The 114,977-nt window shown below is 35.0% G+C and overlaps 2 protein-coding genes across 10 annotated transcripts; one reads left to right on the forward strand and one right to left on the reverse strand.

Annotated features, from left to right (window-relative positions):
* Positions 1-31,998: 31,998 nt before the first annotated feature.
* On the reverse strand, positions 31,999-66,722 carry LOC18440321 (U6 snRNA phosphodiesterase-like protein). Of its 6 annotated transcripts, none has more exons than XR_016053968.1 (7): positions 66,576-66,722; positions 65,832-66,031; positions 64,868-64,951; positions 55,712-55,961; positions 55,496-55,600; positions 35,698-35,763; positions 31,999-32,473 (listed from the first exon to the last, which is right to left on the reverse strand). XR_016053968.1 is itself a non-coding variant. In XM_011627320.3 (7 exons), exons 2-7 carry the CDS (start codon positions 66,016-66,018, stop codon positions 32,270-32,272), a joined length of 888 nt encoding a protein of 295 aa, XP_011625622.1. In that variant the 5' UTR covers positions 66,019-66,031; positions 66,576-66,722; the 3' UTR covers positions 31,999-32,269. The 6 variants fall into 6 exon arrangements, 3 of the variants coding, with proteins under 3 accessions (XP_011625622.1, XP_088720733.1, XP_088720735.1); XR_016053970.1 differs by having other exon boundaries at positions 66,437-66,722; XR_016053969.1 differs by lacking the exon at positions 66,576-66,722 and adding an exon at positions 66,287-66,481.
* Positions 66,723-84,332: 17,610 nt separating this feature from the next.
* Positions 84,333-111,579, forward strand: LOC18440320 (spermine synthase). Of its 4 annotated transcripts, XM_020671017.2 has the most exons (11): positions 84,333-84,669; positions 84,763-84,999; positions 85,268-85,306; positions 88,599-88,675; positions 88,776-88,898; positions 96,917-97,021; positions 97,115-97,187; positions 97,484-97,555; positions 99,813-100,008; positions 109,074-109,200; positions 111,258-111,579. In XM_020671017.2, exons 2-11 carry the CDS (start codon positions 84,837-84,839, stop codon positions 111,342-111,344), a joined length of 1,062 nt encoding a protein of 353 aa, XP_020526676.1. In that variant the 5' UTR covers positions 84,333-84,669; positions 84,763-84,836; the 3' UTR covers positions 111,345-111,579. The 4 variants fall into 4 exon arrangements, with proteins under 4 accessions (XP_020526676.1, XP_088720746.1, XP_088720747.1 ...); XM_088864620.1 differs by lacking the exon at positions 88,776-88,898; XM_088864621.1 differs by lacking the exons at positions 84,333-84,669; positions 109,074-109,200 and having other exon boundaries at positions 84,706-84,999.
* The last annotated feature ends 3,398 nt before the right edge of the window (positions 111,580-114,977 follow it).

A 114,977-nucleotide genomic window follows, 5' to 3' on the forward strand; every position in this document is an offset into this window, starting at 1 on the left:
ATCAAAATGTCCCAATACACTTTGAATTTATTCACAAACCAAAACTCAAAGAAATAAATAGTGTAAAAAGTCAATTATAAAACAAAGGAAAATTTCTCTGTACTTTAAAACAAGAAATTAAATATAAACATATCGAAGAACAATTACAAAATCCTTTGATACAACAAAAGATTAAACAACTTCAACAGCAGATAGAAACTTCTATCTGTAGTGAACATCCCAATGCCTTTTGGGAAAAGAAAAAACATAGCATCAGTCTTCCATATGAACCTGGATTTGATGAAAGGCAAATACCTACTAAAGCAAGGCCAATTCAAATGAATACTATACTACTTGAAATGTACAGAAAAGAAATTGCTGAACTCCAAAACAAAAAACTTATTAGACCAAGCTTATCACCATGGAGTTGTGCAACTTTCTATGTCAATAAAAATGCTGAAAAGGAACGAGGAGTTCCTAGACTTGTTATCAATTATAAACCACTAAACAAAGTTCTACAATGGATCAGATATCCAATTCCTAATAAGAAAGATTTATTAGACCGAGTAGCCAATGCTTGCATATTCTCCAAATTTGATATGAAGTCAGGATACTGGCAAATTCAAATTAAAAAAGAAGATAAATATAAAACAGCATTCAATGTACCATTTAGTCAATATGAATGGAATGTTATGCCATTTGGATTAAAAAATGCTCCATTTGAATTCCAAAAAATAATGAATGAAGTACTTAATGCTTACTATCCATTTATGATTGTTTATATTGATGATGTGTTTATCTTTTCAGAATCGATAGATGAACATATTAAACATATCAATACCTTAATTCATGCAGTCCAGCATGCTGGATTAGTTGTATCTGCAAAAAAGATTACTTTATTCAAAACTACTATTAGATTTCTAGGACACAATATTCATCAAGGCACCATTATTCCTATAGATAGGTCAATACAATTTGCTGATAGATTTCCTGATCAAATTCTAGATAAAAAAGAACTGCAAAGGTTCTTAGGATGTTTGAATTATGTGATTGATTTTTATCAAGACCTTGCCATGGATACTAAACCTCTACACGATAGATTAAAGAAGCATCCTCCACCTTGGACACATACCCATACCAAAGTAGTACAAATAATTAAACAGAAAGTCAAAACTCTCCCTTGTCTTCTTTTCTTCATCCTACTGCTTTCAAAATTATTGAATGTGATGCTTCAGAGTTGGGTTTAGGTGGAATCCTAAAACAACAAGTGGATGGTCATGAACAACTACTCAGGTATACTTCTAAGGCTTAGAATCCACCCAACAAAATTATTCTATGGTAAAAAAGGAATTACTTGTTACTGTTCACTGTGTAACAAAATTTCAAAGTGATATTCTCAATCAACATTTTCTTATTCGAACTGATTGTAAAGCCGCTAAAGATATTCTGCCAAAAGATGTTCAAAATCTTGTTTCCAAACAAATATTTGCTCGATGGAAGGCAATCTTTTCTGCCTTTGATTTTACTATTGAACACCTTCACAGTTCTACCAATTCCCTTCCTGATTTTCTGACCCGTGAATTTTTGTTGGTATAATGAAACAAAGTAAAGGTGAGGATCTGTATTAATATCAATATTATTGACGATAGAAAACTGCTCCTGGGCTTTTTGAAATGCAGAAGGCAAACTATCAGTGGTTGATCCCCATATTAAAAACCAATTTTTAAACCAGCTTGGGAATCTTTCAAAAATCGGTAACCTAACTTGAATATACCAAATATTAGAATGATTTGGGTTTTGCTTTAGAAGTATACCTGAGTAGTTGTTCATGACCATCCACTTGTTGTTTTAGGATTCCTCCTAAACCCCCCTCTGAAGCATCACATTCAATAATTTTGAAAGCAGAAGGATAAGGAAGAGAAAGACAAGGGAAAGTTTTGACTTTCTGTTTAATTATTTGTACTGCTTTGGTAAGGGTATGTGTCCAAGTTGGGTTTAGGAGGAATCCTAAAACAACAAGTGGATGGTCATGAACAACTACTCAGGTATACTTCTAAGGCTTGGAATCCAACCCAACAAAATTATTCAACGGTAAAAAAGGAATTACTTGCTATTGTTCACTGTGTAACTAAGAAACAGTGCAATCCTCTCCAGCCCGTACAAATAAATACTACACATTAGAAGAAACCGATCTAGAAGAAAAAGAAGAAGATGATCCTGAAGAATGCAGCCAAAGACCTTGATGTGACCACCGACATATGACAAAGACCCTGAAGTGATCACCAACATACGACAAAAAGGTACTGTGCCACCGACAATCTCCTGTAGTGACCGACAGATGAGACAAACAAGTGATTGTACCCACCGACAGATAAAGACAAAGAATTACTGTTCCAGAATGCTATTTTGTCCACTTCCTCCGACAACGACAAAAGCATCTTTGCTTTTCTCTTTTTGGTTTTGTCTTTTTCTTCCGACATCGAAGGAAGAATCTTTTTTTTTCTCTTTTGTCGTTTCACTTTATGTCTTTTCCCCCTTCTTTAAGTCTTTTCTCTTCGCTTTATGTCTACTCAAGACTTGCCTTCGTCGCGAAGCTTCCTCTTCCCTTCGGTTATAAATACAGCCTCATGCCTTCAAAACCTCAGGTCGACTTGGAGCGTCTCTTCTCTCTCTCTGCTCTCATAAGCTTTCTCTGCTCTCATAAGCTCTCTCTGCTCTCATAAGCTCTTCTCTCTCTCTGGTCTGCAGTTCTGCTCCTCCTCTCTCAACACTCTGCTCCCTCGTTTCCACTCTAAACTCTGTAAGCCTCATCAGTCTATAAGTGTTTCTCTCTCTTCTACCACTTAGCTCTGTGCTCCAACTACTGCTTTCTAGCACCACAGCCGCTGTCTTTACCTCACAGCCCATGCTCTCTAGGTCTCTTTCTCGTTTCTTACTTTAAATAAACTCAGGTTCTATCTTCCCTTTTCCTCTTATAATTTTCTTGTATAATTATGTGCGACTGCAATTTTCATTCACTCCCTTCATACTGTCCGCAACACTAGAAGCTCTTTTCCAGTTACTGTATTTGTAAATTGTAAGTGTTTGAGGTTTCTCTTTTTATCTGTACCATACAATATTATGCTACTCTGTATCATATGATGGTTTGCTAATATAATATACAGTTTGATGGTTTGTTACTATGCAATTCAAATTAATAGTTTTAGGTATAATAGTATTTGAATATTTAAAAAATGCCTATTTATCTCAAGAAAATAAAGGAATTCGAGAATGGTATCTGAAAGCATTTCAACCTAGATTAGTAGAATTATTCCATAAAAAATATAATAAATTCCTGAAAAAAGAAAGAGAAACAAAAGGATTCTTTATTTGGTTACAAGAAATTTGCGCTCAATATAACATTCAAATTCCTCAATTCAATACTATTCAAACAATTGAAGAAAAAACTTATATAAGTACAGATGGAACTACTACTTCTAGTACCCATCCTCCTATAAAAAGTATTATACTGAAAGGTGTCAATACCCCACCAGTGAACGGTGAACAACCACAATCTTTATACGAAATTATTGCAACACCTTATAAGGTTGTACCCAAGGATATGACAAAAAAACATAAATTAATACCACATATTATTGAACAAAACAACTATACCAACCTATACATGCAATTCTTAGGCAAACAAGCCGAACGAATAAAAAGATTGGTCACTCCTCAACCTAAAGGAGTAACTCCTCCTATCCTTAAAGCTGTTTTGTTTAAACCACCTCCAGAACTTAATAAAACCAAATTTCATATAGGCAAAGATAACAAAACACTAATGGATCAATTAATATCTAAACTATAACCCAATTAGTTATTAAAGGAATCTCTTCTCCATAACTAAGTATTCCTACACCCATACCTAGTATTTATGTACCTCTACCCAATATTCCAGAATCATCAGATAAAGGAAAATTGAAGATTCCTGAGCATGAAACTCTAATGCTTCAAGAAGAGGAACCAATAATAAATGATACTCTAGACAATAGAGAAGCTGCATTTATGGATACCTCAACCAATGATCTAAATAAGATAGCTTATGGCAAAACATGGAAACCAATCACAGCTTTACCATATTATAAAAGACCTACACCTGTTGATGTTCAATTAGAAGAAGATGCCATACAACAGACCGTGTCCTATTCCTGCAGATCAATTGTAAATTGGACGATAGATGGTCTATCAGATCTAAAAATATTAGATGTAATGAGACATATGACTATGTTTTCCTCAGCAAATAAAATGGCTGGTAACCCTGATCAAGAAGTTGCCAAGGCAGTAGTAAATGAATTTACTGGCTGGTTAAGAGGCTGGTGGGATTTCTATGTTGATGATGAAACCAAAAATAGAATCATCGTCGATGCTAGACAATGGACCGCCAGAAATGAACAAAATCAAGAAATAATATATACAGAAAGTGATGCAGTTAACACTCTCATATATATTATTACCCTCCACTTTATAGGAAGTACAACTTTATTAGCAGCAAGATCGAAAGATTTGTTGTCAAACCTGCGATGTCCTACCTTATTTCATTATAAATGGTATAAAGATGTATTCTTTTCACGACTATTAATAAGAGAAGATTGTCAACTTCATCACTAGAAGGAAAAATTCATAGCTGGCCTTCCTTACTTATTCGCAGAAAAGGTCAAAGAAAGACTTAGAAAGAAACATAATAGAGGTATCATATATTCTGCATATACACTCGGAGAATTATCAGCAGAAATATGTGCTGAAGGATTAGCATTATGTACTGACCTCAAGCTAAAAAGACAACTTGATAAACAATAAATTACTAAGCGTAAAGAGCTTGGTGATTTTTGTGAACAGTTTGGTTATCATATAGATAGAAAAAATAAACCTGAAAAATTATATAAAAGAAAAATATAAAAAGGATAAAGTACATAAAAAATATAAGAAATCTAAACATCATAAATTCATAAAAAAGCTTTCTCCCAATAGTAAAAATAAAAAGAAAATACTAGTCTATTATAAATGTGGAAAACTTGGACACTATAAACATCAATGTAAAGTAAAAAAGAAAATAGATGCTTTACAATTAAATGAGTCATTAAAATCACAGTTATATCAAATTATCAACTATGATTCATCCTCCTCAAATACAGATTCTACCACATCACTCATAGGAAATATCAACGATGATGATTTTATATGGACAGAGTCATCTGATTCTTCAGATTTCTCTACTGATATGACCATCCACTTGTTTTAGGATTCCTCTTAAACCCAACTCTGAAGCATCACATTGAACAACTACTCAGGTATACTTCAAAGGCCTGGAATCCAACCCAACAAAATTATTCTACGGTAAAAAAGGAATTACTTGTTATTTCTCACTATGTAACAAAATTTCAAAGTGATATTCTCAATCAACATTTTCTTATTCGAACTGATTGTAAAGCCGCTAACGATATTCTTCAAAAAGAAGTTCAAAATCTTATTTCCAAACAAATATTTGCTCTATGACAGGCAATCCTTTCTGCCTTTGATTTTACTATTGAACACCTTCACGGTTCTACCAATTCCCTTCCTGATTTTCTGACCCGTGAATTTTTGCAAGGGGGGCCACACTGAGGCTAACAACGAAGACACACCACTTTCACTTGCACTACAGCTCTTTGCAACTAATACTAATAATACTTTGTCCGATTTACCTACTATGGGCACTCGGAGCAACTCCTCCCGCAATGAGAAACGCCCACTGGAAATAATACATGTTTTAGGTGAAAATCCGCCTTTAGTCACCCTTTCACCTTCTATTTCACCCATTCACCAAATTACTTACCCAGTAGCTAATACATCAACTCCAGCTTTCACTCCTGTTCAATCAAGGCCGACCCAAAGGCCTAATATTTCTCGCTCTTCATTTATCGAAAGAGCATTTCTCATGGACATTACCATAGAAGTTCACCATACCAATATGGATCCAGCTAAACTTGCACCCCTATATCTCATAAACCATTTAAACCCTATCAATGGAGTCAAAACCCGTGAATACTATGAGGCCATCTTAATGGAAACAGGGTCTATCTCTGTCGTCCATTATTACCAACAGAAAACCCGAGTGATTGCATACTCCAAAATGCAAATTAAGAAACTGATATCTTATGAGGAGTGGGGCTGCAAACCCACTCAAGGCAAAAAACTCAACAATACTGATTTTTCCTATAAATATTATAAATATGCCGAATACATAGAAGCCTGACACAAAGTATTTTCTTATCAAAACCCAAATCATTCTCATAGTTGGTATATTCAATTTAGGTTACCGATTTTTGAAAGATTCCCAAGCTGGTTTAAAAATTGGTTTTTAATATAGGGATCAACCACTGATATTTTGCCTCCTGCATTTCTAAAAGCCCAAGAGCAGTTTTCTATCTTCAATAATATTGATATCAATACAGATCCTCACCTTTACTTTGTTTCATTATACCAACTCCCATGGATTATGAAGTGGGAATCTATCTCTGAAAATAATACAGCCGACCATACTTATATTCTCAGACTTGGCAAAACCATTTCCATTAAATGGTGGGACCTCTTTAATATGGACCCCACAACAATAGTCCCAAAAAGAATTCCCCCACAATAACCCATATACAATCCCAATCCAACAGGATATAATACTGTCAATACCTCATTTGATTTTCCCACATATCTAAGAAACATGCTTCAAGTCAATCCCAATGCTACCAAAGAAACCCTTGAACAACAAATGCGAGAAATCTTTGCAGAAGCTAAACGAAAACAAGTTTCATCAGAAGAAATAGTGCAATCCTCTCCAGCCCGTACAAATAAATACTTCCCATTAGAAGAAACCGATCCAGAAGAAGAAGAATAAGATGATCCTGAAGGATGATGCCAAAGACCCTAATGTGACCACCGATATACGACGAAGACCCTGATGTGACCACCATCATACGACAAAAAGATACTGTGCCACCGACAATCTCCTGTAGCGACCGATAGATGAGACAAACAAGTGATTGTACCCACCGACAGATAAAGACAAAGAGTTACTGTTCCAGGATGCTATTTTGTCCACTTCCTCCGACAACGACAAAAGCATCTTTGCTTCTCTCTTTTTGGTTTTGTCTTTTTCTTCCGACATCGATGAAAGAATCTTTCTTTTTCTCTTTTGTCGTTCCACTTTATGTCTTTTCCCCCTTCTTTAAGTCTTTTCTCTCCTCTTTATGTCTACTCAAAACTTGCTTTCGTCGCGAAGCTTCCTCTTCCCTTCGGCTATAAATACAGCCTCCTGCCTTCAAAACCTTAGGTCGGCTTAGAGCCTCTCTGCTCTCATAAGCTCTCTCTGCTCTCATAAGCTCTTCTCTCTCTCTCTGGTCTGCAGTCTGCTCCTCCTCTCTCAACACTCTGCTTCCTCGTTTCCACTCTAAACTCTGTAAGCCTCATCACTCATAAGTGTTTCTCTCTCTTCTACCACTTAGCTCTGTGCTCCAACTACTGCTTTCTAGCACCACAACCGTTGTCTAGACCTCACAGCCCATGCTCTCCAAGTCTCTTTCTTGTTTCTTACTCTAAATAAACTCAGGTTCTATCTTCCCTTTTTCTCTTATAATTTTCTTGTGTAATTATGTGCGACTGCAACTTTCATTCATTCCCTTCATACTGTCCGCAACACTGGAAGCTCTTTTCCAGTTACTGTATTTGTAAATTGTAAGTGTTTGAAGTTTCTCTTTATCTGTGCCATACAATATTATGCTGCTCTGTATCATATGATGGTTTCCTAATATAATATACAGTTTGATGGTTTGTTACTATGAAATTCAAATTAGTATTTAGTATCAAAATTGGCAATCACACCCACACATAGTGGTTTGTTATAGATATATCTGTCTTTTCGTTTATCTGCATACTCCTCTTTTGTCTCAATTACTATCGAATGTTACGGGAAATAGTAAAATATAATAGTTTACTGTTCACATACCTACTCTAGAACATCTCTAGAACATTCACTGTAGATCCCGGTCCGTTTTGGTATCAGAGCTAAACAGTTAAATCTTCACAGTAAAAGTTACAGTATTACTGTAGAAACCTAACTAAATTTACATCTAAGAAAGTTGGTCCGAGAGTTAAGGCAAGAGACGAAAGAAGTCTAGGCAAAGTACCCGCCAAGGCTAGGAAGAGCAGCTTAGGGGAACACGCTGGACCCTTGGTCATCCAGATTGTCATTATCCGCAATCTACAGATGGCAAATTTAATTAAGAATCTTAAAGGTAATACAGTAAGAGTCACACCTTAAGAGTCAAAAATAAGGAAGAAATAGTGATAAATGATGTTGAGAATCATATACAAAACTGGAATATTCCTCACTCCTTGGCATGGTTGAATCCAGCCTTTGTAGTGGACCCATTTATTTTAACTGTTTTCCAAATGTTTCCGTTTCATTAACCGACCCAAATATATTAGACATATTAGCTATAAATCTTAAAACCCATGGATTCAATATGACTCATGGTTCTCAAAATTTAGCGATAGTGTATCGTATCTATTACAAAGTTATGAATACTCTTTGTCCTAATATTATGCAAACAAGTAAGAAGGATCAACCCATACTATTTCAAACTAATATAGAAAAATCAAATACTATTATACTTAAAACTATTTCTTGGTCTGATATTATTCTACCTCAATCATGGGCAATCCAAAATGCAAACCAACCAAAAGAAGTCCCTTTGAATAATATTCCCAACCAAATAATAGAACATCATGATGGAAATATTGAAATCAAATTTCAACAATCCAAAATACAGGATGATATAGAAATCAATAGAAAAAGGATTAAAAAGCCATTAGTACCAGTGAGAAAATCTTGTCATACAACCCTAGATGTTATAATCCTTCCTTCTCCATCAATACCTACAACATCTTCAGACTTACAACTACAAGGATTTTCACCTGAAAGAGGTATTATTTCCAGTGGACGTTTCTCATTGCGGGAGGAGTTGCTCCGAGTGCCCATAGTAGGTAAATTGGACAAATTATTATTAGTATTAGCTGCAAAGAGCTGTAGTGCAAGTGAAAGTGGTGTGTCTTCGTCGTTACATAAAAAATATAAGAAATCTAAACATCAAAAATTCATGAAAAAGCTTTCTCCCAATAGTAAAAATAAAAAGAAAATACCAGTCCGTTATAAATATGGAAAACTTGGACACTATAAACATCAATGTAAAGTTAAAAAGAAAATAGATGCTTAACAATTAGATGAGTTATTAAAATCACAGTTATATCAAATTATCAACTATGATTCATCCTCCTCAAATACAGATTCTACCACATCACTCATAGGAAATATCAACGATGATGATTTTATATGGACAGAGTCATCTGATTCTTCAGATTCTTCTACTGATACAGAATCATCTTATCCAATGCAAGAATCTACCTGTGCTTGTCCAATCTCCTCACACAACCTTAATACTCTAACACAAGAAGATAATCTGATTTTGGATCTCATAGAGAAAATTACAAATCCCGAAGAAAAAAAATCTGTTATTACAAAGTTCATAAATTTAGCTAAAACAAAAGCAAAAACACCTCCTATTAGTAAAACACCAAATGAATATAATTTTGCCTCTATTATGAAAAGAGTTAATGAACAACATCTCACTAAGCAAAAAGAACCTTCTATCTTAGAGTTAAACCAAGAGCTAAATGAAGTAAAGAAAGAAGTACATCAATTAAAAAATAGAATCAAAATATTCGAACTACAAAATCTATCCAATCAAAATTCAGATACAGATGAAATAGAATTCAATCATCTCGTCACAACACACAGTTCTGATCCTCCATAAGATACTCAAGAAACTTCATGTACTAAACCACTTCTAATAACATAACAGCCTACTTCTGTTAACCTTTTGGACAAAATTATAATCCAAAAATGGTTTGTTCAAGTAACGATTATAGCAGCAGAAGATTATCGATTTCAAACATCAGCTTTAATAGATTCAGGAGTTGATTTAAACTGTAACAATGAAGGACTTGTACCAACAAAATATTTTGATAAGACAATTCAAATCTTAAATATTGCAGATGGTAGTAGACTTATAAGTTATCTAATGCTTCTGTGTGTAATAATCACCAGTGTATCCAAACACCTTTTATCATGGTAAAAGGTCTTAGTCAAGCAGTTATTCTTAGAGTCTCATTCCTTACATTATTATATCCCTTATCCATAGATCATACAGGAATAACATCAACGTATCAAAATGTCCCAATACACTTTGAATTTATTCACAAACCAAAACTAAAAAAAATAAATAGTGTAAAAAGTCAATTACAAAACAAAGAAAAATTTCTCTGTACTTTAAAATAAGAAATTAAATATAAACATATCGAAGAACAATTATAAAATCCTTTGATACAACAAAAGATTAAACAACTTCAACAGCAGATAGAAACTTCTATCTGTAGTGAACACCCCAATGCCTTTTGGGAAAAGAAAAAACATAGCATCAATCTTCCATATGAACCTGGATTTGATGAAAGACAAATACCTACTAAAGCAAGGCCAATTCAAATAAATACTATACTACTTGAAATGTGGATAAAAGAAATTGCTGAACTCCAAAATAAAAAAATTATTAGACCAATCTTATCACCATGGAGTTAAGCAGCTTTCTATGTCAATAAAAATGCTGAAAAGGAACGAGGAGTTCCTAGACTTATTATCAATTATAAACCATTAAACAAAGTTCTACAGTGGATCAGATATCCAATTCCTAATAAGAAAGATTTATTAGACCGAGTAGCTAATGCTTGCATATTCTCCAAATTTGATATAAAGTCAGAATACTGGCAAATTCAAATTAAAGAAGAAGATAAATATAAAACAGCATTTAATGTACCATTTGGTCAATATGAATGGAATGTTATGCCATTTGGATTAAAATATATATATATATATATATATATATATATGAAGATACTACAAAACGCTTATAAGAAAAAATGAACAGTGATTTCGCCTACTCTCATCACCGTCCAAAGTTCATCTAACGGTCACATATGTCTGATAGTGTTTCATTTTTCATTTTTTTTTCTACAAATCGCATTGATCTAAAATTTGAAGCGTATGTTCATAAAAAATAGGCAAATCTACAAAAAAATATCAAAAAAATATTTTACATGAAATAAATTGACCAAACTTCCCCCAAAACTTTTCAGGGGTATTTTTGTCCTTATTTTACAAATTATTTTTTTATATTTTTATTAGATGTGCATCACTAAGATATATACACACTCCAAATTTTAGACTAGTCCAATTTTTTCAAAAAAAATGAAAAATAAAACACTACCGGACAACTATGACCGTGATATGAAGTTTGGATGGCAATGAGCGTAGGCGAAATCACTGTTGATTTTTGCCTATAGGGGATGGAAAGAGTTTTCCATATATATAACTCTTCCCAAAGCCTTTAGGCAAAAATCAACAGTGGTTTGCCTACCCTCATCACCATCTAAACTTCATCGCACGGTCACAATTATCATGTAGTGTTTTATTTTTTGTTATTTTTTCTACAAATCCAAATTACTTGAAATTTGGAGCGTCTATATATATTAGTGAGGCGCACCTAATTAAAATATGAAAAAAATAATTCAAAAAATATAAATTGATCAAAATACCCCCGAAAATATACCAAGGTATTTTTGCCAATTTATTTTTTACGAATTATTTTTTTCATATTTTTATTAGGTGCACCTCACTAAGATGTACACACGTTCCAAATTTCAGATTATTTCGATTAGTAAAACAAAATGAAAATTAAAACACTACCAGACAACTGTGACCGTGCGATAAAGTTTGGATGGTAATGAGGGTAGGTGAAATCACTGTTCATTTTCGCCTATAGGCGTTTTGTAGTATCTTTCTATATATATATATATATATGGTACGGTTTGTATAGAGCCGAGGCTCTAAACAATCAAATTGAATCCCACCTTCAAATAGTGTTGAGAAATATGGTTTCATTACGGGAAATCTTTGACCAGACTTAAAATATATTTTCATATTTAATTATAAACTTTAAAGTTTAAAAAATAGTCCGATCGAGGATATCTATGAAATTTTGAATAACTTAAAAATTAACGGTCAAAAAATGCGTTTAAAGATGCAATATTTCAAAAATTTGAAATCCATTTTTTTTCTCAACTCCAGGCATCTTGATGTCAAGATGTTCAATTTGAGGATATTTGAGCATCAAAACAACCTCTTCTAGTGAATGTTTTGAGGTAAGCTCTAATTTGATTGTTTAGAGCCTAGACTCTATATAAACTTTTCCTATATATATATATATATATATATATATATATATATATATATATATATATATATATATATATATATATATATATATATATATATATATATATATATATATATATATATGGAAAAGTTGGGTTAGCCTACTAGTTCATATGAACATATAAGCCAAACAGCCCAGATTGAATCTGGGTCGATCTGACGATCACGGATATCCGATAGTGCTTGAATTTTATTTATTTTTCTACAAATCGAAATCATATGAAATTTTAGGTGTGTGTTCTTTTCATCAAGGCGCACCTAATAAAAAAATATTAAAAAACTTATTTGTAAACAAATAACCAAAATACCCCTCAAAACTTTTCAACGGTATTTTGGTCAATTTTTTTCTTGTTAAATATTTTTTTGATATTTTTTCGAAGATTCACCTATTTTTTATGAACACACGCCTAAAATTTCAAGTGATTTGGATTTGTAGAAAATAAAATAAATTTAACCACTACCAGACATCCGTGATCGTTAGATCGGCCCAGATTCAATCTGGGTTGTTGGGCTCATATGTTCATATGAGCTAGTAGGCTAACCCTGCTTTTTTCATATATATATATATATATATATATATATATATATATATATATATATATATATATATATATATATATATATATATATATATTATTCTATGTGTATTACTAGTTTATTTGACTGATTCTTAATGAAATTTCCATTATTAGGTTGTGGATGAGTGCTTTTGGACTTACCTCTTATGTCTCTTTTGACCTCAGCGGCTCTCTTGACCTTAACGGGTTTTTAGACTGGGTGTCTCTAGCCTCAACTCTCGGTCCAAATTTCTCTAGTGGATAATTTAATTAGGTTTCTATCTATAAACCAATACCTAAACTTAGTCTGTTGGATATTATTTGTAACAATTGAAGGTGGCTCTGATACCAAAACGCACCAAGATCTTCCTTCAATTGTTTTACTTTACTTTATGCTAAATTACTTACATAGCCAAGATATATTAATATAATGAGAATGATAATTAAAGAAAATGGAGCTATATCTACTAATAGCCAAGTAGAATATGTAGATCGATATACTTTTATGCTAAAAACCATTCGAAATTGCATAACAAAAGATTAATAAACAACCAAGCTAATAAAATTGGTACAGACAATTAAATATTATAGAACTGCAAAGTGTTACAAACAAACTGTTATACTAATAACAAACTATTATGATAACAAACTATTGTGCAGATAGCAAACTGTTTACAGACTGACTGATACAAACTGTCTGATAACTGTTACATAAACAAAATGGCTGATACCTAACAAACTGTTACAAAAAACTTGATTACAAATAACTTGATTAATAACAAACTAATTAAACTAGGAAAAAGAAAAAACCTACAAACGACACAAGCAATAGCTGCAAAAGTCCTTCCACTCTGGTGGATTGTAATTTCTTGACTCTATTGGGATCAGATCCCGATTCTGAAAAAGGCAATACTCTCTTTATTTGTATTTTTGAGTAGGCTATTTTTCTGGTAATAGTGGACTATAGAAGCAGAGCCAGATTCCAAAAGAACCATTTCATACCATTCCCTTGTCTTTATTCCATTGGATGGATTAATATTATTACAAAGGTAATATTTCGCAACTGTATTAGGATCATCCATGGCATGAATAGTTTCAATAACAGAATCATTTATGAAATTGGTAGGTTCATATTGTGTTCTCCCAGTGGGAGTTGGTCTTCTGGGTATTGGAGTTTGCATAAATGTTGGAGATGGATTTTGGCTAGAATATTCAGCTATATTTAGGTGTGGACTATTTGGAGTACTTGGTGAATAAGGTGTCATACTTCTTATGGGTGATTGAGATACATTAGCAAGTATTATGTCCAAATATATTTCAGGAGCTTTGCCTTTTGAAGCAGAAGAGGAAGTAGGGGTAGTAGTATTCATGGTTTTATTAATTTTGAATAGGATTATTCCTAAAGAGGGTTCTTCAGAATCAAAGTGGTCAATGTTTCCCCTCTTGCAAAAATTCACGAGTCAGAAATCAGGAAGGTGATTAGTAAAGCCTTTCAAATGTTCAATTTCGAAATCAAAAGCAAATAAGATGGCTTGCCAACGAGCAAATATTTGTTTGGAGACGAGATTTTGCACATCTTTAAGTAAAATATCTTTAACTGCCTTACAATCCATGCGAATAAGAAAAGTAGTATTTAACACATCACTCTGGAATTTAGTAACACAATGGACCAAAGCGAATATTTATTTTTCACCGTAGAATAGTTCTTTTGAGCAGTATTCCAAGCTTTAGAAGTATATCTGACTAATTGTTCATTGTTTTTTAGTTTTTGTTTAAGAATACCACCTAATCCTAATTCTGATGCGTCACATTCTATAATTTTAAATTCATTAGGATCAGGAATAGCTAAACATGGTAATTCTTTAGATTTTAATTTTAATTTTTTAACTGCTTGAGTATGGATATCTATCCATTTTGGAGGATTTTTTTTTAATCTATCATATAAAGGTTTTGCATCTATGGCTAAATTTTCATAGAAATCTACTATATAATTTAAACATCCTAAAAATCTCTGTAATTCTTTTTTATCTAGTATAACATCTGGAAATTTGTCTGCAAACTGTATTTGACATTTCTATTGGTATTATAGTTCCTTGGTATATATTATATCCTAAAAATCTAATTTTAGTTTGGCTCAAAGTTATCTTTTTTGCAGATACTACTAGTCCTGCATGTTTTACTGCATTGATAAAAACATTAATATGTTTAAAGTGTTGATCTATATTTTCTGAAAAAATTAAAACATCATCAATGTAAACTATCATGAACTTATTACTAATCGGGGGACTCCTCTTTCTTTTTCTGCATTTTTGTTTACATAAAATGCAGTACAACTCCAAGGAGATGCACTGGGTCTTATTAAATTTTTCTTTATTAATTCATCAATTTCTTTTTTACAGAATTCTAATAGTGTTGAATTCATTTGTACTGGTCTGGCTTTAGTAGGAATTTTATTTTCACTAAATCCAGGTTCATATGGTAAACTAACTATATGTTTTCTTCTTTTCCAAAATGCATTGGGTATTTCACTACAAATTTCTCCTTCTATTTGTTTTTTAATTGTATTAATTTTTTCTATTATTTCAGGTTTTGTAATTCTTCTTATAAGATTTTATATTTACTTTCTATTTTTAAAGGGCAAAGAAAATTTTCTTTTTGTTTAATGCTATCCTTTACTCTATTTATTTCTTTAAGTTTTGGTTTATCAATAAATTCAAATTTTATTACATGGCCATCTCTTGTTGTTTCTATTCCTGTATTATTGATGGTTAAAGGATAAAGTAAGATAAGAAATGGGAAACAAGTATCACTGCTTGGCTTAGACCTTTTACCATTATAAAAGGAGTATGGAAACAAAACCATTATTACAGACTATAGCATCAGATAATTTATAATTTGTGAATAGTTTACTTCCATCAGCAGTGTTTAATATTTGAGTTGTTTTGTCAAAGTATTTAGTGGGTACAAGTTCCTCATTTATGCCGTTTAAATCTGCTCCTGAATCTATCAATGTTAAAGATTGAAAACTATACTCTTCTTTTACAACTATTTTAACTAATACAAACCATTTTTGTGTAATGATTTTGTTTATTAAATTTACTGACTTATTGTTGTTGTCTACATCTTCTATTTTTGTTCCTGATGGTTCAGGTTCTTCTGGTATGACAGATCTATGATTTGCTACCAGTTGAGCAAATTCTATTTCATCCGTATCTGTTATACTTCCTGAGACTTCATTTTATAATTCTTGTATTTGAATTCTATTTCTTAATTACTGGACTTCTAATTTAACTTCATTTACTTCTTTCTTAATTTTGAAATGGTTGGTTCTTTTTGTAATACATCTTTTCTACTTATTCTTTTCATTATTTTTGCAAAATTATACTCATCAGGAGGTTTTATTAATGGAGGAGGTTTATTTTTTGCCTTTGTTTTATTGATAAATTGGGTTATAATTTCCCTTTTTTCATCAGGGTCTACTATTTTCTCTATTAGATCTAATATTAAATTATCTTCCTTGGATAAATGTTACAAGAACATTCTTGCATTTCTTTATCAGATTCTTCTGTACTAGTCCATATAAGATTTTCATCTTCAATATTTCCTATTAATGAAATATCACTAGAGTTATCTGTATAACTGTTTTCAGAACTATCATGATCATATATCTGTATATTATCATGTATTTTATTTCTAAGATTTTCATCTAGAATTATTGCATCTATTTTCTTTTTAACTTTACAATTACTTTTGTAATGTCCTACTTTACCACACTTATAACATACAGGTAATTTTTTCTTTCCTTTCTTATATTTTTGTTTTGGTGAGAACCTTTTCATGAATTTTTCTCTTTTATATTTCTTATATCGTTTTCTTTCTTTTTTCTCATATTTATATTTTTTCTTTTTATGCATTTTATTTTTAGATTTTTCAATATTATGACCAAACTATTCACAAACATCTCCGAGTTTTTTCTTATCAATCATTCTTTGTTTTTCTAATTGTTCCTTTAATTTCATATCTGTGTATAGGGCTAGTCCTTCTGCATATATTTCAACAGATAATTCTCCTAAAGTGTAGACAGAATATGGTATGATACCTCCATGTTTATTTTTAAGTCTATTTTTTACTTTCTTTGCAAATAAATAAGGTAATCCTGATATAAATTTTTCTTTCCAGTGGTCTAGTTGACTATCTTCTCTAGTTAATAATCTTGAGAAAAATACATCCTTATACCATTTATAATGTGATAAGGTGGGACATTTTAAATTTGACAATAAGTCTTCAGATCTAGCCTGTAGTAAGGCTGTACTCCCCACAAAATGAAGAGTGATGGTATAAATAAAAGTATTAACAGCATCACTCTCAGAATATAAGACATCTTGGTTTTGTTCATTTTTAACAGTCCATTGGCGAGTAGTATTTAATATTTGATTTTTTGTAGTTTCAGGTAGATGGAAATCCCACCATCTCCTAAGCCATCCCGTAAATCCACATACTATGGCTTTGGCGACTTCTTGGTCATGATTACCAACCATCTTACATGCAAAGGCATACATGGTCATGTGTTTCATAGTATCTAATATTTGGTGTTCAGACATGCCATTTATATTCCAATTTACTATGGTTCGTCCTGAATAAGAGGTTATATGAGATATAAGATCTTCTTCAAATTGGATGTCTATTGGGGTAGGTCGATGATGATATGGCCGAGCAGTAGCCGGTTTCCAATTTCTAGTACATGATATTATTTGGATAGATTGATCTTTGTGGATAGATTGGTCCTTATTATTACTTTCTGTAAATGCTATTTCCATATTTTCTATGGTATCATTTATCAAAGGTTCTTCTTCTTGAAGAGTTAGAGTTTCTGATTCTTGAATTTTCCCTTGACGTTTTATGTCTATAATTTCTTTTCTAGCATCTTTTATTTCAAGTTTAGCTAGCTTTGCTATTAATTAATCCATAAGGGTTTTATTATTATCTCCACTATGAAATTTTTCTTTATTTATAGCAGGAGGTGGTTTAAATAATAAAGATTTTTGTGATTCCTGTATAGGGGTTGGTCTTAACAAATTTTCAATTCTTAATGTTTGTTTACCTATAGATTGCATACATAGATTAGTATAATTATTTTGTTCTATTATATGAGGGATTAATTTTGTTCTATGTACTATTTCACCAGTAGTCATTTTATATGGACTGGCGTTTGTTTCTAAGGTAGGTGCATGATTTGATTCTTTTCTTTTTATAATAAGGCTTCTTTCTTGAGGATGTACACTAGTGATTTTATTTCCTTCTGATGTATTATAAGTATTGTATTGATTTTCTAAAGTATGTATTTCAAAGTTAGGGACTAAAACTCCCCTTTCTGCCTATATTTCTCTTAACCAATAGTTTAAAAAACGGATCGGTGACCCGGATCGGGCTTCCAAAAAACCGATCCGGATCGGCGAGTCGGCGATCCGGATCGGGAATCGGGTGAATCGGTCAAAATAAAGCTTAAAAAAAATTCGAAAAAATTATTAAAATTCATTATAAATATTTTTTTTTAGGAATTCAATAAAAAATGAGGGTACTCCATTAAGAATTTTCATGTTTTTGAATGAATATGCGAATATTGATATGTTCTTTCCCTGTATGAACCGCCAATCAGCATTTAATTTACAGTATTTCGTGCTTATCCCTACACTGTTGCTGTTGGGACTCGATATGTGAATAATATGGCTGGGATAGGGTGGCTTCAGAATCATCATCTCTCTCATTTTCTCTTTGAATAATATGGATTAAAAAAAAAAAAAACAAATTTTCAAAAAAATCGATCATGGATTAAAAAAAAAATCACAAATTTTCAAAAAATTCTATCATGCATTACAAAAAAAAATTCGATCATGGATTAAAAAAAAAAATCACAAATTTTCAAAAAATTCAATCATGGATTACATAAAATTCGATCATGGATTACATAAAATTCGATCATGGATTACAAAAAAAAACAAACAAAAAAAAACAAAAAATTCAATTGTGGAGTACAAAAAAAGAAAAAAACAGTTCGATCATGGATTACAAAAAATTCAATCATGGATTACAAAAAACTCTATCATGGGTTACAAAAAAAGCAAAAAACAAAAAATTCAATCATGGATTACAAAAAAAAAAACAAACATTTCGATCATGGATTACAAAAAAAAAACAAACACTTCGATCATGTACTACAAAACATTCGATCATGGATTACAAAAAATTCTATCATGGGTTACAAAAAACAAAAAAATCGATCATGGATTACAAGAAAAGAAAACAAACATTTCGATCATGGATTACAAAAAAACAAAAACAATTCGATTATGGATTACAAAAAAATCGATCAAGTATTACAAAAAAATCTATCATGGATTACAAAAAAAAAAAAAATCCGTACGGAACTCGTAGATTCACTGTTCGGACTCGCCGATTCCGTACAGTGAATCGGCGATTCACTGTACAGAATCGTCCGGTTCTCTCTAGAACCGGACGATTTCCGATTTTTTAGGCGATCCGGTCCCCTTTTCACTATTTTCGAGTCGAACCGGGCGAGTCCGGTTCGACTCGGCGTTTTTTAAAACACTGCTCTTAACCATATAAAGAATCTTTTATTCTGTTTATCTTTTTTCAAAAATTTATTATATTTTTTATGCAATAGTTCTAATAATTTGGGTTCAAAGGTAGTAAGATACCAATTTCTAATTTCTTTATTCTCATCAGATAGATAATCTGCTTCTATAAATTTTTTATCTATTTTTCTTTCTTCCTGCAGGGTTAATATTTGAAAATCCATTTCAGTGTCAGAGAATTATGGGTCACCTTTAGGTTCAGTTTGTGTCTTTTAATAAATGTATTACTATATTCTCTCTTGTTCATATTACTCATTGTATTACTATATAGGCGTTTTGTAGTATCTTCCTATATATATATATATATATATATATATATATATATATATATATATATATATATATATATATATATATATATATATATATATATATATATAGTACGGTTTGTATAGAGCCGAGGCTCTAAACAATCAAAATGAATCCCACCTTCAAAATAGTGTTGAGAAATATGGTTTCATTGCTGAAAATCTTTGACTAGCCTTAAAACATATTTTCATATTTAATTGCAAACTTTAAAGTTTAAAAAATAGTCTGATAGAGGATATCTATGAAATTTTGAATAACTTAAAAATTAACAGTAAAAAAATGCGTTTAAAGATGCACTATTTCAAAAATTTGAAATCCATTTTTTTTCTCAACTCCAGGCATCTTGATGTCGAGATGTTCAATTTGAGGATATTTGAGCATCAAAACAACCTCTTTTAGTGAATGTTTTGAGGTAAGCTCTAATTTGATTGTTTAGAGCCTAGACTCTATATAAACTTTTCCTATATATATATTTAATGACACTCTTACAACCACCCATTTTGAAATTTAAATAACAAGAATGATTGTAACCTCCAAGTACAAAAGATAAAGAAAAAAGTTTATATAAGGATGAAAGCTTATAGTGTAGAACTACGGATGCACCTAAAAAATCCATCAGAAAAGGTAGTTTTAATGTTGAAAAACCTTTTGATTGATCATCTCGACATCGAGATGTATGACTATGAAAAATAAAAAGATTTTAAGTATTAGAAATAGTACATTTTACAACATATTATCTACACCATCCATTTTCAAGATTTTCATATGTTTGCATATCTACTTGATTTTAACCATTTTGAAATTTAAAATTTTATAATTAGATATAAAAATTGATTTTGAGATAATCCTAAAAACATTTTACATCAAAATATCTACCATCATAAAATTTGAATGTGCACCTTACCTCTACAGCTATGGATATATATATATATATATATATATATATATATAGGGGAAAATGAACAGTGATTTCGCCTACCCTCATCACCGTCTAAGTTTCATCGCGCGGTCATGATTGTCCGATAGTGTTTTATTTTTCGTTTTTTTCTATAAATTGGAATGACCTGAAATTTGGAGGGTATGTACATATTAATGAGGCACATCTAATTAAAAAAATTATCCAAAAAATAAATTGACCAAAATACCCCCGAAAAGTTTCGGGGGTATTTTGATCAATTTGTTTCATATAAAAAAAAAATTATATATTTTTAGAATATTCTCCTATTTTTGATGAATACACGCTCCAAATTTTAGGTCATTCTTATTTTTAGCAAAAAAATGAAAAATGAAGCACTACCGGACAATCGTGACCACGCGATGAACTTTGGACAGCGATGGGGGTAGGTGAAATCACAGTTCATTTTCACCTATAAGCGTTGCATAATGTTTTCCATATATATATATATATATATATATATATATATATATATATATATATATATATATATATATATATATATATATATATATATATATATATATATATATATATATATATATATATATATATATATATATATATATATATATATATATATATATATATATATATATAAGATACTACAAATATATATAAGATACTACAACATCCCTATAAGTGAAAATGAATAGTGATTTTGTTTACCCTCATCACCGTCCAAAGTTCATCGCGCGGTCACGATTGTCCGATAGCGTTTCATTTTTCATTCTTTTTAATACAAATTGAAATTATCTGAAATTTGGAGTGTACGTTCACAAAAAATAGTCGAATATATAAAAAATATCAAAAAATATTTTACATGAAATAAATTGACCAAAATATACCCAAAAATTTTCAAGGGTATTTTGGTCAATTTTTTATTGAATTATTATTTTTATATATTTTTATTAGATGCGTCTCACTAAGATATATACACTTCGATTTTTAAAAAAAAAATGAAAAATGAAAAATGAAACACTATTAGAGAATCGTGACCGTGTGATGAACTTTAGATGGTGACGAGGGTAGGAGAAATCACTGTTCATTTTCACCTATATATATATATATATATATATATATATATAAGAAAAAAAAAAAAACTTATGGCAAAAAATCAGACCACTCTAACCCAAAGGAGACGTTCATGCATTGTGGCATGATTAATATATTAAATGAACTACCAATTAACATATCAAGGAAATTCGTTGGGTGAAATAGGGGCAAAAGATAGTACGATTTCAAAAAATCAAAGGCTACAATTTCAAAAAACCAAAGGCTTGATTCCTTCTTGTTTTTGGGCACTCAAGAGCGCAATCTTAAGATGATATTAACCCCCTTCAATACTGTAATATATGTGCATAAAAATGACAACTCATGAGTGGGATACATGAAAACAGATACGTGTCTTTTGATGTTCCAAAGCTCTATGCACCTGAGCTTGTAACCCATACACTAGACGCCAAAGTCTTATGATGTTTTAGAGAGAGAAAAACGAGTAGAGAGAAATGAGAGCTATGTTACGCTATCTCGAAAATCACGGAGAAATATGTATTGAGAGAGTTGCATAAGCATGTACAAAGACTCTTACCTCGTATGGGAAAAAGGCTCATTTTATAGAGCTACAAGGAAGTTGCTCATTTACTATAGTTGTGGTTACATGTACCTCCTTAAAGTTGTTGTTATAAGCCTTCATTTCATCAATGGCTAAATAACTATTAGATGTCTCACACGAGCCGAGTGCAAACTGCGACATCAAGCAACCTTTACGCCCACACCCTCGCCTCACATGCGCATATGCGTAGCTTACGTTTCGCGTGCTCCGCATATACACCAGCATTATCTCTTTTGTATTAAAAGCAATGGTTTAAAAAACGGATCGGTGACCCGGATCGGGCTTCCAAAAAACCGATCCGGATCGGCGAATCGACGATCCGGATCGAAAATCGGGTGAATCGGTCAGAATAAAGCTTAAAAAAAATTCGAAAAAATTATTAAAATTCATTATAAATATTGTTTTTTAGGAATTCAGTAAAAAATGAGGGTACTCCATTAAGAATTTTCATGTTTTTGAATGAATATGCGAATATTGATATATTCTTTCCCTGCATGAACCGCCATTCAGCATTTAATTTACAGTATTTCGTGCTCATCCCTACACTGTTGCTGTTGGGACTCGATATATGAATAATATGGCTAGGATAGGGTGGCATCAAAATCATCATCTCTCTCATTTTCTCTTTGAATAATATGGATTAAAAAAAAAAAATAACAAATTTTCAAAAAAATCGATCATGGATTAAAAAAAAAATCACAAATTTTCAAAAAATTCTATCATGGATTACAAAAAAAAATTCGATCATGGATTAAAAAAAAAAAATCACAAATTTTCAAAAATTCAATCATGGATTACATAAAATTCAATCATGGATTACATAAAATTCGATCATGGATTACATAAAATTCGATCATGGATTACAAAAAAAAACAAACAAAAAAAAACAAAAAATTCAATCGTGGATTACAAAAAAAGAAAAAAACAGTTCTATCATGGATTACAAAAAATTCAATCATGGATTACAAAAAACTCTATCATGGGTTACAAAAAAAGCAAAAAACAAAAAATTCAATCGTGGATTACAAAAAAAAAAACAAACATTTCGATCATGGATTACAAAAAATTCTATCAAGGGTTACAAAAACAAAAACAAAAAAACAAAAAAATCGATCATGGATTACAAGTAAAGAAAACAAACATTTCGATCATGGATTACAAAAAATTCTATTATGGGTTACAAAAAACCAAAAAATTCGATCATGGATTACAAAAAAACAAAAATAATTCGATCATGGATTACAAAAAAATCGATCAAGTATTACAAAAAAATCTATCATGGATTACAAAAAAAAAAAAAAAAAAAATTCCGTACGGACTCGCCGATTCACTGTTCAGACTCGCCGATTCCGTACAGTGAATCGGCAATTCACTGTATAGAATCGTCTGGTTCTCTCTAGAACCGGACGATTTCCGATTTTTTAGGCGATCCGGTCCCCTTTTCACAATTTTCGAGTCGAACCGGGCGAGTCCGAATCGACTCGGCGTTTTTTAAAACACTGATTAAAAGTATAAGGCATGAGAATGCCTATACTTAAATACATCTCAATTTACTCTCTCATCTTCAATGTGAGACTAAAAATCCACAGTTTTATCTCTCTATAAAATACAGCTTAGGAAAAACCATAAAAATCATATTACTATTTTAAAATACATATAAGTATTTTGGAAAATAAAAATTGCTAACATTTTCATCCACTATTTCAAAAAAATAGAAACATATTATTTACATACCATGAAGGTATCTTTCGATTTGAACCTTCACTTAGAGTGCACACCACAATCCATCAAGTATCGTGATAGCATATTGCTTTGAACCAGATTGCATATCTAACAAACCGGTAGTATAACACAAATAACATTTCAACTCTGATGTCTTTTAACTGCCAGCACAATTTGGGCCTTATACTTAAATCCCGATTTCATAAGTGCTCTAGAGACGAGTCTCATCTCATAGGAAGCGGCTTCACTTCCACATTTATATAAGCATGTCTATCAAGAGTGTCCTTGTATATAAAACACTCCAACTCATATATAGTTCATAGACAACATTAAGAGTGTAACTCATCCTATTAACATACAAGTCATCACTGGACTTATGTACCATATGAATTTTCTAATAATGGGTGCTAATATTATTTTGTTGTCTAGTGACCAAACTAATCATACATACATTTTGCTTTTTACCAAATTGAACTTAGAATTTTAAGGTTACAAAAGACTAGGTTGGGTTCCCACTGATTATTCAATGGACTCTAGCCCGATTCTTTTTGACATATTACTAATGTCATTCCTTACAAAGTCTTTTGTTAAAGGATCAGCCAAAGTACCTTTACATATTCTACACTAATCACTTCATCTCCAATTAACATTTTAATAGAGTTATGCATTCTCGTAATATGTGTAGATTTTCCATTATATATATCATTACAAGCTGTCATAATATTAACTTAATTATCTCAATATATTGTTATCGTAGGTATTGGTTTCAGCCATATGGAAATGTCATATAATAAGTTCTTTAGCCATTGTGCCTCTTTACCGACAGAGTCTAAAGCAATAATTTTGAACTACATAGTAGAGCATTAAATACATGTATAGTTATTGACCCCCATGATATCGCACCACCCGTTAGTGTAAAAATCAATCCAGATATTGATAGTGAATCTTGGATTTCTTTGATTCATTAGCATCACTATACCCTTTTAACCCTCTGGGATAACACATATTTTGTGTCATAATTGATAATTCATTTCAAGTATCTTAATACTCGAGATATAGCGTCCAAATGCTCTCTACCTAGGCAACTTGTATATCTACTAAATTTGTCGACTGCATATGCAATATCAGGTCTCGTGTTGTACATAGCGTACATTAAACTACGAATTATCTTAGCATATCAATTCGAGATGTTTGACTAGACAGTTGATACAGCCAATTGTTGAGAGCAATCTAATGGTAGCAATTCTTGCCACAGGTGTATATGTACCAAAATAATCGATGCATTCTTTTTGTTTAAATCCTTTGGCTACTAATCTTGCTTTATATTTATTAATAGAACCATAAAAATTTCTTTTCCCTTTAAATATTCATATACAACCTATGGGTTTAGAACTAGGTGGAAGATCTACTAATTTCCAAGTTTTATTTACCATTATGGAATCCATTTTACTATTTATAGCTTCTGTCCAAAAAATTACATCTTGAGATTCCAAGGCTTCACTTAGTGATGTTCAATCTTCCTCCACATTTGAGACTATAGATATTGAATTTAATATTTTATTTTGATTGGCCTCAACTAGATAAATGAAAAAATCATGTCCAAAGTTGTAAGATAGATTACCTCTAATTTTTTTACTTCTTTTTGGTTCAATTTTCTCATCATCATTATTTTTTACACGTTCTTCGTCAACATTTTGGTCATTTTAATTATTATTTTTATTTTGAATATTACTTGGTTTATCTAATTCACCTTTACAAGTGAGATATTAAAAAATTTGTGTACCTTTAGATTCCATTATTTTGTTAGAAGATCCAAAAATCTATACTTTACTATTTTGTGAATATCCCAAAACACACATTTAGATGTTCTAGGACCTAATTTATTTCTTTTAGGATCTGAAAATATAACATATGCAAGGCAACCCCATACTTTAAAAAAGTTTAAATAAGGCTTTCTATTAAACCAAAGCTCATAAAGGGTCTTATCACTCTTTTTATATGGAATTCAATTTAAAATAAAACATGTAGACAACAAGGCCTCACCCTATAAATTCAAAGGTCAAGATGAAGAAATCAATATTGCATTCACCATTTCTTTTAAAGTTTTAATTTTCTTTAGTGCTAATCCATTTTGTTGATGGGTATAAGAAACTGTCACTTGATGAGCAATGCCATTATTTTCACAAAATTCATTAAAATCACCACCCCTATCATTTCTTATGATTTTAATTTTCTTATTAAATTGATTTTCCACATCTGCTTTGAAAGCTTTAAATCTTTCAAATGCATCATCTTTATGTCTAAGTATTAATGAAATATATTTTACCACCTCTAGTTATAAGATTATATAAATCACATATATCACTATGTATAAGTCCTAACAATTTACAATTTCTTTGTATTGAAGGAAATGGTTTTCTAGTTATTTTAGCTTGTGCACATACTTCACATTTTTCTTTAGACAAATCATCACAATTAGAAATCAATCTTAATTTAACCAAAGATTTAATAGAAGCATAAGCAACATGTCCTAATCTACCATACCAACATTACAAAAAAAGCACAATATAAGCATAATACTATTTATTTCATTAACTAAAGGACAAAGTTTATATATAGCCCAGGTTCTAAACAATCAAATTAGATCCCACCTCAAAACGTTCACTAGAAGAGGTTGTTTTGATGCCCAAATATCCTCAAATTGGTCATTTCGACATCAAGATGCATGGACATGAGAAAAAAATGGATTTCAAGTTTTGGAAATAGTGCATCTTGTAATGTATTTTTGGATCATCAATTTTCAAGATTTTCAAGTTTTCATTGATCTGCTCAATCTACACTATTTCTGAAGCTTTAAAATTTAATAATTAAAGATGAAAATATATTTTAAGGCTATCATAAAGATTTTCAATATTGAATCATATTTTTCGATACTATTTGAAGGTGTGCTTTACTTTGATTGTTTAGAGCCACGGCTCTAAACATACCGTACTATTAACTAAATCAAACTTGAACATCCCATCACAAGAGTAACCCTTGCCAACAAATATACAATTTTTTGTCAAAATGAGTTTATCATACCCAATGATCATTTTAAAACCCTTCTTGTTCAAAATACATCCTGAAATAAGGTTTCTTCTCATATCCGGCAAGAAATATGCATTTTCAAAGGTAAGAAGCTTACCCGAATTAAATTTTAGTTCCACCATGCCCTTTCCAAGTATTTTTGTCATAGCTTGGGTTCTAAGTTGAACCAAATTTGCATCACCTACTAGTTCTTAAGTCTTAAACATATCTCTATAGACACATGAATGGTAGCGTTGATATTGACCGACTATACATTAACTTTATTGATCATATTTACTTCTATAACCATTACTACAAAGTGTTCATATGTGGTCATGTTCATTTGGTCTCTAGGCTTTTTGAGCTCTTTTTGGTGTCGATACTCTCTTGAATAGTGTCTTGATTTTTCACTTACATAACAAGAGGCTTTTCTTTTATTTTTGTTGCCATTAGACTTTGGGTCTTAAGAATAACCATTTGGACCTTAGGAAATAAAAGCTTCTTGTTATATGGAGCACTTGATTTTTGCTCAACAGAAGTTTGCCTTGTTATAAAAAATTCATTGTTTCATCTTTCTTTTTTCAAAGTATATTCTATTTTTTAATTCGAATAGACCTTTGAAGTTGAACCAAATCAAGGTCCACTTTCTTATATTACATTTTCTTTTGATATTCTTTTCAAGATGGGGGTAGCTTGTGAACAATGGAGCCTACTAGAAAAAAAATCATCTAATTGAATTCCACAATATTTAAGTTCATTGACTATAATCTGCGACTCATATACTTGAAATTGGTTTCAAGTTTTAATTACATGGAATAAAGTGCCAATGATGTCTAAAATACTACATGTCATCCCAAGAGGTACACGAGGAAAATTTTATAACTACATTAGCACTTGACTTAATACGATACTTCCATGTATTTCAATCAATGACAACAAATACCTAGACCTAAATCTATAATATATAGTAATCACTTTTTTCCACATTAACAATCAAGAAATACAATATTATAATTTATCTATATACAAAATACATTTTTATATACATAATTATATAAAAATTAATTAAATATATACAATGAGACCATTTGCTTTTAGTACAAGAATGTCACAATCTTATCGATCATTAGATGTGAAATTGATTGGTTAAGGATGTATTATTGATTGAACACAATAAAAAATAAATTTTCTTAAATATTGCGACACACGTCAATCTGTTGAATTTCTCACCCAATGACTACAAATGATTATGACCTCTTTCTTGGTTTTTTTCTTCTTTTTCAATGGTATTGGAACTGTTGCATTAGACACATCTCAACAAATTATAAATCAAGTATGGATATAGAAAGAGAAGGGAGTCAAACTCCCTGTTTGGCCATAGAAATTACACATTCCCAAACAATGATAAAATATAACATGATGGTTGGAAACTATGTCTCTAATAATATCAAAGGTGGGTATCAATCTCCACCGGATCAGTTGCTCTCTTTTAGCCCATAGAATAACATTATGTGGATGGTAATCCACAATGATGCACTGGGAATAACCTTCGAAGCCTGAGCCTCATTAGCTGAACAGGGTTGTAAGGGGCCGTCCCAACTTGTCCTGGGTTGCCCAAAGAGCTCCTTAGCTGAGCAGGGTTGCAAGGGGCCGTCCCTACTTGTCCTGGGTTGCCCAAAGAGCTTCTCGTAACAGTTCAATTTAATTTTTCCGACAGGAGGGGACCAACTTGGCTTCTAAAAAATATATTCTTTGGAGCTAGATGACCAAAGATGAATTGAAAATAAGATCATTCACGAGCAGAAAAACTGGTATTAGCATCCCATTCAACTTCTATTGTGAGCATAAGATCAAGATTTTCCTTCAAACGCTTTGTTACTGCAGTCCTTCCACCATTCCACAAGAGAGCTCTGTCGTGTCGTCATCAGGGATGAAGGCACTAGAGGAGAGAGTCCAATGCTGGAGGGAGCAACCCATTGAATGTTGGCCAAGTTGAAAATTTTAAACCAAAGTTCATAAATGATTGGAAAAGCAAGAAGAGATGGTCGTTCTTCTCTTCATCTGCTTTATCCATAATGTAAATGTTTCCCTCTTTCTAAGATTTTCTAGGAGTCAAATAAAGGCCTGGACTTTATGGGGGATTGAGAGCTTCCAACCACATTCCAGTCCAATAATTGGGGCACGATGTCTCTTATAGAAAGGCTGGGAAGCTTTGTTTCTTGGAGCATCACTACATTTGGCTTGAAATTTTTAAGTAAGAGCTACAACTCCCCCTAACCACAAACATTCCAACTAACTATCTTCATGGACAAGCGAAGACAATCCATATATGGTGATCAAAGGCAGACTGGCAGACACAAAGCTCAAGCTTGAACTTGAGGAATCCTCCCTAGTAATGGCGTTAGAAGCAGTTCAAATAACCACACCTCCTGCCGGCTTCTGAAGTCTCCTGGTGGCAACCCTGGCTTGAGTTTGGTTAGCAGTCCCCTCTTCTTTTTCGAACACATTTTCTTTCCCATTCCCGTCACCTCTTCCCACACTTGCAGAAACTAAAAAGAGCCCCTTGTCCTGCTTAGCCTTCTTCTTCACCTCTTCCTCGTTAGCCGCTCGTAATCTGTCTCTCATGACTTGTAATACTACTGCAAGAAGTCATGAGAAGGTCACACTTGATACCCAAACACCTTTTTCTGTTTTTGTTATGAACAACCTTCCCAGCTTAAATTCACTATAAATATGATCATTATGCCCCTCATTAATAAGTAAAGGCAAAAATAAAAAAGGAATTTTCAATTAGAAAAAAAAATTTCCCCACGTACCACTCCCTTTTTCCTATCCCTTGTGTTTCTCTCTAAACCATTAGCTCTCTCCATGACCCAACATATACACAATCCATCATTGCCTGAAAATATTGCTCCAAGCATTGGGCAAGCTGTCAGTTTCTTCACACTTTGCAAATGGCCAACTAGTTCATCCACCTCATAGAAATTTTGGGGCAAACAAAAAATTGCTACAAAATTTGCCACATCAAAATCTACATTTCCTAGAAAACATTTGACCTTGGACTCTAAGGCTGTTAGATCATAGAAAATAACTCCTAAGAACCTGATTTTCTAATTGGTTCAAATATTAGTGACTGGTTAATATCAGTCGATACTAAGAAGCAATGCCCGCAAAACAAAACAATGAGTCTCACCATGCAAACATCAAACCGTATTAAATTTTGACCAAAACATATCAAATTTCAACCATAAATGCAATTGCACAACAAAAATTATCAGAGAACACATCAAAGCTATAACGCCCATTACCCATTTATCTATACCCAGCCCCTTAATACAAAGAACACCAAAACATATGAAAACTCCACCAAAAGGTAAACAAATTCAAGATAAAAAACACCAACAAAACAAATTGCAGAAAGCAAGGAGCCAGCGCATGGTCTGTAAACTTGCACGTATTCCATGATCATAGAAAACAGCATTAAGCTGTCATAGTTCACCTCATTTATTCTTATCATCAAATACTTAAGTTTCACCCTTTCTCTTCCTCTTCCCAATTTTCTTCAGTAAAAGAACCACAAATTTGCAGGGGCACTGGGGCAATACTGATGAGAAGAATGAGGGGTTGCTCGTAGTCAAGAAAGGAGAAAGTAGTTGAGTGGAAGCAAAAATCATGGGGGATAAAGAGGACCGTTGCAATTGGAAAGCAAGGAAGAACAGAGCTTGGGTTGGGCCAAGGAGACCAAGTGGTTTAGAGAGAGAAAAAAGGGAAAGAGAAGAGGTAAGAGGTACACAACGGTTTTCTAAATAATGTTTTTCAACTTTTTTCCGTCATTCTATAATTAGGGAAAAAATGGAGATAACCACACTAAGTTGCTGACAAAAGAAAGAGTGTTAGGGAATCAGGTGTGACGACCTTATCAACATGACAGTATGTGGAGCATCTTGTAAGGGGGATCACGCAATTTTCCCAGTACTTTACTTATAGTGCCCTAGAGAAATATTATTTAGGGCTTCTATACTAATAGTGTGATACATTAGTATTCCTTAAGTATGCTACCTATCATGTCCACCATCCATCCCAAAGAGCAGCTTCAGATGACAAAGGTAGACCTGAACAGAAAAGCATCCCATCTCTATTACCGTCATAAAGGTAGAAGTGTAGCATGGCTTCACTACTTCTAAACATTTTGTCTTTCGCAAGTTTGGTAAATCACAAACGATTTTGAATAGATAAAACAGTAAACTTCAGATGACAAAGGTAGACCTGAACAGAAAAGCAGCCCATCTCTATTACCGTCATAAAGGTAGAGGTGTAGCATGGCTTCACTACTTCTAAACATTTTGTCTTTCGCAAGTTTGGTAAATCACAAACGATTTTGAATAGATAAAACAGTAAACTTCAGATGAGAAAGGTAGACCTGAACAGAAAAGCAGCCCATCTCTATTACCGTCGTAAAGGTAGAGGTGTAGCATGGCTTCACTACTTCTAAACATTTTGTCTTTCGCAAGTTTGGTAAATCACAAACGATTTTGAATAGATAAAACAGTAAACTTTCACTGAAATGAAGTGAATTTGGGCACTGGCTCCATTGATTATCATGTTCAATTCCAGCAGCTTGGAAATTCCCGTGGTAGACAGCCAAAAAGAAAAAAAACATGATGTGAACACCCTGAAGAGATGTAGCCCATGCTCATAAGCCAACCATGATGTGGAGAGAGAGAGAGAGTTTCCAGGAAAGTACAAAATTACAAATAAACTGCAACTTTTGTCACACTATTGATCAACTAGTTCACAGATAAGAACACTCGTAACAGAACTACAGAAAGGATCAAACCATTGGCACTGTCAGAAAAGTTTAATTCCCAATAAATATCATCTGCACAACTTGGGATCCGAGGACAAGTGGTTATGTTTTTCAGGTCGCAACACTACACTGTGGGCCAGGTACGAATCCCACACCAATCTACCCAGAAGAACACATCTGCACAAGGTAGTGTTCATATTCTCCAAAAACGATTAACTTTTCTGCACTGGAAATTTACAGACTTTATATGACCATTTACCTATTTTACACACAATACCATTAAATGTGGATGTCCAAATGCTTCTCTGTGATGAGCCTAGTTGTGCCCTTGACCGGTTTAGTTCATCAGCAGCCTGCTTCAGTGAATCGCTAGCATCACCCAATGCCCAAACCAATGAAATATGGGGCCTTGGATTCTGCAACCAATAGAACATAAGCCATTTAACCTTCTCAATAGAACATAAGCAATTTACAGAACCCGCGACATAAGAGCTATGAAAATTTAACCTTCTCAAAAAAAAAAAGAGCTATGAAATTTAAGTGTCATTCTATAACCTTGATTGATCAATCTGGTCTTCCTCAAAGCTTCATTAGGGAAGGTATTCGCTATTGGGCATACTGGGTTAGCAGCAGCATCTAATCTCGACAATGGATAGAATGTAAAATGCCGGTTATTTTCAATCTTTTATATCAGGGCATGGGACTGTTCATCCCAAACCACCTAACATTGATCACCAAAGCTAGGTCATGCATTCAGCCACAGAAACGGTTGTAAAAGTTTTCCTAAAGGCACTGTAATTTAGGATACAAAACTTGTAAGCATAGTTTAGAATTCAGAGTCATAAACCTTGTGTTTCAAGAAGAATCAACACCTTTGGTAAGTCAACTGGATGTCAGACATTAAAAATTAGTTCTGACTCCTGCCCCCTAACCCCTAAGCTGAACCCGAATGCCAACACCAATCCAATGCATTATCAATCAAAAGAAGACGAAGATAACTGGAAAATACTATATGATTTCAAGCTGACGAAGGGCGGTCAATACCAATTGATTTTTAGAAGTAATTTAAAACTTGAACTAGGGTCAGGACTCGCCCCCAGGTCCAGAGCCCGAGTCAACAGTCCACGTTGGTCAGAGCATCTGAAAGAATAACAAAGTAGGGTTCCTGATCTGATGAGACCCAGCCAATTGGAGTCACTGAATTTTGAGTCACTAATTTCCACAAATGATGGGAAAGTATTTGGATGCTGCTAAGCTCAAGCAAAATCACATGATGGTGAATTACCCATCTGGATGCTGCTATGCTCGAACAGAATTCATATAATCGAGGTTTTAGTGGAAAGTAGCTAACTCTTCAAGCAACACATGATATAACATCTAAATGTGCCGACTTACTTCTCGATTAGTTTTTAGTTTTCATTAGTTATTTTTTATCAACACAAGTGAACTAAAACTGAGAAAAGTAACCTCATTAGGAATATAATTCCCAGATGAAACTCTTTTCATTTTATATTAAGTGTGCTCCTGTAATTTTATATTAAGTGTTCCTTTTCCTGAAACTTTCAAGGCTATTCAGACCGTCCTGTACACTCTAGTGAACCTCATGTGCATGTGAACCTGCATGTGCATTAACATACACACATGCAATTTTACAAAGTAGACTACCATTAGCTGTGACAATTTTTTAGTTACCTCGGTAAGATTGAATATCTGAAAGACAACCCATGCCAAATCATATGCTCTCAGGAACAAAAATGTATGATGATATGGATGACAAAGGGGTCTTGCATAGTTCAGCATAAACAATTGGAGAGCTAATATTCGAAGTCTTTCCATAGGTGATAAACTTTTTTAGATCTCTGATGGAAGCTGCAAAGACAGTTGGTCTTTCATAATCCCAGTATCTGAAATCCCAGTATCTGAAAAAGAGTGGCATGCCTTGCAAGAAGGCATAAATCCATAGATGATGATAGAATCACCAAAGCCTACTCCCATCTACTGATTAGAGCACTCATCACTCTCCAAAGAACCATCTGTATGAGATGATGCATTCTTAACTTCTTCCGGTGAAAATTGTCAAAGTAATGTGAATGTACAATCAATCAAGAAAGCCCTATCATATGATAAAACATGATGAAAAGCGAACCACACCTTCCCAGGGACTTGAAGTACACCATGGAAGCACTCTACAGAATATGGGAGAAGTTGGCCCAGATGGTGTGAGTTCTATCAGGTAATCAAGGATTTAAGATGATCCATCAGGCTTTATTTGACTGCACCGCTTTTGAAATTATGCATGAATATTTGTCTGAGCCGCTTTTCATATATTGCCACCCACACTCACTAACAGGACCCATGCAAACAAAAGAGTGGCACCATGAGACACTCAATTCGTCATTTACCAATTACATTAAAAGTACCTCAGCCACGTATACAATATGCAAGACCAATGTCCCACTGTGGGCTAAAATGCCCAATCTATCATTATTAGCTTGCTTAGAGAGTCCATATTGCTATGAATGAGGGTTATATGCCAGGTGATGATGAAACGTACCAAATACTATCGTTCCCATGGCTTGGCCTCCCCTGCTAGATGGGTTTGTGAAAAATGACAAGGTTGGATTAAGAGCTATGGCATCTACTCTGTAGGAGACATATGTACTCTGAGGAAATCATTTGGCATTTCATTAACATAAGCCACTACTCTCAAAAATGAAATCAAATTTAAGGTCAAAGGCACATTTTTTTGTAAGATTTATTAGCTTTCAAATGGGTTGGATAGAGAGTAATTCCAAACTGGTTGTAGAAATAATTCAATGCATATCAACAGTTACATGGAGAAGTTGCACCTTGCTGGTCAGTCAGGGATATAAAGTGATCCCTTCATCTGGGATTTACAGTGATATCAGCCATATCCATCATGAGAATCATGTATTCAGCATAATATTTAAGCTATTGGGTGGGAAGGTTCAAGATATCTTTCTTTTGCTTGCAAAATGGATAACCTTCCTTACCCTTTTCTTAGTTTCGTATTTAAAAACTACTCTCAGCTTTCCTAAATTTAGATTTAGATCCTACAATTTGAAGTTGTAGTCCTGTAAGTAATTCTCTATGTACCATTTTGTGAGTGTACTTTTCCAAAAAAAGGGAGTGCCACAGTTTGTGGTTTACTGCTACTCCCCATTTATCTGGTATATGTCTTGGGGATATCGGCAATGTATAATGATAATTTTATTTATCTAAGATCTTAACCAGTTAAAAGTAAAAAAGATACACACTTTTGGCATAATATGGGAAATCTATGAATTGATTCTTTTAGGATACACTCGTTGACAATTTCTATTTTGATAAGTAATGCATTTCTAGACAATTGATTTAATTATTCTTAAAGTGTGATTTGTTTTTCCAAACAAAATACATGGAGCTACTAAAGTGCCTTCATCCTGCCAAAAGCAACAATTAAAAATGCACGCAAACCCAACATTGTGCTAAAGAAGTTGCATCCTTTACAAGCAATTCATACTATCGTAGGAATATCCTAAGAATGCATTTTGCAAAGCATCAAACCATCTAAGAAAGAGAGCACGCCCAGTAGATTTTTCAGAAATATGGAAAAGTATACATCTTATGAAATTCATACCTTGTAAAACTCTGGGAGATTATGCAACCTATATACTTCATTGACGAGGTTGATCTGCCTAGTTATCTGCGAGCACAAAACAATGAAGTCAATCTGGACGTAATGTACATAAAAAGGCTGACAGAGGACTAAAGTAGAATCACGTTATTCGATTAAGATAGCTATCGTGGAGGTGCTTCAAGTGTATACAAGCATACAATAGAAAAACGAGGATCACTGTTTGAACCATAGTTGGAGTAGCATAAAAATGAAGGCCAAAGAAGTCAACTAAACACTAAGTCTTATCCCAGAAAAAAAAAGCAGTAGCTCTCATGGACCCTTAGATCAAATGCACGTATAATGGATGCTGTCTCCATATCCCAAATTTTAAAAATCTGCCAAATCACCAAACAATGATGACTACATAAGCACATCCATATCATCTCTGGCAAGGTTTGTAGTCTCTTAGGCTATGTCAAAGATTTCTTGAGGAATTTTCAGGTAATTATCTCGTGAGATTCGTTCTGCACGTGTTCTGCACAATTTTTGGGAACTACAAGTTCAGCTAGTTCTCATATTCAAGGCCAATAAATCACAAACCACTCTCCCTAAAAGGCTTCCTTAATCCTTACAAGCATTCTCCAAGGGTTTAGCAAGTAGTGATCGAGTATTTTTGTCATAGGAACACTTACAGTGGTGGCATGCTACAAAAAGCTCCAAGCCTGGGAGAAAAGGATTCCTTCTATTGACCTACTCCCTCGTGCATGTGCCCCACTCATGAGGAAATAAGAACCCACATGCTAAGCACTTAGAACAACATAGGCTCATAGTTATGCCAGTGCCTTTTCTAGGGGACAGTCCTGAAGTGGGAACATGGTTCCACACTCTGGAGCGAGCTCTCGCTCCAAATTATAAGGGATTTTAATCCATTTAACGCGGTTCTTGATCCTACTTAGAGTGGGATCTAACTTGTGATCGTGATCCATAGACAATAGATATATGTTTAGCAATGTTCAAGGAAATGCTAGACGTGGCCCTCCTACTGGGGTGGGGCTTGTCTTTTTTTTTTTAGGTTTGTTTTTTTCTTTTCCTTTTTTGTGGTGGTGGGGAGGGGGTATGTTCAGCAGCCTAGGCACCAGGAGCCAGCCGAGGATCCCCAGACATGGTCTCTATATGTGTGCGTGTGCATGTGCGTGTGCATGTGCGTGTGCGTGTGCGTGTGCGTGTGCGTGTGCGTGTGCGTGTGTATGTGTATGTGCATGCGTGTGCGCGTGTGTGTATGCGCATGCACATGTGTGCGTGTGTCTACAAGTATATATAAGCACCTGAAACATATTGGAATCATTGATCACATTCCACAATTGTAATAAATCAGTAAATGTAAGACTAAAGTTAACTAACAACCCCAAAGAGTAAAATATAATAGCAATAATATATCCAAAATTCAAATACCAATTCATCATGGCTGAATATGCACTCCCATTGCTCCATGTTGGGAGCATTACCAAAATATCCTATTATAAGCTCTCTTGATGGTTCACAATGAATCCAATTAAAAAAAAAAAAGTTAGATTTGAGATGATTTCTGAAACTTGTTGTTTTTTTAAAACTCAAAAGAACTTCAGGAACCACAAATTTTTATTTTTATTTATATCCTAGGTTTGAAGAACCCTCAAAGTTTTCTTGGGGGGTTAGAATAATCCCCTCCTCCCCTAAATTTTTGTCCCCTTAGAAGATCGAGAAAGGCAATCTCTGGCCCGGGGCAAGGGGTGGCAAAGGCATACTTCTCAGCTGAGACGTAAGGCGCCCGCCTAGGGCCATGGTTCCCAGATACTGACAAGGCCTAAGCAGGGTGCCTAGGTGGCCTAAGTGGTGTCTTGCGGCTATCTAGGCAGTTGAAAGGCCATGACGGAATGCCACGACATTATCTTGAGGCCATGTCCGAGGTGGCATCCTGCTCTTGTTCCCATTCTTGCTCTTGCTCCTGCTCCCGCTCCCGCTCCCAACAACTTTTCAAAAAAAAAAATTGAGTATAAATAGTATGTATGGAATTTTTACCTCCAAAAAGAAAGGGGAGGGGCTGTATGTAAAAAAATGAGGCAGATCACAAAATCGTACCACCCAGGGCTATAATGGTTCAATATTTACAAAATTGTGATCTGATGTTCGTTCTTTTGCAAGAGCGTCCATGCTTGAGTTTGCTTCTACACACGCATACCTATACAAGATCGTGAACAAGCATGTGAAGTCTCGTATCTACCGAGAGATTGGCTCCAAGTTCCATGGAGAGGAAGAGGCTTTCTATACACATCGGATTATGCTTTTGGAGTCCCCCCCCAGCACTGAAAGCGCTAGGAAAATTAGGATTGAAAAGTTATCACCTGCTAGAAGGCCTGAAACTCAACAACAGTAGAGTTTGATGTCCCAATTGGACCTTTGAAAGGGAGGAGTGGTTGGACTGGTGATCACAAAAGATGCCTCCGACCCTTGGCAGTCCAGGGATTCCGAGAGTGTACCCGTCAAAATTGAACTCGACATTATTTATTTTCAGCAGTAGCCATAAACCAGGCCTTTGGATCATCGTTAGTCTAGCTCTGATGATATTCGATCGCTACTCTATGAAGTTTACCACATAGCACCCCCTGATATGGGGCTTGTTTCTAGTCCAAAAAACTACAGTAGCCAGGATGTGGTCTTCAACACCATCTGGAAGAGACATTCCCATGGAATATCCTCCTATTCCTTTAGAGCCATATGTTCCAACACAGCGGTAGGAATGCGACCCTCCATAAAATAGGCCAGCAACTGCTGGAGGGGGACAGTAGAGGCAGCAAAACGTTGCTGGATATACTGGGGCCCCACCTGAGACCAGAGGATGGAGGCCCAAATGCAGTAGGCAAAAGGACAATGGATAAAAAGATGGTCTACAGACTCCTCTCCCATACATAGGGAACATTAATTAGGTAGTTGGAGGCCTCGGGGTTGGAGTTGATCAACCGGCAATATTCTTCTTTAGAGTGTTGCAATTCGGTGTCTGGACAGCAACTATTGGTTTGATTGAGATACAACTAGGTAGGAGGAGTCCAAAAAGATATCCAAGGGAGAGGAAGACCAAATCATCCAAGTGTCACCCGATCTCGAGATGTATAGAATATCCAGTAGGCTAAGGAGAGAAAGCAACTCTGGTGTCTTATAATTGAGTAACTATAGGAGATCAAACCAGGGACCGCTAATCACTTCATAAGCTAAAGCCACAGCAGTTTCCTCATTGGCAGCCAAAGAAAAAAGGTTAGGAAGGGATTGTGGGAGGGTTGACTCCCCAAACTTAATAGGTTGTTTGGCAATTGGAAGTTGGAATAAGAAGTAGGAGTTTCCATTTCTGAGATCTGGAAGCACTAAATTTGAGTACCTGGTAATGGAAAAATATTGTGTTCGGTTAAACTGTCTAAAAATTCTGGGAAATTATTTTTTGTTCAACATGGGATTTTGTAAACTTGGAAATCTAGAAATTAGTCAGTCTTAATTGTTCATTGAAGGTTTCATTGATGAAAGGGTGATATTTGTAAAATAAATGGGTTTTGAAATCATAGCTCATCCACGTTGGGCCCAACAAAAAGGACAGTCTAGATCACATAAAAACACTATAGCTCAGTAGCAATGCAAGCAAGCTTGAGTACTTCAATTTTAATGTTTTCTATACATCAATTGAGCTAAAATCTTTAATACTTCTCACACTCACGCACATGTAAAAAATATTTAAAAACTATTTTGAAAAATAAAATGACCAAAATATCCCAAATATTTGAGGGTATTTTGGTCATTTTAGTTCATTCAAATTATTTTGTACATTTTTACAAATGCATCCCAAGGAGGAGCACGCACCTTCCAATTCCATTTTAAATTGATTTTGGAAAAAAGAATAAGATGGCCCAATATCATCAAAATGACAAAATCGTCCACATAATAGTTACCTAACGCGCTATTGATCTCAACTGTCTAATCTTGATTGGATGGTACAAAGCATGTGCTGATATTCTTATATATATATATATAGAAAAAACTAACAATAGCTAGGCAGCTATAATGAATAGTAATATAGGTGGAATCCCAACCGTCAGATCTTCATCATGTGGTTCAGAATGCATATCATCATATGAATTTTAATTTTTTTTCTACATATCTAATTAAGATGAAATTTTGGGTGTATATACCTAACACTATTGTGCACCATATAAAAATATAAAAAAATTACTTTCAATAATTTACTTACCCCCATCATTTTTCAGGGGTATTTCAATCATTTTATATTTTGAGAAATATTTTTTATATATTTTTTAATTGTGCGCCCTATTTTTTAGTACATGCTTCTAAAATTTCATTATGATCCTATTTCTAGAAAACTATTAAAATTCATATAGTGATATGCATTCTGAACCACATGATGAAGATCTGACGGCTCTCATTCCACTTATATTACTATTCATTATAGCTGCCCAGCTACTGTAAGGTTTGTCTATATATATAGGGTGCGGTTTCTATAAGGTTGCAACCTTAAACAATCCAATTAAGGTGCACCTCAAAATTTTATCATCACATGTAATTTTGTTGTAAAAAATTATTAGGATTGTCTTTAAATCTATTTTCATATCTAATTATAAAATCTTAAATTCTAAAAATGGTTAAAATCAAGTAGATCTATTAATATATCAAAATTTTCAAAATAGACGGTCTAGATAATGTGTTGCAAGATGCATTATTTATGAGACTCAAAAAAAAAAAATTTCATATTCATACATCTCGATATCGAGACGATCGATTAGAGGGTTTTTCAACATTAAAACAATATTTCCGATAGATTTTTTAGGTGCATCTGTGATTCTACATTTTAAGATTGCAACCTTAAATAAACTTTCCCATATATATATGTACACTGTCAGCCCAAGGCTGATAGCTATAGTGTTAGCCAATGGCCCAGATTAAATCTGGGCCGATCTGATGGTCAAGACCTCATTTCGTGTTTGAATTTTCATTTTTTTTCTACAAATCCAAATCACTTGAAATTTGGAGTGTCTATTCTTCAGAAATAGAAGAATCTAATAAAATATATTAAAAAAAATCCGTAAAATATAAATTGACCAAAATACCCCCTAAACATTTCGAGGGTATTTTGGTCAATTTATATTTTGCAAATTATTTTTTTTATATTTTTATTAGGTGCGCATTGATGATAAGAATGAACTCCTAAAATCTAAAGTGATTTGGATTTGTAGAAAAACAATGAAAATTCAAGTTCGCAATGAGATTGTAACCGTCAGATCAGATCAAATTGAATCTGGGCCAGTAGCTAACACTGTAGCAGTCAGCCCGTGGGCTGAGTGAATCCACTATATATATATATATATATATATATATATATTGCGTTTTCCTCATCCAAAAAGAAATTAATAGTAATATATCATAGTGTAGGTCGGTCGAAATAGGTTGGGCATTAGTATATAAAAGGACAAGTCCCCCTAGATAACATCCTATATATATATGTGTGTGTGTGTGTGTGTGTGTGTGTGTGTGTGTGTGTGAAAAAGTATACAATGAGACTATTTATCTTTGGTATAAAGTAATCACAGTTAAGTATGACCATTGGATGTAAAATTGGGTGGCTGCATTTATTTCATTGACTAAGCTCAAAGTTCAAACAAATTTTTTTTTTAACTTTGTGACACATCCAAACTGTCAGATTTCCCATTAAATGGTTTTAAATAATTATGACAATATATATATATATATATATATATATGGGAGTCAGGGTTGTACGCCCATATGCAAATGGCCCAGATTGAATCTGGGCCATTCTATGGCCATTATGACGCTCACGGATGTTCAATAGTGTTTGAATTTTCATTTTTTTTTTCTACATATCCAAATCACTTGAAATTTTAAACGTGTCTTCTTCTCATCAAGACGCACCTAATAAAAATATAAAAAAAAATAATTCGCGAAAACAAAATTGACTACAATACTTCCCAAAGCTTTTCAGGGGTATTTTGATCAATTTATTTCATGTAAAAAAAAAATTGATATTTTTAATAGATTCGCCTATCTTTTAAAAACACACGCCTAAAATTTTGAATGATTTGGATTTGTAGAAAAAAAATCAAAATTCAAATACTATCGGACATCCATAATCGTCAAATTGGCCCAAATTCAATCTGAGCTGTGGGCGTTTACTGTAGCAGTACGCACCTGGGCGCACAATATCTTTTCCACATATATATATATATATATATATATATATATCTTTTGGGCATTCATACTTCTCTCACCCACCCACATGTAATATTTATAAAGAGATATTTTGACAGAAATAAACTACCAAAAAGAAACTTGGAACTTTAAGGGCAGCAATGGTCATTTTATTTCACTCGAATTACGTTTCATAATTTTTGCGATTTCTCCCCAATGAAGCGCACACACCCTCCAGATTTTGCAAAGTTCAAAACTTGGCCAAGTCCACTTAGAGTCCAAGTTACCCGGTCTCAGCACCCTGCCACGGAGAGTAGTGGCAATCATACTCAAGGTCTAGGCACCTGTACAACTCGGAGAGTACTATAAGGGCACACGCCATAGAAATCTGCCCCCCCCCCTTTTACCTCTTTATGAATTCTGTTCTCTCTCTCTTTCTCTCTCTCTCTCTCACACACACATACCCTCCCCACCCCACAGCAAAGCCTTGTCAAACCAAATACGTCAAAGAGTCTACGGAAGAGACCTCCTCTGCCTCTTCATGTTGCTCTCTCTCTCTCTCGCATGTTGTGTTCTTTGAGTAGTCATGTAAGCCTCTTTTTGCATTTTATTATGTGTAGTTCTTTTGGGAGAAGTGGAAATGTGCAATCGGAGTTTTATGTAATCACCGCATATCAATGAAACTGAAGGGAAAGTTCTATATGAAAGTTGTGAGACCAGCTTTGCTTTATAGGGCAGAATGTTGGGCGGTCAAGAAACAATATATCCATAGAATGAGTGTAGCTAAAAAGAAGATGTTGAGATAGATGAGTAGCAAGACAAGAAGAGATAAAATTCGAAATGAATAGATTTGGAAGAACATAAGTGCGGCACCAATAGGCGATAAGATGAGAGAAAGTAGACTTAGATGAGCTGGCCATCTGAAGCACAGACCCAGGACAGCAAATGTTAGGAGGTACGAGTTAGGTTAAGTGGAAAGCTCAAAAAAGGCAAGGGGTAGGCGCAAAAGGACATGGTTGGAAGTAGTAAGAAAAGATATGGGAACTTATGGCCTCACTAAGGCTATGGCCCCTTAATAGAGCAGTATGGCAGACTAAGATTCATGTAGCCAACCGCAATTAAGTGGGAAAAGGTTCTGACGATGATGATGAGCTCTATCAGAATACGCCATTGTTTCTCTGCAATTTTATGAGGAAATCAATCAAACGCTAAACGAGAAATCTCTAAAATAAATCAAAGGGAAGAAAAGGTCAAGATGAAATCAAGAGGGTATCACTATCTCCATTCTCCCTTCTTTCTTCTCCTCAAAGAACTCTCTCTCTCTCTCTTTCCAAATTCTCTTTATATTCCCCCCCTCTTCCCCTCTACAAGCTCTCTCTCCCATTCTCTCTCTTTCCAAATTCTCTCTCCGCATTCCCCCTTGTCTCTCCCAAAAAGCTCAAACTTTCTCTCTCTTGGCCATGTTCCCATGCTCTCTCTCTATCTCTATCCCCACGTGCCCATTCTCTCTCACCACTTACCCATGCTCTCTCTTTCTCTCTCTCACCCACACCTAACCACTTGCGCACTCCCTCTCTCTCTTCCCCGTCTCCCTCTCTCTCTTCCCCCCTCTCCCTCTCTCTCTCTCTCGCTTCCCCCCCCCCCCCCTCCCCCTCCCCCTCCCCCTCCCCCTCCCCCTCCCCCCAGTTTTTTTTTTTGGCATTTCGTAACTTGGAAACTACCAGGATGAGCCCACTTGGACTCTTCTGAGTTGCTTGGCTCAAGCATAAGAAGGGCCGAGTCATAAGAGGAGTAATTTAACATTAAGATTTCATCTTAATTTGATTTTGGAAGAAAGAATGTAAACATAGATGACAATAGTGTTAAAGTTTTCAAAATGACAAGATAACCCAGAAAATGAGAACTTTACATTTTAACGAGAAATTTGGCGTTCCATGGGTTGTTAGAACTAGAAATTTCTGATTGCTAAATAGCCTCTAAAGGTCTTTTCAAAATCTGATATTGTCTGTTGATTAAACCATGAGTTGAATGTCGATAGTGGAATCAGCTAGCATTGATACGAGGCCTTTTGGAAAGCTCGAGACAGGCGCGCTGGCTGTCCCTCTTAGTAGCCAACCCAAATCATCTAAACCATACATTGCTCGCAAAACTAACTATCGATGCTGATTTGTTGGGAGCCGAATCACTACCACCATTGGCCCAAAAGTGTTATGTGTTACATTCCTCTAACTTACTAATGCCCATAAAAGATCCCATTTGACAAAGTGAAACTTGCATCTTAACTTCTGCCCTCAACCACAAAAGTCTTGTCATAAACAATCCTAAGTGATTGACTACTGCCACTGACATACGAAACATGGGCATTTGGATTATGGGAACCTTGGCAAGGGTCACTTTTTAAGAGGGTGATCTGGCCCCTTAAAGACAAGAAACCACACTTCCATGGCACTAGACTTAGCTCGAACCATTCAAAAATGTTGTCCCAAATTAGAGCTTGCCAATGCAAAGGAGCTAGATACTTGTCCGTCAGTAAGACAATGCCATTACCAAGTCACAAGGCCATGTCCAAGGCGACCTCCAGCTCTAAACAAGCCCCGAACAATAGTGTTTTTGCCATGTTGACCTTAAAGCCCGTCGAAAGTTCAAAGCATCTAAAAAGTACCTGGATTTTATCAATTTTCTGCACACTTGCATCAAGAAATGCCAATGAACCCGTCAGCTCATTACAAATGGGAAATACGAGGACCACCTAGAGGACTCAAAACCATAGCTGTTGGGATAGGGATCAGGGCCTGTACCAGAATTGGAATCAGGAGTGAGGGATCATGAAAGGCCATAAGGTACCTAGAGTCAAGATAGTTGTTCGTGTTCCTTCAAATTTGTGGATGTCAATCCCATTATGGTGGGGAGCTCGATCCTAACTTCTCCGGATTAAATGATAAATTATACCATGATCAAGCTCCATCCAGTTTAAAATTGAGGTCCTCAAGTGCACTTAACTAGGGTTCCTTAGGTCGGGAGGAAGAAGTTCTAAAATATTGTAAATAATTAATTTTTTAATTTAAACTTTTATAAAGAATTTAAGAAATCCAACTATTGGATAATATTTTAAAGGAGGAAAACCAAACAAGTAACCACTCTTAAGAGGAAAAGGGAGGGTCTACTTGTAAGCTGTCCTCAAAAGAAAAGGAAGACTTAAAAGAGGAGAACAGGAAGGCAAGAGAGATGTGTAAGCTGCCTCCTTTGAGTGTAGTTTATATTTTACTAAATAATAAAAGATCGGGATGTCAATCCCAATATGTTGGGGAGCTCGATCCCAACTTCTCGAGACCAAATGATAAAACTTTTACACGACCAAGCTCCATCAAGTTAAAAATCAAGGTCCTAAAGTGCACTTAACTAGGGCTCCCTAGGTTGGGAAAGCAGTGCGTACAATATTATAAAAAATCATCATCATCATTTTAGCCTTTTTCCAATTAATTGGAGTCGGCTACATGAATCCTAGTTCTCCATTCTGCTCTATTAAAAGTCATATCCACAATATTATATTAAAAAAAGTTAAAAAATATTATAAAAAATCAAATGTAAGTAATAAAAGTTAAGAAAATTGTATAAAATTTTTGAAAAATCAATTAGTATACAACAATTTGACTTTTTGCATTTCTTGAAATGTAGCTTATGACTGACTTTTTGCGATGTAACAACAATATGGCCTTCCTTCTTCCTTGAAGAAAAAAGTATTAGGATAAGTATTAAGTTGAAGCCCATGGTTCCACTTCGTCTCCTAATAAAGAGCCCAAACGAGACAATACGGTATAGTCCACCACCACCGAAAATCACGTGTGAACAAAACATGCAACTATCATATCATATAATACTTAAAAATGTCAAGTAATTATGCAAAAGAAGTATTATCTAGTATTAACTTGAAGTTCAAGGTTCAAACTCATGACTTGTTAAAGAGGCCAAGAGGCACAGTGGAGTCTACCACTAAGTGAAATCATGGGACCAGTAACACATTTGTCTTTGATTCTCAATCACATCTTGATCGAATTTTGATCCCATATTGGTCAAAGCTCAGTTGAATTCACCTATGAACACTTGAATATGATGCCAAGGAATCTAGATCCTAGATAATCGAGATCCCAAAGTATAACCAGCGAGATCCATTAAAGATCATTTTCTTGGAGAACCGGAGCAATATCCCGGAGCAGATCAACCACCTGGGTACCCCACTAACTATCTCGCAATCTTCAGGCATATTGCAATTGAAATTGTGAAGTCCTAAGAAGGTGAGAGCAGATCCCAACGGCATAGGCCTCTTTCCTGGGAAAGAAGTCTCTTAGGGACCCATTTATAATGACTAGAACCATGCGAATGAAATAGACCCTTTGATCTAGGTTCTCCATTTGCTTTAGAAACTTATAAGCTTCATGACCTGGTCAACTAAATCCCAATTGACATGGTTGCAGGCCTTTACCCAGCCTTGTTTGAGGAACACGCAACGGTTTTCGATCGATGCCCAGTATGGATACACTAATGGGCAATAAAAGCTTCAACAAGGATTTGTAGTCCTTGGACAAAAGGCGCTCGCATCAGGGAGATTAAATGGGGAAGGACATTCTGAAGTCTCAAAGCTAATACCTTGTGTAAAAGCTTGTATAACTGTTTTGGGGGACTGATAAGCCTAAATTCCCCCGATTTTTCAGCCCCTTCCACTTTTGGGATCACAGTTAGGTAGCATTGAGGACCCTATTTATGATGACCCTAGGAAAGAAATCGACAAAGAACGCAAGAATATCATGGGCAGGGTGGTCTTAGACACTCTGGAACAAAGCGACTGCAAAGGCATCAGGCACAACGGCCTCATCTTGGCCAAGTTCTTTAACAGGTTCACAGATCTCATCAACCGTGAAAGGTTGTTCAAGCCCATCCGCTACATTACTAGGGAGGAAGGGGAAGGGTAAGATTGTTAATATCATAGTTACCGGGATCAACCTATAGTTGATGGAAACGCTTGTGAATCCGAATCGTTTCAAACTTTCAAGGAATCGAAATTGCGTAATCACAGGTGTCAGATGATTCCTACAATCAGAATCATCGTTACTACAATGCAAATCACCTATTACGTGATTCCCACTGTATCAGAATTGCGATCCAATAAAATAGAAATCACGTCCTATATTGTTGGAATCGGCACCCCATCTATTTGGAATTGAGTTTCCTGACTTTCTAGAATTGCACATCAATACACTCCGATCAATGCCATCCAAAATCGTGATCTGATAAACTGGGAATCGCAGTTCCTCTATTGCTGGAATCGGTGTCCATCAACTTGGAATCAAGATTCCTACCTTTCAGGAATCATGCAACAATCCACTTGGGACCAAGCCAAAAGTGTTACGCAAGAAAAGATTCAAAGTTCTATATCACTTATACGTTTGAATTCTAAACTCCAAATATTGAGTACGATTATCCAAGGCTCTCATATTCTTCGGATCTATGTCTTTGATAGCCGTCCCCTAATAATGGTCTCGGGGTATTGAATGCCCTTTAAAATAGTTCTTGACGACTAATAAAAACAGGTCGAGCTCCCTTAGATATCAACTTCCTTGGAGTTTCTAGAATTCCGAGAAAACAATATTTCGTATGTGTTCCTCATGGTTGAGGACGAAACGAGGAGCTGCATCTTATAACTAGAAAAGAATCTTTCAGATGTGGACCTCGATCTCTTAGAGCATCGTATGCCTCAATGCTTTATTGAAAAACCTTTCAACATAGGATTCTATCAAAGTGAGGAACCAAACCAATATGTTGTATGTGTTTTTCATGCATCCTTTGATGATGAAAGAAAGATATGCATCTTCTCACTCGAAAACAAGTCTTTGTGATATGGACCTCAAGCGTCTAGAGAGACATGTCCTTCGACACTTTATTAAAAAACATCAGGGTCTATCAGAAGTAAGAAACAATTTCTAATTTCGTGAGGAGGGTGATGAAGTTGTTAAGTAATTACCCTTGATAACACAAGACTGAAGTTGAAAGTTGAAGATTCTGGTTGACACATACAATGATACTTTGCTAATAAATCTAGAAATTTGCATTTCAATCTTGATTCAATGTTATTAGAACTTCGATGCCAAGATAATCGAAAAATTGTTTGGGGCATCTATGAACCCCGGATCTAGCTTCTAAAGACATTGATTCGTTATTCCTAAGAATTGGGATCAAGGTCTCATACATGTTGAATCCTAGTCTTGTTCACCTAAGAATCAAAAATTTTGTGTGATGGAATCTAGATTCCTAACTTTCAGGAATCAGGATTCACAAAGATAATTGGAACGAGATTTGAGAAATTTCTAATCATGATTCCTATTGTCCGAGAATAGCGATCCATCCTGGGAATCATGGTTCACCCTTGCTGACCCAAAAAAAAGCCAAGTTCATAAATTTAACGTAACATTATCAGTTGTGCACACCATGGAAGAAGCAATCGCAAAATTGACATGAGTTGGACTCTACATGCACATCTTTGACAAGAGGGTTCCTAATATTTTATTTTTGCCAATTAAGAATGTGAACTGATTTAATGTTCAAGAAACAATTTTGTGCGAAAAGCCATGACCTTTTTCTTTTATTGCTACTTCAAAAAGCCATGACTTTGTTTGAAATTTCCCTAAAATTACTTCTTAATTTTTTTACAAATTTCTTTCTTTTATTTTCTTTTATGAAATTTTAAAAGGAAAACTTATTTAATCAGACCTAACTAATAAACTATTTAACATTAAATCCATCATAATACTCCTACAATATCAACTACTCTAGCTCATGATTATGTGTCCTTTAATGGTCTTTTTGAAATTAAATCAAAAGAAATGAGTGAGATATTAAAAAGTTCATCTCTTGAGCACTTCTTGATAGCTTCCCCTTCTATAAATTCTTATTTTTTCCTGAAATGTTCTCAATTTTTTTTTTTCTTTTTATTTTATAAATATTTTAGAATATTTTAACTAGAAAAAAAATGTAGTCTTCCCCAACTAGGCCAAAGTGCCCAAGAACTTCTCTTGCTTGGCCAAACCGATGCCCGCTTCAAAGCTAAGTTGACAAAATGGCAAGAAACTAGAAGTAGAATTTCGGGAAGACTATTAATAGTCTTCAGCTAGAGAGAGACCCGAAATTTTTTGAAAAGAAAAAACAAAAAAAAATCAAAAGATAACAAAGTCTATCAAACCTCTAAAACCCATGTGAATCCATATAATTGATGTCAGAACGTGAGTTGAGAAACAAAACATGCCACACAGGAAAGTCCTTGCCCAATAAAAGGATGTTTCTTGCTCCAAATTTCTAGACCTAAATTGAATGTTCAAATATGTCCAAGGAGTTGACATCTAGCCAACCAACATCTACTACCGCATTAAGCTTAGGACAGTTATGTCAGGATGTAATTATCAAAATATATTAATTAATCAGTACCAACAGAATGTTTGAGGAGCAAGTATCCAAAAAACCCCTAATGGACCAGTCTTCCATCAGTCAAATACTCATTTCTTGTTTGCTTTCATTACTATTTGTAAGACGAGTATTCACTAAGCTAGAGGGGTTTCGTACAAGAAACCCACCAGTTGGTATTTATTTCATAGAATATGTATAATAGGCCCAAGAATATACACTATGATTTCTAGTCCAGCCGGGAGTATGAGTACAAAAGATAATGTCAAGAAGCCCGGGAAACTCAGTTGAATTTCATTTGCATTTCATGCTTCGTGAACTTCTTTGCAGCAAATTCTTCCTCTCTTTTTTTTCGTTTTTTGGATTTTTCACAACCTCATAATTTGCCTTTAATCTTCTCATTCTTTCTTTTTTCCTCAGAAGTTTTTGGTTTCTAAAGAAATCTTTTTAATGTTAAGGGCATACTATTGGGGTTCTACCATTATTTTAAAATGCAGTCGCATCGCCGCATGTGCGGTCACATTATGAGGTATGCGCCAGGGCGCATCGCAAAACAGCACATATGGGCTTTGGTGGGATGCGTGCCGCATCCCACCGCATAGCGCATAGCTCATTGCTCATAGCTCATTGCACCGCATATGTGCCATATTAGTGTGACGAAAAAAAAAACCCCTAAAAAGGGGTATTTAGGTCATTTCCCCCCCAAAAGGGGGGGAAGGTTTGGGGAGGAATTAAACCCCCCAAAACAGCCACTTTTGTAGCTTTTTCTTCACCAAATCGATTAAAAAAAAAAAAGAATGGCGGAAAATTTTTTGATGTTGAGCTAGCTGCAGGGGATAGTGAAGAAGTACGGCCTAACACTAGAACACAAAAGAGTAAAAGCTCGGTTCAATCACATGTTAGTTCTAAAGGTCGAGGAGGAGGATGAGGCCAACTTTGAGGACACCGAGGAAGAAGAAGAATATGTGGAGGCCACCGAGGATGATATTGATGATGATGATGCACATGGAGGCTCTCTAGACAACTTGTCTAATAAAGATTTGAGATTTAGACTTGAGACTTGAGAAATGATGATGATTTGTCTTGACTTTTGAACTCTTCAGTCTTCATAGACCTTCAGTTTGTAACTTTAAAGTTTGCAGTTGCGAATTTGTGATATGCCCTTTGAATGTTTATGAATTATGATAATATGATGTCTTTTAAGTTCTATTGCTTTCTATAACTAGTTTCAATCAAGTTTCTAGTTTCTACTTTCTAGTGTCCTCTATGATCTATCAAGGGATAGTGGGTACAGAATCTCCGATAGCTGATACTTTTGGAGTTAATGAATAAATTAAATACTTACTATCACATAAATCACCTTCATATTTTTTTCTATGCATTTATTTTTTAGATTTTTTAGATTTTTTTATATATATTGACCGCATCAGGGTGATGCACCTGCATATGGAACACATCAAGCCGCATCGCCGCCCCCCCCCCGGACCACATCTGGACCTCATCCCGCATTTTAAAACATTGGGTTCTACCATTTGCTGAGACACATTCTATTGTCCAATCTGTTGTGATACCTATCAATATGTGTATCATGGTATCATACAGTGTGACTCTTTTTGTACGCGTATCATACTGTTTGGGTATTGTACCCCATTCGTATGCAACTATTTGTAGCATATTATTCCACATCTCTGTTGCTACCTGAATCATCTTCCAATGGTGATCTACTAAATTACAGTCCGAGTGCTCCCCTATGGATTGTATGAGATTTGCTTAAATGTTTTAGTTCAGGTTGGTATCACGCCTTTTATTTGCGACACTCTGTGAGCCATATTGTTAGTGTTGTGTGAACTTCCTGGAATTTTATGAAGCGTTCGGCGAAATTTCTCAGTATGTTTGGGGCGATGGGGTTTTTTTCAAATTTGAAGTGTAGGTTGAGCCTGTAATTCATTTAAATTGGGCAATGGCAAATGGAGGCCTGCTTTCGAATTTGAAGTAGCCAATGAGAAGCTTAGATACAAATCTGAGCTTGAATGGACCAATCAGGGGGGCACAAATCTGGATGCGAGCTTGGAGAGAGCAATGGATCGCCAAACTTTTGAGGCCAAACCTGAAGATGCCAATATTCTGCTAGTCTTCCAATAACCATCCATCCATGCTGTACTAGCAGAAATCTCATATTCAGGCTGGTATACTTGCACCTTTTCAAGAGATTCGATGAGTTCCAAGAAATCGTCACAACTTTGAAGATTGTTTCAGCAGATTTCTCATCATTCTTTGTAAGAAATTTCTGCTATCCAAACTTTCTCTCTCATAACTCCTCTTCCCTGTTTTGATGATTAACAGCTTCATGTTGTCCTTAAAGACTGGCAGGAGCTTCAAATCTCAAAGTTCAAATAGTTTCTACTTTGTTAGTTTCTTATGGAGTCTTGTGGAACTTTGAACATGAATGAGCTCTAATTAGGGGTACATTAAGTTCTAGCCTTTCTGATTAGTAAGTCTTTAGTCCTACCTATGGCACGATGTCTGTTGCCTTTCCTTTGCCTGGTCTGGTTTCTTATTTGTGACGTATTGTTCTATACCATGTTTCCCATCTTCTTTTAACATTAAGCTCTAATCAGGGTTACATTAAGCTCTTGCTTTTCTGATTAATAAGTCTTTAGTCCTACCTGTGGCAAGATGTCTGTCGCCTTTACTTTGCCTGGTTTGGTTTCCTATTTGCATTATACTGTTCTATACCATGTTTCCCATCTTCAAATTTGAAGTTCACAAAAGTGTAGGTTGGGGCCGCTATGTCATTTGAATTGGGCAATGGCAAATGGAGGTCTTCTTTCGAATTTGAGGTGCCAATGAGAAGCTCAGATACAGATCTGAGCTTGAATGGACCAATCAAGGGGGCACAAATTTGGACGTGAGCTTGGAGAGAGCAATGGAAGGCCAAACTTTTGACTTGTCTTGGCCCTAGTCTTTATATAACCTTCCATCCATGCTTTACTAGCCGAAATCTCATATTCAGGCTGGTATACTTGCGCCTTTTTATGAGATTCGATGAGTTCCAAGAAATTGTCACAACTTTGAAGATTGTTTCCACTGATTTCTCATCATTCTTTGTAAGAAATTTCTGCTATCCAAACTCTCTCTTAACTTCTCTTCCCTGTTTTGATGATTCTCAGCTTCATGTTATCCTTGAAGACCGGCAGGAGCTTCAAATCTCAAACTTGAAATAGATTCTGCTTTGTTAGTTCCTTATTGAGTCATGGAACTTTGAGCATGAATAAGTTCTGATTAAGGTTACATTAAGCTCTAGCTTTTTTTATTAATAAGTCTTTAGTCCTACCTGTGGCACGATGTCTGTTACCTGGTCCGGTTTCCTATTTGCAACATATTGTTCCATACCATGTTTCCCATCTTCTTTCGACATGACTTTGAGTTATTGGCAAGAGTCATACAAAGTGTGCATAACTGCACGATCCTTTCATCATCATCATCAAAGCCTTCTCCAATTATTTGGGGTCGGCTACACGAATCCTGATCCACCAATCCACTCTATCAAGGGTCATACCCTCAGTGAGGCCATAAGTCCCCATATTTTTTTTCACTAGTTCCAACCATGTCCGTTTGGGCCTACCCCTTGCACTTTTTAAACCTTCTACTTGAACTAACTCGCACCTCCTAACAGGGGTTGTAGTGGGTCTGCGTTGCACATGTCCAGCCCACATAAAGCTATATTCTCCCATCTTATAGCCTATTGGAGCCACACCTAAGTTCTTCCAAATGTATTCATTTCGAATTGTTCATTCTTGTCTTGCCACTCATCCATCTCAACATCTTCATCTCAGGTCCACTCATCCTGTGGGGATCCTCTCAAACTCTATTTTTTGCAATAGCTCATCACTGTGTTAAGCAAAACCTCAGAGAGGAGCTCAAAGTTAGGTTTGCGCTTTACACAAATGTGTGCACAGTCTATCCGCTTGCAATCTCTCGTGGCATCATCCATTGAGATACGATCTCCAGTGGAAACTGCACTCTATCCAATTGGATATGGTAACCAGATATAGAAGGCCTGATACCCATGCCCAAATTAGTTTCGACCTTCGGACAGTAGATGGGAGAGGCTCTTTGTAATTAAACTAATAGAGCTTCATCCATTGGCTGCCAACAAACCCAGTGCCTCAAGTGAGGAACTTGTAGTTCAAATTTGATCATAAAATGGCATTAACCTGTTGCTATGATCTCAAACCTACCGTGCATTTTCCAAATCAGTTAGTTTCTCCAATAAATAGCTCCACTGTGGTCTTTTGCCAGAGAAAGATCCCAACAAAAGTAGCACCCATTCTTTCAAATTTGCTTGGATCATCTCCATTCATATGGTGATTGCAGGATATCCAGTTTGCGTCGTTGGTTAGCTTGGACTCTCACCAACAATTTGTGAAGAAGTCCTGGCGAACTTCAATGTGTTGGCATGGAGATATCTCCTGCCTGCTCCATTTTTCAGCATCCCATTTTCCTCAACCTGCCTTGCTAGGTTTTAGTCCAGGGGCTGTTGTGGAGGTTCAAGATAAGCATCATTGCTAACAGGGTTTATTACTGGTATTGAGGGTAGAAAGGTTGATGAGGAAGAAGGATGAGGATGTGAGGAAGGTTGCATGTGTGGAGTGGGACGAGGAGAGGAATGGAGGGATGATGCTGTGAGAGGGAATGGAAGGGAGGGAACTCTCCTTACTCTTCCATCTAAGCATCTAGGGAACTCTCTATATGCAAGAGAAGTAGAAAACCGAACTTCTTCCGAACTTTCCAAAGACAAATATGATGCAATTTGAAGTACACCATAAGGCTGCACACTACCAAACGACATGGAAATATACTTTTCTTCAAAGGCCACCATGCTTCAATTAAATGAACAATACCAGCATTGCACCAACAATACCAGCATTAGAGGATTATGCACCATGAACATAGTCATCATTCCATTCCGTATGAAACTGATTCTAACTTACAACTTTGCATTCATCAAATTCCCCAGCCATTTAAAAGTATGAGGAGGCTGCCTCAAGCTCAAGGCAGACCGGTTCCGGAAAATGGGAGTCTCAGGGGGTTTTTTAAAAGAAAAGAAAGAAAGGAAATTGATAATTCAGCCTAATTTTTTAGAAAAGAAGGATCAAACTCTGTAATTATTGGTCAAATGTGTGCCGCAAATGTCAGCAGCGATATCGATGAAGTTCTGAGAGTGTGTAGTGCAAATGAGGTTACGTCAACACTCAACAATCATATCCATTCAAGTGCAAGATCTCTGTTTCATAATACTCCACATCAGCAGAGATTCAAATACCACATTCGCAGCATCATATGCTAATCACAGAAAGCTTAGATAAGATTTGGTTTTTACCCCAAAAAAAAATCCCATTGTTACAACAATTGATCTCTTTATTTGTTGCTTTTTTTGCCCAAAAAACGAAAGAAGAAGAAGGAGGAAACAAAGGAAGATACAAACAAAAAGAAAAGGATTTGCATAACATTGGGAGTGGGTGGAATACCCCTGAATGTTGGCCTCCGCCCAAAGGGGCAAAAGGGTCAAAATGCCCCTCATCCGAAGGCATTTTCCACCTTGGGATGAAGCAAGCAAGGAGGCTGTCTGGGCTCGAGGCACCTGACACTCTCCTAGGAGTTTGAGGCAGGCACGATGAAGATATCACATGCTAAGGTGGGCTCATTTACGAAGACAGGAAGTATAGTCCACCCTCTCAAAGAGGCACATAGGTATCTGGCTTTTTAAATGTTGAGATTTCCAATCTTCAAACAAAGGGGATGACACCATCTTTACATCAGTTCTTACAAACAAACATTTGACAATGGATCCAACAGCATCAGAGTGCTGTACTATGAAAAATGCATGCATTATCTTTTGTATAATATATAGATGAATTTCTAGCCATTGTCACATTATGCCCATATTGTGTTAAGTGTATTATATGGATGGTAAATTAGTCATTATTACTTGTCCTGATAAATGAGTTATCCTTAGATCCAACTATTTCTCCACTGGACAGATATGCATTGCTGTCAAGTTCTAAATGACAAAAACAGACGTAAAAAGCGAACAAATCAGAACTGGGTAGCAATCCATTCCAATTACCTCATTTAATCCATTAGAGCTGACTTCCATTGAGAGAAAAGTCCGTGTGCGATCATCATTAGTGAACACCTCCCACCTTCCGAAATCTATCATAAACCTGTTTCTCTAGAACAAATTAGAAATAACATGGTTATAAACAGCTCAGAAGGACAAATATCAGCATTTCCACTAGATATATATCTACTATTTAGCAGAAATGCCCTCAGAAACCATTACCGTCTTTGAGCCTGAAACTTTTGACGGAGCATTGCAACAATGGAGTCAATCTGATGCACCCGAATTGGAACAGTCCTTGATAAACTTATGTGGAATTTCCTTTCCAAAAGACTTTGCTCTATCATTTGTTTTTCTTGACATAGCTCGCTAAGGGGCACGTCAACATCAACAGCATGAAGGCTAGGAACAAGTAACCCAGCTTTTCTCACCAAAGGTACCAACTCCTTTCTAATGTTGGTCGGAATCCGGACTGCAAATAAACAGCAAATCCTTTAGTACTAAAGGAATTTGAGCAAGAAAGATTATATGTAGGGATGTCCTTATGAACATGATGGTAGTAAGGTGAAGTTGTAAATATTATTATAGACAATTGCTAGTTCCGTAACTACCATAAAATTCCCGAAGTTTTATACAATGGGTAGCACAAACCCCTACTAGGATAGTGGAAAACGGAAATAGTTGCAAAAGCTACAAGAACAACATTGCTTAACTCAAATATTTGTTTAAGGAGCTTGGAAATTTCTAACTCTGTTCTTTAATTTATTTATTTCTACTTTTTTTTTGTTGGGGGGGGAGGGGGATTGGGGGTCAGTGGGATTGGGGCGTGATGCTTGCGCGTTGGGTTTTGAGGTGACACAAAGACACACACACACACACATGAACTCCAAAAGTATATGCATATATATATATATGTATAATTTTATGCATATTGATGTATTCCACCACCTAAGAGTGAGAAGAGGTTGCTCGATCTTCAATGTTTTCATATATATCTGGCTCTAAATCACCAAAAATATCCTCTTATAACCCTTATTTTGATGTTTCACAATGAATCCTATCAAAAAAAAAAAGGAGAAAAAAAAAAAAAACAAAACAGATTTGAGAAGATTTCTCAAAACTTCTTGAATTTTTTACTTTAACAAGAATTTGGAAATCAAATTTAATGTTTTTCTCATAGTTGTTCGGATCTCCCAACCTAGAAGGCAATTGCGCTCCGAAATCTCACTCCAGTGCTCTGGGAAAGGGATCTTCAAGGGATTATGATTTTCTCCAATTTCTGGATCTCAATCCCATTGTTAAGGATCTTGATCCCCTCCTTAAAGACCAAGATAACAATCAAACTGATGATTTTCTTTATTTACAGCCAGCTAACAATACAACTATGGCTTTAATACAATTGCATTGCTTGTTGGCTATAAAAAAAGAGATCCCCTCTTTAAATAGTAGATATAGTCCTTGACTATGTTATACTCTTTAAGGTTGGAAGAAAGATTCCTAAAAGGTTGGAATTGAGATCCCAAGAGTTAGGGTTTGAGATCCCCATAGGTTGGGATGGAGATCCCTTTCTAGATCTTGATTATAGTTACCGGGATCACCCACTTTGGTCGGCAATCTGTCCCAGAAGCCCAATCCTAAGATCCAGAAGGGGATCTACTACGGATCTCATTTTTTAGAATTTCTGATCTCGACCCCTACATAGGGAGAGAGTTCCTTAGAACTACAGTCCATCACCTTCACTCAGTTTTTTCAGCTGATGAATCATATACAAACAGTCAGCTGTATTAGCATGCAATGCCATGGTGCAAATGCTAGAGAACTAAGTTTCAAATGTGAGGTTACTGGAAATATGAGATTGCTAGAAATATGAGATTGCTGGAAATGCGAAGTTGCCAGAAATATGAGGTTGCTAAAAGAGAAAGGAGTTTGGAATTACAGAAAGGATGCTGGAAATGTGAGATTGCTGGAAATATGAGGTTGCTGGAAATGTGAGAATGCTGGAAATAGGAGGTTGCTGAAAAAAAAAGAGGAGTTTTTGGGATTTATTGGTAAAGGAAAGTGAGATGATCTTGCTAGAAATATGAGGTTGCTGATATATCACAGCTTCGAGCCCAAGAAGGAATAAAAATCATGATTTTAGGGTCAGCGGAAGTCTAGATGTCATAGGGTTTCAAGCGCTGCTCTGATACCATGTTAAGATTGAGAGAAAAGAGAGAAAGTGAATTCAAGCACAGGATAAAGAAAATATAGATGTCTTTTCACTCTATTCAAAATGCAGGGCAATGTCCCCTATATACACACAGATCCATGTGGGAGTTACAGCCTATCATGCATGACTTTTACATGGCTGTTACATCTCATTATGTAAGACTGTTACAAGACTGTTACAGCCTATATTATACAAGACTGTAATAGTCACTACATTCATGCTTGATGAGAAACAATCCCGCCACCAGATTCAGGCAATGATCACAATTGGTGATACTGAATTGCCATTGCCAGTTCTAACATTTATTGGTCAGTTCTTCCTCCTTTTTCTCACAAAATGTGGACTAATCTAGAGATATAGAGCTTTTGTCTTATGGTCCCTCTTCATTGCCTACCCTTTTCTATAAAAGCTATTAAAATAGATTTCAAAAAGTACCTAATATTATAATTTTTTCCTTTTCTGGGAAATTACCGCTGGTCTTTCATAGAAAAGACTCATGAAATCAAGTTGGGACTCAGTGACTCATCTTAAATGAGATCCTGGAGAGTGCCCTAGAGATTCTGGTTTTTGAAAACATTGATCATAAGAAACATGGATCACAAGATCAAATCTTAATTATTCTACGTATGTATTGCACAAGTAATTATTTATTTGAAGCCTGTGAAAGAAATAAAATCATGATGTCAACGAATGCTTAATATAGATTTACACCACAGTGGAAGCAGAAGTGGAGCCACAAAATGGGTAGAGTTTATTACATTTAAATCTACAAAACTGCAAAGCCAAATAAATTAACTCCCTAAATACCCATACTACATGTTGGGGAACTTCATTACACAAAGCATAAACCTATGCTTGAAAATAAATAATTGAGATGTTTGTTGACATGCAAAGGTCGATCAAGGTTCACTTAAAATCATGCCTATGTTCTCAAACTAATGAGGAAGGAGACAAATGTTAGGAAACTAATCAAGCATGCAAATACATTCTTCACACTAATTTTTTGCGTTGTAATCCTCTAAACGAGTAGGAGCAATATCTATTTTGGTGGAGCAACCTAACCTCATTAGGCTAAAAAGATTCTTGTCGAAGTTTTATTTTTATGCGAAGAAAATTCATGGTACAGATGTGATCGTAGTATTTAGTTTTATGTTCTGATTATCTATCAACCTTGCAATCCAAGTCAGAGAAATATATAGTTAGGGGGTGGAGAATGGTAGATAAAGATGATAGGATTGCAATAGACTATATGTATAAAGCAAATGGATCAGTTGAATAAAGCCATTTAAAGCATTTGAATGGTCTTTAAGATGAAAAACCCGAGGGCTACCCGTTTCAGATAGCCTATACAGACACTGAATTGCATCAGGGACCAGGGGAATTTGGGAATGTTACGACAATGAGATAATTGATGCTTTCCTGGATATAATTTCATGCATTTCCAAATATTTATGACTTTTAAGTTATCTATTAGTTACCACTGCTTTACTAACTGAGTTATGCTTGAGTTACCAATGTATTTGTAGTTGCGACTAATTCATAAATTAAAATCATTCAAAAATAAATAAAGAATGGATATTTGCATCATTAGCAGAACATACAAAACTAACATGAACAGGACAGGAGAATACACACAGACACAGAAGAAGAATAGGTCAGAGCAGAAGGCTTATTAGCACAATACACATTCGATGCACACCTTGAGATTGGGGCAGAGGTAAGCAACAAAGATATTTATTTCAGATTCCTTTTCCTATAAATTTGTAATATATATCAGCGCAAAGTTGTTGGTGGCAGGAGCGGGATCAGTTTGAAGAACGCCAAACCACCATAGGGTGGAAGCTCCCTGGGGTGAGGAACGATGTCCATACATTCAACAAGTTAAGAAGCTAGGTCCTATATAACTGGGATCAAGGTTTTGACTTGAAGGGATCTAAACTACACTATACATAATATGAAATAAATCAATGTATATGATAAAATTAGGATTGAACGAAAGCCCATTTGATCCATGATTATAGACCTTAGCTTATTTACCAATGCCATAGTTATAGCACCTCCAATTTAATGCAATAATACAATTTAATAATATCATAAATTGGCTTCGGATGACATTAAATTGTAGTTTCTTAATACCATAATTCTAGTATACCATGAAGTGATATGCACAACATATTATTCTAACGAAATAAATCTATAGTATCAAGGAGAGAAGCAATAGTTCAATTAATAGTATAGCTCCTCTTCTTGGAGGGATCCTACAAGCATGTGGACCGAGATCCTGTTTTATAGTGAGGGAGAACCCAATTTCTGTACACTCTAGGTGTTGGGTGCATATTTCAAACAAGGTTTTAAAAAATGTCGATCTAGATTGAAATCGTTCCATCTAGATCGGGGATCGATGAGACTAATCCAGTTCCCACCATATCTCGCGAACCGCTGAGGAACCGGCTGGCCCCACTTTTACCTTTTCATTTTTAAAATTTTTATTGTTTCGGTTTTATTTTTTATTTGATACTTTTTCATTTAGAGAGGGGTGACAGATGGTCCACCCCTCTCCTTCTAAGTGGGAAGCCACGTACAAACCGCAACAGCCTACCCCGTGAACCCTTTTATAACCTTGTACCCCACATACTCTCTCTCTCTCATCCCCAATGTGGGACTAATAAAAGAAACGGAGAAATCAAGGCACACTGAAACTAACCCCATTGGCCTTTGTATTATGAACTTGGTCATTTTCTTTTCGTTAATTGACAAAGATTGTTTTATTTCATGTTTTCCTTTCAGTTTTTCTTGTTTTGTAATATAAACCCTCACTAAATACCTGCCCACTACACTCTTCCTCATCGCACACAAACACCAAGCACACATCTTTTCTCCTCCTAAAATGAGATTAATTAAAATTTGGGTGAGATTTTGGTGGATCTCAGGACTAAGTAATGAGGCCAAGGAAGTGGAAAATGAAATTCTTTGAAATTCAGTAGGTTTCAGCGATAAGCGACGAGGCCAAGGTGGTGCTAATCTCGGTGTACTCTTAGCTATAAATCACATGTGGTAGAGAATTATATCGAGGACACATGAAGCTAGGGAAATTAAGTTAAAAAAAATTAAGTTAGTGAAAGCAAAAGAAAAACATAAAATTATAAGGGAGGTGCTTATTAGCTGGTTAAAAAAACAAAGAAAACCTAATCTATCATGCTTCATTTTAACCAACTACTCTAGAACAAGAAAGATCAAGTTAAAATGAAGCAAAAGAAGAGTAATGTAGCAATGACGGAATTCCAAACAAAAAAAAAGATGGGAAAAAAATCAGAAAAAGTGCTTTAATCCTTAGACTTATGCAACTTCATTACAAGAAAAATATAAATGGAAATAAATAACCAATTCAATAAATTAACTTACAGGAAAAGGGGAAAATAAGAAATGAGTAGGCAAGATCCACTATATTGACAAGCGCAAGAAGGAATGGAGATTATAAAAATACTAAAATACAAAATTTGAGTTAGAAATATCCATTTTATTGCAATGAGTTGCATTTTTAAGGCCAGACAGGTCAATCCAGTCGCTCCATATCACCTTGATCCGGACTGGTTTTTGGGATGAACGACCTGGGTCACCGATCCGTTTTTTTCAAACATTTATTTCAAGTAATGCACACCAACAAGTAGTGTCTAAGAACAAAAGAAGTACCAATCGAGGCTCTAAGACTTGCATCCCACTTTTATGAATTATGACTAGGAGGCCGTTGAGAAACAGACATCACTCCGAAATAAACCGCTCGCATAAGACCCCATGGATGCTCATCTGGTCTCTTTTGCTAAAGTGCTAACTGCTACCACATCATCCAGTACAACATCTAAACTGACAAGAGATGATGCATGAATTTGCTCGAACTCAGATCAGATCTCCATAAGCATGTGTACCAACTACCAAGCCAGGCTTGTTACAATAGTCTCAAAATATGTGTATCCATTAGTGAATCATAGATCCATAAGAGCTTGCATATCTCAGACATATTTCAGTCTCACATTGAAATGACCGACTGTCCTGTCTCCCCATAGTTAAGACTTAAGAAGCTACAGTCAGACAGAACCTAGAATGATTCACTTCATGTTATAATTTCTCCAGAACTCCTCATTCATCCCTCGTTGTTTTAAAAGAGTCAAAGCGACAACGTTCATGTTCATTTCCATAGTGTACTATGGGGACCCAACCACAAGCTTTATAGGTTCAATCATATTAACTTCTTCCATACAGTCAACCCAAACTCTAACAGAGATGTAATTTTGCATGAAAAAGGCCTACAGAAAATAATTGTCCTCCATTCAACTTTTGATGAAAATAGGCTGGATTGATACTAGAATCACAAATCAACAAAAAAAAATTGGATAATGCTCCAAAATTTTAACCATTTTCAGAATAACACTAAAATTTCAGATAAATCTACAACACAGAAATTTGTGAAAACTGAATATAAAACCTTTAGAACTCAACAAAAGGTGTCAAACCCAAAACTTGGACCAAACAAGTATGAGCTTTGGATAAACCACCTAGTACTAGGCTTTTACATGTGTGATGACTAAAACATGTGAGTCAAAGGAAATATGAGAGAGACAGCTCTCCATGCCCAAGCGAGTGGAAAATGTGAAACATCTTTATAACCACTCATCCATTTGAGAATAATTTTTTGAGGATTGATCAGAGGACCAGATAAACCAGATGACCCTTAGTGCACATTTTCATCACCCCCACATTTATTTTGGGGTCATATAGGTCCAAGTTAATTATCAACAGATTCATCCCAATCCGAGGAACAAAAGACCAACTTTATTGTTTTCTACAGTTATAAGTTTCAATATGCAGCGCACATACTCCTTAGAGTCTGAAAAGTAATACAAGATGTTAAGTTTCAACATGCAGCAGATATACTGGGTCTAAGAAGGGTGATGACCTTAAACTTTCCCTTAAAAAATGGGAAAATAGATTTATTTAAAAATAAATTAATTGAAGAAGGAAAATGGAACTCTGAACATGATGTCAATGTAATACGTAATGAGATGGTTGACTGTATCAAGAAAAGAGCAAAAGAAGGTTTAGGAGAATCTAGAAGAAAAACAAATTCCAATAAAGAAGCTTGGTGGTGAGTGAAGTCCAGAAGGGCATTAGCAAAAAACGATCATGTTATAAAACTTGGCAGTGTAATAGAAACGAGCAAAACTTAGAAGAATATAAAAATGCTAAATAAATAGTAAGTAAAGTGAAACTTAAGGCATATCATAATCTATACAATAAACTAGGAACAAGAGAAGGTAAAAAAGAAGTTTTCAAATTAGCAAGAATAAGAGAAAAAAAATGTAAGAATCTAAATCATATTAAATATATTAACAATAAAGATCAAATGGTCTTGGTGAAGGATGATGAGGTCAACGAAAGGTGCTCGAGTTTATTTTAAAAAAATGAAATGATGAACACAACGGGAATATAGCGATCGAAGGAATTGTTGGTGTAAATGAGGGCCGAGGTCATAGATACATTTGTAGAATTAGGATGTCAAAAGTAAAAGAAGCTTTAAAAAGGATGAAGATAGGAAAGGCTTTAGGACCAAATGATATCCCGATAGAGGTTTGAACGTGTATAGGGGAGATTGACAAAGTTGTTCAACAAAATACTGAGAACAAAGAAAATGCCAAACGAATGGAGGAAAAGTATTAAGATACCTATTTACAAGAACAAATGAAACATACAAAATTGTGCAAACTATCGAGGGATCAAGCTTATGAGCCATACTATGAAGCTTTGGGTGAGAGTGATTGAGAAACGACTAAGGCATGAAATGAGTGTATCTGAAAACCAATTTGGTTTTATGCCAAGAAGGTCAACAACCGAGGCTATTTTCCTACTTAGGCAACTGATTGAGAAGTTTAGGGCGAAGGGAAAAGACCACCACATGATCTTTATTGACCTAGAGAAAGTTTATGATTGAGTACCTCAAGATTTGACTTGGAGGGTGTTGAAACAAAAAGGAATCTCCATACACTACATCAACTTGGTGAGAGATATGTACGATGGAGCGCTAACTAGTGTGAAAATAACTAGTGGAGAGACGAGTGAGTTTTCAATGACAATAGGTCTACATCAAAGATCAGCATTAAGCATGTACCTCTTTGTCTTAGTTATGGACGACTTAACTCGGCATCTACATGATGAGGTACCATGGTGCATGTTGTTCGCAGATGACATAGTTTTGATCGATGAGATTCGAAACAACGTCAACACAAAGATAGAACTCCGCAAGGATGCTCTAGAATCCAAAGGTTTTAGAATTAGTCGGACTAAGATACAGTATATGGAATGTAAGTTTAGTAATAATAAGAGTAGAGATGAGGAAGTAGTTAAGACTGACGGTCATGAAGTACAAAAAAGACCGTAATTTCGATACCTTGGGTCGATAATCCAGGAACAATGGAGGGATTGAGGAAGATGCCGCACATAAAATTAGAGCTGGGTGGGCAAAGTGGGGATGTGCAACTGTAATTTTATGTGATCGCCGCATACCAATGAAGTTGAAGGGTAAGTTCTATAGGACTGTTGTAAGACCAACTTTGCTTTATGGGGTAGAATGTTGGGCAGACAAAAAACAATATACCCATAAAATGCGTGTAGCGGAGATGAGGATGTTGAGATGGATGAATGGCAAGACAAGAAGGGATAAAATCCGAAATGAATCCATTCGGGAAAGTTTATACGTGGTACCATTAAGCAATAAGATGAGAGAGAGTAAACTTAGGTGGGCTGGCCATGTGTGGCGTCAACATAGTACAACACCTGTTAGGAGGTACAAGTGTTCAAGTGGAAGGATTGAAAAGGACAAAGGGTAGGGTAGGCCCAAAAGGACGTGGTTGGTAGTACTCTGAAAAGATATAGGGACTTATGGCCTCACTGAGGGTAGTTACAATATAGTACTCAAGTGAATATATTTAAGTACTCAAGGAATCAATAACAACTTTGCATCAACAGATCCAATATGTAGTTACAATATATATCCATGGAAAAAATTAAAAAATATTGATACAGTCTTAACAGCTAGTTCATTTCAACAAAAAGCTATATTCACTTTGTAACAAAGGATAAGGTATGAAGGGGCCAATAAATGTTAAACATAAGTGAACCTGGGATAAAAACATAAAGTGCATAGTTTCCTTCCACATGCGGGAAGCTCCTAATGCGATTTTCCTGACTAGTTTGAGCATAACCTGAAACGTTTCAATAAAACAGTGTTAACATTTCAAAGATAAAACATATTCCCATTCAAAGAGACTTCAATGTATTCAACATGTCAGCATCTAAATCATAAAGACAAACCAAGACATCTAAAACAGCAAACTGAACAATAAACTTTGAATGTAGATCAATAGGTAAAGGAATAACCATTCTATTACAAATAATAGAGAAATGAATAAATATTAGAATTAACTTTTCTGCCATGGGTTTGAGCCGGATAAGAATAATATTGAAAATGAGTTCAGTCTCCCACACAGTGTCATCTTGCTTCGGCCCTTCCTATTACTATCATGGTTTATCACTAGACAAATTTGTGAGAATAATAGAGATTCAAGTTCATTAATAAATCACTTCACTCACTCCTGAATATGCTTGTTGACACATGGGCTTTGGGGTGTTGATAAATCAGGCGATCAAGTTCACTTATGATAATGACTCATATGTGACAGATAAATCTTCCAGCGAAAAGCCCAATGAACAAAAAAGAGTTTTGTTTTTCCTTTTTTTCCTTCAGACGCCAAACACCCAGAGTCTACAGGGAAGAACAATTTCACCAATTAAACATGGGCGCCCATTATAAAAAACGATGGTCTTTCCGCAATACAAAACCCTAAAGGATAAGTACGTAAATAAGTTGTTCAACCTACCAACAGAACAAAAGGAACCATCAGTCGCAACTAATAACAGTAACAGAACCCATATAACCATCCGATTGCAATAACTACAAACACATGACCATAATGCTTAACTCAAAAAGAAAAAAAGAAAAAGAAAAAACACTATCCATATGAATCAAATCAATAAAACTACCAATAAAGAGCAACAAAAAAAAAAAAAAAGCAATTGCCATACCAAGACAGTTATTACACGGATCAACAGAGCCAAGAGGGGGAGGTGGCAAAGGGAGAGGGTCCTTTGAATTATGTGAATTTGAAATTTGGCGGGAATCAACAGCCCTCCAAGCGTTACGGCCTTCTTCTTTGTGATGATCAGAGTCTGAGGAGGAGGAAGAATCGTAGGCTTTCTTCAGAGCCTCCATCGCTTTCTTCTCACTGCAAACATCAAGTTTAGAGTTTTAGGGTACGTTTGATGACACCGTGTTGTCCTGATATTTTGAGATGTTGTAGAATCTACAATAATCTTGATTTTAGAAGAGATGGAAAGGGATTGTGACGCGTTAGATTGAGCAGAACAATACTATGTAAAATCCGAATTTTTGTTAATTATTTGAATCCCACAAAATTCAAAGGAGACTTTAATTTTGCGGGATTTCAGTTTTCCGTCGCGTTTTGTTCACGCTCACTCACACGAACCCATAAAACCCATCTCCATCTTTCTCTCTAGGTGACCTTTGCGAGAGTCAGTCCTCTCTCACCCTCGCTCGCCATCTCCCCAAACTGTATCCCTAAAAGTCCTAAAACGCCTCTTTCTCTCTAAAAGTCGGGTAAATTTCTTGCCTTTGCAAAACCCTGAAATTTTTTCAATTTCAGAAACCATAAATTCTCCAGTCTCAATTCTTTTTTGATGTATAACAAGTAACTGGAATCCGGTACATTGGTCGTCCGGATAAATTTTTACGGGGAGCCAATTCCTCACCTGTCCCTGTAAATGCGGTTCAGATCCCTGTAAGACTTGGCTGTACAGCCAAAGATTTAGCCACAAATTGCTTTTCTGGTGGTTTTATGAGAATGTTTGTAGAGTAGGCAGTTCTGCTGAGGTTTAGGGTGTTTTTTTGGTAGGGATGAAGTTGAGGTGGGGGTGCGAGCTCTGTACTTGAAGGAGTGTATTTTGCAATGCATTTGTAGGCCGTCGATTTTCGAGATTTAACTTTTCATACGATCTATACTATATTAAAAGGCAAAAGTTTATATAAGGTTGCAACTTTAAAATGTAAAATCATATTAAAAATCTATCGAAAATGTTGCTTTAATGTTGAAAAGCTTTCTAATCAATCATCTCGGCATCAAGATCTACAAATTTTTAAAATAAAAAAAAATTGAATATTGAAAATAGTGCATCATATAGCATATTATCTAGACCATCCATTTTCAAGATTTTCATATATTATAGATCTACTTGATTTTAACCATTTTTTAAATTTAAAATTTTCTAATTAGATATGAAAATAGATTTTAAGATTATACTAAACATTTTTTACAACAAAATTACATGTTATTATAAAATTTTAAGGTATGCTCTAATTAAATTTTTTAAAGTTGCAATCTTATAGAAACCGCACCATTTTAAAAACTTTAAACATTATAAATAAATGTGTGGTTTCTATAAGGTTGCAACCTTGAACAATCCAATTAAGGCGGACCTCCAAATTTTATTATAATATGTAATTTTGGTGTAAATTATTATTAAGATTATTTGAAAATCTATTTTCACATCTATTTATAAAATTTAAAAATCCAAAAAAGGTTAAAATCAATCAAATCCATAAACATACAAAAAATCTTGAAAATGGACGGTCTAGATAATATGCTGTAAAATGCACTATTTTATGAGACTAGGAATCTTTTTTTTTATTCATATTCATATATCACGATGTTAAGATGATCGATTAGAGGGTTTTTCAACGTTGAAACAACATTCTTTGATGGATTTTTTAAGTGCATCTGTAATTCAACATTTTAATGTTGCAACTTTATATAAACTTTTTCCTATAAATAAAGATGAAAATATGTTTTAAGACTATCACAAAGATTTTTCAGTATTGAAACCACATTTCTCGACACTATTTGACGGTAGGCTCTAATTTGATTGCTTAGAACCTAAGCTCTACACAAATTGTACCCTATAAATAATAGTGACTATTAATTTATTTGTTTTTGTCTAAAAGGTGTATCGAAAATTCTCAATTTTTTTTAGTGTTTCTCTCTTTTAAAATTGTGTGCTTGTGTTCTCTATTTTCACATATTTTTTTAATGTTTTTCTTTCTTAAATTTTGTGTTCATCTTATGGAAAATTGATCATCTGTTTATTCTCTCCCTATTCACACACAAATTTCTAGTTTTTTTTTATTATTTCTCTTTTGTTAAGTTGCTCCTCTTCGCCTTCTCTTTGCACGTAAATGTTCTCTTTCAGTGTTTCTCTATGCACTTGTTAAACAAGCAGAAGGCTGATATTTTCTCTCACTTGATCGATGACCCATTAATTGTGAGGGAGAATCTTGCTTAAAGGTCATTAAGGTTGTAGTATCTCCTGTCTATGGAGAAAGAAGAAGCCAAAAATAAAGGTTGAGGTGAAATATCTCACTGGGGTTTTGGTTGAAGATTAAGGTCAAATAAGCCAAAGATTGTTTATCTTTCAAATATGAATAATGATCCTATGAGATGCTCCTACATCATATGTATAGAACCCCAAAGGATCACCATTAAATTTGGCACAGATCTTTAGAAAAGTTATCACATAGATATGGGACTTGAATTTTTTAGAGAACTGTGTCAAATTTAATGATGATCATTTGGGGTCCTACATACATAGATGTAGGATCATAGGATCATAACTCTTCAAATATATGTAGGCAGTTAAACACGCACCAAAAAAATAGAATATAGATAATAGATCATCTTAATCTTAATATATGGAAAACCTAGTAATGCCTTTATTCAAATTAAAAAAAATCTGAATTTTTAGAGTTAATTTGGTCAAACATACCCTTATTTGGAGCAGGGAATTGTAGCTTCTGCTTTTAATTTCCCCCAATCCCCGACCACAAAATTTTAAAACTACCCCTTGCACTCAATAAATGATGAATTGTAAGAAGGAAAAGTATAAAATGAGACAATTTATTCTATTGACCAAGGTTAAAAGTTGAAAAGATATTTCTTGAACTTTGTGACTCACCCAAGCTATCAGATTTCACATCGGATCGTTATAAGTAATTGTGACCTCCTTAAAAGAAAGCTGGCTTTTGATTTTCTTTTTTCTTTTTTCTTTTTTTTAGTGTTAATTTTTCTTTGTTTTTTCATGAATGTTTAGAGAAGTGATGAACATTTGTAAGTCATGTAACGGTTTGGGCTTAATACTTTAATAAAGCGCTTCATAATGCTCTCTAACTTGCTAACCAAGGCTACAATTTATATTAGTAGATTTGTTAGGATGAACTTGTTGAGGATAATTCTACTTCTCATGCAAACTAATGTAGCCTTTCACATATTTATTTTACTTTGAAATCACTCAACCACAACAACCCATCAGGCCCTTGATGGTTTATCCACAAAAATAGGTAACCCCATGTACTAAAATAGCAAAGATTCTACCCCTCATCCCATCCTTGCAACAAGGTCAGCAATTTGATTTCTCAAATGCTTTACCCTAATCATCTCAATCTTTTCAAAGCATCGAATTGTTTATGTATAATAAATATTTGTATGGTTTTTGTCAGATTTAAGTTACAACAAACCTAGTGAGGTTCATCACAGTGTTTATACCCAATGAGTCTTATGCCTATAAGTTAAGCATACAAATGAAGCTATAAATTTTTATATGGATGTATGATCCAGATTGCAAATATCTAAATGCGCATATATATGGGCAATATCTCCAAAAGATTGAGAGACCGAGATGATGATGTTAGTCTCAATGAAAATAATAATAAATAAATAAAATTGAAATCGATAAACATCTTACTCGGATCTGTCCTTAAATCACACGAGGGACCTAAGGTTCCATACCAAACCTATAGACCAAGTCATCTGGTGATAGGCTACCATGAGAGTCCTCTTGGTGAATCTCCTTCACCTCCTTTTTATCATTCTCTCTCTCTTTTCTAAAGGGGTTAACTTCCTTTTATTTAGTAACTTTCACATTCATGGTATACATGAGTTGAGATCCAAGTGTAACTCCTGCCTTAATTCTCTTAAGTGCAGCTAGTTAGGATAATAATTTATCACCAAATTGTTAATCTTAAGTCCACTAATGACTCATATAATAGGATGTCATCTAAGCATTCCCACAATTTACAAGGAATCCAAACACACCACTAGGCTTTCCCTCCAGTGATACAGGGTTTTTTCCTCCAGTGAAACATCATAATAAAGCTAAAAAATGGATCAATGTATATGGCATTGTCTCATGTTAACCATATGGGATTTCACATATACTCAATATGGCTTTTGTACTATTATTAAAAAAATGAATTTTCGAGAGAAAAATGGCCTGACCGGCCACATTTCCAACAACTCTAACTTTGTGTGACGGCCTTTTAACATATTGTACATGACACTACCTCATGTTTTCCACATTTCATATACTCAACCAATGTAGTCACACACCACTTTTAGATTTCCTGGCTTCCACAGTCTTATATATGGCATTGCCTCGTGCTGTTTGTATGGGATTTCACATATACCCTACTAATGTGGTCATATATCACACTCAGATTTCCTGGCCTCGATAACCTTGTACATGACATTGCCTCATGCTTTGTAGTTTCCACATGAGATTTCACATATACCTTGTCAATGTGGTCAAACACCACGCTTGGATTTCTTGGCCTCAATGGTTTTATATATGGCATTACCTCATCCTACCTACATGGGATTTCTCATATACCTTACCAGAGTATTCATACCACATTTAGATTTCTTGACTTCAATAACCTTGTATATGGAATTGTCTCATGCTACTTGCGTGAGATTTCACATATACCTTGCCAATGTGGTCAAACACTACACTTGGATTCTTGGCCTCAATGGTTGAATATATGGCATTGCCTCATGCTACCTGCATGAGATTTCTCATATACCCTTATAAATGTGGTCATACACCACACTTAGATTTCCTGGCCGCAATAACCCGTTGCCTCATGCTACTTGCAAGGGATTTCACATATATCATCAAACACCACACTTGGATTTTTTGGCCTCAATGGTTTTGTATATGGCATTGCCTCACACTACCTGTATGAGATTTTTCATATACCTTACCAATTATTCACCAACATATTGAATTTTATTTACATCTATCTTTTAGCCAAAAGAAAAAGGCCTATTGCTTTCGCTTGTTTCTTAAACATGTCGTCTACAACTGGTTTTTAAGTCTGAAGCCCAGTTTCGGATCATAGGTCAAAATAATAAAAAACTATAGTAATTTGACAAAGTTCTTAGTATTATTATATACATAAAGAAATCTTTAAGTGGTCTCAACCTTAACAATAATAAAAGAAAGAAATATAATATCATTTATTTTTGACATGTTCAATAAGTTTCAACTAGATGATGTTATCAAATTATTCCATAATGGCTCACACTATTCTCAATATGTGGCTATCATCATAATAACAAAAATTAGTCCAATATAGTCTACCATGCTAGCTCAGTAATTGCTCTCACTTTCTTAATGTTCATTGATAATTCTAGAGCTAACAAATTCAATTCTAATTTGGCAAATGATGATTTACTCCCATTATATAATGAATAGCTATCACCAATATGATAATTCAATCTAACATGATACACCATTAGACATTTTAATGTTATTTGGACATACGCAAAACATGATAAGATGTCAATGATAATTATATCTCATTGAAAAATAATAGCTCAGCATCACATCCTCATGGGTACAAATTTAGTTTTCTAAATAAACGAAAGAATACTAAGCGAAAAAAATAACCAAAAATAACTCACAACTTGGTTAAAAATAATAAACAACATTATCAATCTAAACAAAATATTCTTAATGTTTATAGAAAGCAAGAAAAAAAATTCTAACACACACACACACACACACACACACACACACACACACACACACATATATATATATTGTTGAACTTGAAATATTCATAATCATTGATCACCATGAAAATTTTCAAATCAAGTATCTCTTTAAATAAAATTGATAACCAATATGTCTCATCATAATATGTATAATTGCTAGAGACCCATGTTAGAAATAAATAGGAATATCTTCCACCCTTTTTCTATAATTTATTTATTTATATTTATTTTTTAAATAATGAAGATTGAGAGATAGAGACTTGTGTATCCTTGGGTAGATAGAGAGAGAGAGAGTAACTTAAATTTCAAAATAAGATTACACATTGATTTGCATTTATTTTACACTATTAAGGTAAAATAGAATATCAACAAATTTATAATTTAAGGTAATAAAAAACTTACCACAAAAGCTTTGTAATTGAAACCTAACAAATTTCTAATTTAAGGCAATAAAGAATTTACCACAAATGTTTTATAATTGAAACCTGCTAAAATCCAATTTAAGACAATAAAGAACTTACCACGAATGCTTTATAATTGAAACCTGCCAAATTCTAATTTAAGGCAATAAAGAACTTACAAAAAATGCTTTATAATTAAAACCTGCCAAATTGTAATTTAAGGCAAAAAATAACTTACAAAAAATGCTTTATATTTGAAACCTGCCAAAATCTAATTTAAGGCAATAAAGAACTTACCACAAATGCTTTATAATTGAAACCTACCAAAATCTAACTTAAGGCAATAAAGAGCTTACCACAAATGCTTTATAATTGAAACTTGTCAAATTTTAATTTTAAGGCACTAAAAAGCTTACGACAAATGCTTTATAATTAAAATCTGTCAAATTCTAATTTTAAGGCAATAAAGAACTTACCATGCACATTGATTTGCATTCATTGTTGCGATTGCATGTATAACACTAATTGGTCTCTTTTAGAAAGTAAGCAACTATGATTATCTGCATTACCAGTGCAGCTTCATGTATACAGTTTCCTACGTCATGGTTATCTTTCAAAAATACAAAACAACAAACGATTTACCTCACATCAAGCGCAATTCCCAATGAAATCATTTGTGATCAAATTTCCATAGTGTAAATATTCAACTCCACTAATCAAGTGGGAAACGGACTAGTTCATTGTTGTCCACTCTACACTTAATTGAAGAGGAAACACTTTGTACATGAAGCTTGGTGAGTCCAAAGCTCCTAGCTTAAATATAGTATCTATTACTTGTATAAAAATGTGTCAAGAAGTAGTAGATCCATGACACAATTGACTCAGGCAAGCATGTAATATCCATTAACCACTACCAATTGTGATGCTGCATTCACTATAATTTTGATGTATTTTGCATACTTTAGAATGTTTTGGTGTTGACCGATAATTGAATGCATAACGCATGAATGATTTCCTAACAATATCCGCCATCAAATGGGAAAGAAAAATAATGAACTTACATTTTATTTTTAGTCAACAAGCAAAGTAACATAATAAAATGAACCAGTATTTTACTTTAAGCCAATAAGCAAAGTAACATAACCACTTCCTAATCCTTTTCTAAACCAAAATCTAAAGATGAGAAGGGCCACTATGATTAGGTTCAAACGAGCAGGAGAGGTAAAATGATCACAACAAGACATAGAGAGAGAGACATATGTTAAGAGAGATAGAAAAGAGCTCGAAAAAAGAAGAATATAAATAGACAAGTTTAGAGAGTGATACACTAAAAAAATAAAGAGTTTTAACATGCTCCTACTCCCATCCCATAAATCTAGGAGGGAAAAGAATGTAAAGGCTAGAGTAAAAAGAAAGAGAAATGAACATTTTTGGAAATCATAATGGAAATAGAAACAACACGAACTGAGTTTCACGGTATATTTAAACCCCTCCACTCCATATCAGCACACATTACTCAGCTATACCGGTCAAATGTGACTTCAGCTTACCAAGTGGGCATCCAACCTCGCTCTGATTCCATTGTTAGTCCTAATGAAAATAATAATAAATAAATAAAATTGAAATCGATAAACAACTTACTCGGATCTACCCTTAAATTACATGAGGGAGCTAAAGTTCCAGACCAAGTCATCCGATGACAAGCTACCTTTTGAGTCCTCTTGGTGAATCTCCTTCACCTCCTTTCTATCATTCTCTATTTCTTTTTTAGAGTTAACCTTCTTTTATAAAGAACACATTTATTTAATAATTCTCACATTCATGGTCTATAGGAGTTGAGATCCAAGTGTAACTCCTGCATTAATTCCCTTAAGTACAGTTAATTAGGATTAACAAATTGTCACCAAACTGTTAATCATATGTAATGAGCTAAACCTGTTATTAGTCCACTACTGACTCATAAAATAGGATGTTATCGAAGCATTCCCACAATTTACAAGGAATCAAAACATACTATTGGGTTTTCCCTATAGTGATACATCATAATAAAGCTAAAAAATGGATCAATGCATATGATATTGCCTTATGTTAACCACATGGGATTTCATATATACTTCAATAAAAGTTTTGTACCGTTATTAAAAAAATGAATTTTCGGGAGAAAAATAGCCTGATAGGACACATTTCCAACAGATGAAGCTTTACACAATTGTTCAATGTTAATGCTACTTTGATGGCTTTCAAGCCATTGGTCTTCACATTGATATATGTGGCAAAGAATGTTGCGTGCAAACGGGGTTTATGCAATTGAAGTTGACCAACTTCTATACAGGAAAAGAGTTGGGGTCGTGGTGGTAGCATCCCCACACCCAGTTACTACATCGTGGTATTCATTCCTGTCGTTGACACCCTCACTTAACACCTTCAAAATGTAACTCCCTAATCTATTGAAAACACTTAACACATTCAAAATGTAACTCCCTAATCTATTGAAAAAACAGGTAGGGGCACGTCTTCCCCACTGAATTACCAGAAAAAAAAAAAGAACTTCTATATAGGATTATTGTAAACTTTATTATGATTGGCAAACTGTGACCATACTTTCGTGTTGTCTGTTGCTGTCAATTTGAGTCTTTGCACTTAAAATGCATATTTAATGCTCGATGAAATGTCTTATGGTGCTTGGCTATGCCTTTCAGGTTGATAAACTAAAGGTGATTCTCATTTCTTAATCCTAAGTGCAGTTTAATTTAAACATGGTATGATGCTCGACAAGATCGTTAAATGGAGTGTTCCCCATAAATCTAAATTAAGGAAACAGTTCGAAATTCTATTGACATGATCACCTAATGATGATCTTAATGTCATGGTTTAAGTTTTATAATTCTTAGTTGATCATCAACCACAATCATTTTATCATCGTTTGGTATTAAGTTTTACATGATGTAAATCATACTAGCCCATACATGAGAGGTGTAATGGCAGCCATACACTTATGGCAACCATACTCGTTTTATTGAGCAAGAAATTTGCAAGGCAAGGTGTCTGATAGTGTGCCTATGAAACACCTTATGTTTCTTGTGGCTCATTTGTTGACTCAAATCTCAAATGATTCACGTTTTATGATACATGCCTTGCGTAATTTATGCCTTATAAGATGAATAATTTGTAATAAGCATTGTAAAAAGCTTATGTCTTAATGCTACTTACCAATTGTTTGATTGGTCATGATCATCCCTCAGATTGCAATTTTACTGCCACAATCAAATGTTGCTTGGGGTAATTTTGATATAAATGGGCAATTGCTTGCCATATGCAGACAATTATTGGATAATCCTCTTAAAAGGAAGTTAGACATGAAATCCAGTCCCTTGGGACATTTGTCCTACTTTACCTTCACCTAATCTTCACCTAGTTTACATCAACAAAACCTGCCAACTGTCATGCATGGTGCCCTAAGGTACCTGGTAAGAAAATTCAAGCCTTCATAGAAACAATTTTGAATTTTAAGGATTGGCCTTAGACATCCAACTGCTTTAGGGTTTAATGAATACAACTCATGTAGAAACTAACTTTATGGGAGAGAGAGCCATCTTGAAAATTTTACTAGTTCAAATAATATTTTCCTTTCTGAGCATCACTTCGTTGTACCTCAAGAAGTCGAAGCTACCAACATTCATTCTCATCTCTTCTCTTCTTCTGCATAATGACATTCACCTGCCTTTTGATCAATTTCTCCTAAATCACATGGTATTTAGAGTTAAAAATTTGTAGATATGCTCCTCGCTTAATGCCCTAACAAAATAACCGTTCGCATGGTTATTTGTAAGATTAAAAGCTGGATGGAAGTCAAAAATGGATATTGTTACAGAATGACCAACGGTTGATCAAGTATCTATAGTGCCATGTATATGAGGAGTTTTTAGATGAATCTTGAGGCAAGATGACCTAAATTTCATTCTCAACATATTTTTGTAGTGAAAATGACAATTAATCTTTCAAAATTTGGCCAAAATAACAAAGAAAAGTGATGGAACATGATGAACCAAAGCTCTTAAATGCAAACTATTGATATTTTTCCTCAAATGACAGTTACTAGTTTGCCCTTTGACCAATACGTGGGGCAAAAGTTAGTTTTCTACCCATTATACAATCCAAACTTTTAGTTTTCCACCCATGCTTGATCTATGTTCTATAAATACCCCAAGCATTCATTGGAGGGGTTGTTGTAGCTTTAGAGGTTGAAATAGTAGTAATTCTAGAGAGAAAAAGGGGGTGTAAACTTGAGGTCTGGGTACTAATTATAACTCAAATCCTAGTAATGTTTTGGATCAAACCCCACTCAATAAAGCATTTTTGCTTGTATGATGCGAAGAGTATTAGTCCCAATAAATAAAATATCATTAAATAAATAAAATCGATAAATCGCTTACTCGAATCTGCCCTCATCACATGAGGGACTTAAGGTTCCATAGCAAATCCTATAGACCAAGCCATCCGGTAACAGACAACCTTGAGAGTCATCTTTTGGGGAATCTTATTCACCGTGCATTTTTTTTTTTTTATCCTTTTTTCTCTTCAATTTCTTTAGGGGTTAACCTCTTTTTATAGATAACACATTTATTTTGTAACTCTCACATTCATGGTCTATAGGAATTGAGATCCAAGTGTAACTCCTGTCTTAATTCCCTTAAGTACAGCTAATTAGGATTAACAAGTGGTCATCAAACTATTAATCCTATATAATGAGCTAAACCTGTTATTAGTCCACTAATGAGTCACATAATAGGATGTCATCCAAGTATTCCTACAATTTAATAAAAGACATTTAGAAACTATATAAAATTTGCATATCTGTAATATAGAAAAATAATTCTTACAAGAAATTCAAATACACCACTAGGTTTTACCTCCAGTGCAACATCGTATAAATGGATCCAAGTATACATGGCATTTCCTCATATTAACCACATCACATATACTAAAATATGGCTTTTATGCCATTATTGAAAAATAAATTCCTAGGAGAAAATGGCTTGGCATGCCACATTTCCAACATTTCCCACTTGACCTGAAGGCCATTTGATATCTGGTGCATGGCATTGCCTCATGCTTTTCACATTTGATTTTCATATACTCAACTAATGTGGTCATACACCACACTTAGATATTTTAGCCTCAATAGCCTCATATCTGGCATTGCCTCATGATATTTGCATGAAATTGCACAGATACCCTGCCAATGTGGTCATACACCACACCTAGATTTTTTGACCTCAATAACTTTGTATATGGTATCGCCTCATGCTACTTAAATGAGATTTTACATATACCCCACTAATGTGGTCAAACAATATACTCACATTTATTGGCCCATGTGGTTTTGTATATGGCATTTCCTCATGTTACCTACATAGGATTTATCATATACCTTATCAATTAATCACCAACACGTTAGATTTTATTTATATCTCTCTTTCAACCAAAAAAAAAAGATCCTATTTCTTCCGCCTGTTTCTCAAACATGTCATCTACCATTGGTCTTTAAGTCCAAAGCTCGTATATGCTTATAGGACAGAATGATAAGAACAACAATAAATTAACAAACTTGTTGGTATTATTATATACATAAATAAATCTTTAAGTGGTCTCAACTTTAACAATAATAAAAAAATATAATATCATTTCCGGTTGACATGTTCAATAAGTTTCAAATCGATGATGTTATTAAACTATTCAATACTGGCTCCCATTATTCTTAATATGTGATTGTCATCGGAATAACAAAACTTAGTCCATTGTAGTCTACCATTCTAGATCAGTAATTGCTTCGACTTTCTTAGTGTGCATTGATAATTATAGATCTAACAAATTCAATTCTAATTTGGTAAATGATGATTTACTCCCCACTATCCAATGAATAGCTATTACCAATACGATAATTCAATCTTACATGATACATCATTAAATATATTTAATGTTATTTGGATATACACAAAACATGATAAGATGCCAATGATTACTACATCTCAATGAAAAATAATAGCTCAGCATCCTCATGGGTACAAATTTAGTTTTCTAAATAAACGAGAGAATACTAAGAAAAATAATATTAAAAATGAAGTAACAACTTGATTAAAAACAATAAACAATATTATCAATCTAAACAAAATATTATTACAGAACATAACAAATAAGCTTATGTACTTTCCAAGGATGTTGTAATGCATTGTCTTGAAGAAAGCAAAACAAAAAAATCTTAGCACAAATATACATATATTGTTGAACTTGGAATATTCATAATCATTGAACACCATGAAATTTTTCAAATCAAGTATTTATTTAAATAAAATTGATAACCAATATTTGTCTCATCATAGTATGTATAATTGCTGGAGGGCCACATTGGAAATAAATAGTCTTCCAACCTTTTAAATATAATTTATTTATTTATTTTAGATAATGAAGAGTGAGAGGTAGAGACATGCGTATCCTTGGGTAGAAAGAGAGTAACTTAAATTATGAAATAAGACTATACATTGATTTGCATCGATTTTATGTTTTTAAGATAAAATAGAATGTTAATAAATTTATAATTTAAGGCGATAAATAGCTTACCACAAAAGATTTGCAATTGAAACCTACCAATACCTCCCATATTCAAACTTGCCAAAAAAATATTTTGTAACTGGAGCTTACCAAGTATCTTGAACACTACCTCATATTGGCCATGGTCCGTAGAGGACTAAACCTTTTACAAATGAAGACTTTGGTGAAGTTAGAATGAAGCTACCAACAAACTCATGGAAGTTCTTTTTATGTTGGATGTTGTATCCACGGACAGCTCCCATGCTCATACCCAAAACTAAATAAATAATAAAAAAAAGAAAAGAAGAAAAAACCCATCAATTATTATGTCTTTTCTCTCACTAAAGTTTCAGTTTGAAGAACCAACTCGTTTATGGAGGATTGTGCCCTAAGGTAATGGTGTAATGCAATCTTTTGCCATAACATACACCTAAATGTGACTAGTTATGTCTCAAATATTTCATAAAAACAATTATAAGTCAAGATGCATTATGCAATGAAGCGTTAAAGCTTCTTCCTTACATCCTCCACAGTGGAGAGCCATGTCAAGTGGAATCAGGTACATGTTTGTCGCCCCAACAACCCTTTGGTGTGTGCTTTCAGCCCTTGCTCAAGCCTGAGGCCATTCCTTCTAGGCAAAGGATACCATCGCACATACCTTCCATCAATCAAGCATCAGGCTATTCTTTCCAAGTAAAGGATACGATCGCACTTTTCTTCAGTCAAATGATACAAAAGATACTATTGCACATTCCTTCCAGGCAATTGATATCATCGTATATACCCAACGGGGAATACCCGCTCCCAACTGTACTGGGTTTTGCCAAGCCCTCACATCTCATAAACCTTGCTCTGTTACCATTGTTAGTCCTAATAAAAAATATCACTAAATAAATAAAATTGATAAGCCACTTATTCGGATTTGTCATTAAATCACAGGGACTTAAGGCTCAATACCAAATCTTATGGACCAAGCCATCCGGTGACAGGCAACCTTGAGAGTCATATTTTGGTGAATTTCATTCGCCTTGCATCTCTTTCTTTCTATCATTTTTTTCTCTTCAATTTCTTGAGGGGTTAACCTCTTTTTATAGAGAATACATTTATTTTGTAATTCTCACATTCATGGTCTGTAGGAGTTAGATCCATGTGTAACTCCTGCCTTAATGCCCTTAAGTACAACTAATTCGGATTAACAAGTGGTCACGAAACTTATAATCCTATCATGAGCTAAACTTGTCATTAGTTCACTAATGACTCATATAATATTCCTAAAATATGATAAAAGACATTTATAAACTAAATAAACTGTGTATATCTATAATATAGAAAAAACAATTCTTACAAGAAATCCAAACACACCACTGGTTTTTACCGTTAGTGATACTGAGTTTTCCATCCACTGCAACATTGTATTAAAGCTAAAAAGTGGATCAAAGTATGTGGCATTGCGTCATGTTAACTACATAGGATTTCATATAAACTACAATATGGCTTTTGTGTCATTATTGAAAAATAAATTTATAGGAGAAAAGGGCCTGATAGGCTACATTTCCAACAAATAGTGCACTCCCACCCCAAGCTTATGTCCTTGGGATCAACAAGGATTTACCCATGTTCATCACCTATTGTGATCTACTATGAGCTCTTCACTTTATCAATCCAATTTACTTTTTGGAGTGTAATCGGGCCATATTAATTCGCCCCAAATATGCTACTTGAAATATGTGACAACCAGCAAAACTAACATATCAAGGGAACATAATTAGCCTATATTATGTATAGGTGAAAACCGAGTTGTTTGCACATGAATTGGGTTATTTAGGAGTTCTTTATACTTTCAATCTCTATTATAGTTTGCATTAGATAAATATACAAATTTTAACACCTCGATTCGGGTCTTGAACCATATTACAAACCTTCAAATGACAATATACACACAACATGGAAAACATTGAAACCACGGCGTGCATGATACTATATATATCTGGACGGCTTCAAGTGATACCAACTGTCTTTTCGTCTGTAAGTGATCTCCACACATAGCAAGGTCTGCAACACTTTCAGGGGCTCATTTTTTTTTTTCAACTTGTAATAATATTTCTATAAAGGTTGGGATATCACACTCTCTAATGCCTATAATATCCCTTTTCTTAGATCTTGATTAGTTTCTTCAGTCGCCTCCCATACTACATTAATGGGTAATTTTTAGGGGTTTAAAGCAAAAAAGCTTCATTGTTTTTTGTGTATATCCAAAATCAAGTGGTTATTTCTTCCATCGTGGAGTAGTTTTATGAGATAAACATTGTTTTGAATTCAAATGCGTAAGTATCTGAAAATAACAATCTTCTATATATAAAACACGAGCAGGTTCATGACTAGGTGGCAATCAAGAAATTCATATTAGGTTCGGAGTTTGAATACAATGGATAAATAAAGAGAACTAAGTACGCACCTGCGAGCAGGTGCTACACTGGATTTGCGTCGCACATAGTCAGCCAACCTAAGTCTATTTTCTCTCATCACCTATTAGTGCCACACTTAAGTTATCACGAATGTATTCATTTAGAATTTTATTCCTTATTGTCTTGCCACTTATCCATCTCAACTACATTCATCTTTAGATATGTTGTTTCTTGACCGCCCAATATTCCATCTCATATAGTATAAATGATCTCACAATTGTCCCTATAGAACTCCCATTCAATTTCATATTTATGCGACAAATACATAAAATTCCAGTTGTATATCGGGTGCCACCAGAAGGAGGAAGCGAAGCCATTTAATATACTTGGCTTCCCCCTTTTAGTCCTACTAGTAAGCATTCCACGTCAGAATACCTCCTTGATTGGAGAGCCAACGCGGTCTCCACTTTGCCCATCTCGGCTCTAATTCTATATGCGACTTCTTTCTCAATCTCTTAATTTTTTTGGATTATATAAAGCCCTTAGTATATAGTCAAAAATCTACATACACAACATGGTTCTAGAAAAGTTTTATTGACAATAATCTTAGACAAAATATCATTATCAAAACTTATTGAAAAATTAACAGTGGCTAAGGCAACTAATTTATCAATCATGTGGTTATTTTTAAAATCTTTTCACTTAGGTACCTCCTAAATTATGTTGTTAGAAAATACCAAATATGTTCAAATTCTAGATTTGGGAATATGAACAAGCAACATCATTTTTGGTAATCTAACCACTTAAATTGATTGAGTCATTTTTGGTAATCTAGGCACTTAAATTGATTTAGTCAAATAACCTAGATACCCCTACATGTTCTAGGTTATAAATTTGCAAAAATTTTTCATACCAAAATATTTTGTTTTAGTATGGAACTTGGAATAAGTAGTGGTATTTACATGTGACTTAAAAGAGATAAGGTTACCAAAATACTCATTTTTCAATAAAAATATGTTCTAGGGATGAATCCTGAATTAAGCAAGTGTATCTTACATCATTTAACTCAAATTTTGTGATAGTCTCTCTCTCTCTACAAATTTTGAGATAGTTTCTCTCTCTAAAATTTGATATGGTTTCTCTCTCAAAAAATCAATAGACCTTTTCTCTCTAAATCTTAAAATTTGAAATAGTTTATCTCTCTACAAATTGAGATAGTTTATTTTTATAAAATTTTTCGACACTTTCTCTCTCTAAAATATGATATAGTATCTCTCTTTAACATTTTAAATTATTCTATCTCTCTAAAATATAAAATTTAAGATAGTTTCTCTCTCTAAAAATTTTATGGTAGTTTCTCTATCTAAAGTTTGGTATATCTCTCTAAAGTTTAAGAAACTTTTTTTTTATTAAACTTGAAATTTGAGATGGTTTCTCTCTAAGAAAATGTTGAGATAGTTTATATCTCTAAAAAATTGTAAATACTTTCTCTCTAAATTTTAATATTATTACTCTCTCTCAAATTTTAAGATGCTTTCTCTCTCTATCTCTAAAACTTAAAATTTGAAATAGTTTTTCTCTCTAAAATTATGAGATAGTTTTTCTCTCTAATATTTTTGAGATATTTTCCCTCTCTAAAAAAATTTAGTACTTTCTCTATCTAAACTTTGATATATTTTATCTCTCTAACATTTTGAGATAGTTTCTCACTCTAAATATTAAAGTTTGAGATAGTTTCTGTTTCTAAAATTTTTCAGATAGTTTTTCTCTAAAATTTTAATATGATTTATCTCTAAAACTTAAAATTTGAGATAGTTTTGTTCTCAAAACATTTGAGCTATTTCTCTATGTAAATTTTTTTAGGCAGTTTCTCTCTCTAAAATTTTAAGATACTTTATCTCTGTAAACTTAAGATATATGATAATTTCTCTCTCTAAATTTTTTGAGAGAGTTTCTACCTCTAAAATTTTCCAGTTACATTTTATCTCTAAAATTTGATATAGTATTTCTATCTAAAATTTTAAGATGCTATCTTTCTTTCTCTAAAACTTTAAATTTGAGATAGTTTTTCTCTAAAAAATTTGAGATAGTTTTTCTCAAGTACTTTCTCGTTCTAAATTACAATATCTCTCTAAAATTTTAATATATTTTGTCTCTCTCAAACTTTAAATTCAAGATAGTTTATCTCTCTAAAAATTTAAGATAGTTTTTCCCTCCAAAAATTTGAGATAGTGTCTCGCTAAAAAAATTTAGGCATTTTCAGTCTCTAAATTTTGATGTTGTTTCTCTTTCTAAAAACTTTGAATAATGTCTCTCTTTAAAATATTTCTAGGTACTTCTCTTTAAAGTTTAATTTAGTTTTTCTTTCTAAAATTTAAATATACTTTATTTATCTAGTATTTAAAATTTGAGATAATTTATCTCTCTAAAAATTTGAGATAGTTTATCTTTAAAATTTTTTTGGTGATTTATCTATTTAAAATTTGATATAATATTTGTATATATTACAAACCAAACCTGTCGTAATTTTCATATAAAAATATTTCATATCAACTAAACGTGCCATAAGTTTCAGGTCAAGGAGTCAATGAGTGGAATCCACAGACATATTTCAAAAGCAGATTGTGATGTGGAAATGAAATTGTTGAAAAATTAGGGGATTTTCTAACATTTAAGTACTATAAAATTATAATATCTGAATTTTTCTATAGAATTATAATATCAACGGCCAAAATTTTAATAATACCGAAAATATTAAAAATCCATCTCCACATGCCACATATCTCAACGGCCCTTAAAGTCTTCTTCAAAATACATAAAAATGGTGCTCCAGATGGATTCCAGTCATGAAAGGCTGCAGGGTTTGGGCCCCAGGACATATCTTTTTTTTTCCTTAAACCAAAAAGGATCATTCCATTTGGTCCTACAACTCACCTGATTCACGTGAACATATTCCGTACACCAGCGAAGGGATCAAAATCTTTTTCGAGACTCAACACAATATCTGGGCCGTTGATTCAGGCGCCAGCTCAGCTTTGCCCTTTTGGCCCACGGCACTTCATCTCCCTTGTTGGGGTCACGTCTCCTGGGACCAAAACGGTCATCATAGAAGTTGTTAGTGGCATTTTAGTCAGTTAAGAATAGTTATGGGCATTTTTGTTATTTCCACGCCGGCGCCCACTGAACAAGGAGGGAGAGATATGAGAGAGAGAGTCCCCGCTTTTTTTCATCCATTCCAGTTCCTTGTCAGTCATTTGAAATTTCTTTGTCGTTGCAGAGTTGAAAACCTCACACTTTCTCTCTCTTCATTTCCGCTTTCTCTCTCTTCATTTCTTGGTATTCTAAAGTTCCATCTACCGCCATTAAAACCTTTACCGTTGCATGTGCCAAAAATCAGCAACGTGCAAAACTCCATTGACTATCTCTCTACCTCTCTCTAGAATACGTGGCTCCTGGTTGAAACATTTTCAGCGTAGGAAGCATCTATGCGATTGCGTAAATCTAGGGTTTTCTTATTCCATGGATTGAATCCTCTTGTGTCGTGGCTCTCATTGTTACTCACCTGGTACAAAGCTTGTGTCTATAGCCTGGTATCTTGAAGAGGAGTTGTAGTTTTAAAACTTTGCTCTGTTTTTTAAATGTTCAGTTGGCTTGTTAGGGTTTTTGGAAGGAATTAGGGTTCTCTGTTGAGTCTGGGTTCCTGAGGAGTTGGTACTTTGAAGTTCGAGAGAGATGGACCATCAGATGGGTTTGAAGAGAGAGGAGACCGGTGTTGATGCTTCCAAAGAGCTCCCTCCTTGTTGTTTGAAGGCGATGGCTGCTCTTCCAGAGTCCGAATCGAAGTGCATCAATACCGTTGTCACTGGATGGTTCTCAGAACCACAGTCATTTTCTGGTCGTTCTCTATTTGTATTTCTCCTTTTTATGTTATGCATTTTTTATTTTTGATGATCTTGCATTTTTTTTTGGTTGTTGCATGTGCTTAACATTCGTTTATATATTTGTGGGTTCTAATTAAATGTTTGTACAGCTTTTTTTCGAGTATGTATGTAGGTTGTAACACTTTGTTGAGTGGACAGTCCATTTAATTACTAATTCTGTTATTTTTTCTATGTATATCTATTTTGTAACTTACTTTGTGTTCCCATTATTGTTTGCAACAGGAGAGTCATGCAAATATTTCAATAATCCCATGTGGCCAGGTATATCTCCTTGCCTTGATATAGAGACTCTGTTGATGTATTATTAGTTCGTTTTTTTCTCTTGCTATAGATTCGTGATGATTTCTTCTTGTTTGTATTTGACATGTACGTGTTCTTATTTATTTGGATTGGATGTAAGCCCGTGGAACCGCCATATCTGACTATTGGGCTTCTTTCCTCAGTAGCTTTCTTCCTATTCCGAATCATAACCCCCAGTCCGGGACACGCCACTAATGGAATGGCTGGTTATTAGCTATTATTCCAGGCCCGGTTAGGTTTAGGAGTCATGTTTTCTATGTCACTGATGAAGATTAAATAGGCCAGGCTTATTCTCAGGCACGCTAGTTCTTTCTCAAGGCAAGGCCATTTATTCCTTCATAGATTGATTGTTTTTATGACTACTTCATTGCTGATTATTAATGACTAATTAACCCTGTATGCATGCGCCTTTGATTTCAGTAGTGAGTAAGCAAACCAAACAAGTGTTTGAGACCACCATTAGCAGGTATCCTGTTACTAGTTCACAAAGTGAATGAGTTCAGGAGGGATGGTCCAACTGAGCGGTGTAAAGTTAGGCCGACTGAATGAACAGAAAGTGGGATGGTGGCTACAGTACTAAGGACCCTAAAACACAAAACATGTATACCGCCTGAAAGAAGGGTTCATGAATCCACTGACTGACGGCACTCAACTCAGGGAACTCAGGGACTTCGGGCCAGAATCAACTAGAAACTTTTGACTGATCGGACTAAGAGACGAGAGGAAATAGTGGCTCTGAATATTAATGCTCCCTGCTTGAACTACATGTTCTGTTATTGTATACCCGAATTTTCAGCATATGGGGTCCAGCATTTTCTTGATATCTGTTAGTCTTGACTTGAAGATATTGTTATCCACAATTTGTGTTGTTGATTACTGAAAAAAAAAGTTAAAAAAAAAACAATTACGATGCTGTTCTCTGCACATAGAGCAAGCACAGTACATTGTTTTGTTTGCAAAGCAAAAACTGATTTATTTCATTTTTTAAAGAAATATTAATTGGTGTTAATTGGTTATTTCAGGTGTCAATGTGATGCATCAACAAAGAGTTCGTATACTAGTAGGGTCAATTATCTTAATATGCCCTGTTATCCCCTTAAAAAATATATTGTCTTTCAGTATGGGTTTTTCAAGAGCCATGCAAGATTTTTCCATGAAGTTTGGATCTATGAAAGGAAATTTATTCAATAAGTGCATTGAAGTTTCATTGGGAATTTCACTGTCGCCCCGGCCATTGGATGTCAACAGTGAGTGTCTGGGATGCGTGACATAATTTAAATGATGAACAACACATCCTAGCGCCCTCCTCTATATTGACATCTGATGTCGGAATGACGTCGAGTTTGTGAGACTTCACTGTGCTCTTGGCATATGAAATCATGAACTCAGTGCAGCATGGTTTATCTATTGTAGGAGGTTAAGATTGGCCATATCAATTGAATATTGTTTGTTGGCATTCATCTCTTGGACCAAGGGAGGCAATATGTAAATTTTGGGGTTGGCTCAGCAACTGGCAAAAACCAGACATGAATTCTTTTGGTCCTTTTCAATTATAGCAAGAAAAGTTTACAGGACTATAAATTTTGGGAAAGTAAAATTCCAGATGGATCTTTATGTGGCAAACATCTTGGTGACAATAATACATTGTTGGATGATAAAAAATGGGCTGGTATCCAAAAAAAATGAGATCACCCAAGAGGTGAAGGGTTACTCATGAGGGACCATTTGTGAACAATGACCTATGAGGGCATTAGCAATTTTAGGCATCCCTTTGGGTACCTAGCATGGGCTGAAGAACCACTCTCATATTCTACTCCCTTAGGGGCAATGTAGTAGGAACATGTATGCTGTGTTATAGCTTGAGGCACATGAAAGAAATATATTAGGGTTTTCCCCATTGATGCCTTTTGAGATGGTTTCCTGTACAGATTTTGTTGGATCAAATGCAATGTGGGGCCATAAATGCATACTAAGTGCAATGGGGGTATCCTTCCTCTTCACCCTGATTTTAAAAAATAACTCATAAGTAATAGAGCCATGTTATTTGGGAATTGTTAACACCTGTTTTTGAAGCAAGTTCTGATCCAGGGCAGCCAACAAGAGCCTTGCTTCTTTACCTCTCTCTCTCAAGTTCCATCTAAAACCCGATTATAAGAAATTGGAGTCGCTTATGACATGTCCGTACAACACTGAACACTGACACAAAGTCTTATGTGTGTAATATATATAAAATACAAAACTCATCTGGCGACTCTTCCTAGGATTGTCAAGCAAGGCATTTGAAGTGTCTGTATGCATGTTTGTTACAGTATCTTTGTCAGATATTGAACTGTGTCTGATATCTGCGTCTTTGTCAGCTGAGTCAAACTTTTTGTCATCCATTCTTGCTCTTTCTTACCTACTTTGCCCAGTGTCAAAATCTTTACTTGGCAAACATTCTCAATCTCAAAGTTTTGTCAACAGGAGTTGATGAGAGTTGACTTGGTTTTGCTTGGAACTGAGTGTAGTTGAACTTTTAAATCACTAATTGGAACATGACCATGCTTGAAGAATTATCTGTTTAAGTAAATTTGATTTGGTTTCATCTCTTTCTACTGGTGGTTTCTAAAATTTGTTGACTATTTGTTATTAATCTTGAATATGTTTACTCTTTTCAGTTCGATGCTTCTTCGATGTTTGATTAACGAATAGAACAAATTTTTAACATAATACATTTGGAGTTAGTATTGCTCGTTTTCATGTTCATTGAAGTATTTTGGAGTAAGGGTTGAAGAAGGTGTTCTACATATTTGGTAGAAACTTTTGGTTATTGATCTATGTAGAGCCCATGATGTATTTGTCCGTCCTAATGGTATCCAACAAGAGTTATTGCCTGCAGATCTTCCTGTTAAATTTGAGTTATATCAGTCCTTCCCTATCCTCTATCCTCTATATGCATGCAAGCTAACTGCAACACATCACAATGCTACTCCAGTCCCAATTCGTCCTACTTTGTCAGATTACCTTCTGTTTTTTGCAACTTTGTCATTCCTTTTGTTTATAATATTGCAATCCTTTTCATTTTAATTGCATTTATAGAAGTATTGCTGTCTGCCTATTAGTTTTTATTGTTGAAATCTAATTCTCGAGGGTATGGATATGTTCGATTTTATGCAATAATGACACTTCATTTTCCAATAATTGGTGATTTAATATTGGGGTTCTCAATTTGATGTTTGTGCTTGTCTTGAATTTCACTGGTTGTCATTCATAGGAGAAGCTCATTCTTTGAAGGTTGAAAAGATTCTCTTCAAGGGGAAGTCAGACTACCAAGAGATCCTGGTTTTTGAGGTTTGTCCTGCTTGATGACAAATATTGGCTTCTAGGACCATTTACACTGTTCATCTCATTCTTCTGTCTGAGATTATCTCTGATGGTCTTATATGTGCAGTCAACATCGTATGGAAAAGTTCTTGTTCTTGATGGTATTGTGCAGTTAACCGAAAAAGATGAGTGTGCTTATCAAGAGATGATTGCTCATCTTCCGCTTTGTTCCCTTCCTTCCCCTAAAAATGTAATTGTCTCTTATCCTATATTACATGTTTTCTCACACATTTACAAGATTAGATTTGGCTAGTATGATTCATTTGGTTTGTCGACCTTTCATATTAAATATTTTATTGATCTATTTTGTGGATGGAGAAATAAGGCTATGTGATTGACAATCATCCTTGTTCTAAATGACTTCATGGAAGATGGATATTTAATAGGTAAGATTCAGGGTTTCTGGCCATTTGAATCCAGATTGTACCCATTCAAATCTGCCTGAGGGGTAATTTGCAATACTCTCCTTATCGAAAGCCACTGTCTTTCTTTTTTCTCTTTTTAAAGAGTATCTTGAAATAGGCTTATCTGGAATATCCATATCCACTGGTCCTTTTGAGAAAAGAGCAGATGACATATGGGCTTCTGAGCTAGGTATATTCACCTCCTTATTTATTTGAAAAGGCCTAGGGATAATGGCTATTTAAAATATCCTTATTCCACGTACTTATTTTTCTAAAAAGATCTATGGAGTATGGGTATTTGAGATTCCTTATTTCACCTGCTTCTTTTTTTAAGGTGACCCTTGAATTATGGGTATTTCAAATCTCCAGATATCATCACTTTATTTTTTTATTAAAAGGCCCCACAAAATATGACTATTTAATTTACCCATACACCCAAGAAAAATGGGTACACATTTCATGGACTGTTTTTTCAAGAAAGTGGTAATTTTTTTTTTTTTTTGGGGGGGGGGGGGGGGGTTGGGAAATATTGTAAGTTGCATGATGTTGGGAAGAGGGAGAAAGACAAATAAAATAATCAAGAAAATAAAAAGTAGAAATGAATCATCATCATCATTCAAGCTTTATCCCACTTATTTGCTTAAAGATAGAAATGAATGTGAGAGATTATACCCTCTCTGGCTTTGCAAAGGTAGGGCTGGCTGACAATGGGCCAGACCAGCCTTGGCCTGAGCTCGACTCGGGTCCCTATTGGGCTGCCCATGTTTTATCTAGACTGGGTTGAGCCTAAGGGGCCTAGCCCGGGCCGGGCTTGGCTGGCCTTATAGATTCTTCTTTTCTTAGTAAAGAAAAACTATCGTCAAACAGTAGCCCTGGCCAGCGATGGCCTAGGCCCGGCCTTGCCTGGCCCTTTGATGGCCTAGCCCTTGGGTCATAGCCCTTGGGTCATATTTTATGGCCCAAGCCTTTATTTTTCAAGGTAAGGCCGATTGGGCTAGGCTGAGCCGCCTGGTCCATTGCGAGGCTTAGAAAGGTGTCCTCCCCAAAAGATTTTTACTAGACAACCAATTCTTCTTCTCCATTCTCCTGTTTATTATCCGACACTTAGATTTATATCGAAGAAATAGAAGAAAAATCCTAAAACCTGACTTGCTTGTTGAGAAACCCTAACCACAACTAGATCCAAGCTCTTCATCCATTTTAAAATTAAGCTTCCAATTTTATCCCCAATTCTCTACAACTAAAAAGAAAAGGACATAATTACCCTAAAAAAATCTAAGAACTAATTAACCCAAAACTCTAATTTCAATATCTTTAAAAAATATCATAAAGAATTTAAGCCTTGATTGCATCATTATCCTGGAGTCCGGAGAAGCTCGACCTCGAGCTTGAGGATTCAAAAGAGGAATCAAAGACTATCCCTTTGTCACCATGTAGGTAGCTTTGGATGCTCATCTTTTTCATGAATTTCATTGATTTCTTTCCTTTTTGGGCATTCACGTGCATGATGCCCAATTTCGTTTAATTGCTAATGAGTAACCGTAAAGGATCCTACTTGATATCATTCTTTTCTTTATCAAATTTTGGGTGCTCAACTATAATTTGTCTAGTTAAGGAATTGCTTATTAGTGCTCAACTATAATTTGTCTCCATTTGTAGAGCAATTTGAAAAGCCTTATTCAAAGTCCATAACCGATGTAGAAAAAATATTATTCTTAAAGATTGGTTGGAGCACATTAACGTAATAGGAAAACTCTTGTATTTCAATCCCTCGGAGGTTGTTTCGAGCTAATGGTGCACTAATTTCTTCTCAATCCCTCGGAGGTTGGTTCGAGTCCTCTGAGTGTCACTGTTTCCTTTTAAACTAGCTTTAACTTCATTTTTTTTGTTTTAACCAGTTAAACTCGCTTCAACTTCTTTATTAATGTTATTAACGTAGAAAAAAGAAGTCAAGAGGGAGGACTCGAACCTCCTTACATTTGGGAAGGGACTGAATGTTCTAGCCATAGTGGCCTAACTAACTTAGCAATGTAAATGATATATATTATATGTTATGTTCCTCTCTTTCTCTCTCTCTCTGTGTGGGATTATTGATCCAAATTATTGATCTGAATAAGGATTAGTGGGTGGACAATCCACGCCACCAATCCCTTTTCTAAAACACTAGTTGTACCAAGTTTAAACAATTCAATCCACTCAAAATAGGTTTTCAACTGCACTCAACTAATTAACAAAACCGTGTATGTAAAGCTTACCATGAAACTCAGGGAGATCGACCTTAATACCTCGTGTAGGGGTGGGTAATAGGTTGGGTCGTCTTGCCAACCCGACAGATTCGACTTAGGTTTGGGTATATTAGGTCGGGTTAGGTCCAAGTCTAGGTTGACCCGATCTGACTTGACCTAACTTGAATATTTTAGATGTACTGTTTATTTTATTTAAATAATATTGTGTATTATATAATCTAGTAATGTACTATTATTTTATTATATATTTTTATACACCATATGACATAATTTTTAATATGATGTACTATTCTATAAGATGTTATAACTAGAAGCTTAAAGGGATTCTCAAGAGGATGGTTTCTCTTTATTCCCTTCGACTATTTTTTTGTTATTGAGAGTTAAAGGCATAAATAAGAGAGAGAGAGAGAGAGAGAGAGAGAGAGAGAGAGAGAGAGAGAGAGAGAGAGAGAGAGAGAGAGAGAGAGAGAGTTACGTAAAATTAGTGGTTGACCTGATTGAGTCCGAGTTGAGTCTGGGTCCGTTGGGTCTGTGTCCATTGTGTCAGGTCAAGTCAACCAGGATTCGACTCGACCTAACCCATTTCTACCCCCAATATTCCAAAAGGCAGACCGCCCAGCGCCTAAGCGGCTTGCCCTTTGGGCGGTCGCCTCGGCGCTAGCACTGGCCTAGGTGGGAGCCCAGTGCCCAGCCTTGTGGAAATGCCCCTTGTTGAGGGTTATTTTTGGGTTCTTTTTGAAAACCAAAAGGGGATTAAAGTGGGGTTTAGATTCATTAGAAACCTATACCCCATTAGAGTCCATTTTAGAGAGAGAAACCTAAAAAAACTAGATTTTTGTGATTTTCATTGGATCAAAGGGTTTTTCAAAGCTACGCGAAATTGATCTAAACATCACTCATTGAGATTAGATTTAGTTTTGGATGTTTTATAGGTGTATTAGAGGGTGTTTTAGAAAAATTTGATATTAAAAAAATCTCAAAGGTGGAAGTTTGGAGATCGAGCGATCAAATTTAGTGAAAGATTTTATTATTTAGATTACTTGTATTATTTTGAGATGTCTTCTTTGGGATCTAATCTAAGTGGTGATCCGGGATGGAAATATGGCTATGCCCGAGTCCTTTGGATAAAAATTGGTTAAGATGCAATTATTGTGAAAAGGATACAAATGTGGGCATAAACCGGTTGAAGAAACATCTTTTCGGTATTAGGGGGAATGTTGGGGAGATTAAGAAAATATGAGTTCAGTAAAACACAAACAGGAACAAAAGCCTTGTCATTTGGATAAGTCTATTTCTGGTTCTGCTAGAAGAGGTGATCTGCGTTGGAAGTATGGTTATAACTCGAAACCAAACGACAAAAAATGTATAAGGTGTAATTTTTTTGAAAAGATACCAATGGGGGGTATTAACAGATTCAAAAAACACCTAACCAATATTAAAGGGAATGTTGCTTCTTGTAGAAAGGTTACTAAAGTTATTAGGGATGAGGTTAGAGAATATTTGAATTTAGTAAAACTAGAAAAGGAAGACAATGAGCCTTGCTATATAGAAATATCTTCTCCAGGTTCTTTTAGAAGTGGTGATCTAGGTTCTCCAGGTTATACAAAAATTGTATAAGGTGTAATTATTGTGGAAATGATACTTAGGAGGTCAGTTACGAGTTCAAGAAACGCCTTACCAGTATTAAGAGGGATGTTGCCTTGTGTAAAAATGTTTCTGAGGCTACCAGGAATGAGATTAAACAATATTTGAGTTCAGTGAAACACAAAAAGCAAGAAAAAGGTGAAGATGCACCAAGTAGGGCAACCAAGATTCCTAGGGCGTCATTTCCACAGAGTAAGAAGGGGTAGAAATGTTATCGTATGGATTCAATCGTACAGATACATATCTATACAGATATGTATGGATATATATCTCTTGATAAGAATAGGTGTACATGTATGGATATGTATCTCTTGATTATGATAAGATTAGGTAGTATCTATTAATAACTGTTGGTATCTATCTATAATTGTTATTGGTTGTATATTTATACTAGGTCTTGTTTATTCTTTCATAGAATCAATATATAGAGAATTCTCTGCATATTCTAAGATTCTATCATGGTATCAGAGCCATAGACTCCTCAACCACAGATCTGAGCTCGCACCTCAAATCTGAGGTTGCCGTAGCCCCTTTGCCCAGCTTATCCGCATCGAGGCCTCATCTTCATTTCAAAAATTTCATGCCGTTTTCTCCTCAACCTCAAATCCGAGCTCTATTGAAGAGTCATGTTTTCAACCATCTACCTATCAGTCATTATTGTTGAGCTATGCTTTCGACTCACCATCTAACTGTCCTTCCATGCACCCATCAATCCATTGTTTTATTTATCTGCCAATTCATCAACCAAACCCACCATGCAACTGTCTATTGACTTGAACTTCGCAAATACCAGCACCAACAGTCATCTTTTGCTATTTGCAAAGTTTCCTTGCAATAGTTCCCTTATGTGATCAAATTTTGCTATTTGCAAAGTTCCCTTTGCAAACATTACCGCCAACAAAAAAAATCTCACACCACAACGCTTACTAATGATCAAATGTTATCCTTTAAACCTTCTTCTCCATAGGCCGTCATGCTCAACCTCAATAGTCCATCAAACTGTGATGATTTAGTAGTTACACCCCATATTACGGAATCATTTAGAGCAATCTTATGATATTACGGAATCATCCAAAGCAATCATAAGATTGATTCGTCTAAGAGATGGTTTCGTTAGCAGGACCCATATATTGATGCTGTTGTGAGTTACTGGCCCACTCGAGTCGTGTTTCGACTCTCCGTATTTGCTTCTCACATATTTACTATTGTACTTGTTGTTGTTGTTGCATTCGCCACAAAATCGTTGCTGCAGGGCTCCCCTCTGATGTCAAACCCCTGTTGAGCCATATTTGAAACCTGCCTCTAAATCCACTGAAAATGGCCTCTGAAAACAACCGATCTGCCTCATTTGAAAAACTGCCCCTTTGTCTGCTTTTTGCCTTTGGATCTTGATCTTAGGGTCCAGATCCATCTGAAATTTCACCCAGCCACTCTGATATGATATTGTAGGTTTTCTGAAAAAGCGTCTCTTTGAAAATTCATCCAAAAAAGAAAAAAAACAATCGTAGGTTTTTTGAATTCATCTTCGTGTTGTCTGTTATTTTCTATATGATCAAGTTTTCTATTACTTGATCATGTCTGTTCTGGTCTGCGAGCTGCTGAATTGGTCTCAGATACATATTTGTATGGATATGTATATTTATATATATATATATACCTATATATATATCTCTTGATAATATTAGGTGTCCTTGTATGGATAGCTATCTCTTGATTATGATAAGATTAGGTAGTATCTATCAGTAACTGTTGGTATCTATCCATAACTATTACTGGTTGTATATTTATGCTAGGCCTTTTTTTTTTTTTGACAAGGTTACATAGGAATGGAACTTGAGATGTAGTGCCATGAAAATTCAGCTGCTACCGTCTTGACCCAAGCCCGATATTGGGTCTCGTTCATTCTTTAATACAATCAATATATAGAGAGTTCTTTGCATATTTTGAGATTCTATCATGAAGAAGAGGAGAAAGAGGCAGATTCAGAAGAAACAAAGGAGGGCGAGTGTTATGTTGAAGAGGGAAATGATTCTGATGATGATGGCCTTGAATCCGACACATATGATGAGGCTTACCTTACTTTTTCTGATGATGACTGAAGATACTTGACTATTGGTGTTGAGTCTTAGACTGTATATTTTCTTTTTCTTATTTTCTGGTTTCTACTATTTAGTTTTATGTGTATGCTTGTGTGGTTGTATCATTGTATGAAAAATATGGGTTATGGAATGATATGAACTATGGAGCATGGAGTATGGTTTATGGAGTATGGATTATAGATTGTGCTTGTATTACTAATTTATTGGTTACTATTATAATTTATTTTTGTTTGTGCTAGTAGTCTATCTATTATGAATATACAAGGGTTTGGAACTTTTGGATTAAGAGATTTTTAATATTTTATAATGTATACTCATATTCCCCTACCCCCTGCTCCTCTTCTTAAACCTATGTTCTAGGCCGCCTAGTTTCTTGGCGGTCGCTTAGGTGTTGGGCGGCCAGGACCCCCCCAGTCGCCTAGGCGCCGCACAATGTTTTTTGGAACACTGCCCCTTATTTCTAGTGCATGATCCACAAGTCGTGTTTCTTTCCTCAATTTGATCTTGCATATGGGATTGGTCATGTGGAGTTGGTTGTGGAAATCGATTGATTAAGTGTTGGATCTAATGGATTATGAGCATTCTCCTTTCGGCAATCTATATTTTTAATCATTGTAACCGTTCGTTCATTTTACTGATATCTCCTTGAATTTCTCCAATCTATCCTTGTATACCTTCCATGACTTGACTTATTCCCTATTTAATTTGTTGATTCACAACCTCCATGATTTGTGGCAATGTATTCTCCATCTAAAGATCGAGCTTTGGCGGCGTCGTGAGGGAGGGATCTTCTAAAGTTCTGATGCCGATTAATGTAGGGGAAAGGGAGAAAGAAGAATAAAATAAAGCAAAAGATTCAAAATTAGAAATAAAGGTGAGAGATTATTCTATATGCCATCTCTCTAGGTTTGCAAGGGAGTTCACCCTGAAAGACACTTTCACAAGACAACATCAATTTTTCTTCGTTGTTCTCTTTTTCTCTTGTCCAACATATTTATAGACAAAAAATCTTAAAACCTAACTCACTCCTTAAGAAGCCTTAACCATATCTAAGTCTTAGCCTTTATCTATTATAATTAAAACTTTTAATTCTACCTTCAATTCTCTATAGCTAAAGAAAAGTCATAATTACCCTAAATTTGATAAAAACCCAAATAACCCCAAACATAGTTTTAATCTCTTATAAAAAAGAAAATGTGAAAACCCTAATTGCATCATTCATCATCATCATTATCATCATCCGAGCCTTATACCAATTATTTGGGGCTACCCAAATTGCATCATTGCCCTTCCAAAAGTTCTTGCATGATGCATATTTGGTTCCAGATAGTGAGAAACCTTTTATCATGCCGTGTAGAAAATGTCCATCGTCATGGTTTTTCTTATTAAAAATCCTTCTTATTATTCAGTCCTGCTGTTATTTTGTGTCCCTCAAAGGCAATCTAGACGTAGAATAACCTAATCGACATGGGGTGAGATTCTTTGGCTGATTTTCGTTTTTCTTTACTAATTGATTTGTATTCATACTTGGGGCTAATACATGGTCAATGAACCACCTTATTTTGGGTGAATTTTGGAAGTCGTGGGATTTCTTGTCACATATCTTTAATGGTATTATAAAGGATTAAGAAACTAAAAAGAAAAAGAGAAGCAATTCTGGCATTCCAAATGATTTTCGTGGATAGAACATTGGACATGTGAACTCACATTTGTAATTTTGAAGTTTGAATTGCTGTATGTAGGGAGTTTCTAGTCACTTAATATGTTTTTGTGGTTTTCATTTTATGTTATTTTAATTAATGGTTCCAAATGCAGGTTCTGGTTGTAGGAGGTGGTGATGGCGGGGTCCTTAGAGAAATATCTCGACATAGCTCTGTAGAGCGAATTGATATTTGTGAAATAGATAAAATGGTTATTGATGTAAGTATTTCTAATGATTTTTCAGTATCTTCAATTCTATTTCTTATGCACCTTATCATTTCAAGTAACCTAGTTTTGAACTATTTGTTTTAGGTCTGTGAAAAGTACTTCCCATATTTGTCTCTTGGATTTGAAGATCCACGTGTCTCACTTCATGTGGGCGATGGTATGGAAGATTTGTTTCTCCACTTTGGGTAGTTGCATTACTTGTGTTTATTTGTTATTATTGATGTCATGGAATAATGATCTTATGTATTGATCCTTCTTATTTTTCTTATCCTTTTCCATGTTGTGAGTTATGATTGACGAATATGTTCTATTTGATTCTGTACGATGGCAAGTTGAATCTATGTATTTCATCATGGAATTATTCTTAGTAGGGAACTTTTAAAAGGGAATGATACCCTAAGATGTTAACTACAGTTTCATCTTCTTTTCATATTGATACTGATTTCCCTGCAGCTGCTAAATTCCTGCGAGAAGCATCTGAAGGGATGTATGATGCAATTATCGTGGATTCATCAGATCCAATAGGTATATTTCATTCTTATTTCCCTTAGATTTTTGGAATTTTTGGCTAGTGTAGAGAAAGTTCCAGTGTGGAATTACGGTGCGATTAGAAATAGCTGATCGAAACTGATACATTAGAAGGGACCTTATGAAAATAGCAATAAAAATAATGGAATGTTGAAACTAAATTCTGCAATTGTCTTTTTGTTTTGCTACATTTCTTCCAATAAAATTTCAAAGGTTTAGTTAAAACCTGGGATCAGTTGCCATGCAGATTCAAGTGTTAAAACACAGTTGGGCTCAATGGATATCACTGATTGAAAGTGTTTGCTAATATGTCCATATCCACTGTTTCTGTTTTAGGCTCTCAGCCTCTCGCTTCTATTGTGCGCGTTGGTGGGTGGGCGGGACAGTGGGAAGACTGTGTTTTATACAGAGACCTTATTTGGAAACTTCTCCTTTTTCCTGTCATCTCTTTACTATATAATTCTTAGATTTTAACCATCTAACTATGTGGCTGGTAATTTGTTATTGGAGTTTTTTTATATCCTTGCATTTGACTCCACACTATCCCAAGATCTAGTGGTTTCTCCCTTCTTTGCATAACAAGCAATAAACATTTATATTATTGGCTTTTGTTTATTTTTTGAATAATATAAAATTTCCTATGCTGAGTAACCAAGTGGAGTGGTTGCATGCGGTATGCTTATATCATTGTTATGTGCCTATCTGTTGTCCAAAGGTAAAAACCATTGGCAGCTTTTGAAGCTGTTTATTGAAGCCTAGTGAAGTAGAGGTTGAGTTAAATATTCAGTAATCACACTCCTAGTTCGGGTTTCTGTAATTTGGGCTTCTATTATTTGAAAATTTCACCTTTTGGCCGTATGGAACACGTTTTCTTTTCAAACATCTGTAAACTTAGATCAAAGATATACCTCGTCTCCAACTATAAGTGTCATGTGGTGACCTTATAACAATTCCAGCATGCATCTGCGTGTAAACGGGCAGGATGAAGTGGACTGGATCGTATCTCCTATGATAACTGCAATGAACAACTAGCCTGCTAGGAGGGGCACCTGATCAGGCTTACACACATTTCCTTATCTGCCCTTAGCCTGTCGAAACCCTGCACCTAAGGGCATATGTAAGATACATGCTGCCACCAAGAAGCATTCGACTGATTTGCCATTTGCTGGCCTTTGTTTTTCTTGTTGAGTTCTAGTCCTTCTCCTGTATCCCAGTGGAGATGACTAGTTTTATTGGATGGGTGGGGACAGAAGAAGTATAGCCATGGAGACTAGCTTATACCATGTATAAATCTTGCTGTTAATTCCGTTTCGATATAGGGGAGGCTGACTCCTTTGCACAAGTGGTTATTGAGGATAGTGCCTGCAGGTTGTCATCATCCTTTTGCACTCATGAGAACTCAGTATATTTATAAATTTAAAATATCAAAATTATGTTATCCTTAGTTAAGTCTGATGGCTAATATCTGAACTCCTTTTAAACAATTGACAATTTTTAATACAACATGTTGTATGTGCGGAAGATCTAATTTTGACTTTAAAATATCTTCAGAATTGACATGATGCCTAACAGTGGATAAAGTGATTGGGCCTTCTTTCTGTGGTCGCAACATTTTCTTGATGGTTGAAACCATTTGGTTGTGAAAACCTTTTTACCAATCATGATGGTTTCAATAATAACACAAACGATCAATCTTGTAACAAATAATATGTTGTGTTACTTATTTCTATTAGCTGATTTTATTTTGTTAATTATTGTTGAGGAAAAGACTAACAGCCACTTTTGTTGTAGTCTTCTTCTTATTATAGTCTTATCAGCTAAGAGTCTATTCTGTTGTAATGGAGGTTTCTTGAAATCTGATGAGGTGATAACTACATTTGTGACATGAACACTGTAGGGATGTTTTAGAAACTTGAAGTTTTGCATTATTAAAGACATTTTAGCTATTTGTCTGGTTATAGGAACATATGAAGACTTCACAAGAGATGCAAGGAAAGTATACTAAGTTCCGCATGACCATGTGGTCATATGGGTCATCACCATCCAGTTAATGGGATGGATGCTGATGCAGAGATTGGGACACACTTCCAAGTCATTCTGTGTTTTGGCTAGTCCTTTTTTTCCATTAATCGTCCAACGCATGGATTGGATGATGATGACTCTTATGGCCACATATGGCATGGAGTCATATGGATCATAATATACTTCTCGATTAATTAAGCATTAAATTATTTACGACACTTTGTTGATCCAGGTCCTGCTCAAGAACTGGTGGAAAGACCATTTTTTGAGACAATAGCAAGAGCATTAAGGCCAGGAGGTGTGCTTTGTACTATGGCAGAAAGTATGTGGCTTCATACGCACCTTATTCAAGATATGCTGTCAATTTGTCGGGCAACCTTCAAGGGATCTGTCCACTATGCCTGGACAAGTGTCCCTACATATCCGAGGTGATCCATTTTTATTCTTGTTTTTTGTGTCCAATTTGTATTTCAGATGAACCTGAATACGGAGGCTCCTAATCTCTTATGTTTCACTGAGTGAAATCCATGGTAGTTCTCCAAGTGATCAAAGTTCTGACTATTAGGGCCTTGTTAATGTAATGGTACAATATTCTTTTTGTAATTTCTGCTCAATTTATTGGATACAGTTGATTTCCTATGAAATATTTGTATAACTGAACATTAACGGAAAGGTTACTATTCTTAGGCAGCTAACATTTAAGTACACTTGTTAGAGTTTGTGAGGGTTGCATGTTGTAGAAAAGGTTGGTTTTACTTGTATCCTGAAATAGTTTGGCTGTCTTATCACTTTTCCAATTTTTATTTTTCTTATATATGGTTTTGAATGGTTGTTTAGCATAGTTATTGCTTATTATATTATTATACATGGATTGCAAACTGAAGGGCGAACAATTACGATCAATGAGCATACTGGGATTTTTTCCATCGAATAAAATTGCATAATTCAGAGTGGTACAGTCAAGATGTAATCAATTGTGACTTGTTACGGTGATTGATGTGCACACTTTGAGAAGCTATCCAAATTATTAGATAAATCAGTAAAAAGAAAGTAAAATTAAGGAACCATTCATTTTGTTCTTGCATCAGTCAGGCTTGGTGCTGTTTTATGGGGCTTGTTGGTCCAATATTGAATGGCTAAGATGATTTTGGGAGGGTTAATTTATTGTAGAGATTATACCTCCTGGTGCTGCCATGGGTTGAGATTACTTTTGGGCCACACAGATTCATCCCACTATTTTCTTGTGAGAGGATTAGAGATGTGATTACCTTAGAGGCATTGGCTCTGACAGCATTTTAGGGAGCTAGGGCTCAGGATATTTTTATCAACTTTGTGTGACTGCCTTTAGAGCAATCACACAGATCTAGGCCACAATGACACAGATCCAGGCACAGTGATCCCTTTCCAGGTTGAGAGCATCAAACTCAATTTCAATGGTAGCTTGCTGGGGAATATTGAACGTGGAGGAGTTGGAGGGGGTGTTCAGATACTAAATTGGGAGCCCACTTGGAGATCCTTTTTAGGATCAGGTTGGGTTTTGTGATTCCTCTACTGCAGAGGCATGCTTCTCTACATGGGAACATTTCACAGCCCCTTATGGTTGAGGTTTATAGGTCATTTGGTGGCATCAAGAGAGTCACCCTGTCATTGACACTTGGCAGATACTATGGAGGATGTCCTTGATTGCGCAAGTCCCATCGTGTGACATTCCATCGTGTTTGTAGGGAGGCAACTGATATGGCATATAAGTTGGCCAAAGATGGAACTGGACACAGCTCTTTACATATCCATGACGAACCATTAACTTGGCCCATGACCCCTCCATGCATCTTGTTATCCCTCTTCGTGCATGCCTATGTCTCCCATCGTTCCCTTTTATGCCTTCAATCTTTGTTTTCTTTTCTCTTTGATGCATCTGTCTCTGTTTGTAACTTTGTGCTCATTTCCACCATTGCAACTTGGTATACACTTCTACAATCTATGAAATGGTTGATTGAAAAAAGTTAGGAAGTTGTTATCTAAAAATTGCATATGTTATGAGGTAAATATGGAATTATTTTAAGAATAGTGGGAAATTTAACCTGGCATAAATTATCTTAAAATGGAAAATTTTGATTATAAGTCCAAAAGAGGGATGATTTATTGTGTTTCTTTTCCTTGTTTCTGCTTGAAAAGAGGAAAATAAGGAAATATGAAATTTAAGGTGTTATTCTAATTATAGGCACAACACACAGATAAAGTCTCTTTTGGGGACATGCAAATCTTGTTCTTACTTGAGCTCTTTTGCAGACTTACTGAGATGGGAAATTAAGAAAATACTAAAAATTAGGAAGCTCTTATCCTAATCAGGCATTCAATGAAGAGATTAGGTTTTTGGAACATGGGAATTCTATTCTTAATCAAGCTCATTCCAGGAGTGATTTTGGATTTTTCAGTTTTCTATTTTATTTGGTATGGTCGTGATTGCATCTTAATTACTGGAAGGCTATTATTGCCTATTGATGACCTACATCCATAAGAAAATTAGTATACGCATAGATGCAATGATATATTATAGATCTTTAATGAATTAGTAATATATCCACTTCATAATTTTTTTATATTGTACTATATTTTTAAAATAATATTAAAAACATTCACATTATATTCTTTGCATATGATATAATAAACTTCTATAACTATCCCGACTTTTGATTTGTCATGTCATGTGGATAATTTGTATATTGATATCATATTTCATCTTTATATTACTTCATACTAATAGTCAAACCATGGGATACACAGGATATCCTTCTGGAATTTTGAGAAGGGGGAGAAAGAGTGGGCCTAAACAAAGTAATTTTGTAAAATATTTATGCTACTATTTTTCTATGTCGTTGCATACTTTCCCTGTTGTCTAATAGAAGTTTGTCCTTCATGGAGGAGAAAAGTAACGATACAAAATGAAATTCGTAAAGAAAAATAGATTGAAAATCAAATGATGATTGATTCTTGCTAGTCATCATGCCTTCTAATAGAAACTTGCCTTCCTTCGAGAGAGAAAAAAAAAGAAGAGAGATTAATATAAGGATAAATGCTTAGGGTAGAGGAGGATTGAAACCAAAAGCTTGTTGAGGGATGAGAAAAAGAGTGAATCAAAGGAAAGAATGACAACAAAGCGACGAATGAAAGAAGAGAATTTTGATGCAATTACATCGGATTCGGTGCTCATGAAACTCATGCAATATGCATTTGTGGAAGGTGAAATACTTATGCATGTTTCTTTGCTAAGTAACTTCACCAATAGAAAGAGGGACAGTTTAGTGTAACTTAAAATGTTTTTTGAAAATGTTAACTTTGTATATATAAAAGAAATTTACATGAAGAATGTTCTATCTACAGCATCCGACATAGAACTAACTAACTTCACCAATAGAAAGAGGGACAGTTTAGTGTATCTTAAAATGTTTTTTGAAAATGTTAACTTTGTGTATATAAAAGAAATTTACGTGAAGAATGTTCTATCTACGGCATCCCACATATCGGGTGGTCAAAATATAGAAAATATAGCAGAGAGAGCACTGAAGCTCAGGGGGAGAGAGAGAGAGTCCAAAAATGGAGCGACCCCACATATTGCGTGCTTAAAAGATAGAATCTAAACCAAGAGAGGGGGGAGAGTGTAAGACCAAAAAAGGACCAGGGATAAGATAATACAATGATTATGAGTGTAAGTATCCAAAACAGAAATAAAGCATTGCTGAGAAAGTCTTCATGATTTTCTGGTGGAGGATACTGTCGGCTCTGGTTGGGCTTCTGTTAAGATGGAACTGATGTCTTGTGGGAGGGCTGCTGGTCCCTGATATTAGTAACCCGCGTTGCTGAGATTTGGAGTCCATGCTTGGTAGTTGTATGTGTGGTGTCTGCTGTTTTCAGCGGTGTGGCTTCCCGTATGTTAAGCAGTAAAAGGCGATGGGGCAAATGGCAAAGATGGAGTCTGAGATAGTTACCATAATGCGTATTTGGCATCTTAGTGCTAAGAAGAAGTTGAGAGAGATGAAAATGAAGAAAGAGTAGAGAAGAAGACAGAGATGGGTTGTGAAACTCCCGATAGGGAATATGGAACAGGTCGGGCTGTGGAAGTTAAAGATTGGGCTATAGAGGGTTGACTGAGGTGTGGGTTTTGGGGGCAAGGATGTTAAGAGAGAGGGTAGTTTAAAGATGACTAGAAGGCAAAGCCCAAAGGCCAAGTAAATTTAGCTAAACTTCCATAAGCCCAGAGAGTTGTAGCAGGTCGTCTAAGAAGGAGGAGAATGGAGAAGGGGCTGGAGGATGAGTAAGTGGGAGAAGAGGAGGGAAGAGTGAGAAGAAGAGAAGAGAAGAATGAGGAGAGATGAATGTGAGAAGCAAGGTGAAGAGGTAGAGTAGAAGATAGAAAAAAAGAGAACATGGATGAGAATGGAAGAGAGAGAATTTGTCCCATTCTCATACTTTTTTCTTTTTTTTTCCCTTTATCATTTTTTTTTTCTTCTTTGTTTAGTTTTTTCTCCTTCCCTTTTTTTTTTTTCCTCCTTCCTCCTCAATAGGACATCTGCTAGTACCCCCCTCCCTTCGCTCTCTTTTTCTTTTTTGTTCTTTTTTCTTTTTTTTTGTCGGGGGGGGTTGTGTGGGGCCCCAAAGTTACCTTTGTGGGCCCTGGCTGGGGGATAGAAGAGAGAGTGAAGAGTAGAGTGTACTTAGAGAGAGTGAAGGTTAGAAAGAGGAGAGAAGGTAGAGAAGCGTTAGGGGTTGGGCTGGGTATCCTGGCCTAACTGAGCGCTTCTTTTGCTAGTGTATCTGCTGAAGTATTGGCCTCACGGAAGCCCAACTTGAAGGTGAGTGCTGGCATGGAGCTGCAGAGAAAGTATATGTGTTCAAAGATGAAGTGTAGTCTCCAAGGAGGGGCCTGCTACTTTGTTGCCCAGAGGATTGTGTTTTTGGAATCTGACTCTACTATAATGCCTTGAGCTGGATTTCCCAATGAGCAATGTACTTGAGGCCTTCTAGAAATCCTTAGAAAAGGTGGAATCTTGGATTCCGATGTAGGTTGAGAAGGTCCATAGGGTAGGGTTTGGAGTCTGAGAGCTGCTCTCCAATGCCCGAAGGGCCGGCAAGTGAGGATCCATCTACATTGAGTTTAAGTAGGCCAGGTGGAGGAGGGGTCCAGGTTGGGTTGGGTCTGTTATTGCGGGGGGAAAGATTGGGGATGCTTTACCAATTTGTCAAGAAGTGTGAGATAGGGATATCTGTCAAGAAGTGTGAGATAGGGATATTTGTCAAGAACTGGTCTCCAAACCCATCGGGAACCTTCACAGTCTCTTCCTTCTATAACTTTCTACTTCCTAATCTCTACGTTAACCCTCTCCTCAACATAACTTGGTCCTTACCCATTCCCCACAAAGTTCAGGGCTTTATATGGATTCTCCTTCATGGCAAAACCCTCACCTTGGACCAACTTCAACATAGACGCATCTCTCTCCCCAATAGATGTACCCTCTGTTTTCAGGGAGGAAAACATTCCACATTTGTTCTTACACTGTGAGTTGTCCCTTGCCTTATGGTCCTCCCTACTCAAGCTCTTTAGCCTCCAATGGGTAACCCCTTCAACCCTGTCAAATCTCTTTGAAACTTTCTTTTCCCCCCCAAAACAGGGAAAAAACTCTGGCACTTATCTATAGCAGGCCTTTTGTCGAATGTATGGCTAGAGAGAAATATGAGAATCTTTAGGGTATCTTAAAATGTTGTTGAACAGTTTATGAAATATTGTCCATTAAGTTGGGTTAAATTTGTCCAAAAATCTGACAAATGGAATTTAGTAATATGGCATAGATTTACAGGTATCCTAATAGTGTTCGGAATTGGTATTTGTGTTGTATTGTGTTGATATTGGTACATGAAGGCCTTGTTTTTGTGCATGTTGACATGGACAACTGTTTGTGAGCTATTTGGGCTGAGATTTTGCTACCATTATCTACAATCTTCCCTCAATACGGTGTACACCATTTCTTCAAAGGGTGAGGTTTATAATAAGGCACCCTCCTTGTATTGTAGAAATAAGGTGCACATCTAAATTGTGCCTGGAAATGTAATTTTGGCGTCATAAAACTTTATGATCGCTTGAAATCTATTTTCATCGTTAGTTATGAAATTTAAAAATTCAGCAAATGATACAAATGGAGAAGATATATAAACACTTGAAAATTCTTGAAAATAGATAGTCCAAGATAACTTGTCACAAGATGCAGTATTTTTGGAGCTGAAATTACTTTGTTCTTCTTGTCTATATAACTCGAGGTCGAGATGATCAATTGGAGGGTTTTCGAATGTAGCAACACTCTATAAATATTTTTGAGGTGCACCTTACTTCTGTATACACCTCCATATTTCTACTTGTGTCGTATGATGACACACGTGTCGATGTCTTTGTAACATAGGTAAAAAAACTCACCACTTTGACCAGAACTCCCCTGGGTTGACCAAACAGGCTAAGTCGAAGGATGAACTTAGCCATTTACTCTGGCAATATTCATCGGGGTTCTGAGCTCAACTCTTTTATACTGTCAACTCATCTGGGTACATGCAACCTGCCTGAGTTTGGGGGATTGTACTTTTTTGGTCCATAGAAGATATGTGTTTTCGGTGTTTGTTCTTAGTGATAAGTTGTTACTTTGTTTTGTCTCTTTTGAATATTTCTGTAAAGTAGGATATGACAACTTTCGCGCCTATCTACTTTTGCCAAATTCTTCCATAATAAAGTTGCTATTTACACCTTTTCTTCTTTCTTTTACCTTTTTGACCTTTTTCTCTTGCTAGTCCTACCCAAGACGTTAGTGAAATACTAAAGCTCATCCTGACCCGATATGCCCATGTAAATGGATGTTATAACAAAAATATGATCATAAAGTATGATTAGAAATCCCCTATAATTTAGTGTTATTATTAGTATTATTTTGATAACTGCCTCTATAATATTACTTATTTCCTGGTCTACAAAATATGTAAATTGTTTATTAAATTTTACAAAATATACAAAGAATATCTCTGGCTCCATTTTTATATCTCAAGCTGGCCCCATTAATAATCTTTTATGATTGACCATCTATATTGTTTTATTGTGTTTTTAAGCTACAATTATGGGGTGGACATGTGTCACAAAAATAAAGAGAGACCCCATCCATAGAGAGGATGTAGGGCAAATGGCCTTTAAACAAAACAATATTAGTGCATTGGATTCTCTTTTGATGCGTTACTTCCTAAAAATAATTGCTTGTGAAGGGGAGATAGATGTGTGGATGGAGAAGGAAAGGAAAGCTTACGAATTTTATGGGAGAGATTATTGGAAGGATATTTTATGAATAGAGAAGGGAATTTTATGGATAGAGAAAGAAGGAGATTTGAAGGAATTTTATTTTATGAATTTGGGGCATTGGAATATTGGATTCTCTTTTGATTAGTTGGTTCCTAAAAATTACTGCATGCTATGGGGAGGAAGATGCAGTTGACAGAGAAGGCAAGGACAGATCATAAATTTTATGGGAGAGATTTTCGGAAGTGAATTTTATGGTATAGGAAAGGGAATTTTATTGATAGAGAAGGCAGGAGGTGTGAGAGAATTGGATATCTATCTATTATTCTAACTCTTCTCCAAATCTACCATTTTTATCCAAACTTTCCTTTCTACATATCTCCCCCTGCCCTAATCACCCTAAGTTCTCTCTCTGTTCTTAAGTTGTAGCACTTCCCTTTCATATATATTAATTGTGTATTGTAGAATAATTTTAGAATGTTGTTATTTAGGAAATGTGATATCGAGAGAGAGAGAGAGAGAGAGAGAGAGAGAGAGAGAGAGAGAGAGAGAGGAAATAGTAAAAGAAAAAGTTCATACAAGGTGTCAACCTTATATTGTAGAAATAATGTGCTCCCCAAAATCCACCTGAAAAGTTTGTTTTGATGTTGAAAAAAACCTTCCAATTGATCATCTTCACCTTGAGATGTATAAATATGAACACAAAAAGTTTGAAGTCCTAAAATAGCACATTTTGAGAGAGAGATAGAGAGGGTTGAAAACACAAAATCCTATAAATATCAGTTCCAATAGTAAATACATACTACAGCCAATAGTAAATAGATATTTGAGAGAGAGAGAGAGAGAGAGAGAGAGAGAGAGAGAGAGAGAGAGAGAGAGAGAGAGGGTTGAAAACACAAAATCCTATAAATATCAGTTCCAATCAGGATAGTTCCCTCAAATCAAACCCACAAAGAATTACAGTGCACCGGGGGGGGTCAAATGGCAGAATTTAATTTTTGTACAGGGGTCAAATGGCTGATCTAAAGCAGAAAAAGAGAAGAGGGGGGGCCTTGGAGAGTAAATAGGGAGAGATGAGAAAGAGAAATATTGGGCTTGGAGAGTATTTGATTCTTATTTGGATCGCTGGTCACCTGAGGGTTTTCATGAATAACCTCATTGAAGAGGCAACTAGAACAATATTTTCTGGCTACTATCAACTACCATTAATATCTTTCCAACTGTTACATTGGTAAGTACACTATATGGCATATAATTCTGTTTATGAGCATGAGGTTTCCACCACTTACAATGGATGGTCAAGATGAAATGTTAAAGCAAATCAACAGTTCATTTTTTCAATTAGAACATATCCTATAGGCGAATATACAACGTAAACAGTATAGATTATGTATGATATATTCAATATACAGCCAGATATTATAATTGGGGCTCACAATATCAAGGAAACCAGATAGGGATGATGCTTAAGAGGAAGAAGCTCCTGTCAGGCTAATGCAGATCCCATATTCAGACACAAAAAAAACACGACCACTCTTTTATAAACCACATGGTAAAGAGTCCACAGAGAGAGAGAGAGAGAGAGAGAGAGAGAGAGAGAGAGAGAGAGAGAGAGAGAGAGAGAGAGAGTCTTGAAGTGAGAGAATTAGTGTTTTGAGAGGGAGAGAGTACAGAGATAAACTGACAGGAGGTTGGTTCATCTTGGAGAGCTCAAAATAATGGTCTTTGAGAGAGCGGAGTAAGAGAAATTTGATTGCTGCTGCAGAAGAAGAAGAGATCTTCTGTGTTTTATGTTGATTCAGTCAACAGCATGTGCAGCTCAAGTCAGTGAATATCAAATCGTTTTTGTTTTATTGAGAGAACTAAATAAATTTTGCCTTAATTTTTATGTAACATATAGAAATTTCTTAAGATATTTGGTCTGTTTAGTTTTCTAAGATTAGCCTGGGATCTTTGTAATGGTAACTAATCTCTTTCAATATTTTTCAAATAGTCTAGGTTTAGATTATTGCGGGAAGATATGGATTATTTCTCATCCTTAAAATACATGATTCCTTGTATTGATCATGCGACTATGTCTTCTTTAAAAGAGGTTTCCTAGTTCCTCTTTTTATTTTAGTTTTTATGTAAGTATTTGATCGGAACCATGAACCTCCATTGATTTTGGAGCAGTGGTTCGATTGGGTTTATGATCTGCTCAACCGACGGCCCACCTGTTGATTTCTTGAATCCGGTAAATCCTATTGAGAAGCAGGATGCTAGAAAATCTCAAAGGGAGCTCAAATTCTACAATACAGAGGTATTCTCTTCATTTCTTTTGTAGTTTTACCTAATTCGGCATTATCATCATCGTATCATTACTTTGTTGATTCGTCTGGGTAGTTGAACCCAATTTTTTTTAAAGCTCTCTGTTTCACTGGATTCAGACTGTGAACTACCTCAAATTTTCGTATCTGAAATATCCAGTTATTCTTTCCTTGAAATGAAGTGATATTGTGAAAATGGCCAACAGACTCCTTATTCTCCTTGTACAAAGATGTTGCCTCATCATTATAGGGAGAAAGAAGGATTGTTGTCCTCTTGTTTGAGTATTAGTCAGGGCACATGTATGTTTGTCTTTATAGGTTGGGGTTCATAAATTACACGTTTGAGGTTATTTGGGCTAATTCTTTTGAACAACTTCTTTGGGGTATGTTTCCCATTGGCTGATAATATTTCTGCAGTCTGGTTGCCTGCTGTACTAAATTAGTGTTGCTGAATCTTTATGTTTCCATTTTGTGGAAAGTTATTTGACTTATTATTAAAAATATCATGTGACCCCAAATAGTTGGGAAAAAGGCTCGGCTGATGATGATGAATCCTTTTTTTTTAGGGGGTAGTTGAAGTAATTCTTTTCTGTTAACAGATGTTTGAAAACCAGCCTGCTCTTTATGACTTCTAAGGAAGGTTGGAGTGTTTCATATGCTTCTAAAAATGTCCAATGTATCCCACTCAATATCGCTGCCTCTTTTAAGTTTTTGGATGATACCTTGCCTTTTCTTTTTTCCATGAAAATAAACCTCATTATCGAAACTTTCTGAAAAATGTTCTAATCAATGTGCCTGCCTCTTGATAGGTTTTAAGCAACACCTTGCTTCTTTTTGGCATGTGAATCACCTTATACTTGAAAGTGACTCCTATGCCTTTTGATTTGTATAATTGAGGGAAAGAATCCAGGGTATTTGGTTTTCATTAAATTCCCTGAAATTATTGAATCTCAAGAGGTGAATATTTTGAAAATTTAATATAAAATTCCTGTGGCGAAGCTATTCAGATCTTGGGAACTAAAACGTGCTCTGCTTTGGACAAAATTGTGGGTTCAAAAGTCCCTCCCCAGGAGGGGCACTTGTGAAAAACTGTAGCTATCCTTGTATAAGGGTGGTTGGTAACTAAGGAGAGTTTTCAGTCTTATTTCATATATGTGGGTTGTCAAACAAAATATGAAACAGGTTTGACGGAAAAGTTTCAGAAGAAAGTTAAGTTCCGTAGAAAACTTACTAATGTAAAATAGCAAGAACATGTGAGACATGCCTTTGAATTAGTTACCCTCCTGGGAATGAATTCATGGCAGTTTTAGTCAACTTTCTTAATTGGGATTGTTGAACATTCATTTATCTGTGGTGTCGAAATTTTTAGCCAACCAAGCTAATTAGTTTTTATTTTTTTTTGAAAAAGAAACCTTTTTTGAGATATATCTAATATTTTGCATGCTCAATTTGTTCCGCAACTTTCTTGAAGTGTGACAATGAATTAGAAAGGTACACCATGTTGTTTCTCTTCAATGACTAAACAATTACATCACATTGTCTCTTTGCATCATTTATAAACATGTCTCTTGCTGACTTTGGATAATCTAAAAATATATTCAACAGCTTCCGACTGTCTGAATTTTTTCTTGGTTGGGTTACTCATCTTCCAACTTCCTACCACTTGTAAAGGCTTTGCAAAGAAGGCTAGTTCCTTCATTGTGGATCCTGTGTAGGTTTATTTTGACCATTTTGTCCATACTTTTATGAGATTTTATTTTGATTGGCTTAGCAAATCAAAGTTCCCCAAGTTTGACACTTCTTTTGGAATTTAATGAAAGAAATGAGTTCATCTAAATATTTATTTTTTTCAGTGATTAATTGCGTTAACTTGAAAGTTGCTATTGTATTTGTTTAACATTTTTAGTTGTTTTATAAATCATTACATACCTTGTAAGGTGTCTCTCGTTCTAACCATTCTGTGGTTTATGCTATTTTCATGAAGAAGATATTGTTTGATTGTTTTTAATGTCGGCTTCCGTTTTGATTGTGGTTTCCATGACTGAAACAGATGCACAAGGCAGCATTTGCATTGCCATCCTTTGCCAAGAAGGAGCTGAACAAATTTCTTACCCCTCAAACAGTGAAGGTAATATGAGTTGGAGCGTCTTCTGACATTTCTACTCGTAATTGCTTGATAGAATGGAGTGCTAGGGTTGTCCAATGACAATATGAGTTTGACTGTTTCTTGTGACATTTTCTACTTTTTTTCTTCATTTCCTAATAACGGCAATGGATACTCCTTTCCACTAAATGTATTATGAGGGATTTGAAATATGTGGTTTATTTATAGAAGAAAATGATTTGATAGGGCTTTATCCCTATCAAAATAAGTAAAGCCTCCCTACAAAACTAACCAAAAATTATAGTTCTGGCTCTAAAAAGCCTTCAAATCGATCATCTACTATTATGTTTGTAAGTAAAAAAGGATTTTAAAACCTAAAAATAGTGTATATTATAGTACATTATCTAGACCATTTTGCCATAAAATTAAATATTTATGGATCTGCAAGATTTGTATTGCTTTTTGAGCTTCAAGTTTCATGGTTGATGTTGGAAATTGATTTTGGAGCCAACATGGGTATTTCTGATGTCCTTGGACAAGGATTCGAGGTGAGGATTTATTTTGTTTTCATAAAGCCTAGGCCTTAATGAAATTGCATCCATTTATAAATGGAGTGATAGATAGGGTAATAATAGTGAGTTTGCCGTTTGCCTGCCGTGAAATTTCTAGATTTTCTTTTCTAAAAGATGAAAGTTTTATTTGAACCCCATTTAAAATATATTGTAAGCTATATTACTTAATGCTAATCATGTTGACGGAGGCCATGTACCGCGACGTCTCTCTCACTCATACAAAAACTGCTGATTGCTGTGTAAGGGGAAGATCATTGTTGACAAGTTGGGAAATAATAGATATAAAAAAAGTCGACATACTGGTAATAAAGCGGGTTTTGTTCTAACAAATAAAAGGGAAAAATTGGGTCAAGTGCATGGATCATAAAAAATTAGGTAAGTTTAAGAATAGTGAAGATTTCAAATATGATTGGAAAGAATAGATTGAAAATATTGGATATGTTAGGATGATACAAGGTAAAATTATGAGTTGTAGCTATGGCCCAAATAAGGCCCGGCTCATTCAGCACTTATTTTTTTCACTCTTCAAAATTTTAATATTTGTAGTAAGGTAAAAATAAAATAAAAATAAATACATGCTATAATCTTACGGCTATGAAATTGGACGGTTTTTTTATGGGTGCATATTGAGATTTTGCCCAAAAAAGAAACCCATTATTTTGGTTATCCCCTTCCTATATTTTACCACCTAGAGAGAGAGAAACGCAGCTTGACAAAAGTGTCAGCCTTCCGAAAAAATGTCCAACGGGCCATCATGGCTAGATAAGCCCGTAATGCATCTCCTAGGTCCCAATAAGCTATGGCCGAAGTAAGGCCGGGCTCATTTAGCACTTTTTTTTTTTTTCACTCTTGAAAATTTTAATATTAGTAGCTAGGTAAAAAATAAAATAAAAATAAATACATGCTTTAATGTCACAGCTATGAAATAGGACGGTTTTTTATCGGTGCATATTGAAATTTTGCCCAAAAAGGAAACCCATTTATTTTGGTATCCCCTTCCTATATTTAAGGACCTACATAGAAAGAAACGCAGCTCAAGGAAGTGTTAGCCCTTCTATTTCCCCTCCATTGAGACCCATTTCAAATGGAGAGAGACCCGTTTCAAATGGTGAGAGAGAGAGACCCTTTTACTTGTGGAGAGAGAGACCCAAATGGAGAGAAAGATATCTATTTCAAATTGAGAGAGAGACCCGCTGGGTGCTAGCATCAAAGCATTTGCATGTCATTTGAGTAAACCTTCAATCTCTCTCTAAAAACCCTCAATCTCTCTTTCTCTCTAAAAACTCTATCTAGAAACTCAATCTCTCTTTAAAAACTCTTTCGTCATATAGAAATCCAATATTTATTTCTCTCTAAGAACTCTCTCTTTCTAGAAATCTAATCTCTCTTTTTCTTTCTAGAAACTTATTCTCTCTCGCTCTCTCTAAATACTTATTCTCTCTCTCTCTCAATATCTTTCTAAAATCTTAATTGGAGTTTTAAATTTTCTAAAAAAAATAAAATTAGCAATTTTTTCTTTACAAGTCAAGAGAAAGATCAAAAAGGGGAAAAAATGTCGGGCCTGAGTTGGACCGGGCTGGGCCCAACAGAGTTAATGGGCTTTCCTTGGCCAAGCCTTATTTGTCAACGAGGGTTTTACATTTTTTAAAAATTAATTAGCAACTTTTTTTTTTACATGTAAAGTTGGAGGAGAAATATATATATTTTTTAAAAGGTCGGGCCTGAAATGGGCCCGGCAAGGCCTAATGGGCCATGCCTTATTTGTCAATGGGGCTATTAAATTTCCTAAAAATAAAATTAGCAATTTTTTTCCTTACAAAAAAAGTTTGAAGGGAAGTTTTTTTTAAAAAATAGCGACCGGGCTTGAGTTGGCTTGGGCTAGGCCCAATAGGCTTAATGGGCCAAGCCTTATTTGTCAGTAGGGGTTTTAAATTTTCTAAAAGATAAAACAAAGGCTCGAGTTGCGCTGGGCCAGGCCAATAGGCCTAACGGACCTTTTCTAGGTCGGGTTGGGCTCTGTATAAAACATTCCAGGCCTAACGGGGCTTATCGGGCGGGCCCGAGCTTATGTGCATTTTCCAGGCTTTTACAGACTGGGCCTTAACAGGTCTATTTACGGGCTGGGCCTAGGCAATCCGGGGCTCCGGGCTGGCTGGATCGGGCCTTGCCCATTGGCAACCCTACTTGTAATGAACATTATGTATAAGCAAAACCAGTGTTCGAAAAATCGAACCGGAACGGTTAACCGGATATGGGCCGGGAAGCGATTTAACTGGTCTAACCGGTAAACCGGCCGATTCAACTGCTCTAACCGGGCAAGTCCCGAACGATGAAAAAAGTGTTGAAAAAAATAAAAAAGGTACAAAAAAAAATCTACTAAAATATGAAAAGCATATAAAGAATGTGATTAAAACAAAATACACTCAAATGAAGTTGAAAATTATTGAAAAAAATAGATTTTAACAAATCGATTTGTGCCTAATGGTATAGTAAATTTTTTGAACTTCTTACCAATATATGAATTCTTAGAATTGTTAAAATTACAAATTATTTCTTTACAAGAACTTTCAAGTTCGATTCATGTGGGCAAGTAAATTTTTTGAACTTCTTACCAATGTAATGAATTCTTAGAATTGTTAAAATGAACCACAAGTAAATTTTTTGAACTTCTTACCAATGTAATGAATTCTTAGAATTGTTAAAATGAACCACAAGTAAATTTTTTGAACTTCTTACCAATGTAATAAATTCTTGAATTCTTAGAATTGTTAAAATGAACTGATGGTGGGATTCGAACGAATCACCAGTGCTAACCAATACACTATTCTAAAATATTTAATATAAATGTAAATTAGTATTCTATTTAAACTTTAAAAAATATGTTGATCACCAAAACCACCCAAAATCAAAACTGGCCAGTGGCCGATTCCAATCTAACAGGGCGGTTAGTGATTACATCGGCCAGTTTTGCGAACACTCAAATATATAAACCTCGTGGCAAATTCTTTTTTTTTATTGCGTCAACGAGAGTGGAGTTCGAGACTTCATTTGGGCCATCAACGATACTGGCCCAGCCCAATCTCACCTCATCCCC

The sequence above is a fragment of the Amborella trichopoda genome, chromosome 1 (genome assembly GCF_054954075.1).
Source record: "Amborella trichopoda isolate Santa Cruz 75 chromosome 1, AtrichopodaSantaCruz75HAP2 v2.0, whole genome shotgun sequence".
Taxonomy (NCBI): domain Eukaryota; kingdom Viridiplantae; phylum Streptophyta; class Magnoliopsida; order Amborellales; family Amborellaceae; genus Amborella; species Amborella trichopoda.

Bases quoted from the DNA above. Each gene is read 5' to 3' on its own strand.
- LOC18440321 (XM_011627320.3), bottom strand. From the start codon at position 66,018: ATGGAGGCTCTGAAGAAAGCCTACGATTCTTCCTCCTCCTCAGACTCT. The intron at 64,952-65,831 runs GTATGGCAATTG...GAAACGTTTCAG, and splicing joins TCCGTGTAATAACTGTCTTG to GTTATGCTCAAACTAGTCAG. The intron at 55,962-64,867 runs GTTCACTTATGT...GTTTATTTGCAG, and splicing joins ACTTTATGTTTTTATCCCAG to TCCGGATTCCGACCAACATT.
- LOC18440320 (XM_020671017.2), top strand. From the start codon at position 84,837: ATGGACCATCAGATGGGTTTGAAGAGAGAGGAGACCGGTGTTGATGCT. The intron at 88,899-96,916 runs GTAATTGTCTCT...TTCCAAATGCAG, and splicing joins CCCTTCCTTCCCCTAAAAAT to GTTCTGGTTGTAGGAGGTGG. The intron at 97,556-99,812 runs GTATATTTCATT...TTGTTGATCCAG, and splicing joins GGATTCATCAGATCCAATAG to GTCCTGCTCAAGAACTGGTG.